Source organism: Scomber japonicus, chromosome 23 (assembly GCF_027409825.1).
Source record: "Scomber japonicus isolate fScoJap1 chromosome 23, fScoJap1.pri, whole genome shotgun sequence".
In the NCBI taxonomy this organism is placed as follows: domain Eukaryota; kingdom Metazoa; phylum Chordata; class Actinopteri; order Scombriformes; family Scombridae; genus Scomber; species Scomber japonicus.
In genome coordinates this window covers 4358123-4484530 of record NC_070600.1, presented here as the reverse complement: position 1 = coordinate 4484530, position 126408 = coordinate 4358123, and the positions used below count along the sequence as shown (strand labels likewise).

At 40.2% G+C, this 126408-nt stretch overlaps 9 protein-coding genes across 9 annotated transcripts in view; 4 read left to right on the top strand and 5 right to left on the bottom strand.

The window, feature by feature from the left end:
• Positions 1 to 25255, top strand: part of dennd5b (DENN/MADD domain containing 5B) — a 79141-nt gene extending 53886 nt beyond the window's left edge. The window contains 17 exon segments of the mRNA XM_053314131.1: positions 3604 to 4182; positions 5522 to 5753; positions 9499 to 9649; positions 10206 to 10296; positions 11568 to 11699; positions 12695 to 12847; positions 13184 to 13265; positions 13362 to 13443; positions 14465 to 14593; positions 14692 to 14813; positions 15856 to 16001; positions 17960 to 18078; positions 18545 to 18732; positions 19760 to 19842; positions 21280 to 21406; positions 21752 to 21926; positions 22651 to 25255. Coding sequence (XP_053170106.1) covers positions 3604 to 4182; positions 5522 to 5753; positions 9499 to 9649; positions 10206 to 10296; positions 11568 to 11699; positions 12695 to 12847; positions 13184 to 13265; positions 13362 to 13443; positions 14465 to 14593; positions 14692 to 14813; positions 15856 to 16001; positions 17960 to 18078; positions 18545 to 18732; positions 19760 to 19842; positions 21280 to 21406; positions 21752 to 21926; positions 22651 to 22834 — 2775 coding nt within the window. The 3' untranslated portion in view covers positions 22835 to 25255.
• A 3586-nt stretch (positions 25256 to 28841) lies between these two features.
• Positions 28842 to 34421, bottom strand: LOC128353430 (NLR family CARD domain-containing protein 3-like). Its single transcript, XM_053314132.1, has 6 exons — positions 34314 to 34421; positions 32352 to 34149; positions 32062 to 32235; positions 31045 to 31197; positions 29620 to 29666; positions 28842 to 29468 (listed from the first exon to the last, which is right to left on the bottom strand). The coding sequence occupies exons 1-6, from the start codon at positions 34348 to 34350 to the stop codon at positions 28909 to 28911; spliced, it is 2769 nt and encodes a 922-aa protein (XP_053170107.1). The 5' UTR covers positions 34351 to 34421; the 3' UTR covers positions 28842 to 28908.
• Positions 34422 to 41366: 6945 nt separating this feature from the next.
• Positions 41367 to 47738, top strand: LOC128353505 (SIN3-HDAC complex-associated factor-like). Its single transcript, XM_053314203.1, has 7 exons — positions 41367 to 41486; positions 43343 to 43470; positions 43970 to 44069; positions 44228 to 44342; positions 45250 to 45400; positions 46686 to 46851; positions 47733 to 47738. Exons 2-7 carry the CDS (start codon positions 43343 to 43345, stop codon positions 47736 to 47738), a joined length of 666 nt encoding a protein of 221 aa, XP_053170178.1. The 5' UTR covers positions 41367 to 41486.
• A 4027-nt stretch (positions 47739 to 51765) lies between these two features.
• LOC128353433 (E3 ubiquitin-protein ligase TRIM39-like) lies at positions 51766 to 54418 on the bottom strand. Its single transcript, XM_053314134.1, has 2 exons — positions 54326 to 54418; positions 51766 to 53599 (listed from the first exon to the last, which is right to left on the bottom strand). Exon 2 carries the CDS (start codon positions 53595 to 53597, stop codon positions 51957 to 51959), a length of 1641 nt encoding a protein of 546 aa, XP_053170109.1. The 5' UTR covers positions 53598 to 53599; positions 54326 to 54418; the 3' UTR covers positions 51766 to 51956.
• Positions 54419 to 56243: 1825 nt separating this feature from the next.
• On the bottom strand, positions 56244 to 58080 carry LOC128353434 (E3 ubiquitin-protein ligase TRIM47-like). Its single transcript, XM_053314135.1, has 2 exons — positions 57115 to 58080; positions 56244 to 56643 (listed from the first exon to the last, which is right to left on the bottom strand). Exons 1-2 carry the CDS (start codon positions 58078 to 58080, stop codon positions 56440 to 56442), a joined length of 1170 nt encoding a protein of 389 aa, XP_053170110.1. The 3' UTR covers positions 56244 to 56439.
• A 5887-nt stretch (positions 58081 to 63967) lies between these two features.
• LOC128353432 (E3 ubiquitin-protein ligase TRIM21-like) lies at positions 63968 to 67023 on the bottom strand. The gene is made up of 2 exons (XM_053314133.1): positions 66937 to 67023; positions 63968 to 66030 (listed from the first exon to the last, which is right to left on the bottom strand). The coding sequence occupies exon 2, from the start codon at positions 66026 to 66028 to the stop codon at positions 64388 to 64390; it is 1641 nt and encodes a 546-aa protein (XP_053170108.1). The 5' UTR covers positions 66029 to 66030; positions 66937 to 67023; the 3' UTR covers positions 63968 to 64387.
• Positions 67024 to 68005: 982 nt separating this feature from the next.
• LOC128353504 (E3 ubiquitin-protein ligase TRIM39-like) lies at positions 68006 to 69649 on the bottom strand. Its single transcript, XM_053314202.1, has 2 exons — positions 69446 to 69649; positions 68006 to 69382 (listed from the first exon to the last, which is right to left on the bottom strand). Exons 1-2 carry the CDS (start codon positions 69647 to 69649, stop codon positions 68006 to 68008), a joined length of 1581 nt encoding a protein of 526 aa, XP_053170177.1.
• Positions 69650 to 72434: 2785 nt separating this feature from the next.
• On the top strand, positions 72435 to 87580 carry caprin2 (caprin family member 2). Its single transcript, XM_053314201.1, has 20 exons — positions 72435 to 72677; positions 72808 to 72870; positions 72971 to 73057; positions 75094 to 75332; positions 76741 to 76823; positions 78049 to 78162; positions 78254 to 78291; positions 78397 to 78624; positions 78783 to 78824; positions 78913 to 79041; positions 79189 to 79273; positions 80257 to 80306; positions 80400 to 80507; positions 80595 to 80696; positions 80779 to 80919; positions 81801 to 81945; positions 82051 to 82227; positions 82427 to 82488; positions 83077 to 83125; positions 87006 to 87580. Exons 1-20 carry the CDS (start codon positions 72435 to 72437, stop codon positions 87578 to 87580), a joined length of 2760 nt encoding a protein of 919 aa, XP_053170176.1.
• Positions 87581 to 92267: 4687 nt separating this feature from the next.
• ipo8 (importin 8) lies at positions 92268 to 125833 on the top strand. Its single transcript, XM_053344160.1, has 25 exons — positions 92268 to 92635; positions 94330 to 94411; positions 94911 to 95067; positions 95792 to 95950; positions 97455 to 97611; positions 98609 to 98698; positions 100219 to 100313; positions 100413 to 100497; positions 100610 to 100744; positions 101091 to 101190; positions 101700 to 101776; positions 104554 to 104670; positions 104802 to 104891; positions 106973 to 107138; positions 107945 to 108105; positions 108813 to 108938; positions 109051 to 109126; positions 114578 to 114703; positions 114811 to 114908; positions 115142 to 115237; positions 116331 to 116551; positions 120346 to 120551; positions 123413 to 123634; positions 123749 to 123878; positions 125522 to 125833. Coding segments are annotated over exons 1-25 (3057 nt in total). The 5' UTR covers positions 92268 to 92551; the 3' UTR covers positions 125523 to 125833.
• The last annotated feature ends 575 nt before the right edge of the window (positions 125834 to 126408 follow it).

Genomic DNA, 126408 nt, shown 5'->3' with positions numbered 1-126408 from the left:
TTTAGACCCCAGTTAGCCCAGGCCTCACAGTGCTTATAGAATGCCACTTTATTTAATCCTTAACTTCTTGAGGTTCGTCCCAAATCACCAGGTTAACATGATTTATATGATTTGCATTAGAACAGAAACACCAGAACTGTGGTTGTACAGCCAAATAAGAACCAAATAAATACAGATGGGTTGATACTGATACCAACTGCGTACTTAATTAGATACCCATCACACATTTTGTATACTGTCTTTTATCCAGTGTAACAGGCGTGTAGTGTAGACACACTTTAGAGCGTTTAGGTGACATCTTGGCTGCTGAACTGTGACTTCACCACCACAGACGGGTCGTAGCTGCTGTGGCAATGGGCCAGTCACATGTCACATGTCACATAAAATAGAAAAATGCTTGTGTTGATTGGCTGTGTGCAAGTCCATACAAATAGTTATATTTTCTAGCTCTGGGTTTAAAAAAGATCGATTGCAGATTTCGTTTGACGGGAGACATTTCAATACTACTTGGTATCGATTTATTTCAGTCGATACCTTAAAGGTATCAGTTACCGATACACAACAGTAGTTCAGGTTTTTCAAGTGTGAAATGAGGTTTAGTTAACCCAGGGTTTTCAGGGGTTTTGTTAGAAAGTGGAGAAGTTAGGTAGTAAGGACTAACTCACTGAATTTTTACATCAGGACTATGGTCTTGACTTGGGACTAACTCCATCAACACTGCTTGTCAAATTGTCTAATGGTCCCTCCTATACCTTTCATTTGAGAGGTTCAATTCATGCAGGGATTGGCAAGAGAACAGCTAGTGTTTCAACTTTTCTCTCTAGCTCTGTTTCTGCTACTACAATTGAGTGCTACACTATGACTGTCTTCCAGGAGAGACTGTCTGAAGAAGTGCTCTGTTATCTCTGTATATAAACGATCTCGCTCCTCTCCATGACAGCCAACTTTTTATTCTGCCTTCAAGTGTGGCATTTTGGAACAACAATAAATCCTTTTGATTCCCCTCATATACAAAGTAGTTATTTTCTAATGTAACCCGGCTTTCATGCTAAGCTCTAGGATCAAGTAAGGATATACAATAGAAACAAAGCCCCAACAAGTATAATGAACACAAGTACTGTAAGTGTGTGCTGCAGCCGTTTGTGGTCAGGTCCGCTGACATTAGATTGTTCAAGGCCAACAGTGCACCACATACACACACACACACACAAATACACACACACACACGCACACACACACACAGAAACACACACTCAGACTATCAGGCTCCTGCTCATACAGGAAATTACAAAAAAACACCTTTATCTCTTGTCTCGCCAAACACACACACACACACACACACACACACACACACACACAGAGAGAGAGAGAGAATTGTACAGGGAATTACCTATTGTTCGTCTACAAATTCACCTCAAGGCAAGGTGAATCTGAAGTGGATTTTAGTCTCTCCATTCTTCTCGTCTTTTTTATGTCAACCCCTAACAGACAGCCAACCGATGAATCTGTACTGGATTGAAAGCATTTATCCCTCTGCAGGGTTACAGTAAATGTGTGCATGTGTGTATTCATGTGTTAAAGCGAGATAAGGCCCTAACAAAGCGGAACGGGCAGGCTCGCCGGCTTCCGGCTTTGCTTATACCCCCCCCCTCCCTCCCCAACTCCCAGCGCTCGTTAATCCAGCACATTCCGTATGGATGCTAATTATATGAGCCAGTGTAGGATGCTGCTACCATGTCTGCTGCTAACCCCCCCCCATACAAGGTCTCCCACCCTCCAACCCCCCCACCGCCTGCCAAGACTGGTGAATCTCCCCGTGTTTCTGAATGATGCTTTGAAGTAGCGGTGACCTAGAAATGGGCTGATGATGAAAGAATGGCTCAGAGCGGAGCGAGGGAAGGGGGGGGGGATGATGAGAGAGAGAGGAAAATATGGGTGTAATTGGTGAATTGATGGCAACAAGGTTTGCCTTTTTGAACCCTGTACTTAAATCCAGGTCTTTTTAACTTGATTTTAAATGATAACATAGAGACGACGACGCTGCACTATCCTTATTCTCTTTTCCATATTTTCTCCTCTTTTTCTCTCCTCATGCAAGTGATTCCTATTGGGTGTGAGATATAAACTAGGGCAGCCTGTCTAAGGACAAAAAGTGTTTGTGTTTGTGTTAGTGAGTTTGAGATCTTTTGAGTATTTTTTTATCATCCTCCCAATTGGTGAACTGCCTCCTGTCTTGCCAGATACTGTATATGTGTATCACTGACACAGAAACTGTAACTCCACATGGAAAAACCAAATACTCCAAAACCTGAATAGATTCAGCTTTCATGTATGACAAAGAACAGCAGCAAATCCTCACACCTCAACTTTTGGCGACGATGAACTGATTATCAACATGTTTGCAGATGATGTGTGTCTTTATGTTGGTCAACTATTCTGACTCAATGCTGCATCTGAAAACATATAGCCAATGTCATGAGCCATGAAGATCTAAATTGCTCTTTTTTTGACTGCGCACACCCTTTTTTTTTCTGGTTCCAGGTTTGATCTTCTGATCATTTAGCTAATCACTGCAATCTGTTTGGCAGCTGACAGTCAGCGTGTGTATTTGCCGGCTGCCAAACACACCACACACACTGGGATCTGACTTCCAAACTTTTGAGTCTGGAGAACGTCTGTTACTGTTTGAAATGTGAATGAGTGTCTCTGTTTTCTGGTGTGTGTGTGTGTACTAGCGTTCCCATTTCAGGTTTTTGTGTGGTTTAAATCTCCGGCATTATCAGAGATTTTGTTTAATCCCACATGAGGGTTGGTGATGCTAACTCCATTATGTCCGATTTAAGTTGATCTCTGACAATGTGCTATCATCAATCACACACTGACCTACATTCTCTGCACTCTCCCAGTGCCCAATCATACTTCCAAAAAACCAATTTGTCCTCAATATGCCTGCTCATAATACCTGTCTGTCTGCAGGCTTTCCCTGCTCCTGTTTCTGCTCTTAACTACAAAATAATTATTTTTTTTAATATGAAATAAATAAAATTGAATTTACATGAATACATTATGTAAAATATATAAATTGAACAGTAAAAGGACATTTAAGAAACTATAAAAAATCAACTCATTATTGTGAAAATATTATAATTCCAAATTGTGACAGTGGTGTTGTCACCTTTCAGCCAATCACACAACCACCACACTCTCAGCGTCTTAAACTAGCACACTTAAGTGCCACAAGATTTAGACAGTTAGCATCTGTTAGCTACAACAATGTAAAGTTACTCTAAATGAACCTTCTGACTGCTGCTGTAAATAAAAACAGTACACAGGAACAAACATCTGCTTGCACACCTAGCTCTAGCGAGGCGGAAGCTTTGTTTGTCTCTTGAAAAGACAGCGTTAGCAGCCGCAGCTAACTGGCTGGTTAATTTACAATTATCTCCGAAGGGTTTCGACTCTTAAGGTGCTCCTCAGAGAAAGACGCACAATTCTTTGAAGACCAAAATTACAAGCAATCATTTTCTTTTTGGTTCTGTTTTCACCACTATTGTCTAATCCTGAGCTGTGGTGATGTAATAATAATATCTTTTCTTATCCCAGGCCAACCTGTGTTTTGTGGACATTGACAACCACTACATCGAGCTTCCAGAGGACTTCCCCCAGTTCCCCAACAAGACCGAGTTCATGCAGGAGCTCAGCGAGGTGCTGCTTAGCTTTGGCATTTCGGCCAACACAGGGGCCCCACCACGGACCCGCACCAGTCCAGGCAGCACCCCCTCCACACCGGGCAGGGAGCGTAAAGTCGTTGCCCTCCGGCAGCTGGAGGATGATGGGCGTAACGGCAACTTGGCAGGGGAAGAGCTGGCTGTGCTGGAGCTGCTGCAGGGAAACGCTACCCTGGAGAGACTGCAGGCGCTGACCAGACGCACCGGAGTGACGGTGGCACGTGTGGACGCCCTGAGGGCCGGAGTCAAAGGTCAGGTGACTGAGGGGCAAGGGGGACAGACAGCAGCTGAAGACATGGAGCTAAGGAACGCCAAGCTGAACGTCAAGCTGAGAGAGGTGTTCGCCAGCCGCTTCACCACCATGTTTGCTGACTATGAAGCCTTTGTTATCCAGAGCGCCCCAGATCTAGAGTCCTGGCTCACCAACAGGGAGCAGATGCACAACTTCGACAAGGTGAGTAAATGAAATACAATCACTGAGAGTGCACAGGACACATTGAGACTTCTTAAAGCATTTACAAGACACAATGTGGCCTCGCTGTACAAACAGAGTCATCTAAAGTATTTTTCTATAAAAGTTAAATTGGATTGTATGTTGTAAAACAGTTTGCAATGTTCTGCGCCTCCACTTACATTATGACCTGCATTTATAGATGTGCAGGGACTGTAAATGACTGTTTACACATTATATGCAGTACATTTCCCTTGTGAGTTGTGAGTCCCTTGTGGGCTTTGAAAATGCCAGCTACTGCACAGTATTGAAAATGAGTCTGCTGAGTACTATGTATAACGTAAATGATACATTTATAATACAGTATTAGTATTATAGTATTAGTGAATATCAGTTTCTAACATAGTGTACAATGTTTGGCCAAAAGTAAATGGAAACCCTTGTGCACATAGTTATGGAGCTTTTGGTCTGGACCTGTTTTTTATAATGTGGACTGTTTAGTTCCAGTAGAAGTACATTTTAATGACAATAGACAATGATGTGCTTCCAACTTTGTTGCAACAGTTAAAGTCAACATGACAATTATCTGTGCACAAAGCCATAAAGAAAGTCCATTAAAAAAATTGTTTTCCCAGTTGGAGAAAACTGGGAAGTGGAGAAAACAAAACCCCAGTCCAACACTTTTGGGATGAACTGAAACACAGAATGTGAGCCAGGTCCTATCAGGTCCTATCAGGGTCTATCAGGTCCTATCAGGCCCTATCTGTGTTGCAGTCAAGTATCTGCTGGAAAGCCTTAAACCAGAAGAGGGGAAACTGTTTATTGAGTAACACATCACAGGTGTAACATTCATGTGTCCACATAGTTTGTTCAAATATTCATATAGCGTACTTAGAATATAACTATCATGGTCACTGTAGCAATATTGGCCTATAGGCAGTTTATGGTCATATGTCATTGATAATAACAGAGGCGAGTGTTCATTTTCCCTTTTCTGAGTTTTGTATTATTAATGATCTGTTAATTCACTCCTAAACCTTCCTGTATCTGTTTCACAAGTTTTCAGTGGTGCAGTGGGAGTTATATCATAATAAAGGGTTTTACTGTGAAGCAGCTGTATTAAGTTTGCACCAACAGCAGCTTCTAATTAAATAACTGCAAATAAGAGATGGCTAGAATGAATGAATCAGTTGTAGATACAATTTTGCCATATTAATTAAATCTCAGAGCAATACACCAGTGAGTGTTGTAGTTCAATTTAAATAGCCTTTTTTGTGATTTGATTGAGAATTGACAGTATAATACGTGTGTGTCTCCCTGCTTGTGTCGGTGCCTTCTTCAGGCCTCCTTCCTGTCAGACCAGCCTGAGCCCTACCTGCCTTTCCTCTCCCACTTCATCGAGACACAGATGTTCGCCACGTTCATTGACAACAAGATCATGTCCCAGTGGGAGGATAAGGAGCCGCTGCTCCGCGTCTTTGACGCACGCATTGACAAGGCCCGCCTCTATAACGTCCGTGCTCCCAGCCTCCGATCCTCCAGCTACCAGAAGTGCTCTATCCTCAAGGAGTCTGGTAAGCTCAGCAGTGACAGCGAGAGCGCTCAAATGTGTTCAAGTGTGCTTAACTTTACTGCAAACATGATTAAAATTGGAACAGAAGTGGTTGGAAAATATTATCCACAGGGAGAGAAAACCAGAAATGTAGTGGTTTTAATTGGCAGCAATAAACGAGCTGGTTGATCAGCATGCTGTACATGTCCTTCAAAGCATACCAGTCATCCCTTAGTGAGGTCAGACTGGATTGCACTGTGCCATGCAATTTAAAAACACACACAGTCTGCATACTCCTCTTTCATTTCTACTTACTCTCTTGTCTCTCCTCTATCAGCTCTCCCCAGTGACCAGAAAACCCCACTTCAATTTCTCTACATCCCAACACAGCAAACCGTCCATCACTCTATAACACACACACACACACACATGCACACAAACACACAGTCTCTGACTCTGATTGTATCTTATTGCTAGTGTGTTTGGTCAGGCCTTTTACTTATTTTCTCAATCAGTGCTGTTTTGCTTTCCTTTGTTAAGCCTTTAATTGTTGCTGAATGTGCAGTGTGAGGCACGAGGTCAGAGTCAGGACTGAGTCAGACTGTTAGAGGCCAGCAGGGAATCTATGAGGCTGCATGTGAATGGTTTGTCTATTTAAAAATTAATGACAAAAAGGGCTAATTGCCAAAATGCTTTTCTTTCTTTCTTATGTCTGTGTGTTAACTACAGAGACGGAGTGTTTTGGAGATTCATGTAGTAATTGAAATAGGTTGTAACAGTCAATTTTTGCAACACCAACTAGTTATTAGAAATAAGTTGTAACTAAATCTGGTATTTACACCCACTAACTGCCAGGTGTAACTGTTATGTAGCGTTAGCTAGCTACATAACAAATAACAAAACATTAGCTAGCTAATATGATAAGTTTGATGAGGCTAAAGACAGTCAACAAATCTTTAATGTGACTTGATAAAAATGCTGTATAATAATATGAAAAAATTACTCAATATACCTCACATTACAAAACATTATACTAGTGATGTCAGAAAGGACTTTCATAAACAATATATAAACAGTTTAGTTCATAGGTTATATCCCTTGCAAACCTTTAAACACACATATTTATCCATGTATACAGGTATAATACTCAAATCAGTTCTGTTAGCCTAGTTTAGCATGACTAGAAGCAGGGGGAAAACAGCTAGCCTAGCTCTGTCTGAAGAAGAAAAGTATACCTACCTACACTGAAAGCTATTACAGCTACACAATGTAGCTTGTTTGTTTAACACGTGAAAAAGCATACATTTAAAAGGTGATAAATATACCCAACTAACCTGTGAAAACTTTAATTTTCCCCCATGCTCAGATTTTTAGTCGTCTATTAGCATGTTTAGCACATAGCCTCCTCTTTGAGTCATTATGTCATTATCCTACTTTTTTTTTTACAGCAAACCTACCACTCATATTTATCTGTCTACCATTTTGTGTCCAGTCTCATTCTCAACATTAATTTGCTAACGCTCATCTGGGCTAACCTACTAACACTATATATAGCTGGAGATACTGCACAGAAGTGCTGAGTGTAGGGATAAACTGTTGTTGTTAGGAAATAGTTCAGCTCATAACATTCACTACAAGCACAAATTCATGTGTTTACATTTCTGTTCTCCAGTCTTAATATTAAGCTAGGCTAGCAATGCTTCACTGTGTTCACCAGCTAGTCTCTAACTGTGTCTGTCTGCTGTGTGGAGCAGTGCTGACAATAATCTCTGGTGGTTGGAAATGAAACAATACATGAACTGAAAACACAACTTAACCCATCAAGGAATTTGCCCTCAAACATAACAAAGACAGAAATAGCAGAATATGATGTTATGGAATGTTACCAAATGATACCGAAACAGTTTTGTCAACAGTTTCAATCTGATATATCTGATATTATGACGGCTCCTAACAATGCAGTTATGTGCTGTATATGACACTGATATTATCAGTTTTCAGTTTGGCTTAATATTCACAGCTTTGCTACTCTTTCATGAGACCGATCATCATGTCTCTGAGAGTTGTCCCCTTGATTCTCTTTGTTTTCTGGTGTGTGCATCTGTATGTGACCCACAATGTTTCGTGTTAATAGGCTGAGCGATGTAAAGCTTTAATTGCAGAGGGCAAGTTCATTGAGGGGCGATGGTGCATGCAGGTACCCAATTACTCAGACAATAGGCAGCTTTTTCCCCCTGCCTGCCTTCCCCCTGCGGCGACTCGCTCCAGCGCCTGCGCTCACCGCTCACGCCAGAACTCGAGGTTCACACAGCAGCTCCTGTCAGACACAAAACACACTCAGTGCTCGAACGGGGCAACACAACCCAGACAGTTTAACAACAAGCACAGTTTGCAATGATGACGGGCAGATAAGGATGCAGTGTGTTTGCTGTTGCTTCTCTGTGAGGAAAAGCTAGAGGAGGTGAAGGGCACAGTGGGATGAGTCAGTCGAAGTGTGTGGTTGTGGATCTCAGGGGAGAGAGGGAGTAATGAATGGGTCAGAGACAAAGCGAGAGAGAGCAATGAGAAGACATACCTCATCTTGTGATTTATAATATAAACAACCTCTCTTGAAATCCAGTCAGGTTTTTCTTGTTGGCAAATGAGCAGCTGTTGCAGCATATTATGTTTGCTTCATTAGGCCAGGAGAATTTGTCATTGTTTATCAAGTCCTATTCTTCATTTGTTTACATGCTGTTTCTCTGACTTTATTCACACACCAGAGGTGAAATGTCCCAAACCACATGTTTTCTTTCACAATGTGCTTTTTTAATGGGCCACGGTTACACTCTCAGCTTCTATAAGCCTATTCGAGAGAGAAAATTGAGTTATTCATTGCACGGTGTAGTGATGCTGCTGTGCTCCCAGATCTCAGCCACTACTTTGACTACAGTGTTATTGTAACTGATCGAAAAGAGGAACAAAAAACCCATGTTATTATCTTTTCTGCACATATACTTTCTGTTTATATGGAATGATGTAATCTAACAACTAAACTTATTCCATATCAGACACCTACATAAACATTTTTCTTTTACACACAAAACACACAATTTAACTTTTTTGTCCTTAGTATGTGTCAAACTCCAAAACACATTCAGTATTTAAAGGTGCAGTGTGTATTCATTTAGTAGCATCCAGTAGAACTGACTTGGCAGAAATGGAATACAATCACATTTTCATGAGGTTTTTACACTAATTAAAACATACTTATGAATCATTGTGTTTTAGTTACCTTAGAATGAGCCCTTTAAATCTACATAGGGAGTGGGTCCTCTTCCACGGAGCCTGCCATGTTGCACCGCCATGTTTCTACAGTAGCCCAGAATGGACAAACCAAACACTGACTCTAGAGAGGGGCTTTTGCATTTTTCACATGTTTCGCAGCCACTGCAAGTTCTCCTACACTCTTTGAAGGGAAGGGTGAAGGGAGGGATATTCATTTGCTATCTGCAACCTTACCACTAAATCTTACACATCTGTCCTTTTTAAAATGATTTTTTCACAGCTCTACACAAGAGTAGATTTAGACAGTTAAATGTGTGATTAAGTAGTCAGGCTGCTGTATGAGTCACTAAATGTTGTGAAAATTATGTGGCAATCTCAAATTCCCACAGGCCTCGTCTATGTCTACATTCAGCTGTGCTTACTCTGACTATTACCTCATTCAGGTCAATCAAAATTAATGTTGCAGTCTAATGTTAACATATTCCGTCTCCCCCCTGCAGCTCAGGCAATCGAGCAGCGGCTGATGAAGATCGACCACACGGCCATCCATCCACACCTGCTGGACATGAAGATTGGTCAGGGCAAATACGAGCAGGGATTCTTCCCCAAACTACAGGCCGACGTGCTCAACACAGGACCAACGAACAACAAGTGAGTCGAGTTCCACCTCATGGCTGATATCACACACGTGAAACCAGTGAGATACAGCAAGTCAGCACCTAACACCAACACTGTGACGGCTTGCTGGGCTCATTTTTTACACCGTTGCTTCATGTGTCATGCATGACTCAAAAACCAAAAGGCTGTATTTTATATACTACTTTTTTATTAAAAGGCATGTTGCACAATCAACAAGCAGCAGGGAAGCTATTACACCAAATAAAGACAAGGGAAAAAACAGAGAAAGAGAAAAGGATACAAACAGAAAGAAAAGAAAACCATAAAAAGCAAAGAAAGGAATAGTTTGTTACTTAACTCACTTGTTGTTTTTCATTTTATTTATTTATTTATTTATAATCTACCGGGTAGAGAGTAATGGGCAAATGTATGTATTTTCCAAAATGTTGAACAATTCCTTTAAGATGCATCAATTAGATAGGTCATGGAGAAAACAACCAATTGAATACTTGCTCTTGTATTTGACTCAGAAGAATGAATGATGAATTTCAATGTGCTGATTATTAAAATATTTGTGTTTGGTCTTCAGGTGGTCTCACAGGACGGCAACAGCTCAGCGACGGAAAGATCGCCATAGACAGCAGACAGAGCACCTGACTCTCGACAATGACCTGAAAGAGGTAGAAAACCTCCTCACAACCGACATGTAACCTTCCTCCTGAACGCCCTGCGCCCTCCTCTGCTCTCTAACCTTACTCAGTGTACAAGCATGACTTTATTTTCTCCGTATGTTTCATGTCATCGTGTTAGTTTGTGTATTCTGTATCTGAGCTGCTCTCAGTTTTATGTTTGGAGCTTTTCTGTCGTTCGCTTCTGTTGTTTTTCATCCTTTTATTTTCCAAGACCTCATGTGCATGCTGCCTTCTCTTGTTTTCTTTTCCATTCTTCTCTTTTGTTTCTGTCCTATCATGTCTGCTCGTGTGTCACGCGCCGGTCGTTTCGGGGGCTTGGGTTGTACCCCTCGTCCTCCTCCTCCTCCTCTTCAGCAGGTGGAGGGCTGTCTGATCCTGCAGAACTCCATGGCCTTTTGGGAGTGGGACAATGCGTCCCCTCCGCCTATCAAACCGCCTAAAAAATCTGCCTCTGCATCCTGTCTGGTATGTGGAGAAACTGCCAAAGCTGTGGATTCCCTCTCACAGACCTCTTCCTCAACCCCCACCCTCACCTCCACCCCATCCAAACATATTAATCAGGGTTCCCACCCACCGAAATTTAAAGCCCAACTTTACTGTCTCACACTCTCCCAATTGTGACATACTAACTGTAAAACACACCACATCACTTTTGTTGAAGCACCCTGAAAAGTAATGTATTATTACAGTGAAGCACTGTGTTATAGGACATAATGGAAAAGCTGTAGAACTGTAATTCTGGTAATGTGACAGTGGAAACCCTGCTCACCTCAACACCCACTCACCCACTCCTTAAAGGACTGGCTCTCATCTCCAGCATGTCACCATTTCTCTGTTAACTCACATCAATCCACCACTTTGAAGCTGGATTTTTACAGTTTCTCACGTCATCATAACAACAATTCTCCTGTATTGTCATCAGTTGTGAAAACACATTCATTTTAAAATGAGGAAGCAGGTTCTTCAGATTTTTTTATGACATTATTAATAAATGTCTTCTTGTCAGAGTTTCCTTGTGCAGCAACACATGTTCTAAACAGATGGAGGCAAAGAAGAGAGACAGAGCTTATTACAATCAGATAAAGCTAGGTGTCAGATTAAAGCTAACCTTTTTGACACGTAGCATTAGATGGAGTATGTGCACTGATGTTAACTTAGAACAGCTTGCTCATCTTCACAACAGATAAAGCTTTATTACTGTAAGATTCAGGTTTCATGTTCTCTCAGAGCTAACCATCTGCTTTTTGTTTGATGTCCAGAAGTACATGCAGGAGGCGCGCAGCCTGGGGAAGAACCTCAGACAGCCCAAACTGTCCGATCTATCTCCCGCCGTCATCGCCCAGACCAACTGGAAGTTTGTGGAGGGGCTGCTCAAGGAGTGTCGCATGAAGGTGAAACGTACAAACTGCTGCAGTGACCTATGATTCATGACTTTAATCAGTTACTGACAGCCTGACTCATCAAACATCAAACACACCCATCTCTCATGGGTGTCATCTCTCATATGCATGCAGGGAGTGACACTGCTCAGGTTTCATTAGAATCAGACTCTTGTCTGATGTTTGACACCCTGATGTACACCTTAAAATAAGAAATAAAACACTCAGCCCAATAGCCCAAAAATAAATCTTTAAAAAAAAAGAAATAAAACACTCTTTCTTTTATAAGTGAAAAGATATGAGTTGATAAGTACAAAACACAGTTGCTCTCTTCAGTACACTCAGAGGTTTTGCTGCTACTGTCTCATTTGGTTTGGTATGAGCAGTAGTGTACAGTAGATATAGCTGTGTAACTGGATAACTCTTTTCTACCTCTGCTACCTCCACACTTCATTTTAGCATTTATCATCATCTAATCATTCTCTCTTGTGGTCACAGTAGTTCTCTTGTTAGAAAGAACCTTTTTTCTTTGTGCATTTTAGTGACTAGTAGTTGAATCTATTACAATCATGGGAAGGTATTACGAAAATACATGTGACTGCAGTTTACCTTTATAACCAATTTCTGATCAACTTTTGTTATTATAAATATATTGTTAAGGGTTTTTTTTGCATCATGTGACCTAGTTAAACTGCAAACAGCTGATAGCAGTAAAGGGACATGAGAAAACTGGGTTCAGAAAATAGTTTGAAAATACTGACCAATTTTTTAATCTGTTTTTAGTGCACACATAGAGTATCATTCATAACACCTTTGTCATGGTGCAGTTATTCTGTTCATTATAAGACATTAACACTCCCTCTTTTAAAGATTTCTTCTAACTTACAAGTAAATAAAATGTAGGTTTGTGGAACTCATCACTCAAGCTTCTCACAATATATTAATGATTACAGTATTAATCCAAGTTGTTAATCTAATCGTGTGTGTGTGTGTGTGTGTGTGTTCAGACAAAGCGTATGCTGGTGGAGAAGATGGGCCGGGAAGCGGTGGAGCTCGGCCACGGCGAGGCCAACATCACCGGACTGGAGGAGAACACTTTGATCGCTAGTCTGTGTGACTTGCTGGAGAGAATCTGGAGCCACGGGCTGCAGGTCAAACAGGTCAGTACGAACACACACACACACACACACACACACACAGACACACACACACACACACGCATATCAGATATATAATACAGTAACTCATACTCCTGCTGTCAGTGTAAACACATCATCTTTAATCAGGTTTTTTTGAACATATTGGATATTGTGGCTAAGAAGTTATTGCCTGATAAATCTCCTGTCTGTGTGTTTGTGTGTGTGTGTGAGTGTGTGTGTATATATATATATATATATATACATATATATAATCAGTCAGTGAAAACATTAGCTGTATGTGTTAATTGTGTCTGTTGGGATTTTGGGATTTCTGACACACTTCATGTGATACCTCAGGGGAAGTCGGCCCTGTGGTCCCACCTGCTGCACTTCCAGGCTCGTGAGGAGAAGCTGGAGCAGCAGCACGCTGAGTCACCAGGTAAGACACACACACACACACTTAACTGTGTCTCTAACACACATTTCTGAGTGTAATCCAGCCATCATGATTATATCCTATTTTTCCCTTCAACAGTGCCACATGTTCCTGAGAGGAGGAAGTCTGATACTTCCATATCAATGCCGTGTCTGCGTGTGTCTCTCATACAGGACATGAGGTACGTGCTGCTGTCTGTTCGTCATGGCGACGTGTTACTGAAGGTTTTGTCATGATTCGACTTTTTCATGTTTATTAGATTGAATGGTTTAAATATTGATTATGCAAAGTGTCACCCTCTATCCTTAGACCTTCAATTCAGATAAGGAAAGACTCCACAAACAAACCCCTTAAAGCTGCTGTAATGTATGAAATGTCAGTGTATAAGGTCATGGCTCATAGTGATGAACCTACAGAGAATTATCAATAACTCTACTCTCAGCTTTACAGAGCTTTATAGTGAGTTTCAACTCATTGTTGAACTGTCTGGTTGCAACTTTACTGTTATGGTTCTCACTCAGCACTCTCATAGCGTCATTTTAGAGAAAAAACTATAAGAAAAGCCACTGTACACTACCTGTTCAGCACTAAAAGACATACAGACACAGTAAGCTGTAGACATAGTGGATCATTTGGCAACTAAAGAGCCAGATTTTACTCTCAGGACCTGGTACAGAGTAAAAACAGAGCTAACCGAAAGTGAATATTAGGCTTCCATGTGTCTAAATGAATGATGATGTTGCTCTGTAACTGCTGGCTCAGTAAGTGCAGGTTAATCAGTGAAAAAACAGACAAAAGGTGGCTTGTAACAGAGAAGGAATTCGTCTTCCAGGACACACAGTACAAGCTAACAGAAGAACTAGGAACACAATTATATTGCTATGTAAGTAAAGTACATAACATGTTCTAAGTATTAAGTGTAAAAAGTAGAAGAGAAGTTGTTTGAAATGAAGACTTCCAGGTGTGAACACTAAACCAGCTCTACTACAGAGACCTGTAATGAGGACAGACTACACATCCACACACTTACTGTAGTAAAGCTGATGGAAGTCCAGACATCAAAAAATAAATTACAGCAGTTCATCACTCAACTCCTGAGAGTCACTGAACATCAGACTGATGAGAGTGCCAACGTACAGGAAACCTGTTTTTTACAGCGTTCATCACTGTCTTCTCTCTCTGTCCATCACGTGTCTCTTCAGGCACATCCAGAGCATGTCAGAGATTAAGACAGATGTGGGACGAGCCCGAGCCTGGATCCGTCTGTCCCTGGAGAAGAAGGTGCTCTCTCAGCACCTCAAACAGCTGCTGTCCCGACAAGCCTTAACCAAGTGAGCACGCGCGAATAATCACATAACTCACGTGATTTTTTTAGTGACAGAAAGCGGAGGCTTGAACAACAGATTGTTAAATATTCTCCTGCCCACAGGAAGCTGTACAAGCGTTATGCCTTCCTGCGCTGTGAGGAGGAGAAGGAGCAGTTCCTCTTCCACCTGCTCTCTCTCAACGCTGTCGACTACTTCTGCTTCACCAGCGTTTTCACCACCATCAGTGAGTTCTTCCTCAGCTGCACGTGAGCTCAGATCACTCTGCTCAACAAAAACTAAACTTCACTGCCAGCTCAGTACACTTATAAAGCTTTTCCACAAGTTAACCGCAAGCTACCATGGCAACTGTTGAGTTGTGACAAGCTTAATAAATCTATTAAATAACTAAATCATGATGCCCATTTGTATAAAATATGAATTCATGCTTTGTCAGGTCTGACCACAAAAGGACAAGCAATCAACTTTTAAAATGCTTGTTTTATGAATGGAGTTCTGTTCTGGTGAGAAGAGGTGAAGGGGCAATCTAAAATGTCTTATTCTGTCCCAATCAACAGTCCTCAGCCCAAAGATACTCAGAAACTATAAAATAGTCACATTCAAGAAGCTGGGGTCAGAGAATTTGGACTCAAACAATTAAGCATAGTAGCAAAATAGTTGTAGACTAATGGAATAATTGACTAATGATTTATGTCCACATAAGTGACCTTGTTAGATCAGTGTTGAACAATGAGGTAATTGAATGTTGAATGAATCAGTATTCACAGAGATATCAGGAAAACCCAACAAAAACATGCACCTTCTAAACAAATGGAGAGACGCCTCAGTGACTACCTGTAAACCACCACAAACCACCTGCTACATCCATAAAGCCTTTCCATGCTCACAGAGAAAAGCCTCTTCCCGCTCACTCTCCCAGTTATTTGGTTAATGTCAGCTGCTGGATGGATGGAGCTGAACATGGATCAATGTCTGGCCCAGCTATTAGTATGAATAAACCATGAGGGTGTATGTACAGTTTAATCAAAGATTTAAAGCACCATGTATTATTCAGCTCTGTGTTTGCACACAGGCCAGATAAGCCGCTCATTTAGATAGATGAACACACACACACACACACACGAGCACGTGTCCAGTAGCTGATCTGTTATTCAATGTGTTTGTTCTGAATCTGACTGGCCCACTTACACAACCTACATTGAGCCCTAATTAACATGTTAGTGTTTGTTTCTCTGCTCTAGCGGCTGATGTGTTGTTTGTTCCTGCAGTGATTCCATACCGCGTCGTCATCATCCCCATCAAGAAGCTGAGCAACGCCATGACCACCTCCAACCCCTGGGTGTGTGTGTCGGGCGAGCTGGGAGATTCGGGCATCATGCAGATCCCAAAGAACGTTCTGGAGATGACCTTCGATGTGAGTCAACTTTTGATCTCTCACCAGCTGGGCAGTGTGTGTCTGCTGCATGTGTGAAGTTTGGTTTTTGTGTGTTGATGTGTTCAGTTTCTCACCTTGCGCTCACCTCTTTGACTGTGAATCATCACACTCACACTCTGCATGCAGCAGCACTCACACTAAAGGTGCTGCAGCTAGTTTACAGGTAGTGTCAGCACTTGTACTTCATTAAAAGATCTTTCCAGTGTATTGCTTTTATGTATAAGTCCACTTAAATACACTGTAGGTGGATGAAATATTTAATATCTAGCATTCTTTTGTGGTTACACCATTGGACATTTTGAGCATTTTGATTTTTGAGCATTCAAGTCTTACTTTTGGAAAAAGAAAAATGGTACAAATGTCATTTCAAATTATAACATACAGCTTCCCATGCTTTTAGGTGCTGAAGTGATGTACATTACATTACATAAGAGAATGAAACTGTCACTGTTTCTTTTATTAAAATAACAAGGCAGCATTAGTCATATGAGACTATATATGTGTACTGCTGTAAATACAATGAGAAAAGTAGTCCATCTCTTACATAAAGTGAGAACCACCTCCTGCTGACTCAACAGATTTCTCATCATCCAGAGGAAATATGGCTGGAGGTAAAAATAGCTGCTGCTTTATGAAATAATCTTATTATATAAGCTGGAATCTGTGTAAAAAAGTTTGTAGAAAAAGCGGGTCAGTTACTGCTACAGCTGCTGTTCTGTCTACTGAGTTGGGAGATTTGAATAATCAATGAAGGTACCGTCTGTGTGATCTGTGCATCAGAAACAATGTTACATAGGTTCAGTGATCAAAATGGTTAGTTACAACATAAATTGAAACAAGTCTGAGGACATCAGAGTGTTCCTGCTGTCCTCCTGTCACCCTGCATGTCTGGTGCATGTTTGCACTGGTGAACTACTTCTTCTTCTGCGTGCATGATGGATGACGTTCTCCTTGTGCTTCTTGTGATCTCCACGCCGCCATTTAATTTATTTTGTTGTCGTCCATCCATCGTGTCTTAACAAGTGTCTCCATCTCCCTCAGTCTGCTTTCAGGCCTCACACGCACATCTCCGCCATGTTCAAGGTTAGAGGAAGCCCTGCCTCACTGCCTCCATCTCTCATCAGCCTCTTCATCCTGTCTCTTTAAAATGCTTCTCATTGCCTGTCTGCCTGTTGTTGTCCTGCAGTCGGCCCTTTTATATAAAGACAGTAAACAGGAAGTGTTTAGAATGTAGAATACCACCTTAAATTCAGGGGCAGTCCCAGTTTAGGATGTCCTGTGTTATATTCCATACGTGCACTGGCATCACTAGCACTACTTTGAACTATAAGAGAAGTGGATTAGTGAGATAAATATTCACTAAGAGTGGAGACTTGAGCACAGTTCATGCTGGGATATAGCGTCCTTGAAAAGGATTAATTTAACTAATTCTCATTTCCACAGGAGTCCACGGATTAAACAGGAAATACAGCGAATTTCATTATAATCAAAAACTTTTAATGATTTCCAACAAATTGAAAATCAACAGTCAAATATAATAAACGTGGAAGTTGTCACTCTTATCTCCACTGCAGCAGCAATAACAGTGTGTGGTACTAGTTAGAGATGTAGAACAGGAGTGTGTGTGTGTGTGTGTGTGTGTGTGTGTGTGTGTGTGTGTGTGTGTGTGTGTGTGTGTGTGTGTGTGACCACTTATTTTTGTGTGTGTGTGAGATACAGTCAATATAGTAGTAGAGAAAATGAATACTGGAGGATGGGTGGATATTCATTTAAAATGCTCTGCTTTAACTTTCTTTCTTGTGTGTGTGTGTGTGTGTGTGTGTGTGTGTGTGTGTGTGTGTGTGTGTGTGTGTGTGTGTGTGTGTGTGTGTGTGTGTGTGTGTGTGTGTGTGTGTGTGTGTGTGTGTGTGTGTGTGTGTGTGTGTGTGTGTGTGTAGTGTCAGAACCTGGGGAAGCTGACCACAGTGCAGCTGGGTCATGATAACGCAGGGCTGCTGGCTAAATGGCTGGTTGACTGTGTCATGGTGCGCAATGAGATCACAGGACACACATACAGGTGAGAGCAGCATGCTTCTATAACACACAGCATGCTCTCATTAATCTCTTTTTAAATAATTTCCATAAGTTCCTGAACCAGCTAGATGTTTCATGCAGGTATTATTTATTTAAACACTTCATGAGCTTTTGGAGTCTACAATTAAAGCCAGTAAAAAATACTTCTAATAGTTTGCTGATTGTTCTGGTTTCCACTGTCAGTGATTGTTCTCCTACTCCAATTAATGGAAATTGAACACAATAAGGTTTAAGCTGCTTTCTGGGGTAAGCATTAAGTCACACCTAATTAAGTTGTAGAGCAGGTCCTTTTTAAAACCCAGCGATCAATCCAATGTGATCCAATTTTTGTTCAGGGACTATATTCAGTAGTATTAGTAGTATCTGCTGCTAACAAAGTAACCAGATGTAGTAAATCAACCTGCAGGAGAGAATAAACACATCCATCTCAAACTCCCTGTCTCCTCCAGGTTCCCATGTGGTCGATGGCTGGGTAAGGGTGTGGATGACGGCAGCCTGGAGAGGATTCTGATAGGTGAGCTGGTGTTACCCAGCGGAGACGAGGATTCTGGGAGGGGTTCCCGTACGCCCCCGCCGCAGAACTCACCATCACAGACCAGACGCATCAGCATCACATCACTGTCTGGACGAGGATACAGTCAGTATCTGATAAAGAAAATATGTCCTCTTTATATTGTGTTAAGCTGTTCAGTGCAAGTTTTATCTGAATGAAGCTGTTTGCTTTAAAGGAAACTGTATTAAAATAACTCACAGTTTGTTTGTTTCTCCGCAATTGTAAACTAAATTACATTTGTTCTTTTCAGGAAAATATTATTTGAAACTATCAGTTAGTTTTAAAGACCTGGAGTATGGAGGCTCAAGTGTGTCACTGTAATTTTAGATTTTTATACTGTTTCATTATTATTGTTACATTTTTTTTTTAAACTACTTCAAACTGATTCATTAAATTTGCATTTAAAAAAGGTATATGCTATTTAGAAAGTACACTTTTAAAGTACATTTTACAAGTCTGTTTTTTAAACATATTTAATAGTTAACAATTTAAATACAGAATGTGGATTAATAATGATTCATTTGCAAATGTAGCCATGTTTTCATTTTTACTCCTTCTAAAACTTGAAGTGGGGAATTTTCTTATTAAGCCGCCATTAAAATACAAATTTAAGTCATTTTTGAATCAATGGATTAATTGATTATGGCTGTCTACAGCCTGAGGCCCAAAGATACTTTTATGAAATTCAGTGTGTGTGTGTCACAGAACATCCCATATTCATCATCCTGACAGGTGTCTTTTAATTAATGACACAATATTCTTTCTATCCATTCATAGCTTTATGTAACTTTCTTCCTGGGGGAGTTTCCTTCTCTGCCTCTGTCTACTGAGGAGTAAAGGTTGAAGGCCGAATCACACAGCTCGCTTTTGTTAACTTATCAACAGCTGTCAGGAACCGGCAGTGGAACATGGTCACACAAGAACCAGGAGACAGAGTATTACATTGTGCACAAGTTCACATAATATTAAGAACAAACATAAGAGGATAATCTTCCATTGCAAGAATATGGTGCTTTAAAACCCCAGTATTAAACACTATAACATACAGTATAACATTAAAAAGCAGTTCCGTGATGTTTGGATGTTCATGTAGATGTTTTCCTGATTCCAGAACCAACCTCAGCACAAATTCAAGAGGCCATCAGTGAGGCGGTGAACAACATCGTCAAACACTTCCACAAGCCAGAGAAAGAGGTGAGTGACTCTTCTCTTTCTCTGTGTCTGATGATGACTGATATCATGTCATCTTTACCTTATTCAATGCTGTACTTTCTGTGAACCTTCTCAACAGTGTGGATTTGTATTGACTGTGTTCATTGTTTTGTCAGTAAAGTGGTGTTTCATGGTCTGTGTAACAGCAGTCCTACTTCCACTTCACTGGAAACAGATGTTGTACAAATGGCTCAGGCCACTGTTCCCCAGCACACTTTAAGTGCTCTCTGTCAGCAGAGAGATGGAGAGTGATGCACGCAGCCGTGAAGGAGCTCAGACAGCGCTGTGATCCCAGGCTCTTTCTTTCTTCTCTAGTGCTGCCATCTCTTCAAAGACAGCAGCCATGACAATCTGACACACAGAGAAGCCAGAAAGAAAGATTTAAACTTCCCCTCCACTCAAAAATAGGTTTCTCTTACTGTTACTACAGTTAACTGGTGCAGAATGATGAATGAGCAGTTTATTTTCACATTCATCTACTGAAGGAGGATCTAACTAGGTCATTTAACCTTTTGATGGAAAAAACAATGTCAGAAATTCATTATAAAGCAGATCATTATATTTATAAAGTCTGGAGGGGATCTTAAAGATTTGGCATTACAGTTTTCCCCAGATAGCAATGCTATTATTCCTCTACTAACCCCATAACCTGCTCAAACTGAAATATAATTCATCATTTAAATACAGAATGAGGATAAATAATTATTACTTGGTAAATGTAATCATGTTTTCATTATTTGTACTCCTTCTTAAAGTTTATGTGGGGGATTTTCTTATTAACCATTAAAACTCATTAAAACCATTAAAAGTCATTTTTCATGTATCCATGTATTTATTGATTATGATTAAACAATAAAAGTCTATGATTATCCCATTGATAATCATAGACTTTTGATAATGGTCAGATTTGTTCAGTTTTCAAATCAGACGTGTGAATCAGGGAAAAGATTGCATTGTAGGAAGTGTAGAATTCAGTGTTTTTGGAGCTTAAGCCACATTAGGGACTAAAACTCATCATATCTCTGTCTTTGATTTCTTGTCTCCCTGGAGACTATGATAAACACTGACCAGTGCAAAGCAGCCTTTCCTCAATCTTATGAGTTCTTCTTTTTAATGCTGTTTTGAGCATTTTTTGTTCCTCTGTCATTTCAAAACTGGGCTCAGTCACGTCTCTCTCTCTCTGCAGTGCTGATTTGTGTTCTCTCTCTCTCTGTGTGTGTGTGTGTGTGTGTGTGTGTGTGTGTGTGTGTGTGTGTGTGTGTGTGTGTGTGTGTGTGTGTGTGTGTTGTGTGTGTTTGTGTGTGTGTTTGTGTGTGTGTGTGTGTGTGTGTGTGTTTGTGTGTGTGTGTGTGTGTGTGTGTGTGTGTGTGTGTGTGTGTGTGTGTTTGTGTGTGTGTTTGTGTGTGTGTGTTCATGCAGAGAGGCAGCCTGACAGTCCTGCTGTGTGGAGAAAGCAGCTTGGTGTCCTCTCTGGAGCAGTTCTTCCATCATGGCTTTAAGTCGGCCCGGCTTTTCCAGAAGACCGTGTTCGTGTGGGACTTTGTGGGTGAGTGTGGAGCTGCAGCACCACCTGTTGGTGTGAAGATGAACTAAAGGGATGTTTTTATAGAGAACCAGCATCCTTTTGTCATAAATATATACAGGTTTTAATCAAAATGCATTCATTATACTTCAGTTCAGTCTTTCAGAGCTTTGGTTGTGCTCTTTTTTGGCACATTTCTGTTTCAGCTGCTACATGTCTGCTTCAGCATCACTAAAGTATCACTAAACAGTATCATATTTCATCACTGAACTATAGATTTTTGTTCATGTGTATGGATCAGCACAAAGAGAAGACATTAGGATATGAAAGGAAACAAACTCTGAGTCTGTTGTCTCCTCCTTCCTGCAGAGAAGGCCGTCGCCTACATGGAGTCAGCTGACCAGATGGGAGACCTGCAGGAGACAGCGGAGCCCCTGGGGATGACCTGTCAATCACTCTGCCACTACGTCAACGCAATCAACTCCACCCCCAGGAACATCGGCAAGGACGGGAAGTTCCAGCTGCTGGTCTGCCTCGGAGCCAGGTGGGTTTTAACTCCAGCTCCAGGTTTTTCCTCCAGTTTTAATACATATACAAGTATTTTTGAATGGCTTTTCATCCCTTTTCTTTTCTATCTATTTTTATTACCAAAGCTTTAAAACAGCAGTTAAGATTAATTTATTTATTTATTTATTTTTTGATTCTGATTTGTTTGATTCTGATTCTGTTTGTTCTCTATTTTTCTATCTTTTCTATGCAGTTCTTTTTATAATTTTTATTTCTTTTTGGGAATACATGTTAGTCATGTATTTGAATTTTTGTGATATAGTAGATCCAACATTAGAGCTAAAATACGTTTTTTACATTAAAAACAGATCACATGATTATTATTATGCTCTTGGTGATGAACCCACAGACAGTTGTTAGATGTTGTGCTTCCGCTGCCCCCAAGTGGCCAAAAAAATAAATGAAAGCAGGTTTAACTTAACTGTCTTGCTTTTTCCAGAGTTTACAAATGCATCTCACAATCTGTCCCAGGTCCAGACTACATTCCAGGTCTAAGTTTTGATTCTGTAGTAAATTCAACCTGGAAAATAGTGCAAATAATGTCTTCTCAAAGGCAGTCTGCACATTGGATTGGATTTTTGAGAGTGTTATTGATGGACACTGTTATTCCAATATATATTGCACAAAGGAAACAGGGGAGCTTTGTGGATGGTGACAGTTCTGGTATACTAACAGCAAAAACCATCTACCATATTCTGCAGGGACCGCCTGCTGCCTCAGTGGCTCCCCCTGCTGGTGGAGTGCCCTGTGATCCTGCGGATGTACGAGGACACGGCACTGCTCAGAGACCGCACCACTGTCAACGCCCTCATCGGAGTCCTGGAGACGCTCCACGACTTCCCCATCACACTGGAGGCCTCGCTGGTCAAAGGCATCGACCTTTAACACCAACGGGAGGAGGGGGACCAATCACCTCTACATTTTCCCCTCACCAACACCTTCACCTCGACCTTTGCCTGCTTATAGCCCATTGGCTCCTGGATTATCACACACATGGAGGGAATGAGGGACAAGAGACCAAAGGAGCAAGTTCAACTGCTTCATATGAGAAGTCAGGGCTTTGGATGAAGTATTATTACCACACCTCTGCTCTGAAAGACTCTTTTTAATAAGGGACCATACCAGTGATTAATCACATTTACTTCATTAACTACAAATCCTACAAATCCAAATTTTGTGTACAATTCACCAAAATACTCCATTTGTTTTTAGATTGACTTTCTGCCTTCCAGGCAGTTTCAGTTCAGTCAGTACACTATGAAAATGAGACAATCTTTAAAGGAAAAACAGCTGGTCACTGTAGTTTTTCATCAAACAGAGGAAATGGTGCATTTGTTGGGAACTATTTTAAGCAGTGGATGAATCCACATTTGGAGCTCTAGTGAGTATTTCTGGCAGCAGGATGGTGTTACAAGCCAGATGCACTGATTTAAAGATGACTTCTAAACCATTGGTATGGTCCTTTTAGATTTTAGTCATACATTTAATTTTTAAAGACCAGCAGCAGATGTTTCTCTGTGTGTAGCTAGCCCTGCTTCTGTAGGTACTAGATAACCCGTGTGCTAAAATCCGTTCTCTCTCTCCTCGCTTGCGACTAGTGGTTTATAGCGCCACCATCCCCACTCCCTAGTTAGCATTAGCATTAGCGACGCATGCCTATGGGATGTGGAGAGAAGAGACTGAGTGATCACTGACACACTGGAACGATGAATATAACGCAGATAGAGACGGAGGTCTGCACTGTAACCCACTGACTTTCAGTGCCGTGTTGTTCGAGTCACCAGCTCTCCATGCTTCTCTTCCTTTCTTTTCATTGTTTTTTGGGGCATTCTCTCTGCTTGCAGCCTGTGGATGAACACAAAAACTGATCTCAGCGATGTGGCTCAGAGTCAGGAGCTTCCCTGTGGCTGCATGGACATTCCTACCCAATGACGGGCCTCGAAATGCTCAAAGTGTGTTTGTCATATTTGAAGGGTGTGTGTGTGTGTGTGTGTGTCCTCCATTTATTTTTATATCTTCCATCTGTAGTGTACTGTAGGAGAGAGTGTGTTTGTGTGTGATTTGTGTGTGCCTCACACAGTCATAACAGTTTGCCAATATCGTCACTTTTTGAAAATCATCTTAACTTGAGGTCCGCTTATTAGCTTTTTAAATGCTTTTAACTGCATCTAATGTTCTTCATCAGCAGTTGGAGTTTGCTCAGCTTGAATGGAGTTGACTCCGCTGCTTTAAGTAAGGAACTTTTTGGTTGAAAGCTCTCGCAAAAGCTAGCAAGTGGACTTTAATTAATTAACATTATTTTGTCAAACTACTATCCTGAAGGTCAACCGTGAACTTTTACACAAGCAAGAAAAAAATGTTCTTTAAATCAATGTAGTAAACACTGGAATACACACATTAACAGAGTGAGTTTGGGGTGAATCAGCCACCTTCAGTTCAAATATTACCTGGACCCTTCTACAGATTTAATTTCAGCATAATGATGCACCGTTCGTGTTATATGGTACAAGCTCCCAACCTGAAAACGCAGAAACTATCAGGTCATTAATACTTTGTCTCCACTAGGAGCTCATATATCTTTATTCTTCACGTCCTACCAGGGACTTTTAAAGGGAATGTCTCTTTAAATTAAAGTTCCTACTTGGGACGTTTTCCTAACTCCCACAATTGTGCAACTATGTTAAACCTTATGCTTGTAAGCAGCACTGTAATGCCAATTTATAGGCATAGATTTTTCTTCATTTTGGGAAATACACTTATTTTGTGTGGTTAGCCTAGATTAGCATAAAGACTGGAATCAGGAGCAAATAGCTAGTCTGGCTCTGTTTACAGTTCCTGGCTGTAGTCTCTGTACAAGCATGAAGGTACCACACTTGGCAACCTCATCAAAATTAAGTTCCATCTCGTAACTTCCCCCATAAACCACAAATGATCATTTTCACATTTCGTTTTTTACCATTGTATTAATTAGTGAGCTTTAGAGGTTGTTATTAGTCGGGTTTTTTCAACTTTAGACTGAGCAGGGCTAGTTATTTCCTCCTGCTTCCAGTCTTTATGCTAAGCTAGGCTATCCACATTGTGACTCCAGTTCCAGTCGCTCATATCTTTACACACAAGTCATGAGACTGGTGTCAATCTTCTCTATTCACTCTCAGAAAGAAAGTGTTATGCTTATTTCCCACAGTGTTGAACTAAGATAACATTAGTTTGTTAAAACTGTACATACAATGAAAGGGTGAAGGAGAGGATAGACAAACCCTTAATTAAATTTCCCACTTTGGAAGTTCAAACTCACAGTAGTCAGTGACTGTGGGTTGATGAAAGAAATCAGCGTTGTAATGCTTACTTTTAAATCATAAAACTGGTCTTATTCTGTGTTTTTTTCATTGTCAACAAATCTCATGAAAACACTGAAGCAAACATTGCATGAGCTGGTCTCAATACTTTCTGACTTCCCTACCCAACATAAATCTTTAAAAATTGGTCACAGATATATTGCTACACTTAAAAAAAGTGTTAAACTGTTATTTCCTAAAACAGCTGGCCACTGTAGTTCATAGAAAACATTACTTCAAACTGAAGGAAATTGCATATTTGTTGGAGACTACTTTCAACTGCAGAGTAAGACACATTTGGTGATCTAATGGGTATTTTATTAGTTTTAGAAGTGGGTATGCATGCACTGTACTTGTGTTTTTTTAAGATACACAGATGACACTTGTTGGTGAGAGCTATACATTGTTGGTTTTGGTCTTTTCAAAGGGTTTCTTGACAATAAGGAAACTATAGAATATTAGCCATATCCTTTGAAGAAGTGTCCTGCAAACCTCAAACCTGAGATTTGAAAATTCCAGTCTATGGTCGCAAGAGAGCTTCAAGCTAAAGTTTTGTCAGGCATAAAAGGAAGGAACTACTTTTTATCCGTGATATTAGATAGACATTTATTCATCCCTCACTTTCTCCAAACGCACACAAACTGCATCTGTTTTTCTACTTTCAGCAACAGTCTACAAAAATAACTGGAACTATTTTTTTCTTTGTACAAATGTTTTGCTCCCTCTTCAATTTTTGCTGCATGAGAGATTTTTTGCCACTGTTGCCACTTATACCGTCGTCGAATCCTTTCTGAGAAATGGTGTAAATATTCTCTTTAGTGCATGTTGACTTATAGACTGAGGTGTTTTTATCGTGATCCTCTCTGATGGATTCTAGATTGAAGATGAGATTTTTTTGGGGGGGGTGGGGGCAAAAAAAGTTTTCCAGTCCAACTTCCCTGTTTCAATCTGCAGTATTTCTTGTGGTTTCCAGTATTGAGTCTGTGAAGGACGATGTAGCCTGTCATGGTTAGCTTCAAATGTCTTGATTTCATGTATTTATTAATTTAATAGGAATTCGTGACAAGCTGGCAGCAGCACTGGTATTTTAAGGTTAATAAAGCCTGTGGAATAACTGGAAACATTTATGTCCTATAACCACTGTTTCAACATCATGTGTTTTTTGTTTTTGTTTTTTGTTTTGGTCATGTTTTAACCTCCGTACTCCTGCTGCCTAACCTGCAGGACTATCTACAGCTCCACAGCACAATAACAGATTCCTCTGTCGTCCTGGATTTGTTTGAGTACAAACTGCTACAGAGACACTTCTGGTTCATAGCAAGCGTGCAGCAGACCCTGAACGCCCCCTGGCTGCATATTGGAGGACATACAATATGGACAACTGAGACCAGACTACTGCACACATTGCTTATCCGGGTGGTTGTTTTGTCACCTGAACATGACAAGTGGTATTAAACCCTGGCTCTGCCCATGGATCTGCTCAGACAGGAAACAGGAAATGCTACCGACAGCTATGGCGACTGCAAGAATGCCAGCGGACAAATAGGGTTTCATGTCTGTGTTGGACTGACTACTCTGTTCTGATATTTATTATGCCTATTTCAATAAAAACACCCAATGTGCTATAGGTGTCAGGTGTGTGTATGTGTGTCCATGAACTACACTTCATACATGTCCATCTGTTAGAGAGGTTCACAGGGAAATGTCATCAATAATAGTCCACTAAGTATATATAGAGGATTACTGCTCCATTATCTAGGTAGAAGCACAAATCATTTTTTTTCTATTTCTATAGTCATATAAGTTTAGTTAAACATTAAATTGTAGGAATAAATGTAGTGGGCAATATAGTAGATAATAGAATATTAGTATGAAAGACAAAACAAATACTGTATGTACATGTATGCACAAAATGTCAGGATTTTATAAATATAAATGTGGAATTTTGAATGTTTTTTTACATTTAGTCCAAGTTTGTTTTTACACCAAAAGCATAATAAACATTACATTTCATATGTGCCTACACAGTATGTGAATTAATCAACATATGAAATGACCAATGTGAGAATTAATGACCACATCATATAAAAAATGTAACTGTTTCAGAAGAGCCTGAAGCCACTATACTGAAAATAGTTTTCAGGAACCATCTTTTGGGTAAAATTAAATTCATAAATGTAATAATTGGAGTGACATTCCATGAGAAACAGCGACAGAGGCGAGCATGGAGTTGAATTAATTATTCCTTTTGAAACCAAACTAAACTAAACCTACATTATTATTTTACTCAAGTACTGTCAGTAAGTAGTTTCACTACTACTACTGTTCACTGAAGAATAGTGGTGAAGAATAGTGATGAACTTTTCAATAAAGCAGCTCTTAATATACAACCGCGTTTTGAAACCTCAAGCATACAGTTCGACCTGGATCCAGAAGTGACCATATTGGATGAAAGGATGGAGAAAAAACAGGCTTCAAACCATTAAAAGAAAATGTACTTACCAGGAAAACTGAATATTCGACTCCTTAGAGTTATTTACCAAAATATTACAATTAACATACAGAAACTTACTGAAATACCAACAATTTAGGTAGTGCTACACTCTTGCCATATCACTACACCTGTCATATCACCGTGATAACGCCTATCATTTAAAGCGACCATGCCCTTAATTATGCCTAATATTAAGCATTGATGCTTAGGGAGAAATTCAACCCCATACAGTTCTCATGAGCATATAAATGACCCATAGAGACCAATACAGTTTGTTGTACCTGGTTTTAAACATGTTTATTTAGCAGCCATTCAAGGAACTGCAGTTTTTGGGATTTCACCAAAACGAGCTCCGAGCTGTCAACTGTGACTCATTACAGACGTCTTTCATACAAATGCTCTTTTTTTCAGGTATGAGTCCCTTCAAGTAGTTCATAGTCACAGATGTGTTAGTTGAACATGTGTATGAGCTCAGGAAAGTACTGGTATTACGGTATGTCTGTGTATTGTGGAGTAATGAAGTTAATTACAAGACGATGAATAAGCTAACCATGCCAACTTTGTGTAATTGTAACCACTTTGTCATATGTGGAGTGATGTGGTACACTGTTTGTGATGTAGGTTATTTATGTTTGTCATTAATAATTAGATTAATTGTGAGTTAGCATGACCAATAAATTGTCAGTTTAGATCAGACTGGAGATGTAACCACTCAAGCAAAAGATGGGTGAGTACTTGCTATCCTGTGTTTGTACTTTTTAAACTGAAATCATACATTTTATATTGTGATATTATTTGTAATATCACAAATACAATAAATAAAAAATATTTATTGGTACCTTTCAAAGCACTCGAGGACATGTTACAAGACACATAAAAAGACAAATAATGCATCAAATATCAAGTCATAAAACAAATAAAGCCAGCTGCCACTTCATTTACATTTTTGGAGTCAAATGAGCAGCTCTGTCTTTTCTGTGATGCACTTTCAATGTAAACTACAGTAGATGAATAGAAACAGGGTGCCCAATAAAAGTTCAGCTCAAGCAGCATTGTATTGCTTGCGGACAATTAGGATACTAGTTGGGTTTAGAAACTGTATTTACGATCAGTAAGTGATCAGGTTGGTACTAAATAACACTAGAAGGTTTCTCTGACAGGAGGAATGAGGAGTCAGACCAACCAAACCTGAACCCAAACCCAGCATACAGAGGCTGAGTGAATGTGGTGTTGAAGGTGTGGAGGTGGGTCAGTGTGTCAGAGGAGACTCTGTAGAAGGACAGAGTGCCAGCAGGACAGTCCACATACACTGCTACTCTGTGAGAGACAGTGAAGGAGGAGTCTGAGAGGGATGTTGATCTGTTACCGTGACGGACAGAGCAACCATAATCATCAGAGCAGTCCAGACACCAGGATTGATCATTCGGTCCAAACGCAGAGTCAGCAATGTCTCCTTTCCTGCTGATTCCTCTGTAACTCACTGCCATGTGAACCCCTCCACTCCATTCGACCTCCCAGTAACAACGACCAGTCAGTTCATTACTACACAGCAGCTGAGGCCAGTGATCAAATCTGTCTGGAAGATCAGGATATGACTGATCCTCCTTCACATATGTCACCTTCCTGTTGTTGTCAGACAGTTTGAGTTTTCTATGTACTGTGTTTGGATCCAGTGTGAGTTCACAGGAATCTGATGGAGAGAACGAGACACAATACAGCTGTTATTGATCTATCATCTGTTTGATGATGACATCATCTTCATCCTCAGTAGGATGTGAATGAGTGATGTCACAGTTTGAAGTTTGCTTTGTTTTCATGAATCAAATGAAAAACACACTTACACTTCGTCAGACCTGGTGTCAACCATCGGACTCCAGCAGGCTGCAGGCTGAGAGGAGGAGGGGGGTCAGAGCAGCGTGTTCTCTTTCAGCATGCTAACATGGACGTTACATGGCTCTAGTCTAATGTTTTATTATTCTGCTCTAAAGTGGGGTTGGGCTTTCATACACTTTTATCCAATCTGAATCCACTATTCCAATCCTTCTGAAACCCTGATTGAATCTAATCAGGTTTAACTTTCAATATTTACGGGAAATGTCAGTTAGAAAGAAGAAAAACTCAAAGATTCAGTTGAGATCTGTGATCAAGTCTGACAGACATTAGGCCAGATGCAAGAAACACCCGTATGCACAGATTCATTCTTAAATGATGTGTACAATTGATTTACGAGAACTTCATCACTGCATTAACCACTGTTGTCATTCTCAGGATTTTCTCTTTGGTATGAATAAACAAACAAAAAAAATGTGCAAGTGGTGCAGACCTGTTGGACTAGTCACGTACAACCAATCTGCCATTCTCCAAAGCAATGAAACTTCACTTGTTTGTCTAATGGCAGTGTGCGAACGATATCATGTCTTTTGGGGGTGTTCACATTGTTCCAGAGGAGGTGAGGGCTATGACCGTGTATAGGCTAGATATGATAATCAATTAATGAACATAAAACCTCCTGTTTGATACAATACGGCCAAGCAGGGTATGGTATATACTCTGTAGAGTACTATATTCTATAGTTTCTCAACACAAAGAAGACAGGTCCCACAATGCAAACTATTTGTTAATTACTCTAATTTGTTTAATTGAAATGTTGGTGATTGAAGTTATGATTTGGCTACCTGGCTGATGACTCCCCTAGCCAGATGTTTTTGGCATCCAACTCATGTCAAATCTTTTTTTAAATTAAAGCTGAGACAGCCTTCACAGCACGGGACATTTTTTCTCATTTTGTGGCTTTCTTTAGGACCTTTAATTCCACCACTTAATACCACTTAATAATAATATGTGTTTCTGTTGACCTATATTTGAGAGCAAATCGCAGAGCTTGTGAAGTTCTTCTTAGTGCCATTTTCATGAACAGATTTTCTCTACAACCTTCCAGACGACTGACCTTATATGGCATTTGGAGGGCGTTGATTATGCTAAGTTACTATTCTCTGGAACACGCGTTCATTACAAACAGGGTTACGCAGTTCATTTCCAACCGTTTCCTGATAATACGAGAGTTTGGTGAATCTGACATGGCAAACTTGTACAGGTCCATCTCACGAAAAAAGTGAGAGAAATTTAAGAAAATATGAAAATCTTTTTGCAGCTGGCCCATTGTCTGTTCATACCTCAGAGTGTCCAATTTCCTGATCTGTAAATCAGCTCTGACAGAGAAAATATTTCCGGCTCTTCATCCTCTATCACACATTGTCTGTCCGTACCTGAGAGTGTCCAGTCCAGCAGACAGCAGCTTCTCTCCTGAGTCTCCTGGATGATTGTAGCTCAGGTCCAGCTCTCTCAGATGGGAGGGGTTGAGGCTCAGAGCTGAGGCCAGAGAAGCACCACCTTTCTCTGTGATCAGACATCCTGACAGACTGCAAACACACAAAATAACACACATGTCAGACATTGTGAGAGTACTGTCACATACAACCAGTGTTGGGGAAGCTACTTTGCGTGTATCGTAAAACTACATGTAGTTCAGCCTGGCAGTAGTTTGAACAAACTACATTTCTCACCCTGGAGAAATATGTTTTATTTTTTTAAAGAAAAAAAGCTGACATTTTTGGTCAACATACTATAGGTTCACCATAGACATATTGGGTAATATAAAGACAAAATGAAAATCCTACCCTAATACACACTTGTAAATCAGAAATGTAAATCAGTCAACAAAAAATGTAATAAAAAACACAAAGAGGTAGACATATTCTAGATCGGTGTGTCTTAAACAATGTTGGTATGTCATGACTTGATTCATGCCTTTTATCATAGAGAGTTCTGGAACACAATAATGGTAAAATAAAAGTTATATTATATAGGTCTTTTTTTTAATAAAAAATATTTCATGTTATTGGCCAACATTGTAGTTTGTAAATTCAGTAGTTAAACTACAAAAAATGACCCAAAAAGTAGTTGAAATACTTGACGCAGCACAAAATATGAATGTAGTTTAACTACCAGCAAGTTACAGCAAATTGTACTTAAGCTATGTAGTTCAACTACATGTAGTTTAAGTCTCCCCAACACTGCATACAACAACAGTCTCCAAATGAAATAACTAAAAGATGAACTGAATCAGTCAGCTCCAGAAAGTTGAGCATCCAGCTAGATGGGAAAAGCCAGCAACTTTAGAAGAAACTTGCTTTGACAAAACATATTAGCAGAGACAGTCCTACACTGGTTAAATGTTCATCCTTCAATAGCCTTCTGGTTTTAAATGGATAATGAATCCTGACCTGAGAGTTTCCAGTTCACAGTGTGGACTCTCCAGTCCAGCAGAAAGCTGCTTCACTCCTGAATCCTGCAGGTTGTTGTTACTCAGGTCCAGCTCTCTCAGACTAGAGGACTGGGAGCTGAGAACTGAAGACAGAGCTGCACAGCTTTTCTCTGAGAGGTTACAGCCACTCAACCTGAAGAAGAAATAAAAAGGAAAACAATAACAATAACAATTTTCCTGTCATGTAAAAGAAGAGAGACAGTACAGTATTTAAAAATTATGAATAAATCCAACTATCTGTGTACTCACAGAGCTTTGTTGGAGGCTTTGACCACTGGCAGCAGCCTCAGAAGAGCCTCATCTGAAGCAGAGTATTTCTTCAGGTCAAACACGTCCAGATCTTTTTCTGATGACAGTAAGATGAAGACCAGAGCTGACCACTGAGCAGGAGACAGTTTAGCTGCGGAGAGTCTTACTGATCTCAGATACTGTTGGACCTCCTCCACCAGAGAACGATCATTCAGTTCATTCAGACAGTGGAACAGATTGATGCTTCTCTCTGCAGACAGATTCTCACTGATCTTCTTCTTGATGTACTCGACTGTTTCCTGATTGGTCTGTGAGCTACTTCCTGTCTGTGTCAGCAGACCTCGTAGGAGAGTCTGATTGGTTTGCAGTGAAAGACCCAGGAGGAAGCGGAGGAACAAGTCCAGGTGTCCATTTGGACTCTTTAAGGCCTCGTCCACAGCACTCTGGTAGAGCTGTGTCTCTGCAGATTCTTGTTTAGTTTCAGACTTCTGGGATGTTGTTTGTTCTTCTGCCAGCAGATTCACTCCAGACTTGATGAATGTCAGATGGACATGAAGAGCAGCCAGAAACTCCTGAATGCTCAGATGGACAAAGCAGAACACCTTGTCCTGGTACAGCCCACTCTCCTCTTTAAAGACCTGTGTGAACACTCCTGAGTACACTGAGGCTGCTCTTATATCGATGCCACACTCTGTCAGGTCTGATTCATAGAAGATCAGGTTGCCTTTCTGCAGCTGCTCAAAAGCCAGTTTTCCCAGAGACTCAATCATCTTCCTGTTCTCTTGACTCCAGTGTGGATCTGTCTCAGCTCCTCCATCATACTTAATGTACTTCAGTTTAGCCTGAACCACCAGGAAGTGGATGTACATCTCAGTCAGGGTCTTGGGCAGCTCTCCTCCCTCTCTGTTTTTCAACACATCCTCCTGAACTGTAGCAGTGATCCAGCAGAAGACTGGAATGTGGCACATGATGTGGAGGCTTCGTGATGTCTCGATGTGGGAGATGATGGTGCTGGCCTGTTTCTTATCTCTGAATCTCTTACTGAAGTACTCCTCCTTCTGTGGGTCAGTGAACCCTCTGACCTCTGTCACCATACTGACACACTCAGGAGGGATCTGATTGGCTGCTGCAGGTCGTGTGGTTATCCAGAGGCGAGCAGAGGGAAGCAGTTTCCCCCTGATGAGGTTTGTCAGCAGCACATCCACTGAGGTGGACTCTGTAACATCAGTCAGGATCTTATTGTTGTGGAAGTCCAGAGGAAGTCGACACTCATCCAGACCATCAAAGATGAACGCAACCTGGAACTCTTCAAACCTGCAGATTCCTGCTTCTTTAGTTTCAGTAAAGAAGTGATGGACAAGTTCCACCAAGCTGTACTTTTTCTCTTTCACCACATTCAGCTCTCTGAAAGTGAATGGAAATGTGAAGTGTATGTCCTGGTTAGCTTTGTCTTCAGCCCAGTCCAGAGTGAACTTCTGTGTTAAGACTGTTTTCCCAATGCCAGCCACTCCCTTTGTCATCACTGTCCTGATTGGTTCATCTCTTCCAGGTGAGGCTTTAAAGATTTCTTCATGTCTGATTGTTGTTTCTGGTCTGACTGGTTTCCTGAAAGCTGTTTGAATCTGTCTGACCTCATGTTCATCATTGATCTCTGCAGTCCCTCCCTCTGTGATGTAGAGCGGTGTGTAGATCTGATTCAAAAGCGTTGGGTTTCCTGCTTTAGCAATCCCCTCAAACAGACACTCAAACTTCTTCTGCAGGTTAGACTTGAGTTTATGCTGACAACCTGCAGGACTTCCTGAATGACCACACAAGAAATAAAATCAGTAATTGATTAATAAAGAATATGTCAGTTTAATTATCCTAAAGAATGCATATATAAACACATTTCCTCCATCTCTTGAAAGATCAGTAAATGTCTCATTTATCCATCGTGTTAAATCTTTATAGAAATCCTCTTACTGCTCAGCAGACAGTCAGCCAGCACCTCCTGCTTCATTCTCCTCAGGAAGTGCAGTGTGATCTTCAGAAATGCTTCTCTGCTGCTCCTCCTCTGCTCTTTCTCCTCACCATCCAACACCTCCTCATCCTCCCTCTGACTCTCTAAGCCTTCTGGGTAATCTGGACTCAGACTCTTCTGCATCTTCTTCAGCTCATTCTTCACAAAAGTGACAATGTTCTCCTCCAGCAGCTGGAACAGAATAATATATGAATGACACAATCAAACTAAAATCATGAAGCAAACATCAGATCCATGTTGGACACACTGACAATCCACTGGTCTACAAAGTGCAGCATGGAGATGATTGTGAGCACAATAGATGTAAAAGTAGTTGTTGAACATGTACATACCATAAATATGGAGTCCAGGTGTGTTTGATGCTGCTGGGCAGACTGACCACTGGGAACCTTTGAGCTCTCCTGGTCCACTCTGTGGAGGAATCATGAAGAATGAGCTCACATTATGTCTGTCCACACAGAGACAAACACAAGCTAAAGGTCCATCAAGTGATATTTGGATGTGAACAGAGAATCAGATGACTCCCTATAGTGGTAAAGCTTTACTAGTCCTGCTGATCCCACTGAGAATCAACAGCTCAGTCTGTTTGTAGCTTTCAGCTCAGAGTCAGGTCCGTCACTGTACACTGCTGAAATGCCCTGGAGCAAGGCAGCTAGAACCAGTGTGTGGTTGTATCAGACTGGTTGTAGGGATACATATTTCCTTAATTCATGATGGCATGGTGTTCAATGAACAACCTGCACTAAACACCACAAAGGTAAAGGAACTTATACTGGAATTCAGAAGGAAATGCAGTGCATACGTGGACCCACTCTGCATGAAAGAGGCCTGTCTGGAAAGGGTTTGAACTGTCTACCAAAACACACCTCCAGACAAACTCATACTGTAATAATCACTGTAATAATCATCAATTATTCAATTAGTCCTCTACACCCACTGACAACAACATGAGGACAAAAGTCATCTGAAAGTAAATTCAGTTCACTGCTGGAAGTAAGACATCCAAAGACTTCCTGAGGTAAGTGTGCTAAAACTTTTCTTTGGAGAACTTCAGTAACAAAGATTGAATCGGAGTTCTGAGTTCTGTGTCTTCATTATATCAGAAAAATCAATAAATGATCCAAATATGAAATAATTCAACTGACAACTATTAATCCTCTTTTAGATTTTAGCTCATAATGGGAGAGATGCAAGAACACGTTTGTATTGTTTTTCTTAAATTTGTCGTACTTTTTTCATGCAGTGGATGTTTATAAGTGTGCCACCAAAAACTTGTATCACCAGGAAACAGTTGTAAATGACATTCATAAACATAATGACTCCCACTTGTTCTAAATTAATGTGCGCTCCAGAAAATAGTAATTTAGCAAACTGGTAATCAGTAATCAACACCCCCAAATTACCATATAAGGTCAGATGTCCAGCAGGTTGTAGGGAAGCTCCATTCATGAAAGTGCCACCAAAGACTAAGAAGAACTCTATGAGCCTGCTCTCAGAAATAGATCAACAGAAACACAGATTATTGCCAAAAACATCTCGCTAGGGGAGTCATCAACCAGGGAGCTAAACTATAACTTTGATCACCACTACTTCAATTAAAATAATAAAAGTAATTAATAAATAGTCAGTTTGCATTGTGGAAAAGTCGCTTTGTAGTTTCAACCGCTAATATTTATATTGTAAGCTTGCATTATAACATAGTTTCAATTGTCAATTTAAATGACTGATATATCTACCTAAATTGTTGAATAGCCTACTACTAAGTAGCCTAATAATTTTGCAAACAGAGTAATGTCATCATGATTACAGGGGAGCCAGGGGGAGCTTGGCTCTCCTCAATAAGACATGAGTTCCCTTGATTTGCACATTTTTTTGCAGAGGGGTTTCTAAAATACAGACAATATAATATTCACTCAGTCTGCACACCGAATTGACAATATTCATTTCGCTGCTAAGTGGTAGTCTGCTTACAGTGATGTTAATAACAAAATTCAAGTCAGTTGACTCTGAAGACCAGAGCAAGTGGCATCTCCTACCACAAATGTTATGTTAGTGATAACCTGTCTGTGCCCTCCCGCCCTCCGAGCCGGGTTTCATTGCTATGGCGAATGGCAGGTTGGTTGTACATGACAGGTACAACAGGTCTGTACCACACCTATCACTTGTGCGCATGGTTTAAGAACGAATCTGTGTGTATAAGTGTTTCTTGCATCTGGCCCATTGTTCTGAATTTAATACTGTGAGCAACTTACTTTTTGAAACATAAGTGTTTGAAGTCAATAACATCCTCCTTTGACCAGTCGCTCTTGAGGGACACACAGCTGGGTTCAGGTTCAGGTTCAGCAGAGTCTGATCTGTGCTGCCTCCTTGTTCTTCAACACAGAGTTTTGAATGTAAATAAGGATGGTGGAGAACAGTGATGGACAGTTAGAGATCCTCATCTCACCTCTGAGCTTTGGTCTGGCTGTCATGTTCCTCACACCAAGAGCTTTTAGAGGGAGGGACTCCCTCCTCTCTGTCCTCACTCTGATCCATGCTGCTGATGTCACATCCACATCAGTCAAACACACTTTCTACCTTTATCTGGAAAAGAAACACAGATCATCCTTTACATCATTTCCCCTGTCACATCCTAAATATCAGCTGCTCCTCCTGTGATTGGCTGTTATATCTCAGTGTGGATGCAGCCAGACTCCAGTGTTAGGCAGAGAAAGCTGCCATCAAGCTGCTGTACTTCAACTATCAGTCCACTAGATGGCGTCATGAAGCTGCAGTGAAGTGAAGAGCAGCACACGTGATGCATGGAGGAGAATTTACAGTCATTGACAGTCACAATCATTCACTTAATAGTCATATTATAGTAACTTCTATATCACATAATATCATTTTAATGGTTTGTTATGCATGGATGATCTATAATATTAACAATTTATTAGTTTGAGCAATTTAGGTGAATGAAAAGCGACCCATCAGTTTGTTTGTTTTTAAATAATTGTCATATGTTAATTTTATTCAGGACACTTAACTGTTAACAATACTTCTTTTAACACAGCTAAATAAATACCTGAAGAGGCGACTAAACAGTTGACTGTGTCCTGAACTTGACTAACAAAAGCTGACTTTTTAACTTCACATTTCCGGGGCTGTATTTTATTTGGAAAGGTTCTAAAGGAAGTTATTGGTGCCGCTGTTGGCTTCATGTTGATAAACATGTTTAAAATGCTTAAAACTCCCCTGTGACTCACACTCTCTCCCCACCAGTCATGTAGTATAGAAACAGCTCTATATTCAGCTGTAGACACAGAAAGTCAGAGCTGATCTCCAGCGGCTGCCCGGCAGAGCGGAGCCGGGTTTAGTGAGTCAGACAGCGGGGAGAGCAGAGGCCCATCTCCGCCTCCTCAAATTCCTAAACCACAAAATTGTGTGTAGCTACAGTTTATTGGCTGTTGTTTCTCAGTCGTCCCAAAGTAATGGTGGAGTTCAGATTTATAAACAGGCAGTCATGTGCAGATTCTAGTATAAATAAACTAACAACAGCTAAAAGTAACGATTCAAACATTTAAAAGTGATTTCATTACCTTCAGCTGGATGTCTGGATGTAGAAAATCCCCTGTGTCACGATGGTCAAAGAAGTAAACTGGATAACGGAGAATATGCTGGATATATTCTAGGAGCTGGGATCCGCTACTTGTCACTGGCGGTGTTGCAGCGGCCTGAAAGTATTTCCTTCATGGATCCACTGACGTCTGTAGCAGGGCCGACCCATGGCACAAACGGTCTATGCGGATATTTAGGGCCGCAACCACTAGGGAGGGCCAAACGACCAGTGGGACTTTGTATTTTGCTAGCTCTTCACACTGCAGTGCGGTATTTTTACATATAAATGATAAACCATTAAATTTAAGCCCTTCCCAAACGAGTTATCATCAATACCGATTACGCCTATCACTGCCATATAAATCTCTGTAGTTCACATTATCTTCAGTCTGTGGAACTTTCCTCTTTCCTGAACTGGCTGGATAAAGTACGTCTGCCGGTTGAGAAGCTAATTTAGCTAATTAGCTATCCGCTAACTTCAACCATAGACTGTATAAAAGACTTCACCGGAAGATATAATTGAATTATGTGGCTCTTCAGACTGTCCAGATGTTATCGGACAGATGGATAAATTCTGCTTATTGCGATACGAGTCGTTTTAGTTATATGATGTTCAAACTCTTTATTTACTGTTTTACAGACGCAGCAACGAACTCTGTGTAACCATGGTAACTAAGATACACAGTCAGTGTAACCATGGTAACCTAGATACACAATAGGTAATGCTACGATACGGATGGTATAAGTAATAACTTGATCAACTATTTAAATGTGATATTTAAACAGTTGTGATGTTTTAATCTTTTCATAAATCACTTTTAAATCCAAATGAAGAAGAGAGGAGAGCCTCTGCTATCCAGGAGGGAGAGTGTGTGTTTCTATCAGCAGCTGCTCTGAACATTTAGAGGCACTGAACGGCCAAGGAAGAGAAAACTGGACATGGAAAACTATCATTACGGAAGCGCATTGCATTCACTGGATAAAAAAAATGTAGACACCTTATCTCGGAAAAGATCTCGTAATTACGAGATAAGAAAAAAGTGCCACATTAGGTGTTACTGTACAGTGGGGGTCGACTGATTATCACCCAAATTGATGATTGATTAATTAATTAATTGTTTTTATCAGTCGGTTGCATTTATAAAAAGTGAACTCTGGACAAATGAAACAAAGATTACCTGTATAGAGTAAAAATAATCATAAATAAATAACATTATATTCTGCCTTTGTGTTTTCACAGCTATTGAAATGCATCCAAATGCTGCTTGTTTTCCTGTCACTCATCTTTGTGTTTGCACACTCCTCTCTCTCTGCTCTTCTCTCCGGAGGAGCAGAGAAAGAGGAGAGAAAATACCCTTTTTTTATCCAGTGAATGCAATGCGCTTCCGTACTATCACAGTATAAAGGTGTGTTATTAAACAATAACATTGAATGAGCTGACTATCATTTTCTTGCAAATTATTATTTTTAGCTGAAACATTTAGCATTAACAGCTAACATCAGTAGGGCTGTAACCTCATGTATAATTCATAATGGCTAGTTTAAGCACCCAATGTTTTATTGGAACATTAAAGTGGCGGTTTGATTTATTATTTTTATTTATTTTATTATTTTAATTCACCTACCTATCTAACCTCGTGTGTCCAAAATGCCACAAATACTTCCGGCTAACCATTAGTTTTCTAGTTATGTTAAATTGTATTTCCATAGATCATATTTGGACATAGTTAGATAACTGGATCATTTGAATATTTTGATAAAATTGTATTTGTTGTGTGGTTAATATATAGGTCTGAAGATACATGTCATGTACCTTTGTAATGTCTTCCAGCCTATATTTAAACAATAATAATAATCTAATGTAATAATCTTTTCTTTGCATTATTTAAATATTTTGGAGAAACCTGTACTGCAGCAGGAGTATGTAGCTCATCAGCTGACTGCTGCGGAGGGAACATGGTCAGAGACTTCAGGGTCATTTCCTCCCTCGTGTGATGTGACTGCAGCTCCAAAGCTCATAACTGCTGACAGTCTTCTATATACTCTGCTACCCCCCAACACCCAGTACCAGCAATACCTATAGATCCATTACACACATTTTAATCACCTTTTGTTTTCAAATAAAGTCAGAGTTGTTGTTTATTCATGTTCCATCTCTAGTGTATGTGTTCAAGTTCGTTCAGTTATGAGCAGCGTGTGTGGTTTGGTGGTTGTGTCTTAAGTGTTTTGGGGCCACAAACAGAATTTTGTTTAAGGCCACTAAAATCTAGGGCCGGCCCTGGCCTGTAGACCTGTTAACAGGACACTGCAGACGAGGCCAATTATTAATCTCTTATCATATATCCACCATTTCTGCATAATTATATGTGATATTTCTTTAATGTGGCTTGAATGTATGTATGAGGGGTAATCACTGCCAGTCCTGGCTAGAAGACATTATGAGTGTATGCCTGCAGGGTCAACATACTGTTAAAACACTGTTTGCCCTCTTACATAACCTACATGTTACAGCATCAGCAATAGGCTACTGACAACCATATATTCTAAGCACAGACAGTTACATCAGATGAAAGTAACTTCAGCAGAATATGTTTACTAGATTTTTTGCAATATACTGTGTTTTCTGTAACTAATAGTTATAATAGTGAGTAAATATTATATAATAGTAACGCAGTGAAGAAGAGGAGAAAATCATTTTCCTGTGCAATGTAGTTAAAAGTCCTCTAAAAATACACTTGACATAAGTGTAAATGTGACTACATTCACTAAACTGAAATTGAGCCAAACAAATAATATATTGTGTAATTAATATATCTGATATCTATTCATTAATTCTATATGATTACGCATCTTATTTTATTTATTTATTTCTAGCTTGCCCTCCAGCCTTCTCCATGGCAACTGGTAAACCACCTTTTCCCGCGTAACCCATTCCTTATATGGACATTGTTATGTGCGTACGCATGGTTACGTCACAGCTGCATGCAAATCACGCTGATTGAAGAAAAATCAGAAAATGGAGGCGCGTACATTGTAACGTAGCGCGCCTGCGTGGACATTTCTACTACGGACGCACCAGCTGCGTCAAGCTAGCTAAATTGGATCCCTTCTATACCGGAAGTATAGAACCTAGCCTTCCAAATAATTGTATTGGTGTGTCCTAAAAAGTGTTCATATTTTAATATGTTTTACTATATTTATAAAAGAAGAGGTGTAACGTGTATTTAATGTCTCTCTTTGTGCTTATCAGTGAGCTATGAGGAGTGCTGGAAGCAGTTTGGTAACGCTTTCCAAACGCCTTCTCGCGTTGGTTGCTTTAATTTGAATCTGGTAACAGGAAGTAACATTTGTGATACGAGTAAGATCTTCGTGAATTGATGCTTCGGCGGGTAATGTAACGACTGATGGTCTGCAACAGCATTGTTAATGGTGAAACGAGAAGAAGTGTCCTATAAGAGCTCTTTTTTTGCCGCGGAGGACACAAGTGTGAGTCGCTGAGCTTTTCACTTTGACACACGGTAAGTGTATTTTATCACTTTTGCGCTAAATCACAGAGTTTTTCTTCAGTACGGAGTGTGTTATTTGAGTTATCGGAGGATGGTGTCTTCTGAATCACATCTCCAAAGAGCCACTTCAACAAAGTCCAGTGTTGACTAAAAGTGTTCCACTTTGAGCTTTTTACCACATAAGTTGCACTAGTAGTACTTGTAGTAACGCTGCTGGTGTGTGTGTATGTGTGTGTGAGAATGTTACTGCTGGCACGTTGACACACCTCACTGTCTGTCTGCAGACTGTTTAATAGTTTAGCGGTGTAACATTAGCTCACTGCTTTGTTACTCCACCAAAAATAACTTTAAAACTAACAGTAATGTTTGAGACGCCATGAGGCAACTTTATTATGTCTCCGCATGCTGACGGTGTGGTGTCGAAGACGACAAGCCCACTGACGTGTCCTCTTTGTCCGGATAGCTGCTCAAAACCACACTGAGTATAAACGTTAAGCTAGCTAAAAGTGCTCAAATTGAACTGCATTGTGTTTTTACAGAGAGTATGTGAAATATGGAGTGGATAAAGCCGAGCTGGGCTTTGTCGCCTGGTTTGGTGGTGGGTGTGTTTACTGCGTCAGTGACCAGCCCCCCCATCAGGAACATTTAAACTGCACCTCACACACACGTCTCAAACTTCACTTTCTAACACGTAAAGGAGCTTGCGAGTGTTGACAGTGATGCAAGTGTCGATGAGCAGCTTATTTATGTGTGTTTAGCATTCCCAACCAGTCACAGTAAGGATTTATAGTCGTGTTGCTGAACGGCTAATCAGCGTGTATATGAGCGCACATGTAGGAGAGAGGCGACTCAATACACTCAATTCAGTTCAATATAACAGCGTCAAATGACATCATCTCTGACAGCATTCAGTCATAGCAAGAGGTGAATGTCAATTCAGTGTCAATCAGACGACGTTAAAACCGTCTGCTGTTTAGCAGCTTTAAACGTCGGGCTTGAACTTGACTAGTGTGCAACAATCAGAGCAGCACGCCGCCTCCAGCATCCATCCTGCTGCCCAGCCTCTGTCAGGACAGGATTACACAATCACTGGCAGCACATGGCGTCTCCAACACGATCACATCCCAGAACCATGCGAACGCATTTCAGCAGTCGGTGGCACATTATTAACACACACATCTCTACATTGTAGTCAGATTGAACATTTTTTGCTCTTTTTTTTACTATTTAATCTGACGTCGCTGACACTAGTAAATTACATGAAGTGAGTGTGATGCGCGTAAAAAAAGACGATCTGATTTGTGTGATTCGAGTTGTTTTTGTCCACCAGCATCACCTCGGCTCAACATCCCGGACACATGTCTAGCCTCCCGTTGCATCAGCACCATGATTGCGTAAGAGGCCGCCGGCCCGCACTGTTCCTTCCTGCTGATGCTCAGCCCTGTGCCCGATAACCTGGCTCATTCACCACACACATGCACGCACACACCCCTCCTCCCCTTCTTCTCCCCTATGTCCGCAGGAGAAGAGGGAGGGGGTCGGCTTAAATGGCACATGACGTAAATGTGCATATTACTCACTTAGATCCTGCTATTATGTTTCCATTTGGCTCTTTGTGGAGCTATAAACAATGGTTATAAATAGTATGTAACATTTGTAATAGTATGTTATATGCTTATCTGTTGTGCCAGTCTTCTGGTGACATTAATTCACTAGATTTAAAAGTTTGATTTATCATCTTTTGTTATATTATGAACTTGGCCCATTTTTCCATGGCAAGCATCCCATCTATAATGCCATTCTTTTTCTTCCCAGTAAACAAGTGTCATTAACTGTCGCATGTGTTTGTGTTTCTCTTTCACTTGCAGATGTTTGGCTTCCACAAGCCGAAGATGTACCGGAGCATAGACGGCTGCTGCATCTGCAGAGCCAAGTCGTCCAGCTCCCGCTTCACAGACAGCAAACGCTATGAGACCGACTTCAAGAGCTGCTTCGGGTGAGTCTGCAGCACTTTCCACAGGTCCAGATGTGTGACTAAAAGACTGAAGCATGACTGAGGTTTCTGCTGTGGTGCTGTTCTTGTAGAGACCGCCTGACTCATTGATTTACCTGCTTTTATTCTTTTTATTCTATTATTAAGCACACCTAAGTCACTCTCTGACACATCCAGCTGTGTTTAGACTGTGCTCAAGCCCAGTTTTGAGTCATGGAATGTGTCACAGTTCTGGTGATTACTTACTTTCTGCTGACTTGCATGATGCCAAGGCCTGTTGCCATGGTTATTTGTGATGTGAGTTAGCACGAGGAGCAGGTTTCTGTGGAAAATTGATATTATGTTATTTCCAATTGTAGTGGACACCAAAGATACAAGTAAAGGTGTATTAAATGTGCACAGTAGAGTGTCTTTTGATCTAATAATGCACGTATAGAATGGATAAATATGATGGTGTGTATCTGTTTAATGCTCAGCTGGTGTGACTCTTCTGTCCCTGCAGGCTGGCTGAGGCGCGTTGCGGCGACATCTGTAATGCCTGCGTCCTGCTGGTCAAGAGATGGAAAAAACTTCCAGCTGGGTCCAAGAAGAACTGGAATCATGTAAGAAAACATTCAGCAGCATCACACTCATAGAACTTTTTTATCTCAGACACTTTGTGAATGTGAAACATCTGACTTTACACCGCTTACCTGTGTGGTCCCATTACTCAGCTTTTGTTTTGTAAATTTTTATAACCTTGTTTCCCGTTTGGTTTCAGGTGGTCGATGCAAAAGCGGGGTCGAGCATGAAGTCGACACTGAGGACGAAAAAGATGCACAAGAAGCTGAGGCCGAGCCAGATGACTCGAGTGCAGAGTGAGCTTAAGAGAAACAGTAAGCAGACAGTACTGATTCATACTGTACTATTAACATTGTTAATACACTATACAGTTAATTATGTTATATCTGAGGCTTGTTTCAATACTCCCACTCTCACTGTGGGTGGTAGTAGTGTATTTTAAGAGAGTGACTTGTCATTGTGTGACTGTATGTGCTTAGTTCAGATCACTGATCAGATCAGGTACACATCATCATATCATGTCAGTGAACAACTTCCACAATCATATGAACTCTACTCATACACTAAATACAACTTACTACAACTAAATAAGTGACAGGACAGTTACACAGAGAAATAGATAAAGAAATTCACATTTAGCTTGTTCTGACTTAGTGTAGAATATTAATGTGTGAGGTTATATAGAGAAAGAAATTGTACCAGCAGATGGCAGCGTGCACTATTTCATAGCACAGGTTCACAATTATTAATGACATCACACTTGTGCCATGTGCTGTTCATAACTTACCACTACCTCCAACACTTTCTGCGCACACACACACACACACACACACACACACACACTGCATGTTGTGTGAGAGACTGAACACGTCAGCCTTAATTTGATTCGTCATACAGGACTGTTACACACACCTCACTCACTCTGAACTGATGACATATAAATCATCAAGTGGTTATTATTTATTTTAATTTTATTGACCAAGAATGAGTGTGTGGACAATCTGATTTATTTGGTTTTAAATTGAGCAAAGCTGAATTATTTCATGTTGACATTTTGCAGAACAATAATCAAACACACTTTATTCTAGCAAACAGCATGTTTAGCTCACGTTGTTATTGGATCTCTCTATAAAGTGAATTTGCAGGCAGCCAGTCTGAACTGTGACTCTTCAGGTCAGTAGGAAGTGTTGTACTCATCACTGTCCTCTGTGTCCCACCCAGACTCTGACGCCCACAGCACCACCTCCAGCACCTCACCTGCTCAGTCGCCCAGCTACAGCAACCCATCAGATGAGGGCTCGGACACGGAGCTTTCAGCCACCAGTGCCCTTCCTCCAGCCTTCTCCTTCCTGGACCTCACCTACTGGAAAAGGTAACCATCTCTTTCACGGATTCAAACTGCCCTCTTCACTCTGACCGATCCAGTTCATGGACGCACACATAAACTCCACTCAGGCATTAGACATCAGTCCTCTGAAAAACATAAAAATGTTAATTGGATTTGTTGTCAAAATCTGCAGCAGCTCATCACACAGTCAGCTCCTGCTCTGTGAGTGAGGAGAGCTCAGCAGGTGCAGTTCAGAGGTCAGATTTCTTCTATTCCTATAGTGAACCATCCTCAGAAAAGAAATGATAATGTAGTGATCTTGATTTCAACATATTTACTTCAGCTGCACTTCCAGTCCACCTGAGAAACAATAAGATGCATAAAATATACCAAGGCCACACACAGGCACATGTATTTTGTCTCATTGAGATTTCTGTAGGATACAAGTTAATTCAACATGTTAGCACTATTTTCATACCTGCTTTTCACAGGAGAAGAGTTTTCTTCACAGAACTGAGTCACTAAAATGACTCAATCCTTGTGCACCTGCAGAGCCTTTGTCAATCTGCTCATTGGTGTTTCAAAAAGTAATATAACATAAATGATCAGCTCTTTTAAACTCAATCAAATTCCAGTTTTTTTGTTTCTTTTAACCCACGACGCACTTGTCTTTTAGTGTTCATCATCAGTGTGTGTTATCTTTCATCTACGTCAGGGGTGTCCAAACTATTCCACAAAGGGCCATGTGGCTGCAGGTTTTTGTTCCAACCGATCAAGAGCATATGATTCAACCAATCAACTGTCTGAAGGCTGAGATCAATTGATTAAATGATTCAAGCCTGGTGTGTTCCTGATCGGTTGGAATGAAAACCTGCAGCCACATGGCCCTTTGTGGAATAGTTTGGACATGCCTGATCTATGTGGAACAGCTTTATGCACATGCTCATAATATATCTGCTATAAATTCTACATTTATGAAGTTTATACACTTTCAGTTTTGTTGACATTGACTGGAACATGATAATTCTACTCTGTTTATCATTGAGGTCATAGTGGGTGATGGAGGTGTATTAGGATGCCTTATATTGACCTTCTCATGTATGTTAATGGAGTGGACAAAATATTAGGAACACCAGTCAATATAATGCACCTTAATACACCTCCCATCACCCACTATGACCTCAATCATAAACTTCATAAATGTAGAATTGAAAGATTGATTGCAAAGGTGAAGCTAATGAAGAGGCCAGTGAGCTCTTCATTATCTTCCAGAAGTGCTTGTTGCATGGTAGCTGTACTCACTTTCATAGAAACCTGTTTGACGTTGCAGGCAGAAGGTGTGCTGCGGAATCATTTATAAGGGACGTTACGGTGAAGTCATCATTGATCCTCACCTGTACAAGCCCTGCTGTCAGAGGAAACCAGACCTGCTCCAGCAACAAGAAGGAGAGGAGATGGATGAAGAGGAGGAAGAGGAAGAGGAGGAGCAGGCAGCAGTGAGCATGTCACCATCCCCTGCACCCAAACAAGAAGAGGAGGAGAAGGAGAAGGAGAAGGAGACGGAGACGGAGACGGAGAAAGAGGAGGGAGGAGGAGCAACACGGTGATGGGAGCACAGGGTTGGTAAAGTCTTCCTCGATGGATGGATGGATGGATGGATGCACAGGATGAGACACTGACACACAACACTCAACAGACCAAACCTCACTGTAGTTTCTCCATCTTTAAGCTGCTGCAACCCTTCCTTCCAGACTCTGTTTATATCTCTGACACCACCTGGACCAGTTCTCTTTTCAGTGTCTTTGCCTGCTATGAGATTCTGTCTTTTTGCAAATACTTAATTTTTCTCTGGGTCTGAAATGCTGGATATATGAATGCTGCACGGACACCTCTGGATACACCCTTTACTCACAGGACGGAGCCATAGACATGAGAGCAGCCTTCCAACTCTTTGCCTTTCCTCTTGTTCTCAAATGCTGCTCTGTTTCTAATTCTACTTTTCTGATAGGATCTCAGCTCGTCTACCAGCTTTTGTTTGTTTGTTTGTTTGTTTGTTTTGTTAATGAATTTCTGGGTTTATGTAAAGTAGAGTGTCTACAGTGTCTCTAATATAGAGGCAAGTAAAGGCATAATGCCACCAACTTCTTAAAATGAAGCCTACACAAGTATGGCTTTTTCAAGATAAGAGTAAAAACCAATATGGTCACACTCATTTATACCAGTATGTAGTATGACAGCAAGGAGAGCATGTTGGTGAAGAACGTTCCGGATGCTTTGTGCTAGTTAGCAAGCTACTGCGTTCGATGACTTCATAGGTAACAGTTCACCAAGGTAGCTTGTATAACTTAGCTTTTTTTTTTTTTTTTTTTGACACTAGTGCTAGCACGTTACCTCAATTGCTAAATGGACAGTAGGGGCTGAAACTTTCAGAAAAGCGAGTTAGAAAGACTATTAATTCACAAAAATCATTCGCTAACACCACTTAGCAATATAACTGGCTTTTTTTTTCTCACAAAGACGCTCTAACAAATTTTAGTGTCACTTTTTTTTTGACACTAGCACCAGCATGTTAGCTCAGTCGCTAAACGGACAGTAGAGGTTGAATTAGAAAGAATATTAACTCACAAAATTCATTCCAATTACTTCAAGAGTTACCCACGTTGCTTGACGCAACTGAACTCAGTTAAGTCATGGTGTTACAAGTTAATGTTGCCATTAGCATTTTACAATGTTGGCAAACAGCTTTATCCACAATTTTTTCCTTGTTGTCAAATATCTTTCACATTTCCTCTCAGATGATGATTGATTTTGCCTTAGTAGAGACAACAGTGACAGCCTAGTTTACTGAGGTTCAACTGAAATGAATGAACTTCAGTCCAATATTTAGCTTTGTCTTTTTTTTCTATTATTTTGTTATCATGTGATACCCGCAGTGAAAGAAAGCTGATCCAGTAGAGTGATAGCTGTGTTGTCTCTTTACCAAAAGCAGTCACAGCGTTTCCTTGTCGTCCATAGTGCTCATGTCCTCGTGAAGTCTGTAAATAATGAACTCCGACAAAAACGTAGCTTTTTGGATCATTGTTATTACAAAGAAAGAGATTCATGCACAAGCACATGTTCAGGGAGGCTTCCAGCTCTCAGCACCAGTTCAGAAGCAGCTGTTATTTTTCAAACTGTAAAGTGAACCATTATAAGCTAAATCAACCCTCAGGAAGACCACGGCAACAACACTGATGTCGTTGCTGCTCTTCAATGGCTTTTTTTTTGGTCGTGTGGGAACGGGTTCGGTAGCTATTTATATTTGAACGGTAACATAAAATACCCCTTTTTTTTCCCGCACACCAAAAGATAAAAGTCTGTGAGGATTCTCCTATGAGTAGATGAGTTTTAGTTTGAGGCCTTCTGGGAATGTTTGATTCAGGTTCTGTGGCCATTTGCAAAGCTCACCTTACTCAAAGATAGGAAGATTTTGCATGAGCTTTTCACACCTTTTTATTGGGGGGTGACCAGAGGGAAGGTGGGGGTAGGGGGTTAAATTTGCCTTGTTGGTGTGTTGATGTACAGCTTGAATATATATTTTTGTATATAAATAAAAACAAGCATATGTCTAATTACAGATTGTGAACCATGTCTTGAAGCTTTCACCAGTAATCACAGAATCTGGTAGTTTCAGGTTAATCTGTACCTTTACAGGTGTGTCCAATCAGATTTCAGGGATACTGGACACACCTGTTGCTTTTTTTTTTTGGACTTTGGAAAGATTTTCTGCTTTAAGATGCTTTTGTTAATGCTGTTTTACTTTTACAGCACCAGGTTGTAGTTTCAGTTCTACCATTCAGTCGTTCAGTAGCTGAGCAGCAGTACAGATAATGGACTATGTATTTAATTTAGTCTATTCAACCAAATGACCTGTAATCCAGCAGCAGCTTTACTCAAAGTACTGAACCTCAGTTTTTCAGACATGTTAAAGGAAGAAAAGCTTACACATTCCTCCTCTTCAGTCAAACTATATGTGGAGCTTATATGTCAAAAATGTCTTTTTATTTATTAACTTATCCTTTAAAATATTTTATTTTCAATACTCTGCTGTATTCTTTGGTCTTTGTGGACATGAATGAATTTCAGGATGTCTGCACAATGCTGCCATACAGACTGAACACAGTGGGAATGATTGTATTAAAAACTCTACTTTTCTTCTCTAAATATTGTATTTATGGGATGTAGTTTAGAGAGATTCTTATACTCCTCATATTTTGGGTAGAGATGCAACATGATTTTGGTTTTCTTTTGTCATTTAGTTACAGTGGTATTAGCATGCGATGTTAGGTCTGCACTTAATCTAGAGAACAATATTTGCAGCAGGAGATGCACTACTGTTCATTTCTAAAAGCAAAGTTTGTATTTTTATACACGCTTGTAATTTGTACTTGTTCAATAAATGTCTTTTGTCATGTTTAAGTGTTGTGACATGATTGAGTCTGTATTCTTGATAGGTCAAATGCTAAACAGGAAAGAGACTTAGGTTATCTAAATGTTCTTAATACTGATAACTTAAACCCAGGCCAGCTGACAGTCTTACCTGGGCCCGGGACAAGATCATCTTAAATGGGCCCACCATCTCTCCCTTTCCCTTGCTCTTCCTCTCCTCAGTGTTGGGGAAGCTACTTTGTAAACGTAGCTTGTAAAACTATATGTAGTTCAGCCTGGCAGTAGTTTAAACAAACTACATTTGTAGCCCTGGAGAGCTAAAAGTAGCTTTAGCAACTACTTATACTCAACGTTAAATAAATCAACATGTGGTGTATATGAAACACAATATTCACATGCCAACAGAAATATGCCTCTCAACTCAGTTTCAATTTTTTTTAAAGAAAAAAAGCTGACATGTTGGTCAACATACTGTAGGTTCACCATAAATGTTGGGTAATATAAAGAGAAAATGAAAATCCTACCTCAATACCCACACAACACAAAATGTAATAAAAAACACAAAGAGGTAGACATATTCTAGATCGGTGTGTCTTAAACAACAATGTTGGTATGTCATGACTTGATTCATGCCTTTTTTCATAGAGAGTTGTGGAACACAATAATGGTAAAATAAATGTATATTATAGCCTATAGGTCTTCTTTTTAATAAAAAATATTTCATGTGGCGCGCAGGTGGTCGACTGATTAGAGCACATGCCATATACGCTGCTAAATAAAGGCGTCTATACCAACAAAATCTTAAAATAATAATATTTCATGTTATTGACCAAAATTGTAGTTTGTAAATTGAGTAGTTTAACTACAAAAAATTACTCAAAAATAGTTGAAATACTTGACGCAGGACAAAATATGAATGTAGTTTAACTACCAGCTAGTCACAGCTAATTGTAGTTAAGCTATGTAGTTCAACTACATGTAGTGGGTCATTTTAGTTGGCCATAATGCAGGATCGCTGAAATTAAATGTCTGATCAGTCTCTGTCTGATCCATCCAGCTCAGACTCTCTGACGGGGCAGCGGGCCCCTCCCGCATCACTCTCTGTCACTCCTGACTACAGCTGGATCTCTCTCCTCTCTGACGGAGCTACCAAACATCAACTGTTTCTGTCAAAGATAACGTGTGTCAGGCTTTTATACCAGCTAATGGACGTTACTAGTTCCAACTTCACCGTCACCACCTTTTTGTAAATATTTGTTTAGAAAATCTCTTAGGCCTCTATTTTCTTCTTCTCTTCTCTCTACTTTTCTGAGCACCGGACTTGTGCTGACCGGACATTTTGAGCATACTGAACTTTTTTGATCAGTGGCCAAACCATTTTTGTTTTGGGAGTGAGGGGGTTGTTGACCACTGTTTCAAGGGCATTAGGAAGAAAAACAAATAAAAAGCTTATATATAACTCAAATATTACACATTTTTCCCACAAATAGGCCTATTTTGAAAAATTATTCCACAATTTAATGTGGGCCCAGTTCTGCCCTCTCCCCCCCCTCCTAACCTGGGTCCGGTACAACAGAGCCGTTTGTCCCCCCTATCGGCGGGCGTGACTTAAAATAAAATTGTCTTCACACCAGGAGAGTCATGTCTGCATGTAGCTGTTGAAATGAACTCTGATTAACTTAACAGAAAATTGCTTTAAATGTGTCAATTCAACAACTTTAATTAAAAAGTGGAACAGATGTATTATCTACAAACAAACAGGAGGCAGTGGAACAGTAAATAGTGTGTTGATCGTTTTAAGGCAACAGTTCTTCCAATCAGCCATGAGTGAAGAAGGCTGATGTTTATGGTGTGGATCATCAGTACGTCTCTGTTCTCCAAGTGCAACACACAATACCTCTCCTTTAACACCTCTGTATATCACAACTTCTCTGTGTTATTATGAACACTATGATTTGCTTCTGAATGAGGATTACAAAATGTCTAAAGTGATTACATTACATTACTATATGTTAAAGCAGTAATGGGATACATCAGAAGTATATCAGAAATTTAAAATATCTGAATATAAAATGAAATCAAGAAATACCCACATTCACCAGACTCTGTAACGTAAATGAAATGATATTGTCCATCATCACTGTTCATTTGTCCAAAGGATCACAGCACAAGTCTAATCAGTGTGACTGACAGGAGAGATGATCAGAGGGGCTGAGTTTCTACCACCATTATTATTACGGGGGCAAAAGAACGAATGGAGTTTATCAGTAAACTTACAGCCAGTAAAAGAGTATATATGAGTTGCAGCATCTACATCATAAAAGGAGACCAGACCCTCCTCATAATCCACAAACACCCCCACCTTCTGAGGCCTTGACTTCAGAGAGAGAAGGACAGGACTGTAAGAAAGAGCTGCGTACTCATTTCCATTTCTCAACCAGATAGTCCAGATGCCATTGTCTGGATCACACATGATTTGTCCTTTCCTGTTCATCGACTCTCTGGCTACTCCTAAAGTCCACTCAGTCTTCCCTTTAACCTGAACTTCATAGTAAAATCTGCCAGAAGAGAAACTTTGCTTTCCTAAAACACAGTTACTATAGTTAAATCTTTTTGGATTATATGGAAGATTCTTCTTCACATCACCACATGTGACTTGTTTTCCATCATCAAATAGGATGAGAGCTGCATGTGCTGTTTCAGGATCAAGAGTCACATCCACTGCAAACTGTTGAACCCTCTTCAACTCAACATCAGCACACAGCTTCTTCATCTCTTCACTGAGTGTCTCCTCCAGCTGAGCCACAGCTCTCCTCACAGTCCCCACATATGATGAGTGAACTCTGACCCCTGTCCAGTCTTTGGTGGGTGGAGCAAGGTTCAGAGATGAAAAGCTTTGGAGGAACTGGAGGTGGTCTTCAGTGTGTGAGAGTTTCTTCACTTCAGCACTTCTCTTCATCAACTCAGATATTTCGTCCTCCAGTTCTTTGATGAAGCCTTCAGCCTGCTTCTCTGTTCTTTTCTGCTTCTCTTCAATCATCTCAATGAGCTGAGCCAGACTTCTCTCAACAGACTTTATCAGAGCAGTGAAGACGTGTACACTGTCTGCTGTCTCTCTGTCTGCTTCTTCATTGCTGAGTTTCACTGACTCCTTAATCTGCTGAATCTTCAGTCGTCTCTTCTGAATTATCTGCTGAATTCCAGCCTCTAGCTTTCCCAGATCAGCCTTCTTCCCTTCATATTCTCCTTTCAGAGGACCATAGACATGTGACTTGTGATCTGATTCAGTGCAGAACTGACAAACACACATCTGATCAGTCTTGCAGAACAGTGCCAGAGGTCGATCGTGCTTCTTACACATTCTGTCTTCCAGGTTCTTCACAGGATCAATCAGCTTGTGTCTTGTCATCACTGTCATTTTCTGGTGAAGCTCCAGGTGAGTTTCACAGTAGGAGGTCAGACACACCAGGCAGGACTTCACAGCCTTCAGTTTGGTTTCAGTGCAGACATCACACAGAACATCACCTGTGTTGGTCCATTCTTGCTCTGAGCAGCTGCTGCTTTTCTTTACAGCTGACTGTCTGAACTGATCAGCCATCTCAGATATGAATGTATTGATGTACAGCTCAGGTCTTGTATTAAAAACCTTTTTACACAGGGGACAATCATTTTGGACATTAGTATCCCAGTGTTGTGTGATGCAGTTCTTGCAGAAGTTGTGTCCACATGGTATGGTGACTGGATGAGTGAACACATCCAGACAGATGGAGCACAGAAACTGATCTTCAGATAACAGACTGCTGGCAGAAGACATGTCTAAAAAATAAAACAAACCAGATGTTGAAAAGATTAACCTTTAAAATACAACATTTGTTAATGATGATTTGTAAATATATAAGCAAAAGTGGAATAACTGAAGCAATAGTAGGTGAACTACCTCTTCAGCCAATCCAGAAGTGTAAAAGACTGTGTATAAAGAGTTCAATAATGAAATTAGCCAACTGTTACTTCTGGTTATCTACTCTTTTTAAATTTACTTGTCTACAATAACTATTGTAATCCTACTAATAACCTTAATAACTGGTGATCAGATGACACATGATTTATATCTGAGTATAAACAGTGTCTTAAATCAGATCTGTACATTAAAAAGCTTAACAATGGTGTTATTTATTGCAGTTCTGCTGAATTACATTAGATTGCACAAATCAGGTGTTTATATAAAATGAAACCACGGCAAACACATAAACTGTACAGATGACAAGTTACTGAAAATCAGCAGCTCATTTTAATAAACTAAACTATGAACATTTATTCAGTGTGATTGATTCAAATATTTAACATTATCAGTCCCTTTTCTTCATCTTTTCAGTGTAAAAATGTTATGAACAGCAGTGGGTGTGGCAACATTTTTGGACAATCTGTTCTACTAGACAGTTCAAATGAAACTGTACTTCACTGAAACACTTCCTGCAGCCAATAAAATCAAAGAAACTGCTCTTGTTCTTCTTAAACACAGTAAATATGATGTACTGCACTCACCTGTGTGTATATAAGACTGGTGCAGGTGTGTTAAGAGATCTGCAGAAGCCAGCTGTCTGTCTTTTCTTTTCTCTCCACGATCTGTGAGATTCTTTAACTGTGACGCTGTTACACTCACACACTCCCCCTGTTCTTCCAGTGTTGCTCCGCCTCTATTTTTTAGAAGCTGCCCAGTACAACCACAGTCTGATCTGATGTCACAGTTGGGGTTGAGGGTCTTGCTCAAGCGCATCTCCATGCTGGTAATGATGGAGTAAGATTGTATGGTTATGAGTTAATAAACTTCCTAATAAGAATGATATAAATAACTGCATACTGTAAATATAATATATCATACCCTTTATCAATGATTTTAAGAGAGACAGAGATAAAGACCGAGCAATACTTTCCGATAAACAAGCTCTTTACTCAAATACCAGTGGTAAATGGACTGTACTTATATAATGCTTTTCTAGTCCTTTTGACCACTCAAGGCACTTTTACACTATATTTCACATTCACCCATTCATACAGTGATGACAACCTGCTCATCAGGAAGGAAACTAACCATTCATACACATTCATACACTGTTGGCAAAGCCACTGGGAGCAATTCGGAGATAAGTATCTTGCCCAAGGACCAGAGGTGGACAGAGTACACAACTTCACTACTTGAGTAAAATTACAGGTACTCCTTGTCAAATAGTACTCCAATACAAGTAAAAGTAGCTTAGTCAAAATATTACTTAAGTAAAACTACTAAAGTATTTGCTTAAAAAATTACTTAAGTAAAAGTATTTAAAAAATATCTCAGGAAATACAGGAAAGTAGCTTTATTGACATTATACAATGCACTGATATGATTCTGCTATAGACATGTTTATAGCTCAAAAATAAACACATAAAGTCAAGAAGCCTCAGAACACAGACTCAGCTGCATTCATAAACAAATGAAATGTCTTCATATTGTACAGTAGTTACATTTCAACACACCTAACCCCTACCTTGGACTCTTTGATATGAATTGTACAGAAAACATGAACAGAAAGTCAACTTAATCATTCAACTGCACTGCAACAGTTGCCATATGTTTAAACTGTTTAAAAATGGCAAGTATGATACTAGAAGTGTTATGATTGGATGCTATTATATGTTTGTCCACTAGGTGGAAATAGCGGTTAGTAGTTGATGAACAATACCTAAATCAGTAATATGGTAGAGTAAGAGAATACTGCAAGAAGTCACATGTAAATAACGAAGCTAACTGTGGAATCACTTGGCCTCTTTAAAACACGAACATAACAACAAGCACATACAATTACGTTTAAAATGTTCAAATGTTCAATTTAACAAACATTAAGCTAGCTAACGTTAGTAGCTACTTTACCACGACGTACTTTTTCAGGTTGGAAGACGAGTTTTTGTAGGCTGTGATATAATTTGTTTGCGGTAAGCACAACAAGCATTTAAACTGAAACTAATCAGTTTTTGTGACAAAAATCTCAAACATGGGTTTGAGATAAGGCCAAGGGGGCTCGGTGGGAGTTTCTCCAGTTTCTTCCTCCATTTCTTTGTATGGCATGACGTAGTACAGGTATAAACAAATAATAAAAGTCTGAGGATTCTCCTATGAGTAGATGAGTTTTAGTTTGAGGCCTGTTAATGCTGTTTTACTTTTACAGCACCAGGTTGTATTTTCAGTTCTACCATTCAGTAGTTCAGTAGCTGAGCAGCAGTACAGATAATGGACTATGTATTTAATTTAGTCTTTTCAACCAAATGACCTGTAATCCAGCAGCAGCTTTACTCACAGTACTGAACCTCAGTTTTTCAGACATGTTAAAGGAAGAAAAGCTTACACATTCCTCCTCTTTAGTCAAACTATATGTGGAGCTTATATAATTTATCCTTTAAAATATTCTCACAGCTGTGCAAAAAAAAAATTGTAAAGTGATTACATTACATTAATATATGTTAAAGCAGTAATAGGATACATCAGAAGTATATCAGAAATTTAAAATATCTGAATATAAAATGAAATCAAGAAATACCCACATTCACCAGACTCTGTAACGTAAATGAAATGATATTGTCCATCATCACTGTTCATTTGTCCAAAGGATCACAGCACAAGTCTAATCAGTGTGACTGACAGGAGAGATGATCAGAGGGGCTGAGTTTCTACCACCATTATTATTACGGGGGCAAAAGAATGGATGGAGTTTATCAGTAAACTCACAGTCAGTAAAAGAGTATATATGAGTTGCAGCATCTACATCATAAAAGGAGACCACACCCTCTTCATAATCCACAAACACCCCCACCTTCTGAGGCCTCAACTTCAGAGAGAGAAGGACGGGACTGTAAGAAAGAGCTGCGTACTCATTTCCATTTCTCAACCAGATAGTCCAGATGCCATTGTCTGGATCACACATGATTTCTCCCTTCCTTTTCATCGACTCTCTGGCTACTCCTAAAGTCCACTCAGTCTTCCCTTTAACCTGAACTTCATAGTAAAATCTGCCAGAAGAGAAACTTTGCTTTCCTAAAACACAGTTACTATAGTTAAATCTTTTTGGATTATGTGAAAGATTCTTCTTCACATCACCACATGTGACTTGTTTTCCATCATCAGACAGGATGAGATGGTGATTTGCTGTTTTAGGATCAAGAGTCACATCCACTGCAAACTGTTTGACCCTCTTCAACTCAGCATCAGCACACACCTTCTGCATCTCTTCACTGAGTGTCTCCTCCAGCTGAGCCACAGTTCTCCACACAGTCCCCAAATATGATGAGTGAACTCTAACCTCTGTCCAGTCTTTGGTGGGTGGAGCAGGGCTCAGGGATGAGGAGCTTTGGAGGAACTTGAGGTGGTCTTCAGTGTGTGAGAGCTTCTTCACTTCAGCACTTCTCTTCATCAGCTCAGATATTTCGTCCTCCAGTTCTTTAATGAAGCCTTCAGCCTGTTTCTCTGTTCTTTTCTGCTTCTCTTCAATCATCTCAATGAGCTGAGCCAGACTTCTCTTAACAGACTTTATCAGAGCAGTGAAGACCTGCACACTGTCTGCTGTCTCTCTGTCTGCTTCTTCATTGCTGAGCTTCACTGACTCCTTAATCTGCTGAATCTTCAGTCGTCTCTTCTGGATCATCTGCTGAATTTCAGCCCCCGTTTTCTTTAGCTCAGCCTTCTTCTCTTCATATTCTTCTATCACAGGACCATAGACATGTGACTTGTGATCTGATTCAGTGCAGAACTGACACACACACATCTGATCAGTCTTACAGAACAGCTCCAGAGGTCGATCATGCTTTTTACACATTCTGTCTTCCAGGTTCTTCACAGGATCAATCAGCTTGTGTCTTTTCAGTCCTGAGATTCTCTGATGAGGCTCCAGGTGAGTCTCACAGTAGGAGGTCAGACACACCAGGCAGGACTTCACAGCCTTCAGTTTGGTTTCAGTGCAGACTTCACAGAGAACATCTCCTGTGTTGGCCCATTGTTGCTCTGAGCAGCTGCTGCTTTTCTTTACAGCTGACTGTCTGAACTGATCAGCCATCTCAGATATGAATGTGTTGATGTACAGTTCAGGTCTTGTATTAAAAACCTTTTGACACAGGGGACAATCATTTTGGACATGCGTATTCCAGTGTTGTGTGATGCAGTTCTTGCAGAAGTTGTGTCCACATGGTATGGTGACTGGATGAGTGAACACATCCAGACAGATGGAGCACAGAAACTGATCTTCAGATAACAGACTGCTGGCAGAAGACATGTCTAAAAAATAAAACAAACCAGATGTTGAAAAAATTAACCTTCAAAATACAACATTTGTTAATGATGATTTAATGATGATGGAATAACTGGAGTAATAGGTTAATAGGTGAACTACCTCTTCAGCCAATCCCGAAGTGTGTATGAAGAGTTTAATAGTGTAGCCAATTGTCACTTCTGGTTATCTACTCTTTTTAAACTTACTTGTTTATAATAATTGTAATCCTGCTAATAACTTTAATAACTGGTGATCAGATGACACATGACTTTGTCCTTCACCTTATGTAAACAGTGTTTTAAATCAGATCTGTACATTAAAAAGCTTAACAATGGTGTTATTTATAGCAGTTCTGTTTAATTACATTAGATTGCACAAATCATGTGTTGATATAAAATGACACCAGGACAGACAGGAAATGTTGAACCCAAACACATAAACTGTACTGACAAGTTACCGAAAATCAGCAGCTCATTTTAATGAACTAAATTGTGAACATTTATTCAGTATGCCCAAATATTCAACATTATCAGTCCCTTTTCTTTGTCTTTTCAGTGTAATGGCGCTTTTCCACTACACAGTTCCAGCACTACTGCTACTAGTAGACAGCTCAAGTGAAACTGTACTTCACTGAAACACTTCCAGCAGCCAATAAAAACAAAGAAACTCCTGTTGTTGTTCTTAAACACAGTAAATATGATGTACTGCACTCACCTGTGTGTATATACTGGTGCAGGTCTGTTAAAAGGTCTAAAGAAGCCAGCTGTCTGTCTTTTCTTTTCTCTCCACGATCTGTGAGATTCTTTAATGTTCATTTCCTCATTGTGAGCTGACACACTCTTCCTGTTCTTCTAGTTTTGCTCCGCCTTTTCTTTACCTTTGTTCACTGACAACAGGAAGTCTCCATTCACACTCACACAGTCACACACATTCACCCCAGAAGCTGTCCGGTACAACCACAGTCTGATCTGATGTAGCAGTTGGGGTTGAGGGTCTTGCTCAAGGGCATCTCCATGCTGGTAATGATGGAGTAAGATTGTATGGTTATGAGTTAATAAACTTCCTAATAAGAATGATATAAATAACTGCATACTGTAAATATAATATATCATACCCTTTATCAATGATTTTGAGAGAGACAGAGATAAAGACCGAGCAATACTTTCCGATAAACAAGCTCTTTACTCAAATACCAGTGGTAAATGGACTGTACTTATATAATGCTTTTCTAGTCCTTTTGACCACTCAAGGCACTTTTACACTATATTTCACATTCACCCATTCATACATTGACAACAGGGACTCTCACACAGGGTGCCAACCTGCTCACCAGGAAGGAAACTAACCATTCATACACATTCACACACTGTTGGCACAGCCACCGGGAGCAATTCTGAGATAAGTATCTTGCCCAAGGACACATCTACATGTGGACTGGAGGAGCCGGGAATTGAACCTCCGATTGGAGGATGACTGCTCTACCTCCTGAGCCACAGCTGCTAATACTCAGATACAACACTAAACAGAGTTATAAACACATTTTATTACTAAACAAATTAAACATATTAAACATATTGCTCTGCATTCCCTCTGTGCCATTCAACGACCACCCAATAAAAACTCCAGAAACATCTGGACCATGGTAGAACGTTGTTGTTGACCCCTGTCAGTATGAGAAAGATAGCAGGTAACCTGATGCATGAAGCACATGGTACTGTCCATCAGTCAGCATTGCCTCATGTGATATATTCTGTTTTAAACAAGAGAACAGGCTAGTGTATGTTTCCATTATTCATGGATTTCAAACAGTATGTTGCAAACATGATTCAAATCAGCCTTTTTCACAGCAGATGTTTAGACATGTAAAAGCAGGAAAAAGCACAGGTGTAATTCAGAACATGAACAATGTCACCAGTGTGGCTTCTTGAATGAGGAGTTATCATTAAGGTTTCCAAAATGCCAGTCTCTGTGGACCTGAATGATTACATACCAATTGCACTTACTCCAGTGATCGTTAAGTGTTTTGGGAAACTTATCCTGCACCACATTAAAACCAGTCTCCCTCCCACGTTTGACCCTCATTAGTTTGCTTATAGAGCTAATAAATCCACTGAAGATGCCACTGTAACTCAGACAGCCCTGAACCACCTGGAACAGGGAAATAGCTATGTGAGTATGCTCTTCATTGACTACAGCTCAGCATTTAATATCATCATCCTGAACATCTTAACCAGCAAACTACAAGACGTAGGCCTCTCCATCACCACCTGCACATGGATCAAAGACTTCCTTACAAACCACTCACAGAGAGTTAGAATTGGCCCCTATATCTCCTCCTCCATCAAACTAACCATTGGTGCAACACGAACTTGTGTGCTGACTCCACTTTTATACTCTTTATACACCTATAAGCCCACTTGTCCAACACCAAATTCAAATTTGCTGACAACACAACTGTTGTCGGTCTCATCACTGGAGAGGATGATTTGGTTAGACTTGATAAAAAATATTGCCAGAACATAAGAAGAAACTATACTAAAAATAGAATCAATAAATAAGTCAAAAGAATATACCCTCATACAGATACAAATAAACAAGCACATAAGACAGGGGTGAAGACTTCGGAGAAAAACAATAGGCTGCACACTGCCCTCTCTGGAGGATATTGCCACATCATGCTACATCAACAGACACCCACCCAGGTCACCACCTCTTTGAACTGTTGGCCACTTGCAGGCGCTACAGGTCAGCCAAGACTTGGACCTCCAGATTCCACGATAGTTTTTTCAAGCGTTTTGCTCTTTAAATAAAATAAAGAACCAAGGGCAATGTCGTCCACTCATGCTGCTACTCACCTGCACTTTATTTTATGATGTGCAATATATATTATTTAATCTATTCTATGTATTATTTAATTTAATGTCGTATGTTTTTTGCAATGACCGGTGTTTTTATGTTTGCACCACAGAGTAGAAATTGTAATTTTGTCGTATGCATATACAATGACAATAACGGCAATCTAATCTTATCTAAATATAAACAGTTGTTCCCAACATCTTGGATTAAGAAAAATCAATATCACCAGTTGAATATGTTTTGACCATATCAACTGTTTTATTTGAATAATAAGACTATAATTTATAAGAGAAACTCAGACTGATCTTAGATGGTCCTAACCTCTGTTGAGATCACTGCATTAGATTAGATACACAGGTTTGAGTATGCTGTTTTTAAAAATTGCTTAACCCTATTATTATGATTACTATGATTTGTCACCACAGGTTTAAATCACTTTTTAGAAAAACATGACAACTGATTACATTATATTATTCTTGGTAAATAGGCAGCGGTAATGGGATACATCAGAAGCATATCAGAATTTTAAAATATCAGTGATTATAGCAAGAGATCAAGTAATAACCATATTCACCAGATTCTGTAAAGTAAATGAAATGATACTGTCCATCATCACTGTTCATTTGTCCAATGGATCACAGCACAAGTCTAATCAGTGTGACTGACAGGAGAGATGATCAGAGGGGCTGAGTTTCTACCACCATTATATGGCCCAGACACCTGTCTTTGGGCTTGCTTTGATTTGTTTCTTCCTGCTGATCGATTCACTAGCCACTCCTAAATCCCACTCAGTCTTCCCTGTAACCTGAACTTCATAGTAAAATCTGCCTGAAGAGAAACTTTGCTTTCCTAAAACACAGCTACAATAGGAAAATCTCTTTGAATTATCAGGGAGATTCTTCTCCACATCACCACATGTGACTTGTTTCCCATCATCAGACAGGATGAGATAGGGACTTGCAGTATCAGGATCAAGAGTCACATCCACTGCAAACTGTTGGACCCTCTTCAGCTCAGCATCAGCACACAGCTTCTTCATCTCTTCACTGAGTGTCTCCTCTAGCTGAGCCACAGCTCTCCTCAGAATCTTCCCAAAACTTTCAGTAACTTACTGAAAGTTACTGAAAAACTGTCTGACATAAACTATTCATCATTATCTTCATTTTTAATAAACTAAAGTGTGAACATTTATTCAATATGACTGATTCAAATATTCACTATCATTTGTCATTTTTCTTCTTCTTTCTTCTTCAATGTACAAATGTCTTGAACAGCAGTAGAAACATTTTTGGACAATTTGTGCTACTAATAGACAGTTAAATTGAAACTGTACTTCACTGAAACTGTTAAATCACAGGTCTCCATCCCACCTACACCCTGAGACTGTCACTCATGGATAGACCACTCCCACAACGTTATATAACCCCTCCCTCCAGGCCCTTTCCCCCATGTGAGTTCTTTATGGATTTTTCACCTTTATAATTTTTTGCTTGATATAGCATGTATTGTTTGAACATTAACAGATTGTTTTGTGTTTTATTGTGGCAGATACCTGAGTTTAATTTATGTCAGAATAAAATAGGCAACTCCCAGACTGTGGATGCATTGCTGATGTAAGTTAACATGATACCCTAATTTATTATTATTCTTTGCTTGATACTGTTCGGAGTTGTAACACTTTATTTAAATATGTCTTTGTATAGAAAAAATCATCCACCATCAACCAACTGCCTGTGTTTAATAAACTGCTGAAAAGGCATCAAGGATCCTGCATTTAGATGTGCACCACATACGATGTTCTGTGAGCCAACATCACTAGCAGCTAAATAGCTTTTTCAGAAACACTTCCAGCCTTGCAGGTGTGTTAAAAGGTCTAAAGAAGCTGGCTGTCTTTCTTTTTTCTCTCTCCACTAACTGAGATTCTTTAACTTTCATTTCCTCATTGTGACGCTTAATCACTCCCCCTGTTCTTCCAATATTGCTCCACCTCTCACAATGTCTTTCTCAAATCTTTATTCACTGACAGCAGTAAGTCTTCATTCACACTCACACAGTCACACACATTCACTCCAGAAGCTGCCCTGTACAACCACAGTCTGATCTGATGTAGCAGTTCGGGTTGAGGGTTTTGCTCCAGGGTATCTCAATGGTGGTAATGATGGAGAAGCTTTAGCTTTCATTTCCTCATTGTGAAGCTGAAACACTCCCCCTGTTCATCCAGTGTTGCTCAGCCTTTCACTGCACTGGTATGACAAATCCATTTTACAACATATGTTTGCAAATGTTTAATCAATCATTTACCCACAGTTACACAGTGTGATACCTTCATGACCTTCTTCAATGCCAAAATTGAAAATATCCACTAGACACTGACTGCTACTAAAAACTCTGCATCCTCTCTGCACTCTTGGCCTACATCCTCCTTCAGCTCTCCACTCACCAGCTTCACACTGCCAACTGTCTCTGAAATAACTGGTCTCATTCATAAATCCAAGTCATCTTTCTGATAAACAAGTTCTTTACTCAAATAAAACTCCCAGTCAGTCTTTATTTCTTACTGTGATGGAAATGTACTTAGAATGTGTTACTGAAATGCCGAATCAATGTCAGGCCAAAATGTCCTGCATGATTTTAAAAGGTATGGAACCTCTGTCATGCTTAGTGGGAGCCAGACAGACAAGCCATAAAGATAAGATGTGGCCTTGCAGGAACTACACTTTTATTAGTGTGTGTTCTTGTTGTTCCCTGTGCAGGAGTGTAAGACAGAAGTTCATGTGTTCATGTGATCTGTAAGCTTTTGTATATGCAACATTGTATATACAGCATTGTGTAAGTGTAGTCTGTGTGTCTCCCTGGACCCTGAATTAAAGTACACTTATGTTCTACATTCTACATTTAGAATAAAACACATTTCAAGATGTAACATCAGTCATTAATATAAACAATTTCCAACCTCATGGATTAAAAAAATCAATGTCACCAGTTGAATATGTTTTGACCAGATCAACTGTTTTATTTGAATGATATGCCCATAATTCATTAGACGAACTGTACAATTGTATTCAATATTCAAGTATCCTGTGACCTTCTTGTCTGAACCTCTGGTGAGACCACTGCATTAAATTAGATACACAGGTTTGAGTATGCTGTTTTGAAAGAATGCTTCATAAACGAAATTTATAACAATCAAACTCTGTTATTATGATTACTATGATTTCTCACTGCAGGTATAAAAAGTATAAGGATGACATTTTGTAATATTCTCACACTATTAGATACACATTTTGTACATGGGATTGCTGTTGGTAAATAAGAAGTTACTATATGTTACAGCAGTAAGGGGATGTATGTGACAAAAAACAAGTAATAACCATATTCACCAGAATCTGTAAAGTAAATTAACTGATATTGTCCATCATCACTGTTCATTTGTCCAAAGTATCACAGCACAAGTCTAATCAGTATCACTGACAGGAGAGATGATCAGAGGGGCTGAGTTTTTACCACCATCATTCAAACGGGGATTAAAGTATGGATAGAGTTTCTCAGTAAACCAACAGCCAGTAAAGGAGTAGATCAGAGTTGCAGCATCTACGTCATAAAACGAGACCAGACCCTCTTCATAATGCACAAACACCCCCACCTTCTGAGGCTTCCAGTTCAGAGAGAGAAGGACAGGAGGGTCAGAAAAGGGTCTGTATTCATTTTCATTTCTCAAGTATATGGCCCAGATGCCAATGTATGGGCTACACGTGATTGGTTTTTTCCTGTTGATCAACTCTCTGGCTACTCCGAAAGTCCACTCAGTCTTCCCTTTAACCTGAACTTCATAGTAAAATCTGCCCGAAGAGAAACTTTGCTTTCCTAAGACACAGGAACTGGCAGAAAATCTTTCTGGATTATCTGGGAGAGTCTTCTTCACATCACCACATGTGACTTGTTTCCCATCATCAGACAGGATGAGATAGGGACTTGCAGTATCAGGATCGAGAGTCACATCCACCGCAAACTGTTGGACCCTCTTCAGCTCAGCATCAGCACACACCTTCTGCATCTCTTCACTGAGTGTCTCCTCTAGCTGAGCCACAGCTCTCCTCACAGTCCCCAAATATGATGATTGGACTCTAACCTCTGTCCAGTCTTTGGTGGGTGGCGCAGGGCTCAGGGATGAGGAGTTTTGGAGGAACTGAAGGAGGTCTTCAGTGTGTGAGAGCTGCTCCACTTCAGCACTTCTTTTCATCAGCTCAGATATTTCCTCTTCCAGTTCTTTAATGAAGGCTTCAGCCTGTTTCTCTGTTCTTTTCTGCTTCTCTTTAATCATCTCAATGAGCTGAGCCAGACTTCTCTCAACAGACTTTATCAGAGCAGTGAAGACCTGCACACTGTCTGTTGTCTCTCTGTCTGCTTCTTCCTTGCTGATCTTAACTGAATCCTTAATCTGCTGAATCTTCTGTCGTCTCTTCTGGATCATCTGCTGAATTTCAGCCTCTGTTTTCTCCAGTTTAGCTTTCTGCACCTCATATTCTCCTTTCAGAGGACCATAGACATGTGACTTGTGATCTGTCTCAGTGCAGAACTGACACACACACATCTGATCAGTCTTGCAGAACAGTGCCAGAGGTCGATCATGCTTCTTACACATTCTGTCTTCCAGGTTCTTCACAGGATCAATCAGCTTGTGTCTTGTCATCACTGTCATTTTCTGGTGAAGCTCCAGGTGAGTTTCACAGTAGGAGGTCAGACACACCAGGCAGGACTTCACAGCCTTCAGTTTGGTTTCAGTGCAGACATCACACAGAACATCACCTGTGTTGGTCCATTGTTGCTCTGAGCAGCTGCTGCTTTTCTTTACAGCTGGCTGTCTGAACTGATTAGCCATCTCAGATATGAATGTATTGATGTGCAGTTCAGGTCCTGTGTTAAAAACCTTTTTACACAGGGGACAATCATTTTGGACATTAGTATCCCAGTGTTGTGTGATGCAGTTCTTGCAGAAGTTGTGTCCACATGGTATGGTGACTGGATGAGTGAACACATCCAGACAGATGGAGCACAGAAACTGATCTTCAGATAACAGACTGCTGGCAGAAGACATGTCTAAAAAATAAAACAAACCAGGCACAGAAAAATTAACCTTTAAAAGAAAACACTTGTTTAAGATGATTGGTAAATAAGAAAAATATATCCGTTTTTTTTTTTTTTTGCAAAAAATGATTGAACTGATCTCTTTAGAAAACAAATTACTGAAACTCAATCTGACAGATTTCACTTACATGAATTATTCATTATCTTCATTTTTAATAAAGTAACATCTGAACATTTATTCACTATGATTGGAAAACAAGACAAATGACACCTGAGTGTAATCACTACTCATTTATTCAAAATTGTGTATCTCTTAATATTTGTCTTTTGTTATTATATGCAGGACATTATCTTTTATCAGATGTCATCTCTATCTGGAGATCTGCTCTCCATTTCCTGTTGTTCACAATGCCTATAGATAAGACTGTTGTCAGCCGAAGTCCATGCTGAAGTCCATGCTGATAAAAACATGCTGACTTCCTCACTTCTGTTTCTTTGACTCTGCAAAAGTTCAAATATTTAACACTATCAGTTCTTTTTCTTTGTCTTTTCATTTATTCACTATGATTGGAAAAGTAGACAAATGAAACCTTAGTATAATTAATGCCTGTTTAATAATATTTCATCTCCAAAGGAAACCTGCTCCCTATTTTCCTGTTGCCTTTATAGATCAGAATGACTCTTCTGTTACTTTGACTTTGCAGAAGTTCAAATAATCAACACTATCAGTTCTTTTTCTTTGTCTTTTCAGTGTAAGAGTGTCTTGAACAGCAGTAGACACATTTTTGGACAATCTGTGCTACTAGTAGACAGTTCAAGTGAAACTGTACTTCATTGAAACACTTCTCGCAACCAATAAAAACAAAGAAACTTCTGTTGTTGTTCTTAAACACAATAAGTATGATGTACTGCACTCACCTGTGTGTATGTAAGACTGGTGCAGGTGTGTTAAAAGTTCCGAAGAAGCTGGCTGTCTTTCTTTTCTTTCTCTCCACTAATTGTGAGATTCTTTAACTATCATTTCCTCATTGTGACACTTAAACACTCCCCCTGCTCTTCAAGTGTTGCTCCGCCTCTCACTGCACTCACATTACTAATCAATTTTTCAACATATCTTTTTTCTCTGCATTTATTTACTGAAAGGAGGAAGGCACAATTCACATTCACACAGTCACACACACTCACTCCAGAAGCTGCCCAGTACAACCACAGTCTGATCTGATGTAGCAGTTGGGGTTGAGGTCCTTGCTCAAGGGCATCTCCATGCAGGTAATGAGGGAGAAGTAAGATTTTTTTTTAGAGTTTTTATCAAGTTTTCACATATATACATATAAACACAAATATATAAACACAAAACAAACACACAAAAAACAACGACAACAAATACAACACAAAGTTGTCTGAAATTCATGCAAATACACAGTTCCATTTTGACATTCATTCAGTAAGACAGTGTCACATCTCATCACATCAAGCCAATTTCTCATCACAGCTTTATTACTTGCTGTAAATAAAATACCAAGCAGGTATTTGGTACTTCATACCCCAATATTATTTTAATAATGGCATCAACCATATTCCAGTATGGTCTTCTCTTTGTACAGTTCCAGAAAATATGCTCCCACACAGCCTCCAACCATGCTTTGAGTTAAATTCTTCCAACAGAATTGTCATTATTAGTATGGTGGCATGCTACCTTTGTCTTACTACTCTTCACAATACTTTAAAATTCAACACCTCTCATATGATGTCAGTAAATACATTACTGATATACTACTGTGGATAATATTTGATTATATTAATGTATGTAATTAATAATTACAGGGAATTTATGTATAGTATAGTATATAGTAGGTGGTTAGGACACATTAAAGACACATGTAATGGGATATGCAGTAATAATAAATTGAGTGCCCACCACCACAACAAAATTGTACATTGCCATTAATCTGAATGTATCATTTTAAATGTCAAATCAAATGGAAGTCTAATCAGTGTGACTGACAGGAGAGATGATCAAAGTGGCTGAATTTGTACCACCATCATTAGTACAGGGACCAAAGAATGGATAGAGTTTCTCAGTAAACTTACAGCCAGTAAAGGAGTAGATAAGAGTTGCAGAATCTACATCATAAAAGGAGACTAGACCCTTCTCATAATCCACAAACACCCCCACCTTCTGAGGCTTCGATTTCAGAGAGAGAAACACACGAGGCTCACCAAGAGCTCTGTATGCATTTCCTTTCTTCAGCCATATCACCCAAAGGCCTGTGGATGGGCTCACTCTAATTTGCCCCTTCCTGTTGATTGACTCTCTGGCCACTCCTAATTCCCATTTAGTCTTCTCTTTAACCTGAACTTCATAGTAAAATCTGCCCGAAGAGAAACTTTGCTTTCCTAAAACACAGGGACTGGCAGAAAATCTTTTTGGATTATCTGTGAGATTCTTCTTCACATCACCACATGTGACTTGTTTCCCATCATCTGACAAGATGAGAGCTGCATGTGCTGTTTCAGGATCAAGAGTCACATCCACTGCAAACTGTTGGACCCTCTTCAGCTCAGCATCAGCACACACCTTCTTCATCTCTTCACTGAGTGTCTCCTCCAGCTGAGCTACAGCTCTTCTCAGAGACACAGCCTCCTCAAATGATGAGTGAACTCTGACCTTTGTCCAGTTTTTGGTGAGTGGAGCAGGGCTCAGGGATGAGAAGCTTTGGAGGAAATGGAGGTGGTCTTCAAAGTTTGAGAGCTGCTCCATTTCAGCACTTCTCTTCATCAACTCAGAAATTTCGTCCTCCAGTTCTTTGATGAAGGCTTCAGCCTGTTTCTCTGTTCTTTTCTGGTTCTCTTCAATCATCTCAATGAGCTGAGCCAGACTTCTCTCAACAGATTGGATCAGAGCAGAGAAGACCTGCACACTGTCTGCTGTCTCTCTGTCTGCTTCTTCATTGCTGAGCTTCACTAACTCCTTCATATGCTGAATCTTCAGTCTTCTCTCCTGGATCATCAGCTGAGTTTTAGTTGCATTCCTCTCCATCATATCTTTCTTTTGTTCATATTCTTTTTTCAGAGGAGCTAAGTTATGTTTCTTGTGATCTGTCCCAAGACACAACTGACACACACACATCTGATCAGTCTTGCAGAACAGTGCCAGAGGTCGATCATGCTTCTTACACATTCTGTCTTCCAGGTTCTTCACAGGATCAATCAGCTTGTGTCTTTTCAGTCCTGCAATTCTCTGATGAGGCTCCAGGTGAGTCTCACAGTAGGAGGTCAGACACACCAGGCAGGACTTCACAGCCTTCAGTTTGGTTTCAGTGCAGACGTCACAGGGAACATCTCCTTTGTTGATACATCGTTGCTCTAAAATACTGTGTTTCTTTTGAACTGACTTTCTGAACTGAACAGCCATCTCAGATAAGACAGTATTAACCCGCAGTTCGGGTCTACTGTGAAAGAGTTCAGTACATATGGGACACTTGTATTTTTCATTAATTTCCCAGTGTTGTGTGATGCAGTTCTTGCAGAAGTTGTGTCCACATGGTATGGTGACTGGATGAGTGAACACATCCAGACAGACGGAGCAAAGAAACTGATCTTCGGATGTCAGACTGCTGGCAGCTTCCATGTTATATCTAGATATGATTAAAAATTAGATTATCCTCACCTTATACTATATTTCATGCAACTCTTTGAACAGTAGTGTCAAGTGTCAACACAAAATTAAAAGTCAAAAACCTATCAAGTGTTGACAAGATGCTACTTTATATTTACCCAGTAAATATACCCAGTAAATATAAAGTACTGTACTCACCAGTATGTGCCGAACTTCAGAAAGCCCTGATGTATCCAATTTAATATGACATATTAGACATGTTTATACCGCTGTGACTCTGCTGTGTCACTGTGAGTTTCTTTCACTTACTCCTATGGAATGTAATGCAGCAACATTTCCAGTCACGCTCCACCTTTCACCCTCACCTGCAGGTAAACCGGTCATGTTTAACCGGTCATGGCCAGGAAATATAGAGCAACTTGCAGTCATTTGTGTTTCTAGCCATTTGAATTTCTTTTATTGCTGAGAAAAGCTGCATAATTGTGTTAAACAGGGTTATGGTTGTGAGCAACAATGAGGTAAGAGAGGCTAAACTACAGACTGAACTGCAGAATTGACAATCATGAGATGTGGACTTTCAGAAAATACTTGACTGATGAAAAATTAAACAAACTAGACTTTTTTCCTTTTAAAGGCACATCCTTATACTGCATACATAACAACTACACACATTACAGCCTCCTCTCAGTGAGATGCAGTGGCACATGACTGTGCTGCCACCTAGTGACTGTTATTGTGTCAAACAGCATTCTTTTCTCTTCTTTTGGTCTTGCTGTATGTAGGGTATAATAATAGACATATCATCCCAGCGATCTAGAAACTTAGATCCCTAGAGAATTCCCAGAATGCACTGTAAAATGCAACGAATATCGTTGTACTATGCTTACTGACTGGAAGTGACATAATTACACTTCCTCTGCTCTATCCTTCCATCAGCACCTTTTCACAGTTTCAAAGATCAAAGTAGACTTCATTCTCATTCTAGACCATAGCATACATGTGAGAGGTGCAAGGCAGAGTGAAAGTGCTTTAGCTCAATGTGCAAAATAAGAATACTGCCAAAATTAAATTCCACACTATGTATATTTACCTAATGTTTACAGAAGCAAAGACTCACTCTTTACTTGTATGGTACTTGTAAATAGAAATTAGAGTTGCAATGACAAGTCTCTAAATCACAAACACGTAGTTAATAAATTAAATGACAAAATATACTTATCTGTTTCACATCAGCCAACTTACTAATAATATATTTTTTGAGTTTTTAATTAGACATTTGAAAACCCCCTTTGATAATGGCAAGCTAGGAAGGTCATTGGCCATTGATCCATTGATTTTGGAGCTTGACCCATTGAGATTGACAGTCAGGATAAGATTCACAGCCAAATCAGTGTTTCACAATCTGTCATCACTAATATAACTGAGTTTGTCCTCTTTATAAAAATAAATATGTCTGAACAGATCATGTGAATGATGTTTGGAAAATTAGTCTACTTACAGCACCAGACAGACAACATTAATTAGTTAGACTTAGATGTCTTGTGATAGTCCCTGGACATTCATAAACAGTCAATCAATTCGTGAGCAATACTAGATTCATATTTAAATATGGTGAACAAGTCAGAATTGCAAAAAGTGTCCCACATTACCCTAATCCACCCTAATAGAAATAAAGCCCATAAGGAGACACAGTTCCTGAGGCTTTAGTGACACAATAACATAAAAAAACCTGCATTGGATCAATAATAGGAGTTCCACACCAACAAATATCAAATCACTGTTACAAATTGACAAGATTAGAATATTGAGTTTTCAGCCGGTGTTGTGTGTTTGTGGGCCGTGACAGGTGTCAGAACCGGATGTGGTCAGGGTGGAATTTTTCTCGTCCCCCCGGCGGCGCGTGGCAGCGGTTGGCAGAGTATATAAAGGTATGAGCTGACACCGGCGTGGCCTCTGTGAGCTAAACATCACGTTCAGTCGGGTTTGGAGAGGAGAGGAGAGGAGAGGAGAGGGGGTCAGTCAGTCAGTCAGTCAGTCAGTCAGTTTCGGATGAACAGCGGCTCTCCTGTAAGGAATTAGGACACGAGGTGGGTCGGCTGTTTGTTTGTGTGTGTGTGTGTGTGTGTGTGTCGGCGTGGCGTTTGTTTTTCCTCTGATAAAATGCTGACGTATGAGTCCTTTTTAATAAAATGTGGAGCCAAAGTTTCTATTCTGCACCTATAAACGAGCGTCTTGTCTTGTCACATCATATTTGCAAAGTTTTGGCGGATTTTGAATTGACTGCTTGACATGAGGACTTGAATGCATCATGATTAATCCCCTGCCAAAGTTTAAATACCTCATTGCATCCTGCTTAATTGCTAAACTTCCCGTGCTGCTAACATGAATCCCCACCCAGCCTCTAGGCTCTAGTATGACTCGCAGAAAACGCTCCATCACATTGACGCACGGATGTTTTTTAATTTACGCGAGAATTTCTCCAAAAAAAGCGACTCTCTGCTGTGCATGGTGTTTGTACTGTGACTGTTTTTTAGGCTGCTGCTTTCATGATTCATCCAGAGACAGCACGCTGTTCGGTGGCCGGTATAAATGCAGTGTCACGGGGTTGGCTACTGCCCAAACTGGGCTGAGTCCATCTCCATTTTTATTGAAACAATCAGCTTGGCACCGGCAGCGTCTTTTCTCCGTTGCAGCTGCATGGCACAGAAACAGCATGGCTCACCGTCTGCATTTTGGCATCAGAAAAATGTGTCATGCTTCTTTTTTCTTTTCTTTTTTTCTCAGTGTGGAGCTCAACATGGTGCAGCTGTCTCCTTCCCCTACCTTGGATGTCACCCCCCCACCTGAGCGCTCTGAAGAGGGGGAGGAAAGACAAGACGACCTGGTGATGGCTGGTGGCCCGAAAATGGGCTCGCCCGGCGGGCTGAGCGCCCTGCAGCTCAGCCTGGAGGTCTCCACTATCTACCATGGCTATGAAACATACATAGAGGATGGTCTCATCTGCCTCAAACACAAGGTCCGCAACCTGGAGAAAAAGAAGGTATGATGATGATGATGATGATGATGATGATGATGATGATGATGATGATGATGATAATAATATTAATAATAATAATAATAGTGGTGGTGACAGGCACCTAGATTTTGTGACATGTCCTGTGTACCCACAGCTGAAACTGGAGGACTATAAGAAGAGGCTGAACCAGGGCGAGGCACTAAACAAAGATCAGATGGTAAGACCCAACTATGTGATGGAAACAACAATATGACCTTACAGTACCCTGTCATTCTCATGTGATCTGACTCTGCGCTTACTTTATTTCCGTTTGTTAGATGGCTGTGGAAAAGTACGACGAGGTGGTGCATAACCTGGGATTTGCACGGGAGTTACACAAAACCCTGGATGGTTTAACTCAGAATGTAAGAGTTCCTAGTGATCTGACAACCTTTCACTTGAGTTTTTTTGGTGTCCTTGCAAGAGTCAGAGTGATCAGGCTGTAATTGCATGTCCAGAATAGTTTAGAGCTTCTGCTGAGCTAGGCCTCTGTTCAGTTTGAAAGGCATGTTACATCCACTAAAGGCCAAATGATTTAAATGTTTGCCTCTTCTTACAATGCTTCTGACATGCGGAGATGTTTCGCTAGTCTAGGTTACAGTTTGCAAAAACCTTAAGTGACTCGATAGTTTTCAAATAGGCATCATTTCATGGCTGACCTGGTATTTTAGATTTTGGACTGCAGTGTGAAATATTTAGATTTGTTTTGGCTCTGTGTTGATCCGGTACTTGTGGAACCATGGATTTGGAGCTGAAAATTGGTGAAAATGTTTGTAGAGATCTGCTGCTTTTCTTTGACTTATATGATGGTAAACTACATAATTCAAGGTTTTTGTATGGTCTCGGGGGGGAAAAATAAGCAACATGAGAACCTCCCTTTGGGCTTAAGTAATTAGGGACAGGTTTAAATAAAAAATAAATAAATTAATTTAAAAAAAAAAATTGTATTCATCAGATAAATCCATTTTGAAAATAAATGTGATCTGCAGCCCTACATGCCAATCTTTGTTTTTCAATCTTTATTTTTCAATCTTTATTTATATAGTGCCAAATCACAAGTCATCTCAAGGCCTCAACCATATGTGTCAGAAGTAACTTTAAAAAGGTGGTCGAAATCCACAGTTCTTCCATTGAAAGTGCAGTGAAAAGTTAAGTAGAAGTACATTTAGCATGTATGTTTAATAAAAATAAATAAAATCTAAATAATTTTAACATATTTTACAGTTGGTTATTGTATCCCAAAGCTTACCCAATGTTTGGGTTTTCTTTGCACTGGGCCATATCATTCATATATCAATTATTGAATAACTAGCTTTCACGTTAGCTTTGATTACCTGATGATTTTTCTGTAGGGTCACTGTTTAAATAACGTTTAGCTGCTGACTGTCAACTGAAATGACAAATAATGGTGGGAACTTCTTCTCTCGCCAATGAATGTCAATTCTGTGACATGTTGGAAACACAAAATAAATCCTGGCTGTTGTCTCGTAGTAAGAAATTCCTCTATTAGCCAGTTGTGCTCATTAAAGGATAATTTGGAAGAGTAAATAAAGAGCACTATGCTTTGTTGCGCTAGCTAGCTAGGTAGCCCCGCTGAGGACAGTCACATCCACAGTGTGGTACTGCTAACGTTACAGGCCTTAATCTAATTCAATAAACTTTTTAGCCAAACTTTTAGCTAAAAGTATACATTAATATATCTTTATATAACTATCTTTCAATGAACCAGGACCTTGGAAGTATTCAGGGCCAAGCAGCTACTTCTCCTGTCTATCTGTGAAACTTAACCTGACTCAGAAGCTAAAGTTGAAAGCTGTCAATAGTATCGCTAGTCTGATAAGTTGCGTAGTTACTGAAACTGTCTTTTTTTAATTAAAAAAAAAAAAAAGTTTTAGGATAATTACTGGGTTTTAAGTATTTGCTTTGGTGTACCCTTGCTGAGCTAAAGTAACTTTAGCATGATTTGAGTTTAATAAAACAGTTTGGATGGATTAATAAAATCACATTTGACATGTTAATGAGCTTTAGAGGTGTTTTAGGTAACTTGCATGTATTTTTGAACTTAGCCAAGATGGCTGTCTCCCCCTATTTCCAGTCTTTGTGCTAAACTAATCACCTCCAACTTCCTCATAGTTAATCCATGAGTGTTAATATTTTTTTTAATCTAACACTTGCCAAGACGGCTATTTAAGAGCTGTTCTTACATTTGTACTCGTACCTTTCAGTTAGACTTTTTATTAAGACTATATGAAAATGAGTCTTTAAAACTTGTCCAAGACTGATGCCAATCCCATCAGTTAATACTGAGCTTTCAAAACATGCATAAGATGTTAGAACTCACAGGTGTCTACAATGATAGTTCAAGAACAAGTTTCTTATATTTCGTCTAATCATCCTGTAGCTGCTGAGGGCCCAGAAGAAGGTTGAGAAGAAGGAGCAGGTGGCTAAGGGGGAGACGGAGAGAAGACGGCTGAGCATGGTGCTCCAGGTCCAGCACCTCTTCACCAGCCTGCAGCAGGAGCACGTCAGGAGAGACCTGCTGGCCGGACACAACCAGGCACCTCGCATTTCAGCCCAGCAGCTGCACAGCCTGAGCCAGCTTGCAGGCCTGCTGGGAGTCAAGAGGGATAACAGACTGAGGTGAGCGTCATTGTCACATACTATATCGCAGTTTTTCTGTTGTAGATAAGCTGTTGACCTTATTTTAGAGTGGGAATTGGTAAGGTTTTGACTACATCGTGAAACAAAATGTCCATAATGTGTCCAGAGAGTTGACTAGGGTCATTAATGGGTACAGTGACTCAGCAATTATGTCACCAGATGCAGGATTGGCTCTTATTGTTCTGTGCCAGACATTACATTACATTTGTTTTGCACTGTGATATGTCTTTTTAAATTAGCTGTTTGGATACTAAACTATCAGAAATGCAGGGTCGAGCTGGTTAGGGTTGGGTATTAATCAATTAAAATGATCAATGTCATTGACGATTCTTTTGTGGGTTTTATTTCCTGGGAAAGCCGGGGCGGTGAGGTGGGTGTCCCATACAATTGCAAAATCAACCCTTTCTTCTATCAATAACCTTACGCTGCAAAATAAACTTAAATACTAACTTAATGTCTCGCCTTGTCCATGGTTCTGGTTGAAGAGGTCGTGTTAAATTTGCGGTCGCAGAATGTGACATTAGCGTTCGACACAGGAATATCTGGAATCTTTATAGGAATTGATCACATGTTAGACCCAAATGATTCCGATGAATTGAGTCATTTATGAGCCATTCTGACTCATAAATGGCGTTCATGCCAACTTTCATGTTATAATTACTACAGTCAATGTTAGTTGGTTAGTTTTTCTGAATGTGTCCTACCTGGCACTAAACAATATAGTAGTAGTTAAAAATGTAGTGATCAGGGACACCTCATATCATGCCAGAATCATTCATGGTTATCCCATATTGAAAAGATAAGCGTTACAGTGTGTCATTGCACAGTATTTTAACCATCACTGGGCCAACACTGTAAATACACAACTTGAGTTTATCGGCCATGCATCACTAGTAACACGAGAATCTTATTTTTACCATCAGTGACGTGAAGGCAGTATTATTTCAGTGTAGTCCTCTTTACGTCACAGAGCAGCTTGTAGCTTATTGCTATTGTTAATCATACATGTATTATCAGTATTGTGCTTCTCTCACGCTCTCCTTCTTTCTCTCTCAACCAACCGGTCAAGGCAGATGGTCACTGCTGCTTGAGGTTTCTGCTTGCTCATATGGGAATGTTAGGTCTTTTTAAATTGGACAATACGCTCTTGACCTGCTGTCAACCTGCTCTGTGTGAAAAGTGCCTCGAGATAACTTCTGTTATTTGGTGCTGTATAAATAAAATTGGACTGCTGCCATTTTTATCTACAAACTGCTAAATCAGTAAAACTACCCTGCAGCACAAGCGTGATGGTGTAAAGGACGGCGCCAGAGCAGAGAGCTCCTTGTCGTTCTGTGAGTTCAGGGAATCTTGGTGACATCTCCTGTGTCCTCCTTTGACTGTGTAGTTTAGAGGCGCAGATGGAGCAGGCGGCTCTGGTCTATTTGGACCTGCTAGAGGGGAAAGACAAGCCAGTGGCTGGATCCACATGTAAGTATTAATAACATACAGACATTTGGCCTTTTTTTAGCTGTTGAGCCTATGACATTTGCTATTCCAGGCTAATCTTATTACTGATGATGCTAACTTTAGTTTAAATGTAGATGTGTGATGTGAATTTGGTTATCATGTAGTTTTCCTGGAAGGAAATGCTCTCTCAGCATCACCACCCACTTCCAAAATGTGTGACAACACTCATTACTGCTGATGTGGATCCATAATTAGACTTGTGCCTTTTTTACTGCAGTGAATGCAGGCCCTGAGCAAATGACTTGAAAATTAAACAAAACCTTACCACAACCTCCTTTTTATAAAATGTGAAGAAGCAGAGTCTATACACATAGTTTCATTTGGTTTATTCTGATTGTGTAAATGTTACAACTGTCTTCCACATCAGAGAGTTGAGTCATCAAATAAACTAAAAATCGTTTATGAAATTGCATAAATGTGTTTTATGGAGGTCTGCTGATGACCCAGTTCAATCAAAATCAGACTTTTGTTAAGTTCAGGCATAAAGGAAAACTAGTTTATTACAATTTGTTTTATGTCTAATAATACAGAATTTATCATTAAAGTTAGTTCATCATGTGTTATCATTCTAAACATCTGTTACCATTTAGATAACCTGTTTGCTTGTCTACAGTACTGTTCATAACTAGTCCTGTCACAACAATTACGTTATCGGCTTATCGTACATAACGTAATCGTCAACATCATCATGTTTATATATGGACTTATCGCATGATACATGGACATGACCTTTGACCTCAATATTGCCACACTTCATATTAGCAGCAAGAGACTATTCATGTCACATTGGTTAAACAAATAGTGTCCTCCATTCCTCACTGTGTACGTCCTGAGTGGAGACTGTAGAATAATTAAAGGTAAATAATTCTGTCCCCAACCATAATGACAGTCTGTGTTTTTACTGAAGTGTAGCCCCCACTCTCCAATCCCACCCCCCACCCCCCTTGCATTATTATGCTATTATATTATTATATCAGTGGTATAAAATTCTTCAAATGACGATATCGTTTGTCATGATTGTTTCAGAGACAATATAACGTCCAACAAAAGTAGTTATTGTGACAGGTCTAATCATAACTGATATATAAAACAGATGGCCAACCTACGCAAATGAAATCCAACAGTAATATTCCTGACACTCATTTTGAAGTGATCGTTTTTGCTTTTGATCCACTCGTCTTTTCAGTTAAGCTGCTGAAAGATGAGCTCACCAGGCTGCTGAACTGCAAGTACTTCAGTTGTCTTCCACCTCCACCCAAGAAGACTCAAGAGGTGTCGCTGAGCTCAACCAGCCACAGCAGTAAGAACCTCCCTACATCTATGTGGGTTGTTATGGTAAAAGATGAATTTACTGCTGTAAGGTGACATTTTTCTTTTTGTCTTTCTGTCAGCCATATCAAACTCCAAACCAAATGAAGTTTCTAAGGAGGTAAGACTAATGTCCACTTTGTTTTTTTTAAAGGTGTATTTGAGTGCTCTTTGTGACTGTAAGCATGCTCGAGGATCCACTGATGCTCTGTTGGTGATATGGCAGTTTTTCAACAGACTGTACCTGTCTGACATGGAGACTCCTCCCACTCAGAACTGGAAGGAGGATTTCCAGGCCATGAGGGAGCAGGAGCCACCTGACAGCTGGGATATGGAGCTCCCAGATGGAACTGCTTCACCACCAACCGCAGTCCACAAACCATGGAGAGGAGCAGCCACTTTCATCCCCAAAGTCCCTGTTACCGCCAAGATACAGTCTGCTGATGGCAAACGGGTAAGGTGCAACTTTGACCTATTTGGCTTTTTGATGTGCAGTAGGACCAGTTTTCCATTAGTTGTACACATACAGTTGACACAAGTGGTTGTATGAAGAGTGAAAATTCAAACCCTGCCTACTTTGGTCTCATCTGTTAATTATGATATTCCCAGCAGAGAAAAGAGAGAAAAGCCAAAGGAGAGCAAAACGCCAAGACGGTGAGTACAATACAAAGTTTCCTCACCGTACATGCATCATGAACATTTTTGAACTATTTGCAAACTATCCTGCTGTGACTCCTCACAGGCACATCACATGGAAATACCGGTAGAGGTTTTCAACTCCCCATCTACCTTGCCCAAAGACCCCATCCTGAGAAAGCAGTACCTCGAGGACCTCATGACAAAGATCCATGGTTCCTTTAGTTTCATGCAGGTGGAATTTAGCTGTTTGCAACCTAGACCCCTTGTACTGGGAGATGAATGGAAAAGTTCACAAAAGATGTGCAAGATATTAACTTCTGTATGACTTTGTCACCGTTTGTCATTAAAGATTTTAAAAATGATTGTGTCCCTTTTTCAGGATTCTCTTCTGGATGGTGAGAGCTCCCCAACTAATAGCCACCCCAGATTGAAGAGACGGCCGTCTGGATCTCCATCTCCTTTGGGTAACTTGGAACAATTCAACCAGCCTGGTAATAATGTTGGATTGAAAGCTGTCCTGTGGTGTTTTCTGACCACTAGCTGTGCTACCAAGCAAATCAATTCAATTCAAAACACTATTTGTCCCCGATGGGCAATTTTTAAAAGTCATGAGGAGCAGCATATGTATTAATGAAGACTCCCCATTATTGCACACAAGCATGCATGGGTAAAACCTTCCTGCCTGCAGTTTCTTAATTGAATAACTGATCCAACAAGAACGAAAAGCGTAGCAATGCACCAGCAGAAGTCTGGTAGTCAGCTAACATGAACGTAAATGAAGGTTTCAAAATATTTTAAAATTAGAGTTGCGCCTTTTTTCTTATGAGGATTTATTTTCTGCTGTTCTGTCACTAGCTTAGCTGGAGGACTGTCATGATAACTACTTTTGTTGGACGATATATTGTCTCAGAAATAATCGCGATAAACAATATTGTCATTTGAAGATCATTTTATACCACTGATATAATGTAAGGGGGTGGGATTGGAGAGTGGGGGCTACACACTTATGGTTGAGGACAGAGTTATTTACCTTTTTTTAAATTCTTCTACAGTCTCCACTCAGGACGTACACAGTGAGGAATGGAGGACACTACTTGTTTAGCCAATGTTACATGAATAGCCTCTTAGCTGCTAATGTGAAGTGTGGAAATCTTGAGGTGAAAAAAATGATCAAGGTCATGTCCATGTATCATGATACATGAATATATATAAGTCCATATAGGCATGATGATGATTAGGTTATTGTACGATAAGCTGATAATTATTGTGACAGGCTTACTTAGCTGCAGTTTAAGATTAAAGACTAGTGTTGTCTAAAAAAACTCGCATAGTCCCTCAAATCTTTTTTTTTTTGTCTTCAGGATCTGTAAGTCAAAGCCTGTCTCAAATAATTTCATTGATAAATACATTTTTTTTTTTTTTTTTTTTGCCCCTCTCAACTAAACAGGTCAGAGAGACTTGAGGAGCCCAGTTGATATCCTGCCCAAAACAATGCATGTAAGCAGATTTTCTCTTGTCTTAACTGTGATAAGTCAGTCGTGACTTAAATGGAATTGACTTGAACTTGTCATCACTTCATCCTCATCACAGTCCACGCCACTGCCTGCCAGGCTTGTAGAGAGAAAAGCCAGTCTGAGGAATGGAGATCAGTGCCTGGAGACCTGTGACCTGGAGCTATCCCCAAAGGAACTACCTCATGTAAGACGCAGAATGCAGACTGAGAGGCAACATATGTTTAAGCCCAGCATCTTTTGAATGGTTATTCACGTGGTCTTGTTTGTGCAGGAGCCGCTGCAGATAACTGAACGAAAGACGTTTCCTTCGCCGCCGCTGTACTGCAGGGAGTCTGCCATACCTGTCAGTCTGGAGGACAAGAGCCGCCCTTGTGTAAGTAAGCATTCTTACACATGTCAAGAAGGCCACGATAGACATGGTTTCTGTTAGTTTTAACCTTTTCTGTGTTACTCAGACCCCAGTAACTGAGTCAGGGAAGCAGTCCCCCTGTAACGGGGTGTCATCTTGCACCTCCACCCCTCCTCAGGCACAGTCTTTCTCCACACCTCCCACCAGACGAACTCTCTCCTCTGCACAGTTTCAGAGCATCCAGTCAGTAAGTCTTGTCAAAATTATACATGTTTTAGGTTTTATGACGCAAAAACCTGTTTGCTTCTCACCAGAGCAGTCAGTGATGTTGATTGATTCTCAATTCCTTACACCATCTTTACACCTGCTCTGCATGAGAGCCATGTCTGGATATATTATGATTTATAATCATGAGACCTTTTGTATTTACAGCTGGTATGTGCTCTGCTTATATAGCCAATTAGGTAACCTTGAAGCGTTGTTCCTTTTTTACTGAGAAATTTGTCTGTAGTGTTTAGTTACTGCAGGTGAAAATCCATCATCTTATGCTGTTGCTCCTTTACTTTGAAAGCTTTCCACTGACAAGTCAGTGGAAGACTTTTCTTCCTTCTTTGATATATTAAGTAAAGTAAGTTAATTTTATTAACTACCCCAGCACTATGGAAACACTTTGTCTCCATTAGCAGGGTCACAAATCTGCATCTGTCTTGCCTCTAAAGAAGGCCTGTTAACTCTGCAGTTGAGGTAAATGATGGACACTATTTGAAGAAATATGGTACGTGTAAATCATGTTCTACTTCAGTCCAGAGGTTGATGGTAATGCTCCTGAAGCTTTGTGGTAATGGTTAAAAATAGTCAAAAGAATACCTTACAATTATACCAGTTTGGCTAGGTGGATAAAACTGATTGTGCTCATGCTAGTTTATGGATGAATTCTGAATGTCTCCAATGCTTCATTATTTACATTATTTACATTTATATTATTTACATTATATTTACATTATTTACTCATTCATAACACATTTTTGTTGATAGATGCAATTTTTTTAAAATCTAAAATTTAGATCTAAATGTGGCCTTGTTCCTTTTCATCAAACTTCTTTGGTGTCAATGTCCTTCTCCCTGTAGGTCTTCAAGGTGAATTCCACCTCACCCCAAAATGGGGAAATAAACTTCAAACCAGATACTGCAGTTTTTGCTGAGCCCAGGTACAGCACTGCTAGCACCCAAACACCTCCTGAGTTCGCTCCTTCAGATGACGAACCACAGACGGGTATGTCCATCAAATTTTTGTACTCTGTACATTTTTAACCCAATGGACTGGCGTGTATATGTCAACAGTTGTTTGAGATCTGTTTTGTGCTGCGTTCACCTCTAGCATACCAGTCAGATTATACGGTGGGTAATGGTGGACAGATCTTCCTGTCCCCTGGCCAGTCAGGTGGAGGCGCGGGTCGATCCGGCCAGTCCTACTACAGCAGAGGATCTGTGAGAGGTATGGCACGTGGTGGCAAGGGACTGGCACACTCCTTTCGCTCTTCTGGTTGGTATCGAGGTATCTATCCTCCGCTTTTCTTTTCCTCTTTTTATGGGTTTGCACCACACCTGTGTTTCATTTTCCCCCTTCTCCCTTTCCTTTTTGCTAGACTTCTGTTGAGGATCCGGTGTTGTAGACTAGTCCTGTCACATCTATCAAAAGTTGAGTGAAGCATGCTATGTAGGTCTGGTTTTCATGACTTATTTCTGCTTGCCAGGAGGAGCCTTCATCCCCCAGGCTCATCTCAGGGACTCTGGCCCGCTGCTATATACTGCAAGAGTGAGTAAACCCGTAGACTGTATACATATGGAGCTAGCAAAAGGTGACATCACCCATTGGTTTGTATTAGAGCTTGTTTGAAGCTCAGAGTTCTAGTTTATGGTCAGTGCCATTTTTTCCCCGTTTGCAGCCAGGGCCTTCCAAATAAGAAGTGCAGAGTGTTGGACATGCTGTATTTACCTGCCTGTTAATTGTTGCCTATACTTAACTGAGATTTGTTGTTGCCTGGTCTTGAACTTTGAAATCATGTAACAGATCATTGATTTGTCAGTGCCCCCATGTGTTTTGAACCAGGAACTGATGTGATACAGACCAGACTTTAACAAGAATAAGTAAATGTTACACATTTGGCTTCATTCAGCAGATAATAGTTCCAACCACACCAGAAAGTACACTCTGAGCACTAAAGAAAGGAACTTAGTAGCTGGAATGGAATGAAATGATCCAAAACAAGCCGATGTTGTGTCTGAGGGCTGTTATGAAACTCTTAAGCCCCAAGTAGGCAAAATATCGAATGCAGATTGTGACGGTCCGATGGGGTTTTGCTGCTGTCTGCGTGCATGTGTTTTACAGTCTGTATTTTCTCAGGACTACCAACACAGCTACAGGCGTGGAGGAGGGAGACATAACCCCAGTGGTAAGAACACCAACTCTTTTATGTTCCAAACATGAATGTGTCCCTCAGGAAAGAGGAGGAGGAGGAGGAGGAGGAGTAGTAGTAGTAGTAGTAGTATCCTGAAGTGCAAATCTTTCATGTTTCCTGTGGTCAGTATTGCATAATTTCAAGCTTTTCCAACATTTTGAATGGGCACTGAAATCCATAATAACTTCAGGATTTGTATCATGGAATCACTAAGCTGTGTACAAATTACAGGATTAAGTTTGATACATTTAACTGTTTCAATCAATTTTGTATCAGTTCAGCAAATATAATACAATTATTCACATTGAAATATTACACCGCATGAACTCAACCTCCTGCTCAGTAAATTCTCCATGTCCTTTTTTGTGGAATTAATTTTTTCTGTTTTGACATGTAGGATCAATTAAGTTCTCTATTACACTATTACCTTATCGATGTGATTGGCTGCACTGATACCTATAGCATCATTCCCATAACATTGAAGATTATGTTAATATTTCTGAGTGAGCAGGATTGTGGTGCAAAAACGAGTACACTTTTCTTTTAAATATGGTGCAGAGTTTGAATGTGATTACATTTACATCAATCAATCAATCTTTATTTGTATAGCGCCAAATCACAACAAAGTTATCTCAAGGCACTTAACACATAGAGCAGGTTTTAACTTTAAAGAGACCCAACATTCCCACATGAGCAACAGTGGCGAGAAAAAACTCCCTTTTAACAGGAAGAAACCTCAGGCAGAACCAGACTCAGAAGTGGGCGGACATCTGCCTCGACCGGTTGGGTTGAGAGGAGAGAAAGGAAGGATAGAGGAAGGATAGAGAGGAAGAGGAGAGAGAGGAAGGATAGAGGAGGAAGCACAATGAAATCAACAATGAAGCTAGAAGGTCCGGGACTGGAATCCGTCATCCGGACGTCTACAGGCCCAGATTACCTGTGAGACGAGAAAGCACAGACAACTCCGGGGAAGAAGTTCAGGTTATTGAATGCATTGATAGAACATGAATGTTAATGAAAATGGATAGAGAGAGAGAGAGACTCAGTGCATCATGGGGGTCCCCCGGCAATCTAAGCCTATAGCAGCATAAGCTAAGAGCTCAAAGAGCCCTAACTATAAGCTTTATCGAAAAGGAAAGTTTTAAGCCTACTCTTAAATGTCGGGAGGGTGTCTGCCCCCCGGACCAAATCTGGGAGATGGTTCCACAGAAGAGGAGCCTGATAGCTGAAGGCTCTGCCTCCTGTTCTACTTTTAGAGATACTAGGAACCACAAGTAGACCTGCATGCTGGGAGCACAGTGTTCTAGTAGGTACATAAGGTACTATCAGTTCTTTAAGATATGATGGAGCCTGACCATTAAGAGCTTTAAATGTGAGGAGGAGGATTTTGAATTCTATTCTGAATTTTACAGGAAGCCAATGCAGTGAAGCCAAGATGGGAGTAATATGATCTCTCTTTCTAGTTTTTGTCAGAACACGAGCAGCTGCATTCTGGACCAGCTGGAGAGTCTTTAGAGACTTGTTAGGACAGCCTGATAATAATGAATTACAGTAGTCCAGCCTAGAAGTAACAAATGCATGGACTAGTTTTTCAGCATCATTTTGAGACAGGATATGTCTAATCTTTGCAATATTACGCAGATGAAAGAAGGCAGTCCTTGAAATGTGTTATGTGGCAATTAAAGGACAGATCCTGATCAAATATAACTCCTAGGTTCCTTACAGTGGTGCTGGAGGCCAGAGTAATGCCATCCAGAGTAATTATATCATCAGATAATGAATTTCTAAGGTGTTTAGGGCCAAGCACAATAACTACAGTTTTTTCTGAATTTAGTAACGGGAAGTTGCAGGTCATCCAGGCCTTTATGTCCTTAATGCATGTTTGTAGTTTAGATAATTAGTTAGTTTCATTTGGCTTTATTGAGAGATATAATTGAGTATCATCTGCATAACAATGAAAATTTATTGAATGATTCCGGATAATGTTTCCTAAAGGAAGCATATATAAGGAGAATAGTATTGGTCCAAGCACTGAGCCTTGAGGAACACCATATCTAACTTTTGTTTGCATGGAGGATTTATCATGAACATTTACAAACTGAAATCTATCGGATATATATGATTCAAACCATTTCAATGCGGTTTCTTTTAATGCCAATTAAATGTTCAAGTGTCTGCAACAGGATTTGATGATCAATAGTGTCAAAGGCAGCACTAAGGTCTAACAGGATGAGGACAGAGAAGTCCATTGTCTGATGAGGTTAAAAGGTCATTAGTAACTTTCACCAGTGCAGTTTCTGTGCTATGATGAGCTCTAAATCCAGACTGAAAATCCTCAAATAAACTGTTACTATGGAGAAAGTTACACAGCTGATTAGCAACTGCTTTCTCGAGGATCTTAGAGAGAAAGGGAAGGTTTGATATCGGCCTATAGTTGGCTAGAACCTCTGAATCAAGAGTAGGCTTTTTAAGAAGTGGTTTAATTACAGCTACCTTAAAGGACTGTGGTACATAACCTGTCACCAAAGACAGATTAATCATATCTAATAAGGAAGTACTGACTGAGGGGAATACTTCCTTGAGCAGCTTAGTTGGAATCGGGTCTAAGAGACAAGTTGATGGTTTGGATGAAGTAATCATTGAAGTTAATTCTATAAGGTTGACTGGAGAGAAACAGTCTAAAGTATCAGGTTTAACAGCGTTTTCTAGGTATTCTGTGTTAGAAGATAAATCAGAGTTTATTGAGGGCAAGAGGTGATTGATTTTATCCCTAATGGTAACAATTTTATCATTAAAGAAACTCATGAAGTCATCACTACTGAGAGTTAAAGGAATACATGGATCAGTAGTATTGTGGCTCTTTGTCAGTTTAGCCAAAGTACTGAAAAGAAACCTTGGACTGTTTTTATTCTCTATAAGTGATGAGTAGTAGGCGACTCTGGCGTTACGGAGGGCCTTCTTATATGCTTTAAGGCTGTTTTGCCAGGCTAAGTGAGATTCTTCTAATTTAGTAGAACGCCATAGTCTTTCTAATTTTCATGAAGTTTGCTTTAATAGTCTGGTTTAGGAATTGTACCATGGAGCTGTTCTCTGTTGTTTAATGACCTTCTTTTTTAGAGGGGCGATGGAGTTCAGAGTAGCCTGAACAATTTACATTTGTTAAGTAGCTGAAATAGTCACTAAATGCTGTTGAGCCAAGATCCAAATGGATGTCTAAAAATCTAACCTCACCACCTTTTTCAAGTGCAAATCATCAAACACATTACTGGATCAGATCATGAGTTTACAGTAATGTCTGTCTTTGATCTGCTTTTTTCTTTTTTTTTAACAAACTATTTTGTTGCTGCCTCCTGTGTTTTGTCCTTAGGTTAATTTGGAACAAATATTCTCAATACACAAGCTTAACTCAGAGTAAACATCTGTAGATTGAACAAACTGATCAGCTGCTCTGGAACAGAACACTTGAGTTTCCCAGCTATGGGTTCATAAGTCACAGTTTGGAGTTAATTAAACCTGCTTTCAGGTGCCATCTGAAACCACCTTGTGTGACATCCACAGCTGTACTACACCGTAATCCAGTGGTCTCCAACCCTGCTCCTGGAGAGCTACTGCCGTGAATGAAATTTTGGGCATCTCTCCACTCTAACACACCTGATTCTAATTATTAGCTCAGCTTAAACTTGTCAGGGGATTTGATAATGAGTTATTATCTAGAATCAGGTGTGTTAGAGTGGGGAGATACCTAAAACATGCAGGGCTCTCATGCTCAGTAGCTCTCCAGAATCAGGTTGGAGGCCACTGTCATAGAAGCACCAGATTTAGTGTCCTTGCAGGCTGTTATTTCCTAACTCTTGGTGTCTTGACTCTGCAGCAGCCTGGAGTGATTCCTCCCAGGTGAGCAGCCCAGACCGGGAGGGAGCCTTCACAATCGTGGACTCTGGTCACGGGGATTCCCTGTCAGTCTCCACCATGGAGGTCCCGCTCACCCCCCACAGCCACCACCACCACACCACCTTGCTCCCCATGCAGCTTTACCCGCTCTCCCAGCCGCTGCGCGTGGCCTTCACCGCCTCCCGCACCGCAAATTTCGCCCCGGGCAACCTGGACCAGCCCATCGTGTTCGACCAGCTGCACAGCAACCTGGGCGAGATGTATGACACCCACATCGGCCGTTTCACCTCCCCGGTGAACGGCACCTACGTCTTCATTTTCCACATCCTGAAGCTCGCCATCAACGTGCCGCTCTACATCAACCTCATGCGCAATGACGAGGTGATGGTGTCGGCGTACGCCAACGACGGTGCGCCGGATCACGAGACGGCCAGCAACCACGCCATCCTGCCTCTCTTCCAGGGAGACCAAGTGTGGCTCAGGTTGCATCGTGGCGCTATCTACGGCAGCACCTGGAAGTACAGCACCTTCTCCGGCTTTCTGCTGTACCAGGACTGAACTGCTACGAGCCACAGCCCTACTCTCCCAGTGTTGTGGACTGTTTGCTTTGCACTAAATGGTGATTAAACTGACATTTCAGTAGTGTGGTCAGGCTGCATGCCAGTGCCCTTTTTTTCACCATAATGCCCATTCATAACATAAGCTGTGTCAGTGGCCAAATAAGTATCCTCTGTACTCACAGCCATTACCTACATTTGAAGTGGGGATTGTGATTACTTGACATATACCAAACTTGATTTTTTTTCCCCCATGAATGTGTAGTTGACGATGGTGGTGCTCCTTGTGACTGTGATAGTAGTACAACTGGGTCTTTATCACATGTCGTCTTTGCTGTAAAATCACCCTCCCCTCCCTACCCCGTCACTGACTTCAGTGATAACTCTAATGCAACGTTATGAATTTGTGCCTTTTTTGTTTTCTGAATGGCTTTGGATGACTGACCCCAGATGTTAATGAACAGCGGCTAATGAACTGAATGAATGGCTGACTTATCAGATGAATTATAACTGACTCTACTCTCAGCACTTTGCTTGATGCTGTCTCTTATGCATTCAGTCTCACCTTGCTGTGTGTGCGTGTGAATGTGATCATGAGGAAGATTGTGGTCTTGGTGGTGGGTATGGTGTTGAACACTTGAGGCCAAATTGTTGCACTGACTACTGTGGAGAGAAATGGAAGTGGTCCCTTGATGTGCCTAAAATAAAACATGAGCAGTGAAGTTTGGGTGCTTTGTCGTAATTTATCATGCTTTTTAACAATCAGGTTGATGCCTTGTTTAAAAAAGTGTGTTGAATATTGCTACAACTATCAAATCACTGGGGCTTTATATTCACCAGTTCATCCTCTGACAGGACCACACACAGATAACCAACAATCTAAATTTGCCAGAACAATGTTAGTGCTGAAGATTAGCATTTAATGTTAACCACAATCACCGTCCACGTTAACATGGCAACACATGCTGATTTGCATTAAACACAATGCTGTTGTATGCAGAATATGATCAGTAGGATGGCAAGCAACTTCTAATGGACTCAGTGATGGCACCTGACCTGAGCCAATTGATGTATCGCCATGGAAACCTGGAGAGGGGACAAGCCTGCACATAAAGACAGGGACTGACACTCTTAGTGGGTGTAGTGACAAAATTTAAATATATTGTAGATTTATTGATGAGATTTTTCTTTACATCAGCAGTGATGATTTGATGAAGTTTTATATTTCTCTTTGTAGCACTAAAACTAATGAGCACTCAAAGAGGATTTACTTCCTAGACCTAATTAAGTAGATGACAATAAGTTACACACTACACTATTTAGAAAATCTACTGTTCATAAATCTGTGTCGCACAATGGGTCTCATCATCCCCACCAACTCAAAGATAATATGCCATATGATCAATTTAAAAGGTTGGAGTCTGATTTTTGTACAGTCACAACTTATGATTTAACACTTCTTTGACAGATGATGCAAAAAGGAAAGCACAGCTTCTATCAGACATCATCATCCTTCTACAACAAACACAGACATGTTCCACCTCTTTACTTTTACTTTACTTTACACACAGTACAAATTCATTCATTCTTAGCATGTAGAGTATATTTCTTTGCATATGTTTCTTTTTAGTACATTCGCCAACTTTCACTTCTTTCTATGATTCTTTAAACTGAAAACCCAAAACATATGTAGTTTTATTTCATTTGTCTTTTTAGCACCAATAACTGCAGCTCTAACTAACAATAGTAGCAGAAGTATAATAACGAATATCTTGAGCAAACTCCTAACTGAAACCTTTGTCCCAAGCAGAATGTATGATTATAAGAATATTAATATGAAAATTAGGTTCAAGATGTTAGGTGTCATGACCTCTACTTCTGCCTCCTAGTCTGCAGTTTCTCTTTCTCTCTCCCTCCCATCAGAGAGTCATTACCAGAAAAAAGTAGTAAAATGTTATGAAGTAAAAGTGGATCAAACATCCTCTCCTCTCCCATAGCAGCTGCAAGAGTGTCAACAAACTAATCTCCTGCTTTTGAAAATATTTCATATCTTTTCTGCTCTCAGAATAATTGTTATGATTTAAGGTACTTGAAATGATTTAATGAATGTATTAGATTAAATTTATGGTAAGAAATTCTGCATAGGAAACACACACACACACACACACACACGTTCAGTTATAGTTATACAGCGATCTGGAATTTTATTTTGAAGGCTACATAACGGTTTATAGCTACTTGCAGTAACGTAGCAACCAGCAGTAAGAAAGATTGGTCACTCTGAATCGTCTTTTCTCATACTCACGAAAGCAATGGCTGTAAATTTGTTAATCTGATATTTGATGTAATATATAATATAATATGTAATGTTAAGTTTAGTATTGTAATGTGTGATGTTTATTGACTGGGAAGTCATACAAAAAGTGTTAAAAGTAATTTGAGAGCTAATGTAAAGTGAGCGTTGCTTAGCAACAATGTGTATCAGCCTACTGTTAAGTCTAGTTTTTTAGCTATTCTTTAAATATCATTACTGTTTATTAGTTTTCTTTACAATGTGTCGCTAAGGTTTTGTATTGTCTTTTATTTGCAGTTTCACTCGTGGTATTTCAACTAAAAATAAGGAAATAAAGGGAGCAAGACGCTCTGATCCTGGCTCAAGTGTGATACCTGAGTTTGGCTGACTGTTAAACTGTGATAACGTACACGAAGCACATAACACACACAGGGAGAACAGTACAATATCAAACATCTATTTTTCAGCTACTATGTATACAGTTGTAATGTGATTTTTGTGTTCTAGTTATGGTGACAAAAAAAGACAATCTGACTGAAAACTGATAATGTCTTCAGCCTCTTCAGCCCCTTTCCCATGGAGTACAGTGACAAAAGGGGTTAGGGTTAGGGAACGTTGGGGTACAGAATCTGACACTCATATGTTCCTCATATTGAGGCTGGAGGAGTAATGTTAGCATGTCAGGTAATAACTACAGAGGCTAGAGAGATTTTGTGTATACAACAGTAGAATAAAATAGAATACAATACAACTTTATTGTGCATGATGGTGGAAAATTCTTCTTTGACTCACCAATAACAGACATACAGTAGACAGAAATTACAGAAATATCATAAAATTACATAAAATCATACATAAAATATGTAAGATATAGAAAAACAAGTGCATAATAGTTCCTGTGTGTGTATTGATCATTTGCAAGTGTTTAAAATATTAATTGCATTTGGGATGAAAGACTTCTTATAAATATTCCTGGATGCTAAAGGAACTAGCGCCTCTCAGAGCTCAAAGGCTCAAACTGGTCAGAGAGATGATGACAATGCTCCTCGCTTTCTTCCTCGTCCTCTCAATGAACAGCTGGTTCAAAGAGCTTTGACGTGACCCAACTATTACTGGCTAATCACATTACTTTTACCTGTAACGCAGTAATGTGTTACAGTGTCTACAGTCAGTAGGCTACTTACATTACAGTTACTAAACAAACAAATATGGCGTTACTTGTTTACATTAGTTCTTCAAATAATATATATAAATTGGGCGGATAAAAAAATAATCAAAGGTGCTTTTCATGCATGCTTGCAACTAAAACTACCTGAGCTCTGATCCTAACACAAAGCTAATAGTGAAACCCGAAGTGATGCTCAGGCTCAGTGCAGACTCCAACCAAGCAGCTATAGCTTGTGCATTGCTCTTTAACCTCTGTCTTTCAACTAACAAACAAACTCAGCAAAGTATCGATAATAATGATAGATGGCCGTCAATAGACAGGAACACTTTGGTGAACTATGTGGATGTTGCGATGGAAGCACCATCTATTGCCATCTAGGTTGTCTCTATACGTAACCCAATGCATTACTTAAAAAAAAATTGTAATATATTACATTTTGTAAGTACCTTCGCCAACACTGCTGTGCACAGAGGTGGTCTCCATTGTTTTACACAGTATGGAGGTTATAGGCTGTAGTACGGAAGCGCATTGCATTCACTGGATAAAAAAAAAGACACTTTATCTCGTAATCTCGAGATTACGAGATAAGAAAAAGGTGCCACATTAGGTGTTACACTGTACAGTGGGGGTTGACTGATTATCACCCAAATTGATGATTGATTAATTAATTGATTGTTTTTATCAGTCGGTTGCTTTTATAAAAAGTGAACTCTGGACAAATAAAACAAAGATTACCTGTATAGAGTAAAAAATAATCATAAATAAATAACATTATATTCTGCCTTTGTGTTTTAACAGCTATTGAAATGCATCCAAATGCTGCTTGTTTTCCTACTGTCACGCATTGTGTTTGCACAGAGGAGAGAAAAGATCGAGATCAGGTGTCTATTTTTTTTAATCCAGTGAATGCAGTGTGCTTCTGTAATATAGCAATTGGCCGGAAATCAGTACTAATGAATATTTACTTATTACTTACTTATAACTGTATAACTAATAACTGTTACATTCATGAATGCTTGAAATGGGGGGGGGGGGTGTTAGCCCCATGTTTGGGCGTCCAAAAAAGCAAGGTAGCAGCGGCCCTGTCTGCTCGCTTTAGCAGCTCCTTAACGCGGGGTGGCGGCAAACATCCCAACACAGCAACCTCCACCGCGGCGTCGAAGAAGAGGAGGAAACCCGTAAATTGTCTGTTTACTTTGCTTTACGTTGCCGGTGAAACGGGGCAGGGCCTCGGTTTATCCGTCAAGCTAGCGAGAGTTTGACAGAAAGCGCAGCGAGTGTGCTTCAACATTAAACTCTCCTCCTTTGCTCGGACGCTGTTCTACCGGCTCTCTGTAGGCTTTACTGTTAATGCAGGGAGAGGAAGTAGTGTTTGTAGCCGTGGTGTTTGTCCCTGTCCCCGGCCACACTGTGCAGCTCAGCACGCTTAGCTGAATTGAGGGCAGTAACGTCAGCTAACGCTTCATGTATGTGCTTTAAAAACATAGAAGGAACCGTGGAAGTAAACACATATGGATCCTAACAGGATAATCCAGGCTCTGAAGGGGACTATCGACCCTAATCTGAGGATAGCGGCTGAGAATGAACTCAATCAGGTGGGTGAACACAAGGAGTTGGCTGCTTTGTTTTGTTTGTTTGTTGTTGTTTTTTTCCAGAGGTGGGGCTGAGTGTGTGTGTGTGTGTGTGTGTGTGTGTGTGTGTGTGGGGGGGGGGGGGGTGGTAGGAGGAGGGAGGCGACATGCACCGTCTTGGCCGCTGTGTTTGGAGCAGGGCAGGCCGTGATTTGGTGACTCGAGCTCGGCTGTGGCCTTTTGTGTCTATCAGCCCCGGTTTGGGAGTTTATATCTGGCCTGTGATCAGCAGTTTGGCGGATCTGCCCCCCCCCCCCCCCCCCCCCCCCCTCCACACACACACACACACACACACACACACACACACGGACCCAGACCCAGACCCAGGCAGCTGCACCGGAGAACAATGGCAGTCATATTAGAGCAGCCACCATGAACCATCAGGACCAGTGCATAAACTTTCTCATGTCAAACAGTATAATTATGTAATCTCTTCATGTAAAGAATCATGAGTATAGGATGAATGAAAAGATCAAGATTTCTTAATAGCTGATTAATAAATGTGTGAGTGATGGTGTGAATCAGGCAGATTAACATGTGTGCAGCATTGTGGCAGAAAGTCATCATCATTTTTTAAAAGTCTGTGTCTACTCATAAGACCTTAACTTCTCATAACAATTTAGTTTTTTCTAACTAATGATAATAAAGCCATTTAAGTAAGAGCTTTTGCCACTTTAACAATTAAATTTGTTTGTGGAAAACAGTTCAGTGTTTGTATTTAATTTCAACTAATGATTCTTTTCATTACCTGCCAGTTATTTCCTTAACAAGATTAACCGTTGCCTTCAAAATGTCAGTAAATAGTGAACAATTGCTGTTATAATTTCTTCTTATGTCTTGTTTTGACCAACAGTTCAATAGATATTCAGTTTACAGCCATGAATGTACAAAGAATCTAACATTTCACAGGCTGGAATCTTTGATATTTCTACTACAAATGATTATTAAAATAGTTTTCTTCAGTACATGAATCATTTAATCACAGCAACTGTAGCCGTAAGTGTTCATTTATGTATTTCTTTACTTTTCTTGTCTTGAAAATAGTTGTATTTGATGGCATTGACTTGTTCTAATCTTATATAACACTTGCATGCACAATAAATAACCAGCATATTGGACATGTAATCATAGAAGACATGTTGAATCATATTCATCTACATGACTGGATCATTATCCATGTTTCTGATGATCTGCAGGTGTTTTCTTTCACTCCTTCACACTCTTTGTTATTTCTTTATCAACTGATGCACTTCAGCAGTTTAAAGATGAACCCAGTTTAGTTCCTGACTGGTTTTAACTTCTCCAGTCCCATCACCAGTAATGAACAACAAAAGCAACAACACAGTTTATTCTCTAAAATCACAGTGTCACACTTTGAAGCGGGCTCAGTCTCCCACCATCAGGCCTGCAGGAAACACTTGGTACTGCAGCTCCAGCAGTTAGAAGTCAATTTTAGCAAAAACTTTTGTTAATCAATCAATTTCCTGCCAGTTATCTGGCAGACAATATATCGTCCAATAAAAGTAGTTATCATGACAGGATTAATGTGCACACGAGTGGAAAATGAAATGTGGTTTTTGGGTAAATGATTTTAAAGTGAATACACTTTCTGTCCTCTGCTGATTGTCCTCTGCCGTCTCTGCTCTGCTGTCTTTCAGTCCTACAAGATCATCAACTTCGCTCCGACCCTGCTTCAGATCATCGTGTCGGAGCAGGTGGAGTTTCCTGTTCGGCAGGCAGGTGAGACTCTCAACACGGTACACTCCATCAAACAATGCTGCTGTTGTTCTGAACTGAACAACTGCTGGGATGTTTGCTAGTCTTTATGCTTGAATGCTGTTAGACAATTTGCATCTTGATTGTGTAGTTTTTATATTGACATCATGTCTACTTTATACATTTTTTTTGAACTAAAGAGCTAAATAATATCAACAATAATCACTGTGTACTTTGCCATTCAAAAGCTGAGTAACTTGTTTGGTTTCCTGCTTGACGATGTCAGTTAAGTTTACAATAGATAAAGATGTCATTTAAGTATTTTCATGCATCAATGTCTTCACATGCTGTTTTCTCATTAAAGGATGAGGCTGGTGTTTTTCTGTATTCTGAGTGTCAAAAAGTCCTTTTAAATCCAGTCTGTGGATCATATGAACAACTAGAGGGATATTGTGCAAATTTATGTTGTTGGTGTGCAGGTTTACCTGATTCTGTGTGTGTGTGTGTGTGTGTGTGTGTGTAGCGGCCATCTACCTGAAGAACATGGTGAGTCAGTACTGGCAGGACAGAGAGCCGTCTCTGGGCGAGGTCGTCTTTCCTTTTAACATCCATGAGAACGACCGGCAGCAGATCAGAGACCACATTGTGGAGGGCATCATCCGCTGTCCAGAGTCCATACGGTACACACACACACACACACACACACACACACACACACACACACACACACACACACACACACACACCACCAGTTTCCACCTCTCCTCACTTCATCTTCTTTTTACTGTCCTTGTTTTGACAAAGTTGGTGTTTGAAATGCATTAGACTGTTAACCCTCCTGTTGTCCGTGAGTCATGGAAGGGAGGAAGGAAGGAAGGAAGAAAGGAAGGAGGGAGGAAGGGAGGGAGGAAAAAAAGGTAGGAGGGAGGGAGAAAGGAAAAGAGGAAGGGAGGAAAGAAGGACAGAGGAAAGAAGGAAGGGAGGAAGGTAGGGGGAGGAAAGAAAGAGAAGAGGAGGAAGGGAGGAAAGAGGAAGGATGGAGGGACAGAAAGAAGGACAGACGGAAGGAAGAAAGGGGGATGGAGGGAGGATGGAAGGGAGGATGGAGGAAAGAAAGGAGAGAGGGAGGGAGAGAGGGAGGGAGAAAGGAAAAGAGGAAGGGAGGACAGAGGAAAGAAGGAAGGGAGGAAGGTAGGGGGAGGAAAGACAGAGAGGAGGAAGGACAGAAGGAAGCGAGGAAGGGAGGAAAGAAGGAACAGGCAAAACAGACGGGGTCAATTTGACCCGGGAGGATGACATGAAGGTCAATATGTTGAGAAAAGCAACATTTCCAAACCTGAATAAACAACCTCGGTACCTGCCTGATTCACTGACTGTCTCCATACACCTTCGCTCCGTCTGCAGTGCCCAGCTGACCATGTGTCTGCGAGCCATCATCAAGCACGACTTCCCCGGCCGCTGGACCGCCATCGTTGACAAGATCGGCATGTACCTGCAGTCACAGAACAGCGGCAGCTGGTATGGCAGCCTGCTGGCTCTCTACCAGCTGGTCAAAACCTATGAGTGAGTAACGTCTTCCTGTTCCTGTGTTCCACCTCGCTGCTCTGACTGTCCTGCGTGGGGAGCTGTGTGCCCTCACTGTAGGAATGCAGCCTTTCAGGGAGTAAAGTAGCCCTCTTGATGATGCAGTGTAGTCACAATGCGTAGAGCTCCAGTAAAACTACACATGATCCCAGCATAAATGAATCACAACCTGGTTCTTGTTGCTTTTGCTGCAATGCAACATGACATTAATGTGTCTCCTGTGAGTCTTACATCTGTATAGAATTCAGTGTTAAATTGCTGGAGTGCTCTTTTAAGGGCCACTGAAGTACTGTGATATAACACTAATGGTTCCTCTAACATACACAGCTGATTATTTTCTTACTTAACCACAATTTACTACATAATAAAACCAAAATGGTCACAAATGACATCCTGTGTACTGTATATAACATGAATGTAGAACCCAAGTACAAAGTCAGACAAAATACATCAGTGTAGAAAAAGAAACTTTATTTCTGACATCGTAGAAAAATAAAAAATTAAATTACAATACAAAGACAAAATAGCACAGATATATATACAGGGTTATAGCAGTATTGATTAAAACATATACAGATGTGTTCCAATGCTTCCAAAACCAAGAGTGCCTCGTGTCACTCATTGTAGGGGTCAGTAAATCACCACTTCATTTTTTGATTCATACATTTAAAATTCTTAACACAGCATGAAAGATGGGGTCATTTTTAATAACAAACATGTGACATATGACAGTATAGCTTACACAAATACAGCAAATACAGAAAGTTGAACAGTATGTTTGAGGACTTTTATCTCAGACAAGATTATTTTTACACTGACTTATATTTCTGTAATAATTGAATTTAAAGGGTTGATCAAAATTCTATGTTGTTAAAAGGTGAAAGTATCAGCATCCAAAAATCCACTATTGGTCAGACTGTAATTAAGATAGAAGAAAAACACCCAAACCCCATACTGTGGTGAACATTATGATCATCATCTGTTCAGTTTAGCCTTTATAAGAAGACGTACAGCTCACTAAGGAATGTTGACTAACTGTTTAGGCCCATAACTATTTTTAACAGACAACACTCCATATACTCAGGCTGAGGAGGAGTTAGTCCATTAGTGTGTCTTACAACAGAATCTCAGCGTTTTAAAAATTCAGCATGTGAAATATTGAAATCACTCCACTGTATTTCACTGTACTCTATATGTAAAAGCATGTTATGTATAAGTAGAAAGTTTGGTGAGTGTACATATGATCACATTTCTAATCAATCTGTTATCATGCTATTTAAAATCACTGGACAAATGAAAGTGTATGAAGGTGGTGTCTCTTTCCTGTGTTCTTCCCAGACTGAAGGAGCTGGAAAATTAAACAATAATGCTCCTTTCCTTGTGTGTGTGTGTGTGTGTGTGTGTGTCTGTGTGTGTGTGTCTGTGTGTGTGTGTCTGTGTGTGTGTGTCTGTGTGTGTGTCTGTGTGTCTGTGTGTACTTCAGGTACAGGAAGGCAGACGAGAGGGAGCCGCTGCTGGCAGCCATGCAGATCTTCCTGCCGAGGATTCAACAGCTAATCAGCCAGCTAATGGCAGACGGCACAATCTTCTCTGTCCTCATCCAGAAACAGATCCTCAAGATCTTCCATGCACTTGTACAGGTGTGTGTGTGTGTGTGTGTGTGTGTGTGTGTGTGTGTGTGTGTGTGTGAGAGAACTCATGATATAAAGCAGGGACAGTGACTGGAGGTTGTGGAGGCTGCTTTTTTTTCAATTCCAGTACAATATATACGTACATGTTTTTGTTGCTGTATATTTTTTTATTATTTATAGGAATTTATAATGATTAAATTCCCAATACTGTTTCAGTGCACTGTGTTTATAGTTAAACAGTAAAATATCATGCTTCCGTTACGTATCTTGTACCTATCATGTGTGTTTGCAAAGCATTGCAAAAAATGTGCGTTTTATGTACATATTCTGTATAGATTATCGGCCAATATATTGATATAAATTATTGGATTATTTTTACTCCCTAATATCGGTATCGCCCCCAAAAATCCAGTATCAGTCAGGCCTTAAATTTTGTTGCGTTTTAGTGTTGTGTTTAAGGACTGTCTTTATCATATAAAAGTCAAGAAAAAACACAGCTAGTTTGGAGTGAATCATAGTCCAGTATGTAACTTACACATCTGTGACATGATGTGGAAACTTGAAGCCTCCATTGCACAAACACTGAGGATAGATTTTACTGTGAAGGACACATCTGGAAAATTTGGGAAATGAACAAAATTTACATATAGATCAATTCAGACAGAAGTAGGAGATATAGTTTTTATGGAAAAAATCACATCAGACATGAATTATTAGTCAAAGCAGAATATTTTTCATAAATCTCTAAACATCTTTAATTTTCATGGGTTACGTCACTTTTATTTCTTTGAGTTATTAACATGTTATATCTAGTGTATATAAAGTCATACTACACTAGCAACTGACCATAACCATGGATATGCAGACAGTTATACAACAGTTAGTAAAATGTAAAACTTAACCCAAATAAACCTTAAACTTGATGTGATACATGACAGTAACAGGTGTATTGTTGATGATGAAGATGAGTGATGATGATGACAGCATTAACCTTGCTCTCCTACAGTACTCACTGCCTCTCCAGCTGATCAACAACACAGTGATGACTCAGTGGATGGAAATCCTCCGAGCCATAATGGACCGAGACGTCCCTGCAGTAAGACTTGCATAAATATTCATAACAACTCCTGCACCTGTGACAATCCTCTGACACTAATGAGCCATGAGGAGTTCAGCATTTATTTTTCACAAAAGACCTTTCAATACTTTTTTGTCAAGTTTTTTTTACTTGTTTAGAAAAGAAAAACTTTAGCAAATCATTAGACATGAGTCATTGCAGCTCTCTGACTTACTAAATCCAGTGGAATGTTAGATCAGGGCCATGAAAGCAGCACTGAAATGTTTTTGTCTGGGATCAGGCTACACATGGATTATGAGGAATAAGATTTATTTCTCTCTTTTCAGGGCCAGCAAAGCGTAAATATGACTCAAGCAGCTTAGAGTCTGTGCTATTAGTCACTACTGGGGATCAGATTTGGCACTTTAACCCTCTAAAGGCTGAACTATCTGTTTGAAACTGCAGTGTTTTGAAAATGAATTTGTATCACTTTTCAATAAGTCTACCTTTTTAAAAAGGCTTTGTGAATGGTTTATAATTGGCTTGTTTATTAGGTTGTGAACCCTTTCTAAATCATCAATAAGCTGTTATAACTCATCGGCAAAAAAGGGTAACAGTGACCAGTTGCTTGCCAAATAGTGATCCCATATATATCTGTATTGTTAAATCTCAGATTGGATTCTTAGCTTTGTCTTCATCAGGCAGCATCCTTGCTTTCCATTGTTTAAGTGGATTCTCTTCATATCTCTTAGCATCCAATTATGAGCATTTATTACAGAGTAATGAAAAGAGTTACAACCTGTTTTTACATGTTATGATAGATAAATAAATAAACAAATAAATACATATCTATATCTCATTAATTTATGCTCATAATGAAATGGCAAGAAACATGAAACTAGATGGGGGAGAATCTGCTGACTGACAAATATCTGACAGCTTATTTAACCTACATGGATATAAATGCAGCAGTATAGCCTACCTTCATCTTGCCAAATAGTGACCCTGCATTGCACGCCCACAACGTTTGGGAGCAGAGAAAGTCTCTTGCTCTGCTCCCAAAACGTTGTGGGCGTGCCCGCCGAGTTCGCTGAAACCCCGCCCTCTACCGAGTGTCACCTGTCAATCAAAGTCACCACCTCTACCAGAAACATGGACGCTACGTTTGAGAGCTTTCTGCAGCTAACTCAGCTGCTAGCTCGGCGGCTAACTCGGCAGCTAGCTCGGTGGCTAAATGGCTAACTGTAGACTGTAGGAGTAGTAGTGTGTGCTGTATGTATTTTTATACCTCTACAGCAGCAGAGGCGGGTTTATGATTTTCAGACCCGCCCACTAAATCCTGAACACAGAAATCTTGAAACACAGTTTGTGAAGCCTAGCTCCACAATTCAAATCTAAATGGTTGAAATGCTTTTTACACCTTTTTTAGAAATACATTTATGACCTATTTAATGTGTTTAGAAGAAAATGTCTGAATTCAGTTTACACAGTCTTTAAGTGAAGTCTGGTTGTATTTTTTCTTTGTTTGAAAAACTGACAGTGAAGTGTGTGTTTGTTAGGAGACGTTGGAGGTGGATGAGGACGACCGTCCCGAGCTGGCTTGGTGGAAGTGTAAGAAGTGGGCGCTGCGTATCATCACCAGACTGTTTGAGCGGTGAGTCCACAGCTGCTCTCACAATCTCCAAGAAACCAGATGTGTAGTTTTGCGGAGAGACGTTACCAGCTGCTCACGTGCTTCTGTAATGAATCACAGGTACGGAAGCCCCGGTAATGTGACCAAGGAGTACTATGAGTTTGCAGACTTCTTCCTGAAGACATACTCAGTGGGCATACAGCAGGTAAGCACACCTCAGCTGAGACTCATCACCTCTGACCATGGTTTATTTGTTGCTCAGACTCTGACGCTTTTTGTTTTTTTTCTGCCGTCCCTGTTTGTGTTTTTACATCCAGGTCCTGCTGAAGGTGGTGGACCAGCACAGACAAAAGCAGTACGTTACTCCTCGAGTCCTGCAACAGAGCCTCAAATACCTCAATCAGGGCCTGTCACACTCTCTGACCTGGAAGCAGATGAAGCCACACATGCAGGTAGGACTGGCATGGAGGAATGTGATGCAGTATGACCGGAGGACATCTAACATTTGTACTTTTAATATCAACAGTTTTATCTTAAAGATCTAATTAAACATGGGTCAGGTTTAAAGAAGGTCTGTCTGGTTCAGGTTGTATTTTGAGAATAATCAGCACACTGATTAAAGTCATTTTCATCTTTTTTGTCTCTGCATGATGAGACCCGGGATTCCATCATCTCATCAGTCTGTCTGCAGCTCTCCAAACATTTTCCTTCATCTACCAGACTTGCATTCCTCTCCATGTCACTGTGATCATGTTACGGTTTAATGTGAAACGTTAAAAGGACTCTGATCTCTTACAGACCATATGTCAGGAGGTCATCTTCCCTCTCATGTGTTACAAAGACGAGGACGAGAAGCTCTGGCAGGAAGACCCATATGAATACATCCGCATGAAATTCAGTGAGTGCTGCAAATTTCCCTGTTTGATATATACTTTTTACTTCATATCTCACTCAGTTCACTCAACCAGCTTGAAGCAACTCTGGCCTTACTATTTTGATGGTTAACTGATAGCCAATAAGAAATCAAGGATGTATTCAAGTTCTTCATCCAGCTTGTCCTTTTTTCTGTCAGTGTAGCAAACGAATAAAGCAGCTTGAAGTTTTCCTTTTTGGATATTGGGAATATTTTAACATCATACCTTTTTTAATGGTCAAAATACTACCAGATGTCACTGATAGCAGAGAGAGTTTGATAGCATTCTGTGACATTATACTGCATTTTAATGATCATGCAGTTGTTTGACAGTCATGTACAACAAATGAAAACTTTAGTTATTCAGCTACACTCTGCAGTTGTGACATTTCCACCGCATCATTTCCGTTGCATTTAGTGTTTGAGGAAGTGGGTATATGTGTGTTAATCATGTGTTGAATGTGTGATGTGATTCCTCTCTGTGGATGTTACAGACCTTTATGATGATCACGCCCTTCCAGCCACCGCTGCCCAGAGCCTTCTGTGTAAAGCTGCCCGCAAGAGGAAGGAGGTGAGAAGAAGACCAAAGGACATGTGATACACAGTTTGGCTTTTTGCCAGAGTAAAATAGAATAAAATACATTTAGTGAGACTTTATACTTAGACTGATGACTATGGTCAAAGCTCAGCAAGGATTCTACCTTTTAATACCTCAGTGTATAAAATGTCATCTAATGTTTATTCTTTAAAGTCTGTGTAAAGTGAGAATAGATATGTGTTCTGAGTTTGACATACCACAGGAAAGTGTATTGTTAACCACTCTGTCAAATTTGAATGAAATCGCCAAATATATGAAATTTGGCTTCAAAGTTGTGTAAAACTCAGCCTTTTTCTCTGCTCCCAAACGCTGTGGGCGTGTCCACCGAGTTCGCTGAAACCCCGCCCCCTACCAAGTGTCACCTGTCAATCAAAGTCACCACCTCTACCCGAGCTTTCTGCCACTAGCTCAGCTGCTAGCTCGGCGGCTAACTCGGCTGCTAGCTCGGCGGCTAACTCAGCTAACTGGCTAACTGTAGACTGTAGTAGTAGTAGTAGTGTGTGCTGAATACACCTGTATTTATACCTCTACAGCAGCAGGGGCGGGTTTATGCTAACGCGGCTGTGATATTCAGACCCGCCCACTAAATCCTGAACACATTTATGACCTATTTAATGTGTTAATGTCTGTTAATGTATAAAATGTCTGAATTCACTTTACACAGTCTTTAATATTTGACTTAAAGCTGCGTTAACCACTTAACGCACGCTGTTCCGTCTACGGGACGGGACGGATGTTAGGAGGTAGCCACAAGTTCTTCTGAATGTTTTAAACACCAACCCTTAAACATATATATTCATGCCGTACATTGTTAGAAAGCTTAGATTGTCCTGATTCATTCAAGACCACTCACGACTTATATGGTTGCTCACAGCCGTAATAGTATTAGCGATTAGCTCGGCTAGCCCCTGAGCTAAGTAAGAAAAGCTATAATGCTACATACCTTCAAAGTCTTCCCTTTATCCACAACGTTCATCTTATGACTCAGGACTTTCTGTACAGCTCGCCAAGTATCCATTCTTGTGAAATATGAGATCTGTTTCCATAAAACCGGAATACTTTCCTCAATATGTCCATGTATTTAGTCCAACACGTAAACACAAATAACAAACCATATGCGGTCCGTTTACGTCATTTCCTGACCTGCACGTCCATCTCAGAGTACACGTGACTAGATGTTTACGACCGTGAGCCTCTCCTGCTTCTGACGACACCACACACAAGCCAATCGGTGCTTAGGATTAGGCAGTACATGTCTCCAAAGTCAATGAGGACATGTGACCGACAACAATGACGACATGGCTTTGATTGACTGCTGTTCAGGCCTATGGAAATATTCGGTGAAATGAAGTTGATAACCTTTTAGCCAATAGTCAGAGGTTTCCAACGGTGTATGACACTAAGCTATCAGGTTTAGCTGTCCATAAACAAACTCCAAGCGTAACTGGCGTGCGCCCGGTGCGTAAAAGAGTTGAACCATATATCATTACGCACACGGCATTTTGGTACACAGTTGGTTCTTCTTCGACTTGACATATGACTTATACCAAAATAAACAGATAGATAGATAGATAGATAGATAGATATGGCCAAACAAAAAAATATGGTTATATGTAATAATAATAATAATAATAATAATAATAATAGTAGTAATATGGCGTCAGCTTTCATTAGAGACCAAGATTTTGATTGTAGGCAAAGGGGATGTGAAGTTATAGGTGTTTGATTACGGTTATACAGCTTTGGTAACCAAGTGTCCATTTGGAGTCTCCAAAAAGGACCTGAGGAAAACGCATGGACATACCTGTTGAAAAATAATTCAGAAAAATTCATCTTTTGGTCTTTTGACTCCAAATTTGGACTGCATGAAGCCAAGACCTGTGGCTGTGGCCTCATTGTGTCTATATCCTGCGGAGAGATCCCTGAATGTCTGTACACATGTCATTTAAAGGCAAACCTATGGGCGAGTAAACAACCCCATCATTGTAACCTCTGCCACTCTTTGTCAGTAAGTCACAGAATCACACAGACACTTTTACAAGAATCCTGAGAGTGTTTCCTTTCCAATGATACCAGACACATCTCTGAGTCTCAAATTATGTGGGGTCTGTGCTGCTCACAACTTGGCCATGTCGTTTAGGCTAACAGCATAAAAAACAGGGGCGTGTGTTAAGTGGTTAATGAGTATTCATTATCGATCAAATAATGACTTGTGTAATTTGTGGTGGTGAACCCATAAAGTATCAGCACCCAATCTCGCAGTTTCTCCAGTTAGCTCCACGTAGCATTTTAGCATCTTTTAGCTCATTGTTTAGCTTTTCCAGTCTGCAGCTAAAAAGCTACACATTTTTCTCAGGAGTTAGTGTAGACTAAAAAAGATCTAAACAAAGCTGGAAGGAGAGTGAGTGTTGGGCTCAAATTTGTCAGGTGGCTGGAAGAAAAAGAATAAGTGTAAATAAGTGCTAATGTTGCTAGGTGTGTTAGATGCTTAAATAGGTAAGTGTTAGCCATAACAACTATACAAGGTTGTTCTCCGTCTCTTATAACACATGTCACACACACAGACACATCTATTAATGCAGCTTTAGTTTAATTATAAATTCTACTAAAATATATATTATCGGCAGCTTCAAATTGCATGTCTAAATAAATGCTAATGTCCTGCTCTGTGAACTCTTTCCACTATTGCAGATAAGTTATTCAGCCACAGAGACTCTGAACCTTTTCTCTTTGTGTTTTCCTCTTGACAGGTTCTTCCTCAGATGATGGAGTTCTGCCATCAGATACTGATGGACCCCTCCTGTGACCCCCGCAAGAAGGACGGGGCGCTGCACTGCATCGGAGCTCTGGCTGAGCTGCTACTGAAGGTAAAACTGTGTGTGATTTCATCTTGTTTTTCTCAAAAAAAACCAACCAAAAAAAAAAAATTAATTTTCTCCTCTTGTGTTGTAACCTTCTTTGTTTGCTCTGTGTGTGTTTTCCATGTGTCATCCTACAGAAGCGGATGTACAGGGAGCAGATGGAGCTGATGCTGCAAAACTACGTCTTCCCTTTGCTCAACTCCCCTTTGGGTTACCTGCGAGCCAGGGTAAGTGAACCATTGCCTGTGGAAACGGCTTTAAATAAGAATGAAAATGAATATATACACCCCAAAAAAAGTGAGTGATAATGGTTTCTGTGCTGGTGCTATAGCGTTAAATCAGTCTATGTGTGATGTATAGTTATTTCCTACTAATCCCTCTCATGCTGACAGCACTCTTTACTGCAGGCATACACGCTGGGCAGTGGCTATGAATATTTTATACGTCTTTCATACTAAAGCAGCATTCCATAAAACATTCTGACATGACCTTTGGATTGTCCATAATAAGCAACAATGCTTCCATTGTTGCTTATTATGGACAGTATTTTATTTCACAGTTATGATGTGCAGGAAAGAAGAAGAAGAAAATCAGACGCTTGTAAACATGGATGTCAACAAAGCTTTAAGCCAAAACCGGCTTTGCAAAAGCCTCACGAGGACGGAGCCGCTTTAAACTTTTATTTCAACCGGCGGTTCGTCTTCTTTTTTTTTTTTTGTGCAAAAGTCAACGTCAGTCAGACATTAAGTGACTTTTCAGCCGCTTTCATCTCTGACATTTCAGATTGTTTAGACGTTGACTCGTGTATCTGGGTTTCCTTTCTTGTTCTCCAGCTTGACAGTTCAGCTACTTTCTGTACTCGCATCAAACTGAAAGTTGAACTGACTGCAGAGCTTCACCTGGAAACAAACATCTCACACGCACATTTCCCTCTATCGTACCTCAGCTTCAATCTCACAACATTTCACATGCAGTCTATTAACATTTTAGGACAATATAAACTGTGTGTACAGTGTTAAGACAGTGAGACACTTGTCTTTTTTATGTTCAGTAGAAAGAGAAAAAGAATAGTGATGCTCATCTGGATAATGATGACACTATACCATATGGTTTATCTGTATGTACTTGCTGCAGTGTTTTCAGCAGGTGGCGCCACACTGCTGCTGAAGAAACAACATTATACATGTCTACATAACATACTTGTATTTTAACAGTTTGACTCAGGTTAATGGATGCGACAGTCAGAATGAATTCATCATACTTTTTAAAGTATTGTGCGATAATCCTCATGAGTCAGCAAAATTGATTACTATGTTTTTAGACTGTAAACATTTTTACACTGTTAACTGTTCAAAAATGTTCTATATTTCAGGTAAACACATTTTACAGTCCATGTAAGACAGTGCCAATGATAATAATACTAACGATACTACATTTATATAGTATAGCATCTTTCACAAGAATAAAACTTAAAAACCTAACATAACAGCTATTAATAAAATATATACACAACTGTATGATTAAAGGAATGGAAAGTGCAGGTGGACGTTTTCAGTGATTAAATGATTTGTATTGTCATTCCAGCCTTGTAGATACATGAAAGAGAACGAAATACCATACTCAGATCCCAGTGATTGTAGTAAAAAAAAAAAAAAAAAATACGCGCACACATACACACACACATACATACATATACACGTATATAAAATAAGAATATCTACACCATACACAATCAGTCAGAAAAGTAATAACTTAGAGGCAAAGTGAGCAGTGCAGAAAGGCATTATATAGTATATATAGTAAATAAATCATTCATATTTGTGTTAAGCACAGATGAATATTCACATAGATGTTTGTTCATATGATGATTCTGATATTGAATTCAGAAAACAGCAGAACATTTTCTTTATAAAAAGTCCTTTTATGTTTGATGAGGTTGGACAATGTGAGGAGGAGGATGTAGAGTCTAGGCAGGCCTGTGGTTTTACAAATGATATGTTCTCTAGATTACTACTTACTTTGTATGACAGCTTTTGGCAGAGACCCCTGCAAAAGTTCATTCTTATGGTCACCGAATGAACTATTCATGCTGTCTGTATGAGATTTCTTACTGCTTTTATTCTTCCTCCTACAGTCCTGCTGGGTGGTCCACTCAGTCAGTGTGAGTCACTGTTTAAATCCCTTCATGAGCACATGACACAGCTGGTGGGACATCAGTGACTTCTGGTGGCGGTTCTACAGATGTAAAGACACTGTAGATGAAGTGACTTGTATTAATCTGTTCTTCTCTGCTGTGGGTCTCCGGCAGTCGTGCTGGGTGCTCCACAGCTTCAGCCCGCTGCGTTTCCATGACGAGCTGGTGCTGAGGAACGCCGTGGAGCTGGTCAAACAGGATCTGGTGGAAGACAAAGAGATGCCCGTCAAGGTGGAGGCCGCCATCGCTCTGCAGACACTGGTCAGCAACCAGGAACAAGGTCTGTGGACACAGTTTATACAAACATCTGGAATCACCTCAATTACAGTACCAATTGTAACAACTATCAAGTCACTGAAAAAAAATGATGCATGTGACTTTTTTTCACCTTTTGTTACGTTTCTGTTCAGTAATCTAAATCTGTTGAGGGTCAATTGAGTTTGATTAGCTTTGTAAAACGCTCCTGACTCAAGGGCGACAGTCAAACACTTCCAGGTTCACTTTAATAAAAATCAAACATTCCTCCTCCGCTTCACCACCGTTACAGCTGTGCTCCTTTTCAACATCGCCAAACATCAGTACATCTTTTAAGCTGTCAGACTAGGTGAGGGGAGGAAAAGAAAAGACACGCTACTACTTGTCAAGGTGTCCCAGATGCTGTTTGTTTTTTTTTTCTTTCACTGTGACACTAAACAGGATAAAACACTCATTTTTATTCCCATTACACTGTGTTTGTCACATTATATCATAACCCTGCTGATATCCTGGAGTCTGATCCTGGTTTTTATCAAATCAGGACTGCCACACTGTCCTCATTCTTCTCACTGTGTCCTGATTACTGTTGGAAAGTAGACTTTTCTTCTTATATGATAATGTGGTTTCCTAGAATCCTTTCATAACTTATTTATTTGACACTCACCTTATCCTGAAGTTCTAACCCTGACCTGAACTTGCAACTTAAGTCTGAAATAGCTGATTTATTTATTTTTTACCTTGAGAAGACAAAGCACACTCATTTTAATCCTGTGCTCTATATTCCTGCCTGCCTGCGTGCGTGCGTGCGTGCGTGCGTGTGTGTGTGTGTAGCCAAGCTGTATATCAGGCCGTACATCCGGCCGGTCATGCAGGAGCTGCTGCACGTTGTCAAAGAGACCGAAAACGACGACCTGACCAACGTCATCCAGAAGATGATCTGCGAGTACAACCAGGAAGTGGCGGCCATCGCTGTGGATATGACACAGAACCTGGTAGGAACACGAGCAGCTCTTCCTACTTCTCCCACATTCAGCATTTAATACATGCATGTGCCTATGTATGTATATGTATCTACATCTAAGTTAAGTATGTCATATTAAATATAACTTAAGCCTCTTCTGTACTAACTCCAGTGTGACCCCACTTTTCCAGTTTATTGACCAAATATGATGTCACCTGTGTCTCTTATTGGACACTCCCCTTGCTTACCTCTCTGAGTTAATGATTGTCCTGAAGTCACATGACCATATACCAAACCAATCTTGGATGCAACATAAAAAAATATTTTTTTGTATTATTATAATTTTTTAAACATTTTTGAGTTCTCTCTCTGCTTTTTAACTACTCTATTTAAATGCTGTTTAAATGATGATGACCCTGATGATGAAGATGATCTATTAATAAAGTTGTTCTGTATACTGTATACTAAGTATTACAGGTGCTTTGACCTTTTTAGGAACACGACATACACATTCAGCAAAAACCTAAAAAACATAATTCGGCACTATAAATATTCCATGATGTCCTGTGTCTAAATATCTCCCTTTATTAATGCATAAAGTGTGTGTGTGTGTGTGTGTGTGTGTGTGTGTGTGTGTGTGTGTGTGTGTGTGTGTGTGTGTGTGTGTGTGTGTGTGTGTGTGTGTGTGTGTGTGTGTGTGTGTGTGTGTGTGTGTGTGTGTGTGTGTGTGTGTGTCAGGCGGAGATCTTCACCCGAGTCCTCCAGAGCGAGGAGTATGAGGAGAACGAGGACAAGACAGTGATGGCCCTGGGCATCCTCAGCACCATCGACACCATCCTCACCGTCATGGAGGACCACAAAGAGGTCTCTCTCTCACACACACACACACTCACAACCTTCACATAATACATCTTCTGTCAAAGTATATTAATGTGATATTTGATTCAGTATTTTTCCACGCTTCTCTCTCTCTCAGATCACTCAGCAGCTGGAGGGCATCTGTTTGCAGGTGATCGGTTTGGTCTTGCAGAAGCCCATCATAGGTATGGCAGGTGTGTGCACTCGGGCAGTCAGATGTGTTTTTTTTACATGGCTACGCACACACACACACACACACACATACTCTTAATCAGATTCCTTCTCTTTTGACACATTACCGCTCTATCTTTGACTTACAAATGTGGAACTTTCATCATGAGTTCTGTTCATGAATTCATTTGCTTCTTGACTTGCTGCTCCACATATCAAAGTGAATTTTCCCCAGGTGATAATCTTAATGACACTTAAGACCCTTTTTACACAGCCTTTAGCATTTTAGACAGCCTAACACAGAGTGGGGGGCAGATGTTACAGATGTTATCACAGTTCTGGATTCATATCTGTGTAAAAAGGACAGCCTGATGGAGCTGATGCTGGTGTGTTACATGTCTCGTCAGCATGCTGTGTTAAAGCATACATGGTGATGGCATTATGACGGCTTCATTTGAGTCAGTGTAAATAAACCGCACATTTAAAAAAAAAAAAAGACAAAAAAAATATTTTACACCTTTTAAAAAAAACAAACAAAAAAAACCCTAAAATCATAAAAAGCAGTGTCGCAGCAGATAACATAATAATCACGATAATGTAATAACGGTCAATAACGTAATAATTTTGTGCAGTTTTTTTTTATGCAATAAGCCAATTACATAATAAAAGTCCTGAACCAATACATTACTGGCATTATTATGTAATAAGTCATTACATTATTGGCCTGGTAAAAAAAAAAATCCTCTACAAATGTAATAACTGGAGCCTGTAACGTATTAATATACTAATATCACTTTATTTATGTTTTTTATTTATTGGATATAAAATTTCACACTTCCATTGTACTACGTTTTGGCAAAAAGTGATAACATTATTGATTCAGGAATTTGATAACATTATTGGCAAGTTTTTACATTATCAGCTTATTACATTAAAAATGGGGCAAAATAATTACGTTAGCTGACGTTATTACGTTATTGTCGTTATGACGTTATCAGCTGCTACAAACAGCTTTTTAAGGTAAAGTGCTGATGCATTTAGTAGTGCATTGGTCTAATAAAGGACATGTAGTACTGATGTATTTACATAAAATGCTGGTGCATTTGTGTCCAGATGTAGCATCTCATGGTGTTAGAGGTAGGGATGGACGGCAGCATACAGAGGTTATTCAGAGTTCTGATGCGCGGATGCTCTGGAGCTGTCTTCCACATGGCACAAGTCCAAAGGGGTGGTGAGAGGGAGGTGAAGGGCATATTCTTTGCCTTTCTCACACACCAGTCTGTGTAGATGTCCTCCACGGAGTGAAGAGAGACACCTATGATCTTCTCAGCCTATGGACTTCTGGTCAGCAGCTGTACAGTGATGCAGTGCGTTAGGATGCTCTCGATGGTTCCTCTGTAGAATGTTGTCATGATGGATGATGGTGAATTCACTTTTCTCAGTCTCGGAGGAGGAAGTAGAGGCAGGATCTCAGTATCAAAGAGCCATCAGATTCTAGAGAAATAGTGGAATTACATCTGATGACAGACTGTTACTGTACTGCTCTAATACAAGGTAGTGGCCACTTCTCCTCTGGCACCACTATGAGGTTGGTCTGCCAGCGTTGAGTCCCTGCTTTACTTCTAAGATAGTCTTTTTTTTTTTTCCACAATATCTTTATTGAATTTCCTTTGCATAGAAAGACATACAGGAACAAGTAACAATGGACAGGTGTGCAAAATGATGCAGGAGTGTACCAACATGCATTGTCATGTCCAATTTTTCATGCTGTACACACTTAATCCATACATACACATACAGAATGAAACACAAAATGAAACACAAACAATGCGGTCAGAGGCTTCCTCTATGAGAGCATATAGACATGGGTCCACAGAAGATACATTATCATAGTGAATAGTCCAGGGGGCAGGGGAAGAAAGAACTGGGTCATGTAGAAGGTGCTATACCGTTCCAGGCCCGTGCATCAGATGTGACAAATCATTGTCCTCCATATAATTGATGAAGCGACCCCATACCTTCTGAAATACCTCCTGTCTGTCTTTGAGAGTGTAAGACATTTTTTCCAGAGGTAAACAAGAAGTTAGTTCCCTAAACCACACAGCTATAGTGGGTTTACCAAAGTTTTTCCATGATAAGGCTATTGTCCTTTTTGCTTGTAGAGAACACATGTTTATAAACATTTTTTCATGACGCTTTATCCTATGTCCCTTTGGGTAAAGACCTAGCAGAAAGAGCCGAGGTTCCAGGTCCAATCTAATTGAGAGAATCTGTTGTACAGACATTCTAACCTCCTCCCAAAACTCCCTCACTCTTGGACATTGCCAGAGGCAATGAAATACAGTGTCCTTATTTACCCCACATCTATTGCAGGTGTCTGGAATATTCTAATTAAATTTGTTTAATTTTTCTGGAGTAATATATACCCTCATTAGCCAATTATATTGTAGGAGTCTTAGGTGCGTATTACCTGTCCCTGTGTGGGCTGATTTACATGCGTTACGCCATTGTTCCAGTGAAAGTTCCCCCTGTAGATCTGATTTCCATGCATTAAATTTAGACTCAGAAGAATCAGGGAAGAAGTCTTTCAATAAGTTATAAAATTCAGAAGTTATACCCTTTCCAAAAGGATTTTTTGTAAACATTTTCTCCAGAATGGTTAATGGGGGGCAAGACATATAATGGGTATGATTTGTTTTGATGTAGCTCCTAAGCTGAAGGTATTTAAAAAAATGTTTCTAAAAATTTTCTAATTAACTCCTCAAAGGATAAAATATTCCCATTGTTACCATAAATATCTTTTACTTGTTTTACCCCTCTATCTGCCCACAATTTGAAACCTGCATCGGCTCTCCCTGGTCTGAAGGAGCCATTGCCCCAGATTGGGCTGAAGTAAGACATGGAGGGGGGGGTCTTTTAAATACTTCCTAACTTCTTGCCAGACTCCAAGCATGTTTTTAACTATAGGATTAGGACACGATATTTCGAGTTTTTTTTAGGTTCATCTGAGTATAGATAAATGGGGAATGGGAGATTTAGGGAGTTCGCTTCAATATCCTTCCATGTCAGTGGTCCATCTGTGGTGAAGTAAAACATAAACATTCTTAGCTGTGCTGCCCAAAAGTACCACAGCAAATTAGGGCACTGTAACCCTCCTCTATCATAGGGAAGATATAAAAGAGACAGGCGAAGCCTAGGGCGTTTATTGTTCCATAGAAAGTTATTGAACATTTTTTTCATTCTGGAAAGTCTGAAGGAGGCGGCAGGGGGATATTTTGAAATAAATATAAGAGTTTGGGGAGAATGTTCTCATTTTAAGTATATCAATTCTACCAATCAGAGAAATAGGAAGACCGGACCATCCCGCAATTGATTTGGAAGTAGATGCCAACATTGGGCTGTAGTTAGCTTTTATTATGTTTTCCAGTTTAGGAACAATTTGAATACCCAGGTAAGTAAAGGAATCCACTGTTCTAAAATTGCGAACATAAGTGGGTGGATGTAACCTTTCCTTTGAGTTGAATTATGGAGGATTTTGAATTATTAATTTTATAGCCAGATAGCTTGCCAAATATCTTAATTAGGTTCTAAGGTAGTCTTTTCATGGATTTCCTCTACAATGTCCAGCCACTGTCCTAGGCTGGGAGGGTCAGATTTCATGAGGTTGTCTTTTTAAATCTTTATCAAAAGAACTGTGACATTTAGTTCCCACTTGCACATTCCCCTGAGAATGAACTGTAAAAGCTTTGATATTCTGTCTCTTGATCTAAATCATTATCTGTTCAAAATGGATTAGGGTTAGGGTTAATTTTTTGCATTTAATGCTAAATGCTAATTAACAAATGTATACAAGCCAAGTCACTAAACTCATAGACTGCATGGGTAAACATACAACAAACATATAACATTATAACTACAAGCTGCAACACTTTCTCTATCCTCCAGCTCTTCTTGTGTACGATGGGTGTATCTAAGTTCAGGTGCTTATCTGCCCAAGTATGTCAAAATGAGAGATAGCAGTGTGTGTGGATTATCTGCATATCTATGTGTGTGTGTGTGTGTGTGTGTGTGTGAGTAATGCTGGTAATTAAAGCAGTTTGCCTGGCGGTGGATTGGCTCCTTCCCGCTCCGGTTAATGAATGGATTAACTGATAACCTCCCGCCGCCAGAATGGAAAGCTGTGTTCAGGCAGAGGCAGATAAAGCAGCGGGAGAGGGTCACAATGAACAAAATGAAAGACCGGGAGGTCGAGCTCTTTTTTCGGCAGGAAATCTATACCGCGCACATAACCCGGCACAGCTGTGCTCTTCACCCCCCCCCGCGTTATTACACGAATCCCCACGGAGGGGGAGGAGCCCAACACATCAGTGCCAACCCCATAATCACATTGAAGATGGCATTGGGGCATTGCTGCTTATTTACAAGTGGTGTGTGTGTGTGTGTGTGTGTGTGTGTGTGTGTGTGTGTTTTTTCCTGCACTGACACAATGAAGTTTTTTAAAATATAGAACACATGAATACAGCTTATTCCTTTGTTTGTCCAAATATGGTCATTATTTTTCCTGTCCATCTGATCATGAGTTATCTGTAATTTAAAGGATAATCCTGTTCTATTGAAACTTGGCTCTTATTTTTGTACATTTGGTCATAATTTCTACATGTAATCTGCATCGATTTTATACATTATCTAGATCAGGGGTGCCCACCAATTGAAGCCTAGGTCCAGTTCAAAAAGCCCCTGCTGCAGGATTCAGGTGTGAGTTGATTGACATGTATGAGCGCTCAGTCAGTCAAACACAGAATGCAAAATGAGTCAACCGAAAATGGACAGTCTAATCTAATGAGCAAAGGATTGTGATTCTGCTCTGGTAACTATAACTAGATATGCTGTTATTTAGCCCCCTCGCAATTTTGGATTTTTTTGATAGATCATTTATAGATAGATTCATTTAAAAGTAGCTAACCTTGTCTGTGGTATGAGGTAATAACTAAGAGGTAATAATTAAAGCTCTTACCTAATTTACCCGAGGTCTGTTTATTAGCTGTCTGATTGTTGGATGTCCCTGTAGGAGCGCTGCCATGTTTCTGCATATCTCTGCATTCAAAGCTGCACTCAGTCTGACATGAACACAGCCTCTTCATTTCATCTAGGAATGCACTGATCTAATACTCTGAGTCACTACCTGCACTGGTACTGACCTTATAAAACAGATCCCCAAACTAAATTTAAACCTGTTTCTTCTTCACTGCCCTTATAAAAAAGTCAGTTCTTTTTCATTCATATTCTGAGTACTGCAGCAGTCGCTTGTATTTAATGTCGTCTCATGTATCAGTGTACTATAAACAGTACTGTCACAACAGGAGATCCATTTACTGTTTATTTGTCTCACTCATTTCCACTTCCTTTCATTTACCCCCTTCACTCCCGGCTGACTCATACACAATGTGTTTTGTATGCGTCCCCATCCTCTGCAGAGTTCTACGAAGAGATCCTGTCCCTGGCATTCGGCCTCACGTGTCAGACCATCTCCCCCCAGATGTGGCAGCTGCTGGGCGTCTTGTACGAGGTCTTTCAGCACGACTGCTTCGACTACTTCACAGGTAGGTCGCACGTGAAAACAAGAAGCAAATAAGCGCTTCTGTGAATGTGCACCAACCCAGAAAAAAAGTTGGCATTGTTAATTACAGTCTGTGTTTTTCTGTTACAGATATGATGCCTCTTTTGCACAATTACGTTACCGTGGATACAGACATGCTCCTATCCAACCCTAAGCACCTAGAGGTCATCTACAGCATGTGCAAAAAGGTAGGATTATAGATATTTGACAGTTTTATGTGTCTCCTGTCTCCCAAAGGACTAAATGATGAACTGCTACTCAATGCAATGTAACTTTTCTCCTTTTGTGATCGGGCATCCCTCCCACGCACCTGCCACTACTCAGGCGTAAACAGATTCTTTTCTTTCATTTTTGATGAGATCTTAACTGAAATCAAGTGTTTTTTTCTGCTTGACCGTTTTTGACTTTGGGCCTGTTGCAGGTGCTGACCATAGACGCAGGCGAGGACGCAGAGTGTCACGCTGCCAAGCTGTTGGAAGTCATCATCCTGCAGTGCAGGGGCCGAGGCATCGACGAGGTCAGAGTCAGATCCATCTTCATCTCAATGATAGCACTCACCCAAATCTATCATACATGTATATAGGAATATAGCAAAAGGCAAGCAGCATGTGTCACCACTTGGTTCCATGTAGCTGCAGCATTTTAGATGAAGCATTTTCATTATGAGTGTAAGCAGTGTGTTTTCACTCTTCTTCGTCATACTTTTTAACGGATATCTTTTACATGTGACGTTGTCTGTAATGTTAACAATGAAATAGTTTTTTCACACCATGATAACTGTTATAATAATAGGTAAACTTTCACCTTTCACAGAAGGGATGTAGCTCAAAGTGCTTGATAGAAAATTAAAATGATACAATAAGATAAGATTGTCATTGTACAGTCAACTATAGAAACAACAATTGGCAAAATCTAACACTATATAACAGAACAGGTGCAGGTAATATAATAAATAAAATGAGACGGGTAAGGCAATGAATATATTGCACATAAGTTAATGGCTCGTCTGGGTGTTGAGTGTCCTGATAGCCCAAAACAACAGCAAGTACATTAGTAACATTAGACTAAGATTAATTTGTAAAAAAAATAGACAAAATAGGAAAAAGCTGAGTATCAGCCTCATGTCTGTGTGTTCAGTTCATTTGAGGTCTTCTTATGTAGATTCCACAAAGCAGCAACTGTTTTGTTTTCAAGCAATAAGAGCCAAATGAAAACGTATTACCACACTTTGTAATCCACCTGGAATTTAATTTAAGCTGGGTTTAAAAACTGAAATGAGAGAACAAAGTTGGCAAAAGGCTCCCATTTGCAAATAAACATGTTTAATGAATAATGTGAACTGATGAATAGGCAGTCTGAGAAAAACAAAGCAGGAAATGAAAGATTAAAGGATTTTATTTGTACTTTGGTGCATTCATTAAATTCTGAGCGTACCCACCACACGAGGTGCAAAGGAGCCTGTGAATGCACCGAAGAAATCCCACTGTTTACAAGCTGATTGTAACTGAGCAGTCTGAACATAAACTAACCAAGTACAAAAAAAAGGTTTCCACAAGAAGGTGAAGTGTAGGAGTAACTGCAGCCTGATTTCTCCTCTTTCCCGTCTGCAGTGCATCCCTCTGTTCGTGGAGGCGGTGCTGGAGCGTCTGATGCGGGGGGTGAAGTCCAGCGACCTGAGGACCATGTGCCTGCAGGTGGCCATCGCCGCTCTGTACTACAATCCAGCGCTGCTCATCCACACTCTGGATAACATGCGCTTCCCACACAACCCGCAGCCCATCACAGCCCACTTCATCAACCAGTGGATGAACGACACAGAGTTCTTCCTGGGGTGAGAGGGAGGATTCTGCTGCTCTTATCTGGTTAGGGTAGACTGATTCTGGGTTAACTGAGGAACACAATTTTCTCTCATGATTTTAGAGGAACTAATTGTTTAATAAGATGCTTACAGAAGCAAAGTTAGCTTCAGGGCACGTTTCTTTGCTGATGATGTTGTCTTCATGCACAGCTTAAATGAGGAAAATCATAACAATTTACTTCGAGCAGCATTAATAAACAAAAAGGGATTTAATCCACTTATGAGCAGAAGAACTCTTGACAGACACAGCTCTGATATAATATTGCCTTTAGTGCCCAGTCACATAACTATATGACACAAAGATCAGCATTTCTGCATTGTCATAAAATAGATGGTGGTAGAAGCTTGTGATGGCTGCTCCCAGTCACTAACCAGATTGTACATTATGGGGTGGCTGTGGCTCAGGAGGTAGAGCGGGCTGTCCACTAATTGGAAGATTGGGTGGTCGATTCCTGTCTCCTCCAGTCCACATGTCCATGTATTTTGAGCAACTAACCCTAACCCCAAATTGTTCCCTAATCTAGCTGTTTTGTTAACCACTTAACGCACGCTGTTCCGTCTATGGGACGGGACGGATGTTAGGAGGTAGCTACAAGTTCTTCTGAATGTTTTAAACACCAACCCTTAAACATATATATTCATGCCGTACATCGTTGGAAAGCTTAGATTGTCCTGATTCATTCAAGACCACTCACGACTTATATGGTTGCTCACAGCCGTAATAGTATTAGCGATTAGCTCGGCTAGCCCCTGAGCTAAGTAAGAAAAGCTATAATGCCTACATACCTTCCAAGTCTTCCCTTTATCCACAACAATCATCTTATGACTCAGGACTTTCTGTACAGCTCGCCAAGTATCCATTCTTGTGAAATATGAAATCCGTTTCCATAAAACCGAAATACTTTTCTCAATATGTCCATGTATTTAGTCCAACACGTAACGTAATGACACAAATAACAAACCATATACGGTCCGTTTACGTCATTTCCTGACCTGCACGTCCATCTCAGAGTACACGTGACTAGATGTTTACGACCGTGAGCCTCTCCTGCTTCTGACGACACCACACACAAGCCAATCGGTGTTTAGGTTTAGGCAGTACATGTCTCCAAAGCCAATGAGGACATGTGACCGACAACAATGACGACATGGCTTTGATTGACTGCTGTTCTAGTCTATGGAAATATTCGGTGAAATGAAGTTGATAACCTTTTAGCCAATAGTCAGAGGTTTCCAACGGTGTATGACACTAAACTATCAAGTTTGGCTGTCCATAATCAAACTCCAAGCGTAACCGGCGTGCGCCCTGTGCGTAAAAGAGTTGAACCATATATCATTACGCACTCGGCATTTTGGTACACGGTTGGTTCTTCTTCGACTTGACATATGACTTATACCAAAATAAACAGATAGATAGATAGATAGATAGATAGATAGATAGATAGATAGATAGATAGATAGATATGGCCAAACAAAAAAATATGGTTATATGTAATAATAATAATAATAATAATAATAATATGGCGTCAGCTTTCATTAGAGACCAAGATTTTGATTGTAGGCAAAGGGGATGTGAAGTTATAGGTGTTTGATTGCGGTTATACAGCTTTGGTAACCAAGTGTCCATTTGGAGTTTCCAAAAAGGACCTGAGGAAAACGCATGGACATACCTGTTGAAAAATAATTCAGAAAAATTCATCTTTTGGTCTTTTGACTCCAAATTTGGACTGCATGAAGCCAAGACCTGTGGCTGTGGCCTCATTGTGTCTATAACCCGCTGAGAGGTCCCTGAATGTCTGTACACATGTCATTGTAAAGGCAAACCTATGGGCGAGTAAACAACCCCATCATTGTAACCTCTGCCACTCTTTGTCAGTAAGTCACAGAATCACACAGACACTTTTACAAGAATCCTGAGAGTGTTTCCTTTCCAATGATACCAGACACATCTCTGAGTCTCAAACTATGTGGGATCTGTGCTGCTCACAACTTGGGCATGTCGTTTAGGCTAACAGCATAAAAAACAGGGGCGTGTGTTAAGTGGTTAATCTGTTGCCTGTTTACACATGTAGAAGACGAAGATCACCATTAATTTGGAGTCATATTTATGTCCACATGGCAAATCCAAGTTCTATATTCACCCATTGTTTGAACTCTGTTTTGGTGTCCAACAACTCCTACCTGGGTTAAACCTAAATAGTGAGACAAAAATGACTCCTTAACCACAGTTAACAGTTAATTTGTCGTTAATGTTACCATTTAAAGGTGGAGTGTGTAGAATTTATTGGCATCTTGCCGAACAGACTTGGTAAAAATTGTTTATAATATTCATTAGTAAGTTTTAATTCGTGTAAAATCACATGAAAATAAGCATGGTTGTGTTTTCGTTATCCTAGAATGAGTTCTTTATATCTACACAGGGAGCCGTCCACTTCCACAGAGGCTGCCATGTTGCACCGCCATGTTTCTACAGTAGCCCAAAACGGACAAACCAAACGCTGGCTCTAGAGAGGGACTTTTGCATTTTTGGCGGGTTTGAGGGTCATCATAATTACTGGAAAGGGAGGGTGAGCAGAGGACTGTTTATTTAGTTGCAATCTGCAATCTCATCACTAGATTCCACTAAATCCTACACACTGCGCCTTTAAGTCACAGCAAATCACAGTCAATTTCATATAGTTGCTAAATGGTGAATGCTGTGGATTTGATCCTGACTCACACGTTATGTATGTCAGTATGATGGTGAATGTGTTTAGTAACATTAAAAAGGCACAGGACGTTCAGGACATACATGGAACATCAGCTTAATTTCAATAGAGCTGATTCATAGTGTTTTAATATATGCATTCGTTGTGTTTACATGCACATCTAATTCTAATTACAGCAACAAGATTCTAATCACAGTTGCCATTAACAGTGCTGTATTAGTCATCAGTCTTACCTTATCTTACCCAGGCTCACTTATCTTACTCCTGACGTGTGTACATGTGTACTTACTGTGTTTTCTCCTGGTTTTCAAATATGAGAGAAAGAAGAAGCAGATGAAAAGTTGTCTGTTTGAAAAACGACTTCAACTTTAAAGGGCGAGTTAGTGTCAGTAAACACAGATTAGGTCCTCTTGGGTCTATATGGGTAAATCAGTTTATGTGGGAATTACTTGTGACCTGTGGCTGCTTTGTCAAGGGTTCTTTCCAATTCGTATCAGCTACACAAAATCTCATTAATTAACTTTTTTTTAGGATTTATTTAATCTGTACACTAACATAAATGTGAAAAGAACAGTATTTGGTTTAAGGAATTACATGTTGGAACTATTTGTTTGGCGAATAACAGTGCAGTGCAGTGATTTCCGACAGTTGTATAATTATATCTGCAGAGACCAAAACCAAAACTCACCAAGCATATCTGGCAACCCATGCTACAGCCAGAGATAGTGCACAAAAGTGTTGGGCGGATGGATACGCTGTTGTTCATGAAGAAATAGTTCCAGCATGTATCTCCCTCTCAAACCAATAATTGACATTTTTACATTAAATATATACACAGTGATGTATTTTTTTTTTCAACTTTAGCTGTATTCCTCTCGATGCTAAGCTAGGCTAACCCGATTCCAGCTCTGTACTTCAGCTTATCTCACTCTCAGAAAGAGTATATAAGCATATTTCCTAAAACGCTGAATTAATACTGTTCCTTCTTCAAGTCTTCAAGAACTAGACACATTCAAATGTCTCTAACTCTCAGTGTTTGTCCTCCTCCAACCCCTCCAGGCTCCACGACCGTAAGATGTGCATCATCGGCCTGAGCGTGCTGATGGAGCTGCCCAGTCGGCCAGCAGCGCTGGAGGGAGTCGCCGCTCAGATTGTACCCTCCATTCTGCTCCTCTTCCTGGGCCTCAAACACCTGTATGCCTCACGCCTCATCAACAAACCAGACCTGCTGGCCCGTGCAGGGGCTCAGGAAGAAGACCAGAACGGTGAGAAAAGCTCAGGAACAGAAAGAGGAATAAGAGGGAAGGCCATAAGCTAAAGTAGAATGACTAAGGCTAGCAGAGAGGAGAAGAGAAAGTGGTTCAGTGACGATAATGAAATGAGATTCTCCATTTTTTTTGCCAGCATCAGATCTTCCACTCCTTGAATCTTGATTCTGCCCCAAGCTCAAATTAGCCGCACCACATTTACTTTCTCACCCTCACCGGCTCTGCTGTGCTTCAGTCAAGCGTAAAAGAATTAGATTTCTAAACCTTGTCTACTGCTTGTGGGGCACACTGATAAATTAACAAAGTGCTACAGTGTTGGCTATGAATTTCTCCTGTGGCTTGGTATTTAAAATGCATTGATTTCACCGCATTAAATGGTTCAAGATGGTGTAGCCCTAATAGAAAAGCTTTCTTTTTTCCCCCCAGTGAAAGTGGGATGTGATTGGGTTTGAAATGCGCGTTCAGATATGGGTGAAACCTATAACGGCACAATGTTAGAGAGCAAATATCAAATAGTAGAGCTACATTTTCCAATCTTATACAGCTGGGGAAACTGTCATCAAGTATTTGAATACTGGGAGTACTGGGCAAACAACAAGCTTATCCATTCGGAAAGTAGATTTGCTTGAAATCTGAGTTTTCTTTTAAAGAGATTTTCATGGGTTGTTCAGTGCAGCATTTTGTGCATTTACGTATATATTCGTGTATATTCTGTATATGTAAGATTATCTGCTGATATATCAACATCAGAAATGTTTTACTTCCTAATATCAGTATTAACATTGACCCCAAAAATCCAGTATCGGTCAGGCTCTACTATGAATTATTCCACTCTATACACATGTAATAAGTTGTCTTGTCTCTTAAGCGGCAAGAAAATGTGTTTCGTTCACTAATTTTCTCCTTTGAACTGAATTTATTCATGTCATGATCACATAATCTGTGTTTCTTCACAGGAGAGAAAGACACGATTGATTCAAGAGTCGTGATGCTTTAATCTGAATTTGGAATTTTAATTATATCACAGAACTAAAATAAAACATACAACCAAAAGAACTTTGATGTAAAATTGATATTCTGTCATCATCATCGTCATCATCATGTCTATCAATTTACAGAAGTTCTACACATGGCAACTTGCACAGTTTAATATTACTGGAAAATCATCTCACTGTCGGAGCTGGCTCAGTTTGTCTACAGCTGTCCGTCCAGCATCATGTTATGTTGCAGTTGAGAGTGTAACATCATCTACTGTATAATATTCTCTCTTATAATATCACCATCAATCTTTTGATCACCTCCAATCATCATTTTGTTCGAGAAAGATGTATTTTAGTGTAAAACTTTGTCAAAACATACATTTTTGTGAATTTCTCAACCTTACAACCCTGATTCAAATCCAGCCAGGGACTTTCCTGATCACTCTGCCCTAAATGTCCCAAAAATAATAATGAAAAAAAAAAAAGACCACAGGTCATAGCTGCAACATATGAAATACTACCCTTGAATATTAAAACAGGCTCACTACAGTTTGTAATGAGCTTTTGATGGCAGTCATGTGGGAAATCAATGGAACTGCTCAAACTGCGGACAGCCAAACAAAATTTCTGACATGCAAGAAATTCATCCAGTTGTGCAACAGTTTAGGCATATGTTTTTTTTTTAATCCCCCTCTCAAACTGAACATCAAGTTACATCCAAACAGGATGATAGTTGGCCCCATTCTAAAAATATTGAGGGTTGAGCATTTTGGGGTCAGATGGTAATCTGCCTGGCAGCCATATAGGTCCAGATGCCAGCGAGTAGTATACTGCACAGCTGAGAAATCTGCCATTTAACCTGGTAAAGTAATTTTCTACCAATCATTCAATCTAAAGGCTCATCCAGCCAGACTCCAAAACATGATTTAAGGTGTTTTCCATGTTTGTCAGTTACTGCTGCTTCATTCAGAGTACACATAATCAGACCAACATACCCTTATTTTCAGCACACAAAAAAAGGCGCCATAGACCACATGTTGAGGCACCGCACAGGAAATTCCTTCACTGCAACAGCCCTAATACCCACACCAAGCTTTAAAAAAAAATCCTTGTGTCACCAATGTTACATACATATTTCTTTACTGGCCATTTAATCACTGGAAGAGAGAAACATTTTGAAAACCAGTGAACTCATGTTAGCTAACTGTCTAGCATAGCTGCCAGTAAAGTAGACTACTAGCTAGCTGCTCAGTTTACTGGACTCTTTAGTCTTCTAAACCTAACTTAAAAGCTGTCTGTGTGTATTTGTAGTGTATGTTAGTTATGTAATGATGTTTTTGTATGTATAATGTATTTAGTATTATGTAGCTGCCTAGCATAGCTGCCGATAAGATACTAGCTTGTTGCAGAGGTTTAGAAGACTATGCTATGCAATGCAATGTAATACATAGATACAGACAGCTTTTAAGTTAATGTCTACTTCAGCAGCTAGCTGGTGCCTTATTAGCTATGCTAGGCAGCTACCTAAATACAAAATACAATATATACAGTATTACATTGCAAAGAGGGTCCAGTATATTAACTTAAAAGCTGCATGTATTGTTGTATTTGTAGTATATGTTTGCTATTTAATGATGTCTCTGTGTGTATGTGTTGTTTTTTGTATTTTGTGTTTTTATGATCCCCTTGAAAATGAGATGCTGGGTCTCAAGGGGCTATCCTAATAATAAATTCAATTAAAATTTGTTTTCCACTAGATTATTGAAATCACTTTATATTCAGGCTTGCACTCTGTAGTCTGTGTTGAGGTAAATGTCGGTACGAGGTGACATTATGATGCTTTCATCCTCATAGGTGTGTTGTTTTCTGTGTTGGCAGAGGAGATTCCCAGTGATGAAGACGAGGTGAACGAGAACCGTAATACCATGCAGCAGCAGTCCAGTATGCCGACCAGCCCGGGGGGTGAGGACGAGGACGAAGACGAAGACGACTACTGGGACGACGACGGCTTCGAGGGAACCCCGTTGGAGGAGTACAGCACACCTCTCGACTACGACAACGGAGAAGACGAGTATCAGTTCTTCACAGCTGCCCTGCTCAGTAAGTCATTGTTGATCAGCCATGTAACTCACGACTGCAGTAGTGCGTCCTTTGGCGCCGGTTATACCCAAGGCTTCTGGATTTAATGGTTGACCCACTCTCCCACTGTATTAGGGATCCAGAACACTGATGCAGCCTGGTACCAGTGTTTGACAGCTCCACTCAGCGACGACCAGAAGAAACAGCTGCAGGAGATCTACAGCATCTCACAGCAGAGGAGGAGCACCGCCGCCAAGGGCCAGTGGTGAGAGGCCATACATAGAACAGAAAGGGTGGGGGGGTGGGAGGGGTGAGCTGGCTGGGAGCAGAAGGAAAGAGAGATGAAGAGACAGGGGGAAAAGGGGTGTGAGAAGATGCTCAGATAATTCAGTGAGAATAGTTCTTAATTGGAACATTGGCCTCGAGGTCTGTTCTGTCACACTTTCCATAGTGTGAAGTGGAGATTTACAACTTTCTGACATATTTTCCTGAATGCAGCATAAGGAGCAGTGGACATCAGAGAGTATAGACTGCAGAGACCCAGAAGGGGCATGCAGGAAAAGACTTCAGATAGGGGAGAAAAAACACCTAAATATCCTGAAGACTTTTGCATTAAATTCAATTCAGTTGTATTTATATTGTGCCAAATCACAACAAAAGCACTTTTCACTTAGAGCAGGTCTGGACTGTCCTCTTTAATATAATTTATTTGCTTTTGTCCCCCAGTAAAAAGCAACAAAACTTCTTGAAATCCTTTGCAAATATTGCCTGAGAAATTTAGATTTGCATCAACCGCCAAATTTACCTCAGTGGGCTTTAGAATCTGTACAACATAGGACGCCCATTTTTTTCTTGAACCCTTGATTTGATATAAAGAAAAAACAGGAAAGGTGTAGAAGTTACGTGAATGAAGTACAAAACATTTAACATCAATCCTCCTTTTGTCCTAGGGTCAATTTTGACCCAAGAGGACAATGGGCCTTAACTAAAAAATGAGGGATCATTTAAATGAGGACTATTGATCACAATTTCCAATAATATATGTAAAACCTGTGGCAATACTTTGGACTGAAGTTAGCTAAAAAGATCAAACACAAAATTGGATGATAATTTATACCATATGCTTTATAAACAGTGAAACCAGACCGGGTCCATTTTGACCCAGGAGGACAAAAGTTGCACGGTCAATGGCAAGACAACAGGAGGATTAAAACAATAGATCAGGATTTTGGTAAATGTATGTATTTGCTGTTATTTTCTGTCACTTTCTCTGAGAGTGAGATGTGATCCTCTCAATCGGTTCAAAGTGAAAAATAAACGTAAAAGCAACAGCTTGTGTTTTTAAGGGGAGTTATGTGTCTGAACTATTTCTTGGCAAACAAACAGCTTCCTGGGGTCTTGTCCTCACTGTGAGATTGGCAGGTTTGGTTCTGTCATGTCTGTACAGAGACCAAAACCTGTGCTGACTAATCATATCTGGCAAACCACACTATAGCTGGAGACACTACACAGGAGACGTTTAGCAGATGGATACGCTGTTGTTTCTAACATATCAGTTTGTGTCCAGATAATGTACAGACATGAGATTGATCTTAATCTTCTCATTTCACTGTTTGAAATAAATCAACATATTTCCCAAGAGATCAAACCATTCATTTTGAATAAATATTAAAATATATGTAAAGAGTTTTATCAGAGTATTCATGACCTGTTCCTGGACCTGTGCTGCATATTATAGTATTTTCATCATATCTTCTGGAACCAATTAGTTTGTGGTTTGGAAAATTAAATTCTAAATAGCAGCACTTAAAAAGTGTTTAACATGCGGTTTATGGTTTTTTATTCTGAGGTCTCACAATCTCTCATGAGGGACTTTTCTTTGCTTCCTCTCTCTCTCTGTGTTTCCAGAGCGCAGATGAGATGGACTGCAGCATCTGAGGAGGGGGATGAAGAAAAGAGGAGCGGGGTCTGACCTGATCTGAAGTGGATTCCAGTTTAAACTGAATGACCTCAGTCCAGATCAGACCACGTCAGACTTAATGACTTGATGGAGCCCACAAGAAAAAAGAAAAAGAAAAAAAAAAACCTCGTCCCACAGTGCCATGAAGAACCGGATGGAGTAGCAGGGGCTTGGGTTGGCATCACAACAGCATGGGACCTGGTGCACTGTACAGAGCCCCTACTGGAATATTCCTATCACCAGGACAGGACCTGTGTGTGTGTGTGTGTGTGTGTGTGTGTGTGTGTGTGTGTGTGTGTGTGTGTGTGTGTGTGTGTGTGTGTGTGTGTGTGTGTGTGTGTGTGTGTGTGTGTGTGTGTGTGTGTGTGTGTGTGTGTGTGTGTGTGTGTGTGTGTGTGTGTGTGTGTGTGTGTGTGTGTGTGTGTGTGTGTGTGTGTGTGTGTGTGTGTGTGTGTGCGCGCGTGTGCGTGCTCCAGAGAAAGGTCTGCATTATAAATATATATGTCCTTGACCAGCAAAATTCGATAAAGTTCATGTACAGTGCAGTCCTTTGGTCTGTGACTAAGCGTGTGTGTGTGTGCGTAAGAGAGAGAGAGAGAAACTGTAAAAAAATAAATAAAAACACAACAGAGTGTGTGTGTTTGTATGTACTGTAAGCGCTTGTCTTTGTCTCTCTATAGCATATAACACTTTTTATCATCTCATGAAATGAGGGCCTACACTGAGCACGACGGGCTCCAGCTCCGTCAGGGTGCCTTGTTATACAGACTGTGGTTGGACAAGAAGGCCGAGGTGTAAAGGTCAGAGACTCGCGGCCTCCGGCTATGACATAACA

Bases quoted from the DNA above. Each gene is read 5' to 3' on its own strand.
- LOC128353430 (XM_053314132.1), bottom strand. From the start codon at position 34,350: ATGAAGCAGGAGGTGCTGGCTGACTGTCTGCTGAGCA. The intron at 29,667-31,044 runs GTACGGACAGAC...TCCTCCTCTCAG, and splicing joins GCTGGACTGGACACTCTCAG to CCTGCAGCCTGCTGGAGTCC. The intron at 29,469-29,619 runs GTAAGTGTGTTT...TCTCTCCATCAG, and splicing joins GACACCAGGTCTGACGAAGT to ATTCCTGTGAACTCACACTG.
- LOC128353505 (XM_053314203.1), top strand. From the start codon at position 43,343: ATGTTTGGCTTCCACAAGCCGAAGATGTACCGGAGCATAGACGGCTGC. The intron at 43,471-43,969 runs GTGAGTCTGCAG...CTGTCCCTGCAG, and splicing joins GACTTCAAGAGCTGCTTCGG to GCTGGCTGAGGCGCGTTGCG. The intron at 45,401-46,685 runs GTAACCATCTCT...TTGACGTTGCAG, and splicing joins GACCTCACCTACTGGAAAAG to GCAGAAGGTGTGCTGCGGAA.
- LOC128353433 (XM_053314134.1), bottom strand. From the start codon at position 53,597: ATGTCTTCTGCCAGCAGTCTGTTATCTGAAGATCAGTTTCTGTGCTCC.
- LOC128353434 (XM_053314135.1), bottom strand. From the start codon at position 58,080: ATGTCTTCTGCCAGCAGTCTGTTATCTGAAGATCAGTTTCTGTGCTCC. The intron at 56,644-57,114 runs GTTAGAGTTCAC...CTCTCTCTGAAG, and splicing joins CCACCAAAGACTGGACAGAG to TTGAGGCCTCAGAAGGTGGG.
- LOC128353432 (XM_053314133.1), bottom strand. From the start codon at position 66,028: ATGTCTTCTGCCAGCAGTCTGTTATCTGAAGATCAGTTTCTGTGCTCC.
- LOC128353504 (XM_053314202.1), bottom strand. From the start codon at position 69,649: ATGGAAGCTGCCAGCAGTCTGACATCCGAAGATCAGTTTCTTTGCTCC. The intron at 69,383-69,445 runs GTCTTATCTGAG...AGTATTTTAGAG, and splicing joins CCGAACTGCGGGTTAATACT to CAACGATGTATCAACAAAGG.
- caprin2 (XM_053314201.1), top strand. From the start codon at position 72,435: ATGGTGCAGCTGTCTCCTTCCCCTACCTTGGATGTCACCCCCCCACCT. The intron at 72,678-72,807 runs GTATGATGATGA...GTGTACCCACAG, and splicing joins GCAACCTGGAGAAAAAGAAG to CTGAAACTGGAGGACTATAA. The intron at 72,871-72,970 runs GTAAGACCCAAC...TCCGTTTGTTAG, and splicing joins CACTAAACAAAGATCAGATG to ATGGCTGTGGAAAAGTACGA.
- ipo8 (XM_053344160.1), top strand. From the start codon at position 92,552: ATGGATCCTAACAGGATAATCCAGGCTCTGAAGGGGACTATCGACCCT. The intron at 101,777-104,553 runs GTGAGAAGAAGA...TCCTCTTGACAG, and splicing joins CTGCCCGCAAGAGGAAGGAG to GTTCTTCCTCAGATGATGGA. The intron at 104,671-104,801 runs GTAAAACTGTGT...GTCATCCTACAG, and splicing joins TGGCTGAGCTGCTACTGAAG to AAGCGGATGTACAGGGAGCA.